General features: G+C 42.9%; 2 protein-coding genes across 3 annotated transcripts; both read right to left on the bottom strand.

Moving 5' to 3' along the window:
* Positions 1 to 8975: 8975 nt before the first annotated feature.
* On the bottom strand, positions 8976 to 62715 carry CASC3 (CASC3 exon junction complex subunit). Its single transcript, XM_073608001.1, has 13 exons — positions 62452 to 62715; positions 47979 to 48009; positions 46848 to 46885; positions 43915 to 44097; positions 36427 to 36578; positions 34850 to 35029; positions 28789 to 29456; positions 25564 to 25625; positions 23922 to 24036; positions 23736 to 23834; positions 19910 to 20127; positions 18053 to 18178; positions 8976 to 14084 (listed from the first exon to the last, which is right to left on the bottom strand). The coding sequence occupies exons 1-13, from the start codon at positions 62617 to 62619 to the stop codon at positions 14049 to 14051; spliced, it is 2076 nt and encodes a 691-aa protein (XP_073464102.1). The 5' UTR covers positions 62620 to 62715; the 3' UTR covers positions 8976 to 14048.
* A 34693-nt stretch (positions 62716 to 97408) lies between these two features.
* MSL1 (MSL complex subunit 1) lies at positions 97409 to 121951 on the bottom strand. Of its 2 annotated transcripts, none has more exons than XM_073608002.1 (8): positions 121164 to 121951; positions 112588 to 112817; positions 110584 to 110987; positions 104022 to 104086; positions 103715 to 103782; positions 100613 to 100737; positions 99104 to 99176; positions 97409 to 97784 (listed from the first exon to the last, which is right to left on the bottom strand). In XM_073608002.1, exons 1-8 carry the CDS (start codon positions 121623 to 121625, stop codon positions 97694 to 97696), a joined length of 1518 nt encoding a protein of 505 aa, XP_073464103.1. In that variant the 5' UTR covers positions 121626 to 121951; the 3' UTR covers positions 97409 to 97693. The 2 variants fall into 2 exon arrangements, with proteins under 2 accessions (XP_073464103.1, XP_073464104.1); XM_073608003.1 differs by having other exon boundaries at positions 110605 to 110987; positions 121164 to 121948.
* Between the last annotated feature and the right edge of the window lie 22228 nt (positions 121952 to 144179).

The raw sequence follows: 144179 nt of genomic DNA on the forward strand, positions 1-144179 counted from the left end.
CTGTTGCCTTTTAATACACCACTTAACTGGTGGAACCGTTAAGATTTGAGGTTGCACTTGCACTTTAATTTAGCAGTTTTCATGTTCTAAGCATTTCTTTGCAATTTATTTTTATATGACTAGTCCGCGTATGTATTAATTTTTAATTAATAAATTGTTATAACATTTCAGGAGAATTTAGCAATAATTTAAATAACTTTATTACTGACACAATTGCGTATCACAATTGCAGTGTGGTGTTATTCTTTATGCTTGAAATAAGTTTGTCCTAGCACTGATTATTTTTTCTTTAAATTATACTTTACTTTTTGGACACAACTTTTCACAGATTGGTGACCCTCTACCCACTCTTGACTCTCTAAGATGCCATTTTTATATCCAATCATGTTACTAAACTGTTGCAAATTACCCTAATTAGCTGCAAAATGTTCCTCCAGCTCTTCCTTGGTAGTACCACTTACCAGCTATTTGTTGTTCTGTCCCAACTTTTTTGAGACCTGTTGCTGCCATCAATATCAAAATGGTGTTATTTTTTTCTTAAAATGGTACATTTTTTCAATTTAAACATTTGATATGTATCCTGTTGTGAATAAAATATGAGTTTATGAGATTTGGAAATCATTGTATTCTGTTTTATGTAGATTTTACACAGCATCCCAACTTTATGGGAATTGGGGCTGTAGTTCTCATGCGAAGGCCCAAGCCTAGTATAGGTCCTTCCCACTGAAGGCCAACTTCAAGTAGTGATCCTGACAGCTATACTGTATATACGATGTGCACACTCCCTGATCTAAATAGCGAAGTCCTGTGAGAACCGGAACACAGCCAACTGCAGGCCTGATGCAGGGAGGACACCAGTAATAAAAAACTGAGCACTTGCACTGCTTAGCTAACTAAAGAGCTGTCCAGAATTTCCATATACAACACAAATTCATCAGTAGTTGTAGATGACTCCAGAAACTTCCATAAATTTACAGCAGGGTAGAATCAGGAAAGCCTGTGCTTTTTGACTGACTGAAGAAACGTCCAGAAATTTAAATTAAGCCCAGTAGACGCTATAAGAAAATCAGACGAACAATTATCTGCCTTTCCTCAATCTTTCACAGAAGGTCGAAACCAAGGATAGTACTAATTGTATGAAAATTTTCATATGCCAAAGTTTTATTTTTATGTTATTTATGGTTAGCGATTATGCTCAGTCTTTCCTATCTGATTTTTCTCGTTAGAAAATGGTGCGAAAACAGTACACATTAACCAAATAAGGACCAGGCCAATTTTTTTTTCAAACTTGTGGTTTACAAGTTAAAATCTGTTTTTTTTTTTTTGCTAGAAAATTACTTAGAACCTCCAAACATTATACATATATTTTTCAGACACTCTAGAGAATGAAATAGTGTTCATTGTAATAGTTTATGTCACACTGTATTTGCGCAGCAGTCTTACAAACGCAATTTTTTTGGAAAAAATACTTTAATCGAAAAATAAGAAAACAGTAGTTAGACCAATTTTTTTTTTTATACTGTGGAAAAAAAATGTTACGTCGAGTAAATTGATACCCAACATGCGCCCGCTCGTGGAATGGCGACAGATTTTGACCCTTAAAAAAAATCTCCATAGGAGACGTTTAAAAATTTCTACAGGTTACCAGTTTTGAGATACAGAGCAGGGCTTTTGCTAGAATGATTGCTCTCGCTCTAATGATCACGGCAATACCTCACATCTATGGTTTGAACACCATTTACATATGCGGGCGCAACTTATGTATGCATTTGCTTCTGCGTGCGAGCACAGCAGGACAAGGCGCTTTACTTTTTTTTTTTCTTATTTATTTTTACACTGTCCCTTTACAAAGAATTTTTTTGGAAACATCCCTCATAATAGAAAAAAAAAGCATGACAGGACCTCTTTAATGTGAGATCTGGGGTCCAAAAGATCTCACGTTTAGACTTAAAAGCAATAAAAAAATATATATATATATTTTTATTTATTTATTTTTTTTCCCCCTTTAAAGCCATTGGGCGGAAGTGACGTTTGACCTCTTCTCCGTCATCCAATGTTATGGAGCCGAGTGGGGGCCATCTTTCTCTCACTAGGCTCCAGGCCTCTCAGGGGAAGGGATCGGATCGTCTCCACTGCTAAAGGCGGCTCCGGTAAACAGCAGGGGGGGGGGGGCACCTCTCTCGCCGCCGATAAAAGTGGTCTTGCGGTGAATCCACCGCAGAGACCACTTTTAGCTTAAAGAAGACCGCCAGCGTTTTCTGAAAATACCAGGGTTATGACAGCTATCAGACTGACACATCGCATCAACGATCCCCGCAGCCTCATGGTGCACGCAGCGGCTTGATATCCTGGCGACGTCATGTCGTCCGGTCAGGATATCGCAACCACTTTGCCGACGTCATATTGCCATATGGCGGGCGGCAAGTGGTTCAATGAAGGACGTGGCACACCACTGGTAACATTATCAGTACATGATAACCTGTATATTTATGAATTAATAAATATGCTATCATCATGGAAAAATTTGGCTATAAATAGTAATGTTATGAACTGATTTGTTTGTTTATATATATAGGTATATATTCCAAATCAACATGTCACATTAAAAAAAATAAAAAGTCATCATGATTACAGAAAACTATATAATATAAAACGCATGATTATGGTATAACTGCATCCAAAAATCTCAACGGGTTTCATGGAGCTCACTCCACTTATTCAGGAGCATTTGCAGGGTGTGCATCTGTACAAAATGTATAAATACCAATGTAGTCTAGTGGTTTACCAAAGAGGGGGGGGGGGGGGGGGGGGGGTAGGAGAAAAAGGGAAAACACCAAAACAATAAATCCCTCCCTAGGTTACTCACAAATCTGCTCTAGGTTCAACATGTGGTACTATGGGCTTGGAGTTACTAAGGGTGTCTGCCCCCGGGACCTGTGGTGGTGTAGTCTGCAAGACCCAACAACATGGACAAACTTCTAGGGGAATATACATCCCCCATATCGTGATCAATAATGATGCAAAGTAGCAACTCCAAGGGGTTTCTGTGGGAAAAAAATTGTATAAACATAAATATATAGTAAATGTTGCCATTGGCATCAAATAACAGACCTAAAACTGATAGTTGGACCAGGAAAAACAAAGAACAAATCTAGGTTAAAAAGGAATACGATTGGGTGTTGACCCAAAAAGAAGGGAAAGTGGGACAGATTAGTATTGAACCCCTAGTGAAATTCCCATACGCACTATACGAAAACCCTGCCTCAGTGAATTTTTCTTATAGCGTGTACCTTTTATCCAGCAAGAGTCTACCAGTACTTATTAGCCAACTAAAGAAACTCCCAGGATTTAATTTATCTGGCATCAATCTATCAGCAGCTGTTGATAGCAGAAAAATGTTCCAACTGAACAGAGAACAGCTTAAAGTGGAAGTCCACCTGAACACTTAAATTCTCCCCTACAATCATTAATGTGAGTGAAGCTCAGCCTTAAGCCCCAAAATGAAAAAATCCCAGTTTTTCTACCTTTATTTTGAAGAATCCAGTGCCGTCACATGACTTCAATTCTACTTCCTTCTAAGACTAAAAGCAGCCAGTGGGTGTGGTTACTGAAAGCTAGTGACATCACTTCCTGGGAGGGACACTGTTTCTGTGTAGCCAGTGGGCATATACAGGATGAGAGGAGCTGATCATAGGTTCCCGCCCAGTGTGTGCAGTGCACATATACAGTATAGCTGTGCACAGAAGGGAGCTGGACTAGTGCAACTTGTCATGCGACTTTGGACACAAAGTTGCATGACAAGTCACAGCCCATTGATTTCAATGGCACCTGTTCCCATCTAGGCTACTTTAAAAAGGTACCAACAATGCTTTGTTCCAGAGAGTGTGAAGTTGGAGCAAAGCTGCACTCAGTCACATCAAAGTCACACTCTAAATCATGCAACATTGTGGTAACGTAGACTTAAGCCCCCTACACACTATTAGATTTTCTGCAGATTTTTGTCTTCAAAACCATATAATATGAGGTCAAACCTTAAGAGTTTCAATATGCAATCAGGCAGGCCCTTGCACTACATGGTTTTGTTAAATCTGAAGACAAAAATCTGCAGAAAATCTAATAGAATCACCATTGAGTGACATTGGTGAAACCAGTCAGGGACCAGCACTGCTGGAGCTGAGGGACTCTCCTAGCTGCCGGGGGAAGAACTCCTCCAGTGAGAGTAGGGGGGCAGCGAAGGGAAAGGAAAGACAGATTCTGGTGGTAGGGGACTCAATTCTTAGGACAGAGAGCGCAATCTGCAACAAAGACCTGAAGCGCCAAACAGTATGTTGTCTACCGGGCGCTCGGGTTCGGCACATCGCGGATCTTGTGGACAGATTACTGGGAGGGGCTGGGGAAGACCCAGCTGTCATGATGCACGTTGGCACCAATGACAAAGTCAGAGGCAGATGGAGTGTCCTAAAGAATGATTTTAGGGATTTAGGAGCTAAATTGAGGAAAAGGACCTCCAAGGTAGTATTCTCAGGAATACTACCGGTACATCGAGCCACACCAGAAAGGAAGAGGGAGATTAGGGAAGTAAACAAGTGGCTGAAGAGCTGGTGTAGTAAGGAGGGGTTTGGGTTCCTGGAGGACTGGGCCGACTTCTCAGTCGATAACCGGTACTATAGAAGGGACGGACTGCACCTAAATGAGGAGAGTGCAGATCTGCTGGGAATGAAGATGGCCAAAAAGTTAGAGGGGTTTTTAAACTAGGCGATGGGGGGGGGGGGGGGGGGTCCAGAGGTAGAGATAGTCAGCGCTGAAGATATTCCAGAGGGTAGTATTGGGGGCATTAGTGGTAGGTTGACCATAGCACAAAAACACAAGGTAAGTATAGTAGCAAGTCTTAGTTGCAATCTCGAAACACTCAATACGAGGACAATATGCGACCGGTCTAAACTATGTGGCATGTTCACCAATGCCAGGAGCATGGCAGACAAGATGGGTGAACTAGAGATACTGTTGTACGAGGAGGATTTGGATTTTGTGGGAATTTCAGAGACCTGGTTCAACAGCTCTCATTAATGGCTGGCAAACATTCAAGGGTATACCCTTTACCGCAAGGATAGAGAGGGTAAAAAAGGGGGAGAGGTATGCCTATATATCAAGAATAATGTACAAGTGAATGTGAGAGATGACATCACTGAGGGAGCTAGGGAGGAGGTGGAATCCTTATGGGTAGAGCTCCAAAGGGATGAAGCTAAGGGGAAAATAATACTGGGAGTATGCTATAGGCCCCCTAACCTGAGGGAGGAAGTGGAGACAGATCTCCTATCACAATTTGGATTAGCAGTAAGGATGGGAAGTGTTATCATAATGGGGGATTTTAATTATCCAGACATAGACTGGGCGGAGGGAACCACGCATTCATTTAAGGCTCGCCGGTTCCTGAATGTCTTGCAAGACAATTTTATGGGTCAGATGGTAGACACACCAACTAGAAATAAAACATTACTGGATCTGATTACCAACAATACAGACCTGATCACGGATGTAGAAACACGGGGCAATTTAGGTAACAGCAATCACAGGTCAATTAGTTTCAGTATAAATCACACAAATAGGAAACATAAAGGGAACACAAAGACACTGAATTTCAAAAGAGCCAACTTCCCTAAACTACAAACCTTGCTAAAAGGCATACATTGGGATAAAATATTAGGAACAAAGAACACGGAGGAGATATGGGTTTGCTTTAAGAGCATATTAAATAAGGGGATTAGGCAATGCATTCCATTGGGTTATAAATTTAAAAGAGCGAACAAAAGTCCTGGATGGCTTAACTCCAATGTAAAAATGCATATAAAAGCAAAGGAGAAGGCATTCAAAAAATACAAGGTTGAGGGATCATCATCGTCAGCATTCAGACTTTACAAAGAATGCAACAAGAAATGTAAGCGTGCAATTAGGACGGCTAAGATAGAACATGAAAGACACATAGCGGAGGAGAGCAAAAAAATCTCAAGAAATTCTTTAATTATGTACACAGTAAAAAATGGAAGACAAACCATATTGGCCCCATAAAGAATGAGGAAGGACATCTGGTTACAAAGGATGGGGAGATGGCGAAGGTATTGAATTTATTCTTCTCCTCAGTCTTCACAAGTGAATCGGGGGGCTTCAGTAACCAAAACTGCAGTGTTTATCCTCATGACACAACACAGGAAGCACCTCCATGGTTAACAGAGGACAGAATTAAAATTAGACTTGAGAAACTTAACATTAATAAATCACCGGGACCAGATGGCTTGCATCCAAGGGTACTTAGGGAACTCAGTCAAGTGATTGCCAGATCGTTGTTCCTAATTTTTTACAGACAGTCTACTGACTGGAATGGTACCAGCTGATTGGAAAAAAGCCAATGTAGCACCAATATTTAAAAAGGGCCCAAAATACATCCCTGGGAATTACAGACCAGTTAGCCTAACATCAATAGTATGTAAACTCTTGGAGGGGATGATAAGGGACTATATACAAGATTTTAGTAATGAGAACTGTATCATTAGTAGTAATCGGAATGGATTCATGAAGAATCGTTCTTACCAAACCAATCTACTAACCTATGAGGTGAGTTGCCATCTATATAAAGGAAGGCCCGTAGACGTGATGTATCTGGATTTTGCAAAAGCATTTGACACAGTTCCCCATAAACGTTTACTGTACAAAATAAGGCCCGTTGGCATGGACCATAGGGTGAGTACATGGATTGAAAACTGGCTACAAGGGCGAGTTCAGAGGGTGGTAATAAATGGGGAGTACTCGGAAAGGTCAGGGGTGGGAAGTGGGGTTCCCCAGGGTTCTGTGCTGGGACCAATCCTATTTAATTTGTTCATAAACGACCTGGAGGATGGGATAAATAGTTCAATCTCTGTATTTGCAGACGATACTAATCTAAGCAGGGCAATAACTTCTCCACAGGATGTGGAAACCTTGCAAAAAGATCTGAACAAATTAATGGGGTGGGCAACTACATGGCAAATGATGTTCAATGTAGAAAAATGTTAAATAATGCATTTGGGTGGCAAAAATATGAATGCAATCTATACACTGGGGGGAGAACCTCTGGGGGAATCTAGGATGGAAAAGGACCTGGGGGTCCTAGTAGATGGTAGGCTCAGCAATGGCATGCAATGCCAAGCTGCTGCTAACAAAGCAAACAGAATATTGGCATGCATTAAAAAGGGGATCAACTCCAGAGATAAAACGATAATTCTCCCACTCTACAAGACTCTGGTCCGGCCGCACCTAGAGTATGCTGTCCAGTTCTGGGCACCAGTCCTCAGGAAGGATGTACTGGAAATGGAGCGAGTACAAAGAAGGGCAACAAAGCTAATAAAGGGTCTGGAGGATCTTAGTTATGAGAAAAGGTTTGCGAGCACTGAACTTATTCTCTCTGGAGAAGAGACGCTTAAGAGGGGATAGGATTTCAATATACAAATACCGTACTGGTGACCCTACAATAGAAATAAAACTTTCGCAGAAGAGAGTTTAACAAGACTCGTGGCCACTCATTAAAATTAGAAGAAAAGAGGTTTAACCTTAAACTACGTAGAGGGTTCTTTACTGTAAGAGCGGCAAGGATGTGGAAGTCCCTTCCACAGGCGGTGGTCTCAGCGGGGAGCATCGATAGCTTCAAGAAACTATTAGATATGCATCTGAATGACCGCAACATACAGGGACAATGTAATACTGACACATAATCACACATAGATTGGACTTGTGTCTTTCTTCAACCTCGCCTACTATGTAACTATGTAAGTGTATATGGGGCTTAAGGCTCAGTTTCCACAAGTATGAATTGTCACGTGACTTTGGGCACAAGTCACAGCCCATAGATTTAAGTGGCACCCGTTCCCATCTATGCGACTTTGCAAATCAGCAACTTTGAAAAGGTACCTGCAATGCTTTGATCCAGAGAGTGTAAAGTTGGATCAAAGTTGCACTCTAGCATTAGGTTACGTTTCCACTAGTGCGACTCCAAAGCTGTGTGATTTAGAGTGCGACTGAGTGCAGCTTTGATCCAACTTTACACTCTGCATCAAAGTAGTGCAGGCACCTTTTCAAAGTTGCTGATTTTCAAAAGGCACATAGATGGGAGCGTTTGCCTTTGAAATCAAAAGGTTGTGACTTGTTATGGACACAGTCACATTACAAGTTGCACTAGTGGAAATGGAGCCTTAAACTCTTTACTCACGTGTAGCTCCCTCCACTGGGCATGTGCCACACAATGCACACAGTGCCCATCACAGTGCCATGCAGAAACAACCACTATAGAAAATATGCAACATGTTGCATTGTAATCTTACAGTTTCTAACAAACACAACATACTTCCAAAGTCTGCCCCCCTCCTCTCTCTGGAGAAACTGCTGGCCAAAACGAGGCTATCAAGACAGGAGGAGATCTGTGAAGGAGAGGGAAGGGGGCAGGTCTAGGCATGTCTGTCTAAAAAGGATAGGAGGGATGGGGGTGGGGCTGGGCAAAACAGGAGTGGTAAGAATGAACAGTAGGCATGCCTGTGTAGAAGAGAAGGACAACGTTTTCTGGAAGTGAGAGGCCCCCCATGCAGAATTCAGAAATAAGGAAGTAAGGTTGTCCCTGAAGAACAGTATGAAGCTGATTGCCAAGCTTAGAAAGTCTAAACAAAGCTAGACAGTCAGTTATACAGAAAATGAATAATGTCAAAGATAAAGATATTTTGCATATAATAGAATTTTTTTTTATTTTTGACTGGACGGCCACTTTAAAAACACATCCATTCTCCTCAATAAACTAGCAAAAAACTGAGGCATGACAGTAGGCGGGTTTACCGTTGTTGCCAGTATCCATTTCTCCTGTAGGTGGCAGTATAACCTGACATTTCAAGAATTCTTGTGCCTCAGTGGATGATGAAAGCAAAAAGGTATTCGCACCAGTGATAAAAATTACACAACTCTTAATGATTATTGGAGAAAACCTCTCCAAACATTTTTATTAACTTATATTTGCATTTCACAAAAAATACAGATTTAATTTTTTTGTTAAAAGAAAAAACACCTGCACAGAACAAAAATGATAAAAAATAATTATAAAGCCATCACAGTGTGTTTAGGTCAAAAACATTTTCAAGACAAAACTAAGCAGGATAAAAACAAAAAATACAATATATTTGCTTGCACAGTGGCCTGTAATGCATTCCAGAGCCACAGGCCATGTATACAAGACACTCCAGCAGGGAAGCAGTTAACACTCAACTACAAGGCCACACTGACCTAGGGGGTTTAAAGTCAACCATTTGTTTTTCTTGGTATGGGAGTTTGCAGTAGAGAGAACTGCAAAAAAAAAAAAAAAATTGTTTTTAATACCATTTACAAAAAAGAAAAAAAAAAAAAAAAAATCTATAAAAGGAATACCCATTTTCTTACACACATTAGTGAAAACTGGAGCAAATAACGGAATAGACTAGTCCTCAGTGACCAATCAGGTACTTGCTTCCTTTCTCAAGGCTGCACCAAGTATAGAAAAGAGAAATTGATAGGTTGCTGTGTATATCTATGCTTTTCTCTGCACCATTAATTTCTAGGAATTTCAGCACTATAGTAATCTTAATGTACTCAGAATTTCTTAGAAAGGCTCTACTAAGAATAACACTAGGCAAAACACCAAAGTGTTTAACTGCATTTTGGATTAAAAAAAATTAGAGAACATGTGAAGGCAGATTCCAGGGCTGTCTTCATCATCTGTGCTGCAATATTAAGGGCACATTCACTGTTGTATGCGTGAATGCTTGCATATTGCATTAGTGCAACCTATTCACTAACTGGGCTCTCAACACAATAAAACACCTTCACCTTTTTGACATTCACGTGTGCGTGTTGTTGTGGTGCACTATAGTGTGGGTGCTTTTTTAGATTACCATAGCTGTGCGTTGGGAAGCCAATCAAAATGAATGGCAAGGCACACCATGTATTCAATTCATACTCTTAAAAAAAAAAACCAAATGCATAGATGTAAATCCAGCCTAATATGGCCCATGGCATATCAGGTGTCCTAATACCTACTATACATGTGCTTGTTTTAGGTTTGTCACCACCAAGTAGTGAAAGGAGAGCAATGAGTACAGCCCTGGAGCAAGCACCTCCTAACACGTCAGCAGTGGTAGCGGATGACTATTCTATTACAACAGAACTAAACTCCCAGCTCCACCTTCCATCATTGTGGCAATTACATCCGCCGCCAGCCAGTCATCTTTTCCATGGGCTACCTCCAGGTGCTGGGTTTTCAGCCTCTCGATTGGCCAGTGGAGGCTGACATCATCCCGAACATGCGCACGAGAGTCAGTCATTGCTGAACAGCCAGAGTGTGCCAAGAATGTACATGCATATACAACTCAAGTATGCAATCAATAGACTGCAAGCAGACAGTAAGTGTATGCTCGCACAGAAGAGAAATAACATGTCTTCTGCAGTAAAGAACTGCCGGCACAGTTTTTTAAAGTTATGTTTAGTTCTGCTTTAAACTAAAGGAAAGTAAATGGAGAGAATTCCCTTCACTTCCTGTCTCGTTGCCAAAACAGGAAGTTACAGGAAACTGCTCCAAGGTTAGGGAATCCCTGGTTGTCACCAGAACTAGTGTCTCTACCAGAAATCCCCCCCTCCTCTGTTCTGGCGACAGCCCAAAATTGGGGATTGTCGGTAATTACAGGACAATTAGGGAGGGTGAATCTCCCTAAATGGGACACAGATTGCAACATAAAACTTACAAGTGTTCTAATCCCTCTTCACTCTGACCAAAATCTAAAAACAGTTTTGCCTTTAGTTATACTTTAAGGGCCTATGTCAACGGCATAAGTTTGAAAAGCTTCTTAGATTATTCAAAATTTAACAAGCGCATTTAACCCGCAGATGACCTCCCTTTGACCTGCTTCAAGTGGGTTGGCATTCTTATAGACTTGCATGGGTATGCAAAAGCCATCTGATGCAAGCAAAAGCCATCAACACATTACCTTACAGTGGTGCAGCATTGAGCCAAATATGACCCTAGGTTTTCAGTAAAGACATTAGCTTTTTCAAAGAAATCCAGTTCAGTTACCTGGCCCAGCTCAGGTCTCCAATGCTCCATCACTACCACAAAGGCTTCTGTTAGATGGGGAGCAAGCTCAGAGAAGGAAGGCTTGAAGTGTGTCTGTCAGCTTGGTTTGAAGCAAATAATAGCCAGCATGAGAACCCCACACCTCCAATCTTCATCTCAGGTAATGTGACCACGCCTCAAAAACACACCTTGTTTTAGTGTGCAGGAGAAGGAGGTTAAAGACTGCCCCCCCTATACAGGATTATTGATTATCCTGAAAGTAGCCAGACTTCAGCTTTCTGCTTGGAGTGGACACTGCATGTGGTGTTTTTAAACCTTATATGGCACATTTTCCACGCTGGACGAGTCTTTGGAGTAAGGTCCAAATGCAAGGTAACAATGTACCAACCGGCACATTGTTACAGATAGAACTTGTTTAATAGATTTCAATGACCCCCTTTCTAAAAGCACCAGCTAAGTCCTTGGCCTGTTTCTGGAAACAATCCGAATCATCCATCAATTCTATGTACAGTCACTTTGGAGCAGCATGAGCCTTGCTCTCCCTGCAAGGTACAGAACAAAGTATAAACAGCACATTGGTGGAAGTAAACCTTACACTGAACTTACACTGGACCCTCCTCCCTATCCCCCCAGGTCCCGCAATGTCCCGCTGTCAGAAACAGGCATGCAGCTTTACCGGTCAGGGGATTTGAAATCCCCACGGCTTAATCTCCTATCCATACCTCTCAGCGTGTACAGTTGGGAAGCATTCTAATTGGTCAGCAGCGTCACATGGATGGCACTGACCAATCAGACTCCATCTAGCCCAGTGGTTCACAACTCCTGTCCTCAAGACCCACTAACAGGCCAGGTTTTATGTATTACCTTGGGGAGATTCAGACTAGAATACTGCAATCACTGAGCAGCAAATGATATCACCTGTGATGTATTTCAGTTGTCTTGCAAACCTGGCCTGTTAGTGGGCCATGAGGACAGGAGTTGAGAACCACTGATCTAACCCATTCTGTCGGCGCTGGAGAAGAGAGAAATCCAGGAGGATTTCAAATCCCCAGACCGGTGCAGCGCCGTCCCAGTGCCTGACAGCAGGGGATCACAGGACTCCGGTACAGCGGGACCCTAGGGAGATGGGGAGGGGGTCCAGTGTAACGTTCACCTTGCAGATTTTCTATAAAGGTGAACTTGCACTTTAACAGGGAATTCTTTCCCCAAGAGGGCAGAACCTCAAGAGAACAGGAAAAAAAAGTCCAAAAACTATGAATCCTGTACAAATAGTGATCAGAAGACATATGTTTTGTTTTTTTTCAGTTAGTCTGCTTCTCTTTTCAGGGCCAATTCACACCAGTTTGTTGATCTGCGTTGTAGCGCAGCTGTAAAACAGAAGGACATCTGAAAAACAATCATTTCCAATGTGCCCTATTTACACCATAACACCACGCATGCATGTCAACGGACATTAAAAACTATGTCAAAAGAACATTAAAACAGATGTCAGCACGCATTAAAAGATAGATGAAAACGTACATGCATTTACAATACATTTTAGCACAAGTCAGTGTGAATTGGCTCTAAATCATACACATAAATTTTAACTAATTCCAATGAACTTTTGATTTCAAAGATGGCTGAAAGTATCAAGACAACCTAATGCCAATAGTGCTGATTTTTAGGAAAGCTATTTCTGGTAAGGTGCCTTGACCCATTGGGGAAAACTGATAAAAAAAAAAGTGTTTGAGGCAAAACTATCACAACTGGAGTGCAGCCAATCAGCTTTTAAATGTTCATTTTCTAAGCTGTGTGGGGGAAAAAAAAAAGAAAAATAGAAGCAGATTGTTTGCTATGGGCAATGACACCAGCATAGATCTGGTCTCAGATGTTTTTTATTAAATTCCTCCCATTAGGTCAATGTAGCTATTGGAAGCTCATTGGAATTATTACAAACACCTAGTGCTTGGCCAGCATCAGCTCAATCAAAAGTGAACTTCAACATAACAACAAATTATCCACTGAGTAAATTCAGCAGCAAAATGTTCTGCACCCAAGAGATCACCCAAATTATATCTTGGGTCTGGCCCTTTGGACTATATGAACGATAGCATCTGTGGAGCATCCCATGAGTGTATTTTAATAGAGAGTACCTCTATTAAAGCCTGTGCTTTTCCCATGCAGGGTTCTTAAATGCTCTTCTGTTAAGCCACATGAGTGAGGAGAACAGCCCTGTGTAAGGTCTGAATTGCTCCGGTAGGTGCTTGCACATGACTAGGGACAATCACCCTGTCCCATGTGCCAATGCTCTGGTGTCTACGCTTAAACAAGCAGAGGACATCATGTCCAAAAGTGACAGTGGGCCTTTTGATTTGCCACTCAGGCCCAAGCAAAGTCATATATGGATGGTCTTGTGCTTCCTCATGCCTGAAAGCCCTTAGTTAGAAAGTGCTCTAGTGGTGATGGAGCATAGTTTGGCAAGTATTACTGCCTTTGTGCTATCTGCAGAGATTATTACTTTGCTCAGAATAGGTAAAGTGACCGTGTCTCTTTAATGAGGAGAGCACCTAGTCATAAACCGGAAATATTTGGTTTTTCACTCAAAATACTTGGAGATTTAGTTTGGTAAAAGAAATACTTTATCCCCCCTGCATTTATTTTTTTTAATCAGCAGCACTTGTTTTCTACATGGCAAAACTGTACAAATTCAACAAGAAGGAGGCTCACAAAAACAAAATGGTTTCCAGTAACCATTCTGCATGTAACATTATATAGGAAATGGTCTACCAAAGTACAGAAAAGTACACAGTAATATTGGTGAATGGCGAGACATATTCTGATGTACTGAAAAGTTGCATAAATCCAGATGGCCAGAAGGAGTTTCTTTTCATAATAAAAACACTGGTCTGAAATCCAAAAGATGGAAAGGTGCATCTTGTAAAAGGGAGCTCAGGAACTAGCCTTCTCTTGTCATCTTCAAGTTTCTATTTTCCTAGAAACAGCAATGTAAAATGTTGAGGATCACAATTACAGCCAAAACAGGTATACAGGAACAGTTTTACCATACTCCGTGAACCACCCACCCCTGCCAAGCTAAACAACTGTACATTGTGTGAACTCTGATTACATATGTTTGTTTCTTTTTACCTCCATGCAAGTTTTCCTGTTATAGCTGTCTTAAGGCTTCACAAGAGCTCAAAATTAGAGAACAAGTTATGAACACTTGATTTTTTTTCAGAAATAATGCAATCTTCATTGCACAGCATTTGATGGAATTTTTGGTTGCGGCGATACCATGCTAATAGAACAGTGTTTTTCAAAATAACCAAGGCACTGCAACAAAGAAAGGTATTTTGTAGAAAACACAATGATCAAAATTAGAGAACAGCACTGTAGCACGGAGAAAGAATACAACGAAAATTTCTGAAGGTTACAATCAACAATTAGTAGGAAGTGTGGTGGTGGTGGTGGTGGGGGGGGGGGGTTCTTGCTTTGAATGACTTCAGCACATCTGCGGCCACAGGACATCTCTAGTCTCTCATTCTGCTCTGGTGTGATTTTTTGTTCCACTCTTCTTCCAGTCTCTTCCACAGTTCGTGACTGTAGTGGGCTTCTTGGCCATAATTGTCACCGAGGATTTTCCAGAGGTTTTCTATTGGGTTTAGATCAAGGCTCTGGGCTGGCCATTTCATTATTTCAATGTTTTCAGCTTCAAGAAACTGCTTTACCCGTTTTGCTGTGTGACAGGGGGCATTGTCGTGCATGAAAATTGCTGGCTGATTGGGTGATCATCGCAGGGAAGGAACTGCATGTTGTCGAAGAAGGTTCTGATAAACATTTTCATCCACTCTGCCATGTAGCTGTATAAGAGGCCCAACTCCTGCTGCAGAAAACATCCCCCAAACCATGACGCTTACCCCTCCACCGTTCACCGACTTTACACTTTGGGTTCAGCCGTTCCACAGTTTGACGACGAACATAATATTTTCCATCGGACCCAAATAAATTAAACTTGCTTTCATCACTCAAAGTGAGCTTTGGACCAGTTCTCTTCTGTCCTTACAACATGCTCCTCAGAAAAGGTTAGTCTAGCCTTTTGATTCTTTCTGCTAATGAGAGGTTTGGTCACTGCAGAGTGGGCTTTCAGTCCAAATTCCCTTAAATGGCGAGACATTATGACGAGACAGATCTTTACTCTGTTCAGCACTGAACTGGCGAGCAATTGCAGCTGCAGTGTTGAACCAATTGCCCATTGAGACTATCCGCATTATCCTGTCCTCTCTTGCATTTGTCTTTTGTGGACGACCAGCTTTCTTGGGGGACTTGAATGAGTTTGTGACGTTGTAAAGATGCAATATTCTACAAACCACAGATTTAGAATGACAAACTTCTCTTGCTATGCCTGAAAGGGTCATCCCTTTGGGCTTCATCTGGACAAACCTGCTGCCGGAGGGTTTCAGTCATTTTAAAACAGCTCTGGAACGTTAGGCTGCCAGTGAAATAGGGTTTGTCAGATAATTAAAGAGATTAGAAAAAGGTGCCAGAGTAACACCAGGTATCTGAATGTGTTCTCTAATGTTGATTAATGTTCTTTTTCAAATATCACTAAAGTTTTTTATTCTGTGCTTCAAAATATATGTAACTCATGAAATATGCTTAACAAAACTGCTCTTTTACACCTGTTTAGATAATTGCAGATAGGACTAAGCAGTGACCTTGAAATTTAGGAAACGGAAGGTTGTGCTCCAATTTTGAGCTCCAGTGTAGTAACATAAAAAAAAAGAAAAAAAGAAAAAAAAAGACACACGGGGACCATGGACGTACAAGAGGTAACAGAGTACCAAAGGAATAGATCAGTCAGAAGTTCAAATGAAATTACTTTTTTTTTTCAAGGGCTACATAAATCTCCCTTTCAGGGTTTTTGAACAGAAACATGCTGTCTGCAGCTGCTATTCTAGGGTATAGGGCAGTTGTGTGCATAATAACAGTTTGCAGGTAGGCACAGCAAGAATCAGTAGATTCACTAGAGTGTCCATGACAGCCTTGTCTCAGAGGAAATAGGCTGCATGATGTAACCAGAAGACTGGTGTTATCTAGTAGAAATACCATCTACCAGAAATACAGCAAGCATTGCAGTAAAAATAGCATTTTTAAAATTTAATGATCTGTTAACGTTTTTTCCCTGGAATTCTACTATAACCACTTCCCGCCCGGCCTATAGCAGAATGACGGCCGGGAAGTGGTTCAGATATCCTGACTGGGCGTCATATGAGGATAACTGCCGGCGTGCATCGCAGCGATCGTTGTTTCAGCGTGTCAGTCTGACACACCGCAACTCCGATCTAGGTAAAGAGTATGTCGGAGAATCTTACCACGTGATCAGCCGCGTCCAATGACGGCTGATCACAATGTAAACAGAGCTGTTTATCGGGTTTTCCTCACTCGATTGAGTAGAGGAGAGCCAACTGGCTGCTCTCCTGTTGGGGGGGGGGGGACCCCCCTCGGATGCCCGGGCCCAGGACCACCAGGATGCCGGCAGGGATGGCCACCAAACAGGACCACCAGGTATGTCAATCAGTGCCAATGAAAAATGCCTGCCAGTGCCGCGTTTCAGGCCTATCAGTGCCACCTCATCGGTGCCGCCTTATCCGTGCCCATCAGTGAAGTAGAAAACTTGCTTATTTACAAAATTTTACAACAAAAAACAAAAACTTATTTTTCTAAATTTTCTGTCTTTTTTTATTCGTTATGCAAAAAATAAAAAACCAGCAGAGGTAATCAAATACCACCAAAAGAAAGCTCTATTTGTGGGAACAAAATGATACAAATTTAGTTGGGTACAGTGTAGCATGACCGCGCAATTGTCATTTAAAAAGTGACATCACTGAAACTTGAAAATTGGCCTGGGCAGGAAGGTGCGAAAGTGGTATTGAAGTGGTTAAATTGTGGTGATTCTAAAGCATAAACATTTTTTATCCTAATGCATTCTTTGCATTAAGGTAAAAAAACTTTTAGGCATCAATTGTGGCCAGCTTGCACATTACATGCAAAAAAATGTGCAATTATTTTAATTTTGTAAAGATTTACGTATCCTTTAAGTGTTGAGAAGTTTGTTTTGTTTAATTTCCTTTACAATCACTTTTAGTGAACTACAAGCACAAACAATCTTAAACAGATTGTTATTAATTTTACCAACTTATTTTCTTCTGCAAACGTGTAAACAGGTATAAAAAAAAAAAGCATAAAAGAAGAAGGCAGGACCTCTTGAAAAAGCCAGTAATGCCACAAATGTTAGAATCGTCTCTTAGCCACGACCATTTACCCCCAGAATAGCACTTAAATAAACTATTGCGAATTTACTTTGCAGGGTCAGAGTTTACAAGATAAGTGACTTGATTGCCTGACTAGCGCTTGTTGTACAGGCTTTGCGATTTGATATTTAAGTCCAGAGTTTACTACAAAGCTACTGCTACTTGATTCAGCACTTATTATTGTTATTATTGTGGCCTGACAGCACTCTATTATACTGCTATTACAGAAGCAAGCATCCGTGGAAGGAGTAGTCGTACACAACGAAGATGAGACTCAGAAGCGGGTCCCACCGCTGATGAACTGACTGTAGCACAAAACGGTTTTCCAACAGAGGATTGTGGAGAAGCTTGGTCAACGCTCCAGCCTCACACTGAAACTTGATGCTTTTTGATAAAACCCTGAGTGTATAAACTAAACTTCATGCTGGAATTAAACATTACTACAAAACGTAGCTACCCATTTACAAACATGAAGGAAAGTGGAAAGGTATGTAGGGCTTTGGGGAAATGTGGGACTCTTAGTCTGTTTTATTCTGTATAATAAAATAATATTTTTATGAAAAATATGGCTTTTAGTGAATAACATGTAATCACAGAGTATATTCTATGGTGAGTAAAGAAGTGAAGTAATAGGACCCATCCATCTTACCTCTGGTGGAGGTGGTTTGATAGTGACAGGCTGCGACGTCCGTCGGGGCGGGGAAGGTTTTGGCTGCACTTGCTGTTGTACGACAGGGTTATAATACGTCACTCCTCCATACACCTGTGACTGTGCCTAACACAAGAAAACAAAAAAACAACACCTTAACATAATCAGATCCCACTAAATATCATTACCTCATCTTTCACCTTTCTGAAACTACCTCTCCAAACTTTAGAGAAAGTTGATGTAAAAGCCTTTTTCTATCCACACTAATACAGTAACAAGATCTGAAAACTCTAGAACAGAGACACACTCTGTTCACTGCCAGCTGCATCTTCAGGTTTCTTAAAATGTTAACCTATATAATACAAAAAAGGGACATTAGTCATTGACACTGTTGAACATAAACTGACTTTAAAAAAAAAAACTGAATTAAAACTCAAATATATCTGAAACTTTTTCTGCATGGAGCAGGGAAGGGCTAAAAGCTCTACCAAGTTTAAAGTGTTACTAAACCCAGGACCCTGCATTCACTACATCTGGTCTCCCACAGTACAGAACATGGAAATGCAATAATTTTAGTAAATATAAACTGTTAAATACCTTTTCACATCAGCAGTATAGCAGTCTTGTGATTTCTATCAGTGCCTGGTTAAAGCTTGTAGGAGGAGTTTTCATACTCCCCTGATTGTTCTGAGGCTGCAGGACCCCTGACCCTCTGTCTTGACGGGGCGGATTGGCCCTGTGCTGAACAGATGCACTCACAAAAAAACAAAAAAAAAAACTCTCTAGCAATAGAGAGGGGGGTTTAGAGAATCAGAGAAGCCAGGATAAAACAGCCTTTTTACACAATGCAGAGAATTAACTCCTTAGGTTCCACAGTGCGTATAACAAGAATGCTTTACTGCATATACAGACTGATTTTTACTGTTGTGGGTTTAGTAACACTTAAACTTCTGTATGTGTCCCTGTTGGTGAGATTTCCCCTCATTTTCGGGGCTAATACACATGACCTGGAATGGATGTGAGGGGAAAGCCCAAAACCTGGCAGAGGTTCTAATCCCCATTAACCTACAGTATTTTAACCTATTGGGGAAGATTCCCTTCACTTCCTGTTCTGCAAAAACAAAAAAAGGAAGAGGAAAGAGATTTCCTCAAATTGAGGAAAGCACCCTTTTAGACAATCACCTAAAAAGTACCCACTGTAAGACCTCCCCTTAAATCCTGTTCTGGTGACAGCTGTGAAAGTTTGGATCTTCCATCACTTTTTGCGCTTTTGACCATGTCCACTGGCTAAAGATCTACACTTACCAGCAGGGATGGATTGGTAACTTTAGTGTTAGTTCAGCAGAAACTGACAAAATATCTAACCTCAGAACACGGTCTACCTACTGCCTGAAGACATAAAGAGTTGTATATAAAACCCTGAAAATAATCTTTTAGTTCTTTTAGATTGCTAAATATACAATTGAAAGCATTGTTACATCTGTTTGGTCCTTTAAAAAAACAAAAACAAAAACAAAAACCACACAGGTCAGAAATCTGATCAGCTGATGTACTTGGTGTTGCACAGCTATTAGTTATAATGTCCACAGCTAATATAATGTTCCGCACATTCTGTGTTATGAAGAGGTGGTGGTGTTTGAAGTCCTGTCTTATGGTGGGAAATTTGATTCTCCATAGATGCAGTAGAATGAGTGAGCGTTGTCACTCTAAAAACAGAAGTGTGTTACTGGCAGGATCACCAAAAAAAAAAAAAATCATAAAACAAATGCAAGTCGCATCTAAGGACTTATAAGGCTGCAACATTTTTACGCTTTAACCATTTCTACAAACAATTTCCAGTGATAAACACCTTCTCACCTGTGTATTGGGGTAGAGATGAGGTGGTGGTGGTGGGGGTAATGCACCTGGGGGATAAGGGTAGGCTGGGTTGCCAAAATTAATGACTCCAGGGGGAGCAGTGAAGTATGGTGGGGGCAGCAACTGCTGTGGGGGAGGCTGGCCTGGAGGAATGGAGACTGGTGCAGGGTAAAGGCTTGGGGTAGTCATGGGGGCGGGAGACTGGTGCGGGTGCAAACCTGAAAAGAAAAAAAAAAAAAAAAAAAAACATTTTTAAGTAGGCATTTCAAAAATATATGAATTCTGACACAAGACAATTCTAAAGAGGAGTTGTGTATTTTTTGTCTGTGCTGGTTTCCTTTGGATAGTCTGGTTTCCTCCCACAAATCAAAAATATACTTCATTCACTTATGACCAAATAGGCTTTAGTGTGTATAAACTGATAGGAACTCTTGATTTTAAGCTTCTCTAGAGCAAATTCTTCCACGTGTTTCTATGTCCTATATCGAGTTCTACATAATATGATAACGCTGTTGGGCCATAAATAGATGTACCAGACAAGCCACTTATGTTTGTCATTGCAACAGTACCTGTACCTGCACTGGGAAAAGAAAGCTGTTCAGACGAACATCGTCTGAATGTGATCACACATCACTTGTGCCGATTAACATTGGTAAAGTCAATTAACACAAAATGAACCAGCCACTGAGGGAACCGGATTCACAAACAGATCAATGAAGAGATTTGTAATAGCTCAACAGGGTAGTACAGAAGCTTAGTGGTTAGCACTTCTGCCTGGCAGCAATGTGGTTCTCCGTTTGAATCCTGACCAAGACAATGAGGGTTATTTACAAAAGGCAAATCCACTTTGCACTTCAAGTGCAAACTACAAGTGCAAAGTGCACTTGAAATTCCACTGAAAGTGCAGTCGCTGTAGCTCCGAGGGGGACATGCGAGGAAAATAAAAAACAGCATTTTAGCTTGCGTATGATTGGATAATAAAATCAGCAGAGCTTCCCCTCATTTCAGATCTACCCCTCAGATTTACAGCGACTGCACTTCCAAGTGCACTTGTAGTTTGCACTTGTAGTGCAAAGTGGATTTTCCTTTCGTAAAAAAACCCCAATGTCTGCTTAGATAGCCCTAAAAAGTTTGTATGTTCTCTCTGTCCTTGCGCACTCCAAAAAGACATGCTGATAAATTAATTGGTTCCTGTTACAAAACTGTTCCTAGTATGATATTCTACTGAGAACATTCAAGACTGCTGCTTTACCATCTGTCCCAACAAAAGATAAAATCGCTTTGAGTCCCTAGGTTAAAATAATAACTGATATTAGTAATTGTAGGATGCCATGGCACAGCTGATGGTTGAGCCAGAAAATAATTACTGCCAAGGTATGCACCGCCATAAACAGGAAATTACTACACATCTTATACACCAAAATTCCACTGCCATTTAAAGAATTTAGAAATAATATATAACAATATCAGCGCTATAGTCCTTGTAGCTATCAGTAATAGTTGCTTGATTTCAAAACAGTCCATATAGGTAGGTGCATATATTGGTAGATGAAATCTTTTGTCTTTAATAATCACCAGCGCTGAGGGCAGCTTTCATGGAGAGCGAAGCCAACTCTTAAAACGACCATATAAAACAAAACGAAGAAGGCGCCTCTGAGTGCAAGCATTTAGACATATAAATCGCATAAGTACACTTACAGTAAGGATGGACAAGGTGGAGTTGCAGTAAAACAGTCATCTGGGATTAGTAAGCGTCCAATTAGCGTGTTCCTATAATGAAACTCCAGAGGGACGGCCGCGGACACATGACTCGTGGGCTGCTGTACAGCTCCTATACATGGCTTCTGGAGGAGGGGCAGAGATCTCCCTCTGACTTCAGCTGGGGAGGTCACATGGCTGCTCAGCCCCTCCTTCAGTAGCCCTGGAGACCAGCCACATGACTGGCCTTAAACTCACTCTTAAAGCGGTTGTAAACCCATAAAAAAAAAAAAAAAAAAAAAAAAACACCCTGCAAGACTAAAGGCATAATGAGCTAGTATGCATCGCATACTAGCTCATTATGAAATGCTTACCTTCGATCGGAGCTGTTGCAACGGTCCCCTTACACAGCTGTGACGGGCGACATGTCTCCCAGAGTTATTTCTGGGTTTGCGGGCTCCGGCGTAGTGATTGCCCAGAGCCGCGATGGCGTCACTCACGTGCATGCGTGCAGGAGCTGCCAGTCACGGCACAGGCCCTTTAGAAATGGTACGATCAAGCCGTTTCTTCAGTGCGCATGCGCCGATGACGTCGGCACAAGCGTATATGGTAAATATCTCCTAAACCATGCAGGTTTAGGAGATATTTACAGGCTTACCTGCAGGCTCAAGTGGTGTAACAGGGTTTACAACCACTTTAAAAAGGTTCTCTTAAATAAATCTTCAGGGGATCAAATAATTATTTTCCCCAATGTATGTCCTGTTGTGAGCAAAGATTGCTGCTTCCATTTTGGAGTTTTCTTGAAGTAAAAGACTTACTAGTGTGCAGCATGGTATGCCTGCCTATAATAGAGGTGCTGACAGTGACAATTTATAATCTTTTATTGCTACTAATAGTGGCAAGGGCGGGGGGGGGGGGGGGGTGGGGTTGGGCAGAGAGAGACAGACACAGAGCTTACAGTCAGGGAGGGAGGGGGTGAGGGGTAGAGAGGAGAGGAGAGCAAGGCTGTGGATGACAAAGGGACGTACGCTGACCACGGTGGTTAGGGCTCAGCAGCCCTGATTATCGTGGTCAGCTCAGAGAAGAAGTGGCAGGATCAGTCAGGTTTTTTTACAGATTAGAGAGGAGCAGATTATGCAGCACAAGCACTGTGCTGTTTAAAAATTGGAGATCCTGTTTCCTTAAAGCAGTTTTTTTTTTTGGGGGGGTTAACAAACACTTTAAAACTGTCATGATTTCTTTAAAACTGCAATAGACGCATACTTGTCTTTAATGTTACTGAATAAATGTGCACTTAACTTTCCTCTCTTTGTTACTTAAACAAATCTATGCTGCAATAAGGCCCCCAATCACCCTGACCATCCTACTTCAAGAAAACCCCAAAATGGAAGCAGCAGTCTTTGCTCACAACAGGACATACAGTGGGAGAAATAATTACTTGATCCCCTGCAGATTTTGTAAGTTTGCCCACTTACAAAGAAATTAAAGGTCTATAATTTTTATTATAGGATAGAGACAGAATATCAAACAAAAATCCAGAAAGAAAACACGATACAAAAGTTATACATTGATTTTCAGTTCAGTGAGTAAAATAAGCATTGGATCCCCTACCAACCAACAATAATTCTGGCTTCCACAGACTGGCTACAGTATGTTCTCATGTGGTACACAGATTAGTCCTGTCAATTTAAGAAGGGGCTCCTAACGACAACTCGTTACAGGTAAGACACCTGTCCACAGAATCTCTTTCTTCCATTCAAATCTCACCATCATGGGCAAGACCAAAGAGCTGTCAAAGGATGTCAGGGACAATATTGTAGACCTGCACAAGGCTGGAATGGGCTACAACACCATCAACAAAAAGCCTGGTGAGAAGCAGTCAACTGTTGGGGTGGTTATTCGCAAATGGAAGAAATACAAAATAACTATCAATCACCCTCTGTCTGGAGCTTCATGCAAGTTTTCGCCTCATGGGATAAGGATGATCATGAGAAAAGTGAGGGATCAGCTGAGAACTACACAGGAGGAGCGTGCCCAGTGTGCATGAGGCCTTTTAAAGCCATCTGCCCCTCATTCACAGTGTAACCTAAAGGTAGTAAATATCTTTAAACACTCAAATACCAAGTACCTGGGTGGGGAAGGTGCATTTCTTGCTGTACAATCATGCCCTGAGGGGGCAAAGGGGAAGAGCCATCAGTGTGAGCATATATTGGTCCTTGGAATTGGACTGAAAAAAAAAAAAAAAAAAGAAATTAGTAAACCAAAGCTATTTTCTACAACAAAGAAGAACAGACTACATCAGTGAGGCACTCACGTGGGTCATAGTAATGACCTTCCATAAGGCTAATGTGCATTGGAGCGGGAGCAGGATCAGGAACCGGCCTCTGACGCTGAGAGGAATACCTCTTGACACGGCCACTTTGAACTCCCTACATAGAAGGTAATAAATAAATAAATCCTCATCAATCTTATTACTGCCAACCAAGAGCAGCAAGGCAACGAACTACATATTTAGGTGAACCATTTTACCTGCCAAAATAGCCATATAAATACTGTTCAGCTAGTTTTTTCCCCCCATCACACCCAACTTCAAAACTGGGTAGCCATGCAAGCACCACAATTTTCTTTTCAGCTTTGTGGGCATATTCTTGCCTCTCATTCGACTTTCAATGACCAGTAAGAGGAAAGCCATATCACTGTCCAACAAACATGTAGGCGACATATGAAGCTGCCAACTTGAAACCATCCTGGCTTTGCATTTCTGACAGAACTGTGTGACTCGCAAGACTGGCTGAACAGAATAAGATATTTTAGCAGGCAAATCAGTTCACAAATATTTCATTCAATTTGGATGTTTGGCTGGGGGGGTTCCACTTTAAGTTTACCATACACTATTTTATTACATGAACATTTCCACTTCCCTTTCCCTCCTGTTCTTGGACAATGTAACATCTACACATACTGTGGTGACTGGTATAAGGGGCGTACCTGTGTGGATGCTGGGGTATCTTCCTGACAACTCAGTAAAATGGAAGTGATTTGGGGAAGCTACAAAACATTTTCAACATTACACAACAAGTCCAGTTTAATGTGACCAGTATGCTATGGATGCAGCATGTTCCATGAATGATAGAGGTTTAAAAAGGACCCATAGACCTGCACTGAAGAGGAACAGGACAGTGCAATCACTGTGCATCACTACTAACTAGCCAGGAAACACAGCATGCACACCTCATTAAAGTGGAAGTACACGTAACCAATTTAGATGTACGTTTATAAAACTGAGAAGTTTTTTCTCAATTCAGTTCTCGGCAGTTCTCAGAGGAAAATTATCTCCTCTGCAGCTGGTTTATGAAATTGAGAACTTCAGTTCTCAGAGGGAGAACAGGGAAGAAGAGAAAACGGGCGAGGTAAGTGTAAAAGTGGGTGAGCTGCCTGTACATATATATATATATATATATATACACACACACACACACACACACACACACACACGTATATAGTATATGTATCCATTTTTAACTCACTGGTGCTGATATTAGGAAGAAAGAAGCCTTCTTCCTCTTATCACACCAGCTTCTCTCCCAGATTCTCCACCTCTGAGCTGGTGAATATGGAAGGGAGATATTTCAGTGTAAAGGCTGCGAGATCTTCAGATCTCACTTTTATAAACTGTCCATTTGTGACAAAACGGTCATGTACTGTGATGAGAAGCGGAGAACATGTTCTCTGCTCCTTATCTCAGCTATATAAACCGGTACACCCCAGAGATAACCAGAGATCAGCCGTCATCCTGAGGATGACGGCTGAACTCTGTTTTATAAAACGGACACCTTAATGTGTTTGGGTAAAGTCTGAATTCCTGTCAAGATTTTACCTCTTCAAATTATATGAAGACAACAAAAAACCTGCAGTAAAATCAACACAGCCATTCAGCATCAATGGGAGTTACTTACCATTCCCTCCATGCGGCCATATTGTGGGGGTGCTCCAGGCATGTGAATGTGATTCGGAATACCTGTCAAAGTTGTTTAAAAAGATTAATTTATGAACACATGCTTAAATTTGCTTTACTACCCCCCCCCCCCATATTTTCCCAGTGCATGTGTACTGTACATACAAAAACCAATCAATACTGAACTATAGTACACACACACACACACAGTAGGCATTCATTTTCTGCAGAGAACAAATGCTCATTCTATGATTCCACTGGGATCTATTAACTTTTTTAACCATTTTGAAACAAATAAAGAAAGGAAAATACCTTTGCAGCGTTTTTTTTTTTTTTGTCCAATCAGGGAAATTTCACTTCCTGCCCTGGAGACACAACTGGACATAAGTGGAGAAGATTTGCCAATAGATACACTTTGGGTGTTGCCTAGTCCAACAATGTCAGATGTGCTCAGTAACCCAACTCTTCTAAGGAAATGCTTAGCAAGGAATAAGCACACATCGTTCATGTCCGTGTGTCAGCAGGGCCCTTTGCTGCAGATGTCTGGGTAGCAAAATCCTGACTATTAGGACTCATTTACACCAGGGAATGGGTGCTATAATCTGTACAATGCATACTCACTGGTGTGTGTTGTGTAGGGGCGCTGTAGTGCGTTGTTACAATGCATCACACTTTTTTTTTTTTTTTTTTTAAAGTGGTTCTAAAGCCTAAACATTTTTAACCTTAATGCAGTCTTTGCATTAAGGTACAAAATGTTTAAGCATTTAATTGGGCCCCCCTCCCCCATACTTACTTGAGCCCTCATTCGATCCAGATCTGTGTATGTCTGAAACTTTTCTCGCCCCTCACTTCCATGTCTCACTGGGTTCGCTGGGGCACCAGTAGCCCTTGGCTTCCACTGCTGTCAATCTAAGCCAGTGACAAAAGAGCAGGGGGCAGGGCCAAGTCCCACTCTATCAATTAAGACAGCAGTGGGCTTGGGAGCTAGCGTGCACGCATGTGTACCCCCACGGAAAGCGGCTTCCTATGGGGGGCACTGGACAGTGAGGAAGAGCCAGGAGCACTGGCTGGGGACCTCCAAAAATGCAGAATGTTGTTCCTACTTTTTCCAGTGCATGCCAATACAGAGCCAAATGCATATGTGAATAAACCTTTACACATAAAGCGAACCTTCAGTAATTTTTTCAACTTTCCATTTATTAAATCGTCTAACCTTGTTGTTTTAACTTTGGATAGCTCAGGATTGTATACACACTCCTCTCCAATAAATGGGTCACTCTCAGCCCGGGGTAAGCCGTCTTAACTCTTCCCCTGCCAGAGAGACATGATATCTGTCCCTTTTTTAATGGGGGAGTTTAAGAATATCTGACACTTAACCTCATGGCTACCATGGAGCAGCTTATCCTTATAAGAATCCTTTTTTTTTTGTTCTCCAAAATCAGGTTTAGGATTTTGGCACCTTTTTGGGACAATTGGAACGGACAGCATCGCCTCCCACCGACAACTTAAAGTGGAAATTGAAACATTTTTTTTAAACTTTCCATCTATTAAATCTTCTACCCTTGTTGTTTTAACTTTGGATAGAATTTTTTTTTTTTCTGCCAGTAAATACCTTATACAGCCCACTTCCTGTTTCTTGTCTGGTCATTAGCCTAGGCTTATGACATCATGCACAGCTTTCTCTCACTCATGTGAGAGCTTGCCTGGAAGGGAGGGGGAATGAGTCATAAGAGGGCCAATCACAGAGCTGCAGAGTTGAAGGCGTACCTCTGTGTGTCTGTGTAAACTCCAGGAAGTGAAAAGGAAGCAGCAGATTCAGCTGCCCACAGTTAAAATGGTTGCAGCCAGACCTGGAGCGAGATTTCTGCAGCAAGTACAGAATCTATCTCATATATTATATATATATATATATATATATATATTTAATTATATTATACACATACAAATTGGTTGGAGGGAAGCTTCAGAATGGCAAAGATGTTTGTATTACAAATTATGTGGCAGACTGCAGTTCCTCTTAAGTATTGTAAGTATTCTAGACATACCACATTTCCAATAAAAGCTAGGCCTGGTACTGCCCACTCTAGTTTTCCAAGGCTAATGGTTAGTGAGCGAGAACCCCTATCAAATTAAAGTGTATGTTACCCCATCATTTCAGATTTTTGATGTGCGTCTGTGTTACCATGTACTTGTATTAAAGAGTATCCTTTTTCTTTTTGCATTTCTTCCAGTGTGAAATACCTGGTGATCCTGCCAGTCCTGCTTTCTTAGTTCAAACTGACCACTCCAGGCATGCAAGTACATCCCTCCCAATGTGGTCAGTTTGCTTTTTTTGCATTCTACTTGGGAGCAGAGCCTGTCTGAACTCCAGTGGTCAAGCTTCTGCCGACACTCCCCCTGCCCAGCTAATCATTGGGAAGATCAATGTACAGCTCTCCTTCTGCCCCCTGCTGACACACGCCCTGCCCAGCTCTTCACTATTTCTGTCTCTGCATTTTATACCGGTCTAAGTCTGCTCTCTGTTTAAGCTGCTGTTGCCACCACAGACCACCAAGTTCAAAAACTCAAAATAACCATCAGTAGTTATGTAGCATAGACACTAGACTCTTATAAACATGTTAGACATTGTAAACTAAGCGGGTCATCATTTTTCCATTATTGGACGTATTCCCTTTTATATATGCATTGTGCTGGCAGTCTCAAGTTCACAGTGGCTGTATGTATGTATAGTGCTCTGCTCTCCATTCATAGACTTACTCCCGCCAATGATCCTGGGGCTCTTTACTGTAACGTTCAACTGAAAGTTGTCTTAAGGAAGCTCTTCTCAAAATAGTGATCCATTTCAGGGTACATGATGGGTGCCAAAAATGGGTATCTGACTGGCTTCATCAGATATTACCCTAAAACTCCTAGTGGGTCTGGTCTTATTGAGTTCACTGGCAAAATATTGCGCCCATGGCCTTATGCCGCAAGGCATACCATTTCCTGGGCTGCCCAGGCACTCCATGTTCGTTGCACTGTCACAGTGCATGCACACGTATACAGCAACTCAGAGAGGCCAGCTGTCAAAAAAGGCAGAGGATTGAGTGGCTGCACTGCGACTGGTGCTACCAGTTTATGCTTGTGCTCCTTATAATCCACTAAGTTTTCTAATATTGCTAGGCACATCTCTCCATTTCAATTATCAGTTACTGAAGTGAATAAGTGAATATAAACGAACACTTACGTGTTGAAACGTACGGCGATTGCCCAGGGGTCCAGTTCTGGTCTGCAATGTTGACCTGTGACATGTCCTGCTCTAGTCCAGTCAAACCACCTTCTACAGGAGGTTCCCAGCCACCAGGTTTCACTACAGGTATGGGTGGGGAAGGCTCTGGAACCACCTCAGTGGGCATCTGTGGTGGAGGGGGAGGAGGCAGTTCAGGGAATGTAGTGTCTTCTATGCTCTTTCCAGCCTCCCCAACTTTAATCCGACTCCTCCTGGCTCTAGAATAGGACTTTTTCTCCACAGGTCGATCGGGAGGTGGTGGTGATGGATCAGCCGTTTTCTCATTTGCTGGTTCAACTTTGTTAGGCATTCCCATTTCAGGGGGCTCGTCATCTGGTAGTTGCGGTGCTTGCTCTACGCTCCGGGCTCTATAACCTCCATAATCCTGCCTTCGCTCAGAAGTAGGTGGTGGAGCAACAATGTCCTCTGGTGGGTAACTGACAGGACGATTCTCCTTGTACCCACCTGGCCGTGAGTAGGTCCTATTTGAAACAGCTCTATTGTTCCCAGGGGAATTGCGACTGTTGTAGGTTCGGGGTGGGGGGACAGAATCGGAATCATAATAACGGTTTGACTGCCTGATTGGCTTTTCCTCCTGGTCTTCCCTTCTGGAGGGGCTGGTGTATCTGAAATGAGAAGTTACAGTTTTTTACATACGTGCACAGGAGTATACCAACTACTGGCACCAAAAAAATAAATCTCACAGCAGTCTACAGAACAGAAAGGAAGCATCTGTCCAGCTTTCTGGATTATTCTTTTCTCGATTCGATAGTCATCAGAAAGCCTTTTCACCGGAAATCACAGGGTGCTGCATATTCATACAGCAAGTGTAAACAGAGAGAATAAAATTAGTCTATGGAAGATCAGGACCATTGAGGAAGCACAATGCAACAGTAACAACTCTTTTTTGTCATTCTTCACAACAAGCAAAACTGAAATTGTGTGCATACTGCTGCCTTCATGATAGGTAGATAGGTAGATTGAAAGTGAAAGAACTTGGCAATGCAAGAACAATTTTATTGTTTGATGGTACAATCTTCCTTTAAAAGTAAAATACGGAGATTTTTTTTTTTTTTTGGAGAGAGACATAGGTTGCAAACAACATTTGGTTCACGAAAAAAAAGCTAAATAAAAAGGTCAAGGGTTATGAATATGTACACAGTTTAACCGCTTCTGGACCGCCCCACACTTATATACTGTGGAAAGGTGGCCCTTCAGTACAAAATCACACACCTGTACGCAATTTTGTTTCCTGGGTATGGGGCGTGCGTGCCGCTGGCGACCAGCTCCCACTGCGTTTGCACACAGCTGGACCGTCGGGACCCGCCGATCGTTCCCGAGGCAGACAGAATGATGGTCTGCCTATGTAAACAAGGCAGATCGCCGTTCTGTGACAAGACAGAAATCTTGTGTCATTAGTATAGTTACAGTGCATATTATTTAGCACCGATCACTGTATTAGTGCCACTGGCCCCCCAAAAAAGTGTCCCTTGGTGTCCGATTTGTCTGCCCCAATGTCGCAGTCCCGCTATAAGTTGCTGATTGCCGCCATTACTAGTAAAAAGTTTTTAAAAATTTCATAGAAAATATCCCATAGTTTGGAGACGCTATAACTTTCGCACAAACCAATCAATATACGCTTATCTGGACTTTTTTTTACCAAAAATGTAAAATATGTAGCAGAATACATATTGGCCTAAATTAAAGAAGAAATTGGATTTTTTACAATTTTTTTATTGGATGTGTTTTATAGCAGAAAGTAAAAAAAAAATTTTTTTTTTTTTTTTTCCAAAACGGTCTGCCTTTTTTTTTTAATTTATAGCGCACAAACAAAAACAAAAAAAAAAAAAAAAAAACACACAACACACGTAGGTGGTGATCAAATACCACCAAAAGAAAGCTCTATTTGTGGGAAAAAGGACATCAATTTTGTCTACTGTGTTGCACGACCGCTCAATTGTCAGTTAAAAGAACGCAGTGCCGTATCGCAAAAAATGGCCTGAACCTTCCAGGGCTGAAGAGGTTACTACAACTGACACTTCTTTTTAGGACCACTGGGGAAAGGAAAAACAGGATGTTAGATCATTGTTTCTCAACCTTTTTTCAGTCAAGGCACCCTTTAAAATTATGGACAGTCTTGAGGTGTCCCATCCTAAAATGTAAAAACTATTCTAATAGCTTTACATAAAGCAGCAACATCAATACACATAGGACACCCAACATTAGAGGTAATTTATTCTTCCAAAGCAAATACACTTTTGCAAACTGGTACCGACTAGTATTGCAATGTTTCTCTACTTCCTCAGTTTTTCTGCATCACTTAGCTGATGAGACCCCAAAGCTGATGGAGAGAGGCAAGGGAGGGTCAAACAATGATGATATGCAGGCAGCTGACATCCTCCTTATGAACTGATGATGCCATTGGTCATCAGGCGATTGGCAGCTAGAGGGTTGTAATGTGTACAATGAAAACCTGTGGCTTTGTTTAACTAAAAGGCAGATTTCATCCACCCACCAGCCTGTATACAATTTTGGAGCAATTTTTAGGCATTTTGCCAAGGCACCCCTGAAGAAACAAAGGCACCCTGGTTGAAAAAGGCTGTGTTAGATAATTAGGGCTCTCTGGTGATCAGCGTATACATTTTGTTCTGAGCTGAAAAGCTTAGTATAGACACCCTCCACTGCAAATTTACAGCATTGAAACATTTTGAGTGCATCACTCATTACTTTCAAGGGCTTCACCATTTAGGAGAGTTGTTAAAGTGGATGTATGTTCATTATAAAAGCCATTAATTAGATATACTACACTTTCACAGTGACACATTTAATATTCCAACAGAGGCATCAGTATTTGAAGCACACTTAGTCCAGTTTTCCTTCTACTGACAACTCATCCGTGGGGCTGTCTATCATAAATACAAGCAAACAGTGGAGGCGTAAGGGAGGAAGAATCCAAATACATATTTCCGGAACCAAAAGTTTCTATTTGTGGAAGGAGACATCCCTTGGACTATTTTTACAGGGTTTTAAAGCTTTTTTTGGGTTAACAAAGTAGATTCTGGTCTTAAAGCAGATTACACAGCACAGTGCTTGTGCTATGTAGCTGCCCTCCTCTAAACTGTAAAAAAAACCCCCCAAAAAATTGTAAACCTACCAATTTCTGTATGCCGCCTCTAAACAGACCAGGATAACCAGGGCAGCTCCGCGTCCTGATCATTGTGGTCAAAGTGCCTCACTCTGTGATAGGCTGCCTGCTCTCCTCTCCCCCCCCCCTGTAAGCACCCTCTCTGTCTGTCTCCAGCCCGGCCCCCCGCCGCTATTATTTTAATATTGAAAAATGAAATTTGTCACTGCCAGCCTCTCTATTAAAGGCTGGTATAAAACACTGTGTATGTTATTTAAAAACGAGCATTCTAAATACTGAATATCAGCTGTCTTCAGGCCGGTCATGTGACTCGCGACCACTTTCTAGCACCGATGGGTGCCTTCTGCGGAGGAGACAAGCGGCCATGTGATCTCCCTCTGACGTTAGAGGGAGATCACAGCCCCTCCCACAGAAGACATCGATCAGAGCTGGAAAGCGGCCGCAAGTGATGAGACCGGCCTGAAGACAGTTGATATTCAGCATTTACACTGCTCGTTTTTAAATACAACATACACAGTGTGCTATGCTAGCCTCTAATAGAGGGGCTGGCATAGACTTAGAATAATGCCTTAAACACTTTAAGTCACCCTGCAGTTTATTAGTGGTCAATTGAACACTGGTTTCCTTTAAAGTGTTAACATAGGCAAAATCTTATTTTCACTATCACTATAACCCTCCCTATATAATAGTCTTTTTTTTTTGCCATTTGTGTCCCATTGTAGAGATTTCCTTTCACTTCCTGTCCCATAGCCAAAACAGAAAGTGAGAGGAAAGCCCTCCAAAGTGAGGGAATCCCAGGGTGTCACCAGAACTAGTGTTCACATTGGAAGATTTCCCCTTTGTTCTTATTTTAAACGTCAACCCAAAATTTGGGATTTTCTTTCAATGGTAAACAGGGGAGAGAGAAAGAGCAAGAAAGAGAAAGAGAGAGACTCCCTAACTGGGCCACAGACAGAAATAAAACCCAGAAAGAGATCTAATGCCTCTTCACTCTGCCCAAAGCTTAAAAAAAAAAGTAGTGAATTTTTTAAGTGTTCCCTAACACTTAACAGGAGTTCCTGGACATACGAGCACCCACGGCTTGTAGTAAGAACATTACCTGCATTTCTTACATAGGTAGCTTTTCTAAATAACTACCTAATTGTTAGAATACCTCAAGTGTTTATTAACCATTTCCAGACCAATGCACGCTGATGTACGTCCTTACTTTGAGGACAGATATCGTTGTTATGGCAGCAGCTAGCTGCCATAACCCCAGTATCGCCATGTTTGGCTGGAGGTCCGGTACCAGATAAAAGTGGTCTCTGCGGCGGATTCGCCGCGAGATTACTGTTAATGGCAGTGGGAGAGTGCCCCCCTGCCGTGATTCGTGCCCTCCGCTGCTTACCGGAGCCGTCGGCAGCGGCAGAAGCAATCGGATCCTTCCCGTGGTTGTGCATGGAGACGAGTGAGGGGGAAAATGGCCCCCACCCATCTCCATGACACTGCAGGGCGGAAGCGACGTCAAAACGTCACTTCCGCCCATAGCTCTTAAAGGGTCTTTTTTTTTTTTTATTATTATTTTTTTTTTTAAATGACAATTTTTTTCTCTTTTATATTTTTTTTATTGCATTTTAGTGTAAATATGAGATCTGAGGTCTTTTTGACCCCAGATCTCATATTTAAGAGGTCATGTCATGCTTTTTTTTTTTCTATGTTTACATTCCTTGTAATAGGAATAAAAAAGTGACACGATTTTTTTAAGACAGTGTAAAAATAAAAAATGGTAAAATAAATAAGTAATAAAATTTAAAACTCGCCCCGTCCCTCCGAGCAAGCGTGCAGAAGCGAACGCATACGTGAGTAGCGCCCGCATATGAAAACGGTGTTCAAACCACACATGTGAGGTATCGCCGCAATTGGTAGAGTGAGAGCAATAATAGCCCGAGACCTCCTCTGTAACGCAAAACATGCAACCTGTAGAATTTTTTTAAATGTCGCCTATGGAGATTTAAGGGTAAAAAGTTAGTCACCATTTCACGAGCGGGCGCATTTTTGAAGTGTGACATGTTGGGTATCAATTTACTTGGCGTAACATTATCTTTCACAATATAAAGAAAAAAGTTGGGCTAACTTTACTGTTGTCTTATTTTTTAATTCAAAAAAAGTGCGCTTGTAAGACCGCTGCGCAAATACGGTGCAACAGAAAGTATTGCAACGACCGCTATTTTATTCTCTAGGGTGGTAGGAAAAAAAAAAAAAAAAATTTATAATGTTTGGGGGTTCTAAGTAATTTTCTAGCAAAAAAAAACAAAAAACAAAACTGTTTTTAACTTGTAAACAACACATCTAAAAAAGAGGCTCGGTCCTTAAATGGTTAAATAATTTACTATTCTATATAACTTCATTTCTATTCTATAAATCTTTATTTCATCTAATTCTAAAATCTTATTTGGATTCACCAAAACAAGCAGAAGTACCACTTGAATTGTCATTGCCTAATCTGGAATCAACAGTTTATCAAGTTATGTGGACTGGAAGTACAGCTATCCACGACACAGCAAGGAGAAATGGGCCAAGCTGCATTATGGAAGCAACTACAATAAATGAATGTCCCCTTAGTCTATCTAGCTCTGCTATGACAGCAAAGGGCTGTAGAACCCCTCATTTATGTGTTGGTGTTTTCAATAGCTTTAGGGTATTAAAAAGTTTAGAGCTTTCTTTCATGGGCTAAAAAGATTTAGGACCAAGGCAGAAAATGTTATAAACACATACCAGTACATATGTTCAACACAGTTTAACAGACAACAAAATCACCAACACCATGGCATTACAAATAATAATAATAATAATAATAATAATAATAATAATAATAATAAATAAAAAAAATTATACCTTGGCTTTCTTGGTCGGCGTGTACGAATTTCCTCCGGGTTTTTAGAAGACCGAATATCATAACCGTACATGGCAATCAGTTCATCCCGAGACTTTGGAGCTTGCTCATCCTCCCGAAACCGATCATGTACCCATCGTCCCTCATCTTTCCACAACTTGCGTGGATGGCGACCCTTTGGTCTAAAAGCAATACGCAAACTTCTGAACTTTTTATTTGAAATATTAATGTACAAAGAAAACATTTGAATTGCTTATGTAATAGCTTTTTTGCATTCACCAAAAAATAAAATAAATTATAAATTTGTGTCCATATATATATATATATATGTGTGTATGTGTGTGTGTGTGTGTGTGTGTGTGTATTGTATTTATTTATATATATATATATATATATATATATATATATATATATATATATATATATATATATATATATATATATATATATATATATATATATATATATATATATGGACACAGTAGGGGGTATTAGCCCTTCCCCTAGATTAGAAGGATGGTCACTTGGCAAAAAAAGAAAGCAGACAGGCTCTTTTTCCTCCCCTTGCATATACAAGCTCAGAGAATAGCTAGTGGTAATAGGCAAAAAGAGAGATATAATGAAAACCTTAAGCATATTAGTATGTATGGGAAAGGATTGGTGCAGTTTGCCCTTTGATCGCCCTGTTTAACCCCTTCCCAGCCAGTGTCATTAGTACAGTGACAGTGTATATTTTTAGCACTGATCACTGAATTAGTGCCACTGGTTCCCACAAAGTGTCAGTTAGTCCGCCGCAATATCACAGTCCTGCAATAAAAGTTGCTGATCACTGCCATTACTAGTATAAAAAAAAAAAAAATTACAGTATATACACAAACACACCATAGTTTGTAGACAGTATAACACTTATGTAAATCTATTGCTATATGCTTATTGTGATTTTTTTTTTTACCAAAAATATGTAGCAAAATACCGATTGGCCTAAATTTATGAGGAAATTCGATTTTTTATTTTCTTTATTGGATGTTTTATAGCAGAAAGTAAAAAAATATTGCCCCCCCAACTGTCTGTCTTTTTTTTGTTTATAGAGCAAAAAACAAACAAAAAAAAAACCCAGTGGTGATCAAATACCACAAAAAGAAAGCTATTTGTTGGGGGGAAAAAACAAAGGACATAAATTTAACTTATGTACAGCATTGCATGACTCTGCAATTGTCAACTGTATCGCAAAAAATGGTCTGGTCGCGTGTGTGTGTGGTAAATCTTCCGGAGGTCAAGTGGTTATAGGGGTATACTGAGGGGCAAAATTATCCAGCACACCCCCAAGTTCGTTTCTAGTAATCCTATACAAAAAAAGACGAGTAAGAATTGCTGTCCAAATGCGTCCTTTGCTAATCAGTAGGCTGCTTAGCAAAGTTTAATTAAATATATTGAGGAATGTAGATGGTATTTGCATACAAATTCTGAACCTTATGTTCAATACCTCATTCTTTTATACATTATCCTACTTGCTTCACATTGTTACACCCTGGTCTCTTTCCTCAACTAGATAATTATTAATTTATTACTGCAGTCTCACCTTACTTCCTCATCATTTGTGTGTCCACGTAGATCATGTTCAAAGAAGAGCCCCTTACGAGGGATGTATGCAGGATTCTTCCTGTCTTCATCATCATCCAATTGCTTCTGAGTCTTCTTGGAGACCTTATTTTCATCAGGCTCAGTGCTCTCCTGGGAGACATTGTTACTCACATTACAATTTCTAAGAAATGTTTATATGTATATATATATATACATACATACATACATACACACACACACGTATACATACATACACACACACACACACAGCACATTCATAAAGTATTCAGACCCCTTTCACGTTTTCAATTTTGTTATGTTGCAGCCTGATACTACAGCATACCTCCCAACATTTTGAAATGGGAATGAGGGACACCTGCTAACAAAATGTATGTAGGCATAGGACACGCCCCCTGTCACACCCCCTTAAAGGAAAATTAACCCAAAAAAAAAAAAAAAGTTAATTAAATCCACAAGGACATGCCCCCTGCCACACCCCCTTAAAAGGAAAAAAAAAAAGTTAATTAAATCCACAAGGACTTTTTTTTACCACTACTATTCCTTTATATTATTGTCTGTGTGTCACCGGCGCAAAAACCACTATTTTATAAACTTATATATCAGAGTTGCTGCATTCAAAAAAAACCTCACTGAAATGGGTGAAAAATACTGATTGGTGTATGTGAATGCGCTACTCCCTTAATACCCACCACCTGCAACGTTCCTTTTACTTTTAATCCAAAAAAATCACTTGTGTAAAGCAATAAAATAGAATAAAATAAAATAAAATCTTGTGCATATCCTTATACCTCTAAATCCTATAGAAATATAACCATATATTATACAGTGTAACAAAGTCCTTCAAATGTGCCAAAAAAAGTCCTTTGATATTAATTGTGACTGGCGTGCTCCTATGTTCCTTCAGTGTTCATAAGTGACTGAGTGAAAACACCTCCACCATTCAGATTGGCCACTCACCAGATGCTTAATTCAAGATTCGCCTTTGGTTCATTCAAGGGATAACCACTCCACTTAAGTACACTCCTCACCGGCTAAACTTTGACTCGAAGGCTGGCCATACACTATTCAATTTTCCTGTTCAACTTTCTTTTAGATTTACCAAAACCATATAATATGAGGTGAAACCTAAACCTTTTCAATGTGTATGCAATCAGGCAAGCCCTTGCACTACATAGTTGAAGGTAAATCTAAAGAAAATTGAATAAGAAAATTGTATGGTGTATGGCCAACTTAATACTCCTCATTGGAAAGCATAAGGGACAAAAACAATCATAGCGCAATATGGCTTGGACTATTTATTTAAAATGCACCAAAAAGATGTCAACTCACATTTAAAAGTGCCCTCAAGCCGGCACAAAGCTTATCCAGCAGTTATGGAGGGGTACTGGGCTGTTCGCATGGTCCGCCTGTTGTTGTATTGCGGCCTCCACGCTCGGCTTGCGCTCCAAGCCTCGTTCCCGTTCACGTCCGGTCACCTGATGTGAAAAAATTCCCAGCAGCCTCTACGCGTTTCGCATCATAGAATGCGTGATCAGGAAGCTGCCGTATGATTGGTTCACGTTCTATTTATATTGCGTTAAAATGGCGAGATTGGGAAGGAAGTCATAGATGGGAATACAACCTTAGTTAAAATGGCGGAATTTCCACTTCCGGCCACACGCAATAAAAATAGAACGTGAACCAATCATACGGCAGCTTCCTGATGACGCATTCTATGATGCGAAACGCGTAGAGGCTGCTGGGAATTTTTTCACATCAGGTGACCGGACGTGAACGGGAACGAGGCTTGGAGCGCAAGCCGAGCGTGGAGGCCGCAATACAACAACAGGCGGACCATGCGAACAGCCCAGTACCCCTCCATAACTGCTGGATAAGCTTTGTGCCGGCTTGAGGGCACTTTTAAATGTGAGTTGACATCTTTTTGGTGCATTTTAAATAAATAGTCCAAGCCATATTGCGCTATGATTGTTTTTGTCCCTTATGCTTTCCAATGAGGAGTATTAAGTTGGCCATACACCATACAATTTTCTTATTCAATTTTCTTTAGATTTACCTTCAACTATGTAGTGCAAGGGCTTGCCTGATTGCATACACATTGAAAAGGTTTAGGTTTCACCTCATATTATATGGTTTTGGTAAATCTAAAAGAAAGTTGAACAGGAAAATTGAATAGTGTATGGCCAGCCTTCGAGTCAAAGTTTAGCCGGTGAGGAGTGTACTTAAGTGGAGTGGTTATCCCTTGAATGAACCAAAGGCGAATCTTGAATTAAGCATCTGGTGAGTGGCCAATCTGAATGGTGGAGGTGTTTTCACTCAGTCACTTATGAACACTGAAGGAACATAGGAGCACGCCAGTCACAATTAATATCAAAGGACTTTTTTTGGCACATTTGAAGGACTTTGTTACACTGTATAATATATGGTTATATTTCTATAGGATTTAGAGGTATAAGGATATGCACAAGATTTTATTTTATTTTATTTTATTCTATTTTATTGCTTTACACAAGTGATTTTTTTGGATTAAAAGTAAAAGGAACGTTGCAGGTGGTGGGTATTAAGGGAGTAGCGCATTCACATACACCAATCAGTATTCCTTTATATTGGCTTTTAAAATGTACAAATGCAGCAATTTAGAAATTGGATGAAAGGTTTAGCACTGGGAAACACTTTTTGAAAGATAAAAAGTGCATTTTATATACAACTATATAGATCAGACCAAAATGAGGGACAAATGAGGGGAAAGAGGGACAGTGGGACATTGCTCCAAATCAGGGACAGTTGGGAGCTATGCTACAGCTGTATTCATTTTTTCTCATTAATCTAACTAAACTTACTATCCCATAATGACAAAGTGAAAACAGAATTTTAGAAATCAAAAATACGTGAAGGTATACAACATAACAGCAAACGATGAAGCAGCCAGCACAATCTGATTAACAAATAAAAATATATGAAAAGTCCATATGCAGCGCTAAAAAACAAAAGGCAGTCCATAAGAGTTTAGTGAAAGGAAGAGATGAGACCCCAACACCTGCTTTAGTGTGAGATTTAATTTACACTGTGGTGGTGTGCCGCAATCTCCTTACCAAAAGAAGAGATAAAACAGGCATATAACCAGGATCTGTATAGCAGCACCAGCATCCAGCACCAGGTGGATGGCTCCACTCCGTGGTAACATTGATGGTGGAACTTGCCTCTATCCCTTTTCACCAAACAGGACTCCAATCAAAGACATCCAGTTTTCCGGTTCACTATGCTTAATCACCCACTCATAAGGACGATACCACCTTTTCAACCGCAGCAGCGCTACGCTCGGCTTATTTTACCATGGCATGGAGCCATCCACCTGGTGCTTGATGCTGGTGCTGCTATACAGATCCTGGTTATATGCCTGTTTTATCTCTTCTTCTGAGAAGGAGATTACAGCACACCACACCAGTGTAAATTCAATCTCACACTGAAGCAGGTGCTGGGGTCCCATCTCTTCCTTTCACTAAACTCTTATGGTACTGCCTTTTTATTAGTTTTTTTTTAGCACTACATGTGGACTTTTCAAGCATTTTAAAAATGGCTGAATTTATTAAAAAGAAAAAAAAATGAAATATCACATGTACTTAAGTATTCAGACCCTTCACTCAGTACCTTGTTGAAGCACCTTTGGCAACAATTACAGCCTTGAGTCTTTTGGGTATAACGTGACAAGCTTTGCACACCTGGATTGGGGGATGATCTGCCATCCTCCTTTGCAAATCCTCTCAAGCTATGTCAGGTTGGATGGGGACCATCAGTCTCTCCAGAGATGTTCAATATTGTTCAAACCAGGGCTCTGGCTGGGCCATTTTAGGACATTCACAGAGCTGTCCCTAAGCCTCTCCTGTGCGGTTTTGGCTGTGTGCTTTGGATCATTGTCATGTTGGAAGGTGAAATTTCGGCCCAGTCTGAGGTTCTGAGGTACAGGTTTTCATTGAGGGTATCTCTGTACTTTACTTCATTCAGCTTTCCCTTAAAGTGGATGTAAACCCACTCTCATACTTTCTAAACTACTGCCATAGTGGTTATCTATAAGGACATACATGCCTCCTGCATGTATCCCTACCTGTCAAATGTCTCCCCTCTGTCTGTTATGAGACCCGAAAAACTGCAGATTCTGTGGGTGGGTCTGTTGTCCGGAGCTCGGTGGGTGGAGTCGTAATGGCAGTAGACTCCCCACCCACCTCTACACTCCCCTTGGCCAGGCATTGATATTTCTTACACTGAACTCCTGCTGGTCTTGTGGATTAAGCCCCATGATCACTAACATCCAGTCAAAACCCAGGAAAGTCACCACATGTCTTCAGCAGGCCCAATCATGCTGAGGTGTGGAGCAGCCAACCCTGGGAGAGCTGGAGAACAAAGGAGGAGGGGGATCTGAAATACACAGAACGCCTCTCTCACACTAGTGCACAAGATATGTAAATCACCTGTCACTCACAGCAAAGGGGAGAAGGACATCTATTTCTTTGTCTGACCATTTTTATCTCACTGAAAAAAGATAAGAGGACTGCTCAGAGCTGGATTACCTCTTTGTGGTAGTGGCAAGAGTGGGCACAGATGACATGAAATCCTATACTGTACAAGGTGCAAGTCTTAATTAAAAATCATTTTTTCGGGTTTACATCCACTTTAACCCTGACCAGTCCCTGCTGCTGAAAAACACCTCCACAGCATGATGCTGCCACCACCATGTTTCACTGTTGGGATGGCATCGAGCATGTGAAAAGCGGTGCCTGGTTTCCTCCAGATATAACGTTTAGAGTTGAGACCAAGCAGTTCAATCTTGGTTTCATGAGACCAGAGAATCTTGTTCCTCACAGAGTCTTTCAGATGTTTTTTTGCAAACTCCAAGCAGGCTTTCATGCGTTCTAGTCACTCTGCCATAAAGCCCAGATTGGTGGGGGGCTGCAGTGATGGTTGTCCTTCAGGAACTTTTTTCCATCTCCACACAGGATCTCTGGAGCTCAAGCAGAGTGACCACCTGGTTCTTTGTCACCTCTCTTACTAAGGCTCCCGGTGGGCTCTCTCTCCTGAGTGGACGTTCAGGAACGTCCCTCAGAAGGAGCGGGATCGCGCGCGTGCCCGCGCAGCGGCGTGATCCCGATGCGCTCGTGTCACCCAGACACGGCGCATCTCCGATCGGCAGGAGGGCTCTGCGATTGGCCCTCCTGATCACGACGGCCGTGTCGAATCACAGCCGTCATGTGATGTAAACACAGAGCCGGTTGGTAGGCAATCGGCTCTCCTCTCCTCACACGGAAGTTGTCAGTGAGGAGAGGAGAGCGGATCGCTGCAGCCGGCTGGTGATCAGTGAGTATGAGCTGTTTTTTACAACTTTTTACTCACTGATCACCAGTCTAGTGACCCCACACATGTAAAAACACAAAACAAACACTAAGTAAACACAAAATGTCCCCAAAACACATGTCCCCACATAGTAAAAACACCTCCCCCACATATGTCCCAGTAAAATCACATGTCCCAATGATTATATGCACACATATGTCACCTGCGCACAACTGTACATAATCATTTGCGCACATGTGTCCGTGATCACACGAACCAATTATTATACACTTAACGGGATTTTTTTTTACCAAAAACATGTAGCAGAATACGTTTTGGCTTAAATTTATGACAAAATTTGATTTGATTGGGTTTGTTTTAAAATAGAAAGAAGAAAATATTGTTTTTTTTTCCAAATTTACGCTCTTTTTTCGCTTATATCGCAAAAAAAATAAAAAACGGAGTCAAGAATAAATACCACCAAAAGAAAGCTCTATTTGTGTAAACAAAATGATAAAAATTTAATTTGGGGACAGCGTAGCATGACCGCGCAATTGTCACTGAAAGTGTGAGAGCGCTGAAAGCTGAAAACTGGTCTGGGAAGGAGGGGGGCGAAAGTGCCAAGTATTGAGGTGGTTAAAAACCTTTAGCGCATTTGATCACATTAACCTTGGTGTGATCAAATACTTTTAAGGGCAGAGGAGGTCTGAAAGACCCCAGATCTCTCCATAAAGAGTACTAGTCACATGCTTATTGCTGTCACAAGGATGTTTACATTCCTTGTGACAGCAATAAAAGTGATCAAGTAAAAATGCCCCACACATGCGTAATGGCGAATGCACACAAACAGCAATTGTCCCACCCATATTAGGTATCACTGCGAACGTCAGATCATGGGCAGTAAGCACCAGGCCTCCTGTGTAAATCTAATGTGGTAAGGCTTTTAAAGCATTGCCTACAGATAGTAAAATTTTGTAGCCATTTGTAATCGTTGCATGGGCGTGCCCAATTTTAAAGAGTGGCAATTTTAAAGAGTTTGGTATCCATTTACTCAGCGTAATCTTTTGTACTGTACCAAAAATTGGGTTATGGTTTTTTTTTTTTTTCAAAATAAAACAATAAAGTGTATTGCTATCAAAATAACGTTTGAAAAACCACTGCCCAAATACCGTGTGACAAAAAATTGTAAAACACCATTTTATAGTCTAGGGCCTCTGCATTAAAAAAATATAAAATGCTTGGGGGATCCAACTAATTTTCTAGCAAAAAAAAAAAAAAAAAAAATACTGAACAAAAAAAGTGTTAAACAAGCAAAAACATTTTTTTTAAAGGTGAGATTGCTGTTTTCTACTGGGTAATATTTACCCCTCTTCCCATCTTAAAGAAATGACAGGAAAGGAGTGGAAATATCCCCAGTGGGTCATTACTATTGTAATCTTTCTTCACGCAAAATATGTTCCAAATAAAAGTTGGATGACGTGTCAAATGGAGGCGCCATACCTAATCCACAAAATCTGCACTTCAATGTATGAAGGAATACTGGTAGTTTACTGTTACTTTTGAATGTTATGGTTACGTTTTGCCCTAAGATGCAAGTATTGGCCCCAAAACTTTCTTTCATATTGGATAGAGTAGGGAGGAGTTAAAAATCACTGTTACTGCTTTGTTTTGCCATGTCTTATTAGGGAGATTTCTATCCATTTCCTGTATTGCAGACTCATCAGGAAGTGAGAGGATTATCTTTCCAATGTAGGGGAACCCCCCCTTAGACAGTTGTCACAGGAACAAGTGTTCATTGTAAAATTTCTCCTCCATTCCTGTTCTGGTGACAACTCAACATTTTGGATTTTTCCATCACGTTCAGTAACCGGGATATTGGTAATAAGGCCAATTAAAGAGTATGAATCTTCCAAACGGGGACACGGGCAGGAGTTCTAACCCCTCGCCACTCTGTATGAAACTTTAAAAAAAATGCTGTCTTTAGTTAGAAATACATTAAGGCTGTCATCGCTGACCTCTCCCTAACATGTTTTTTGCCTGGCTTTTAAGCTGACCCCGTGGCAACATTAACCTACAGAAAACACTAAGATACAGAAATTTAACGCTAAAAATTTTATTTATAAAAATCTGTATTATATTTTACCTGTCCATCTCCACTCTGACGCTCCCCTGTTACAGCTCCTTTTGTCTTAAGCTTTTCCTCTTTTGTGGTGGTGGTGGCAGCGGTGGTGGTGGTGGCGACGGCGGTGGTCTCCTCGACAGCTGTGTTTTCTGGTTTTAGGGTAGCTTTGAGTGCTTCCTCCTCACTTAAGTGAGGCTCTTCCTCCTGAGGGGAAAACAGCAGAATATACTCATCTTTCCTTTGCTCCTCTGTCGCTCTGCCAGGAGTTGAAGGTACTGCCAGGTATGAAAAGCATGTAACTTCCTTCACATCAAAGTGCTGGGCCAATCAGTGCATATCTTGGGACTTCAAATTTGCATAAGATTTTGCTTTGGTGGCTTAACAGAGTTGCAGCAGAGCAAAGGCAGATAAGTAAGCCTAGGTTCACACTGTAGCGATGCAGGAACCAGCACGATCCCAGTGCCGGCTCCTGCATCACATCTCTCCCACAGGCAGTTCACACTGCCCTCTGCGAACCGCTGCAGGTGTCAATACAACATTAATGACACCTCCAGATCAGTTGACTGATCGCATTGCGAACTGTGGATTCGGACAGGAACCGGATCGCATGGGTGAGAACACCCATGCAATCCGATTCCAGTACGGGAATGCGAATTCAGCCATACAAACTGTATGGCTGAACTCGCATTGCACAAACATCGCATGTGATCAGTACAGCAGTGCGAGCGCGAATCACATGCGATGTCTGTGTTCGCTACAGTGTGAACCCAGGCTAAATGCTCTTTGAGAGTACAGGTTAACATTAAGTCATGTAACTGAAAATTCTGCTTATTAGTGGTTTAAATAAACTAAGTCTAACTCTAGGTTCACGTCTATGCGGTTTTCAGGCGCATTTTGCAATTTTGAACATGCTTTTTTCTCTTTAACAAACTGTGCATAGCTAGTCGTTAAGGAGCAGGCCAGGAAGCCGGCCGCCACGTCCTTAACAACTGATGAATCCTCAGCGGTCGTGGGGTCCCCCCCCAACCCATACTAGACCATGCCAAATTAAAAAAAAACCTGGAGCATGCAGCCCGGCAGATCTAGAAAGGGAGGGGAGAGGAGCATCCTGGACCATACCAGATCACATACCCTCAACAGTATGTACCCCATACTCATTCACATGGGTGCAGAATCTGTGGCCGTCCTCCCCGCAACCACCAGCCAGGGTTGTGGGGAAGAGGCCCTTGCGCCCTCCTTTTCCTGACCTGCCGGGCTGCATTCTGGCATGAGGGTCTGGTATGGATTTTGAGGAGGACTCCATGGCATTTTTTTTTTTTAATTTTGGCGTGGGGTTTTCTTCAAAATCCATACCAGGAACACATGCCTTCCCTCCTGTCAGAATGGCGATCTGTCTTGTTTACATAGGCAGACTGCCATTCTGCCTTGCTGCTTGATGAATGGCAGGTGCTGGCAGATGGCAGGTGCTGGCAGACGTTGAGTCCATGGTGCCCGCCACTAGGTTCTCGCTGTGTGCGATTACAGTGGGGGCAAGCCGCCAGCAGCTCACATGCGCTCCCCCTACCAGGAAAAGCTGGATCATGTACATATACACGTGATCTGGCGCAGAGTTTTACTGCTATAAGGCAGACCTTATGCAGTTAAGGATGCAGCGGCCAGCTTCCTGGCTCGCTCCTTAACCAGCTATTCAGTTTGTTATGGAGAAAAAGAGAAAAAAAAAAAAAAAAAAACGTAAAATGCATGTAAAAATCCATTAAAGTTTATTACACACAGAACGCAATCTGCAGAGTTTCTAATCCATATACAGTCAGACAATCACAGCAACATGCAACTGCTGGAAATCACAATACAACTCTGTGAAGGAGGTTAATCCAACTAATAATGAGATCTGTAACCCATCCTGGGTAATAATTTCCAATCAAGTTAAAAAGCCCCTGTATAGTTTAAGCCTTAGGGTGACCATAAATGGTCTGATAATCACAAGTGATGGTCCCAGATTCCACACAACAGAAAATATTCAATTAAACTAGAGCAAAAGTGGAGCAAATGCACAATTTAACCAATTAGGTATAATCTAATACAGCTACTAATTGGTTGCTACCACTTCATCTGCTCTTCTTTTATAAATTAGCCCTAAAGGCTCTTTAACACAGAGCCCATCTGCTCCGTTTAGCAAGAGATCCATGAGCAGATCCCCTGCTGAACTGGAGCTGTATGGGATGGATGTCAGGTTTTTGACATCTGTGCTCATTTAGTTTGTGTCCAGGCAGACCCATTATAGCTGTATGGGCGGCTGGATGTAGAGGCTACCTCTGATTAGTCACGTTTAGGTACTGCATGGACTCAGAGGTAGGCGAGTGTAAACAAACACAAGTCAGTTTAGATCAGATTGTCCAGAGAGTTGCATGGAGCTTCCAATCAGGTCTGCCTAATAAACTGACAGGCATACATGATCGGAAAGCCCATCTAAAAGGGTCCTATAAAAGTTTAAATGTTCCAAGCAATCACAAATGTCCTTGTAGCATAGTCAACACTGCAGCTGCTGGAGCTAATCAGAAATATAAGGAATTTCAGGGCAATGTATGAAAGTGTCAGGCCTTACAATGTGAATGTTTACTGCAGTGGGCCCCAATTGACATTGATATTTATGAAGTGTTATAGGATTGAGGCAGCCAGTGCCTTAAGGCATGGAGTTATAACTGGAAAAGCATTTTGAAACCATGCCAATGTCTGCCCTCTCCTGCTAAGGTATGCCCCTTTTTTACAGCATTGTTCCATCTATTCCAAGTGTAAAAAAACTGTCAGGAGCAACACATCTGCCAGAGAGATATAGGCCACATAAAGCAGACTGACCAGTTATGAATGGGCTGACTTTCAGACTATAATAAAAGCAGATTCAATGATTTACAAGCATAAACAGATCTCCTAACGACTATTAGTTTTAGGATACTTACTTCAGACTCCTCAGCACTTTCGTAGTCTGACAACACGGCTGTAGGTAAAGAAGACAGAAAAAAAAAAAAAAAAAAATAAGAAGCCATACACATAACTGTACAATGCTGCAAGCTAGTTCCACATTTTCATGCTGGCTAACATCTCAATAGAGCTGCAGCTGCAGAGCTGGCCGACTGTGAAGCCAAACTCTCACTTGTCCCAAAAACAAACACACAAAAGGGCAATCACACAAGATGAATGGAGTCTTGTCCATTCATGCAACCACTGTCTCATTCTGACTCTAGCCATGCAGCACAATAACTAGCGACAGCCAGCGGGCTTGGAAAAAATTAGGGCCAGTTACAAGTTGTTGAGCATTGCAATTGAGCAGTTCATGCAAGGAGACCTAAGGCATCATTGACACAGGACGCACTAAAGAGTACGTCCATACTCACACGGGGATGCACAGGTGTTCGTTCATCCCGATGTAGGCAGTCTTACTGATGTCAATGGTGCTGCCAATTTGACATTCACATGCGTGCACAGCCCTGAACGCTTACCATTTGCGTTCTGGGCCAAGCAGGGCATTCTCTTTAGTACGCCCTATGTGAACGAGGCCTAAAATATCTTGCACCTGAACTGTAAACATCTTGCATCGAGTGGTAAAAAAAATTCCACTAAGTCGATGTTAGAGACTTTTGGGCACTTATGCAATATGGCAAAAAATCGCCAGAGACCGGATCACTAAAAGTGCAGGGCGGATGCTCACCTGCTTTGTATTTGTCACTCTCTCGCTGGCTGGATCAGCGAGGAATTGCTATCTTGCTGCCTAAAATGTTGTCGGAGTGGGTAGCAAGAGATCAATGCCATACAAGCAAGGAGGGAAGTTTTTCACCAGTCAACATGTCCTACACATCCATTCTGCCACTAGCAAGTTTGCACCAACAGCAAGAGTGCAGGCGTGACATGGGCATAAAATGTGGTAGTAAGAATTTTTTTTTTCATAGAATAACACTAATGAAGAATCAGAACCAAATGAAACCATTTCCAAACAGTTAAAAAATGTGACACGTGCCATGCACTCAGCACACTTCAGAATTCTGTTCTATTACATAAATTGGACTTCAAATACCTGTGGAACATGCACTTACCATCACCATCGCCAATACCATCTTCGCTTTCCTTTAAAAGAAAAAAAAAAAAAAATTAATAAAGAAAAATGCAATCCCGTGCCCATACAGGTTTGGTGCATTTGCTTTTAAACTCCTATAGTTTACAATAATAACTTTACCACCAGATCATTAAAATTACTGTAGCTTTTACTCCTTTATGTTCTGACAGGTGCCAAAATATTTCGCTTCCAGCAGAGTCTAAAAATATCTGCACGTTTGTGTGTTTAGAACTAAACAGTGTAAACCTTTGTAAGTAGAGGTGTAGGTTTAAAGCTAAAATACACAATACAGTTATACGTATGGATAATGAGAATTGCATGTTAACCCCTTCACGCCAACTGTAAGCAAATATGCAGCCTCGGCTTGAAGGGGTTGTACCGGGTGATGCCACCGGGAGGCCCGCGCAACCAGCAGACACGTCCGCCGGCTGGCCGAAGGCCCAAACAAAGCCAGAATCGGCTTCCATTGGGTCTCGGAACTAGTAACCCGGAAGCGATGTCATGGCATCACTTCCGGTTTACTCGGCTGCCGATGGCGCCGATTTAAAAAAAACCCTAGTATTCCAAAACGCAGATTTTGGCGTTTTGAATACTTTTAAGTGCAAAGGAGGGATTTGGGGTCTTAGAAACCCCAGATACCTCCATAAAAAGAGTACCTGTCACTGACTATTACAGTCACAAGGATTGTTTATATTCCTTGTGTTAGCAATAAAAATGATCAGAAATTTATTTTAAAAAGACAGTGTAAAGAAAAAAAAAATATTAAAAAACAAATACGAAAAAAAAAAAAATTTCAAGTGTCCCGTCCCTCCGTGCTTGCGCACAGAAGCAAACGCATACGGAAGTCAGGTCGCAAATGTAAACGGTGTTCAAACCACACACGTGAGGTATTGCAGCGATCATTACAGCGAGAGCAATATTTCTACCACAAGACCTCCTTCTGTACCTTCAAACTGGTAACCTGTAGAAATGTTTAAAGCGGCACCTGTGGAGATTTTTTAAGTACTGTTTGTCACCGTTCCACGAGTGTGTGCAATTTCAAATACATGACATATTAGGTATCTTTTTACTCGGCGTAACACCATATTTCACAATATACAAAAAAAATTAGGGCTAACTTTACAGTTTTGTTTTAAATTCATGAGTGTTTTTTTCCCCCAAAAAATTGTGTTTTAAAGAACGCTGCGCAAATACCGTGCGACATAAAATATTGAAACGATCACCATTTTATTCTCTAGGGTCTCTGTTAAAAATTCTCTCTCTCTATATATATATATATATATATATATATATATATATATATAGTTTGGGGGTTCTAAGTGATTTTCTAGCAAAAATTACTGATTTTAAATGTCAGAAAAAGGATTAGACATAAAAGGGTTAAATAGACTAGCATGCAGCTAATTTATAAATGCCTTAAAGAGGAAGTAAACCCTGCAGGGGGGGAGAAAAAAAAAAAAAAAAAGCTTTCCCCTTCCCTGCAAAGTAAAGGCATAAAGAGCTACTATGCATCGCATACTAGCACATTATAGCATATAGAATACTAGACACCTGCAAACGAAGCCCGCATCATCCCCGCTGCAGGCGGCATCCATGTTTGCCCCTCTTCCTTCCGAGGCCGCAGACTCCGGCTATGTGTCAATCCCCCCGCATGCGAGGGGGAGCCGCCAGTCACGGCGCGGGCGGACGTTCCTTCAGAGCGCATTGCGCCGATTACATAATTGGTGCAGTGTACAGTAAATATCTCCTAAACGGCACACGCTTAGGAGATATTTACAGTACCTATTAGGTAAGTCTTATTCTAGGCTTACCTATTAGGTACAAGTACTACAGGGAGGTTTACAACCTCTTTAACATGTATATAATTTCCACATGGATTGGAACATGTTGGGAAAAAGGTAATGTAATTACTGGGACCATCTGTCCCTCCACATGACAAATTAAAGTGCAACTCCAGCCTTATATATATTGTGGATGGGTCACATCCTCTGTCAGGTTTTAGTTATTATTATACAGGATTTATATAGCGCCAACATTTTGCGCAGCGCTTCAAATTATTTGGGGAGGTTTTCTTTTCCCTTTTTGCTCGGGTACCAAAGTGGGGACTTTAACAGGAACACAGATGACTAACAAAGCTACATTAGGCGACAGTGCTATTAGCACAACAGGAAGTCACCATGAATTTCTCCAACAGGGACACTGTAGAACTAGACTGCAGTTCCACTTCGAATGGTATTATACTTTTCACTTAAAGTAACACTAAACCTTCAGTTTTTTGTTTTTTTTTAAATAACAAAGAATGTATACTTACCTGCTCTATGCAATAGTTTTGCATAGAGCAGCCCCGATCCATCTTTTCTACAGCCCCCCACAGGCTCGCTTTCAAGCCACCCAGTCTGCGTTTATAGACACAGACCGGGCAACTTGGCTCCGTCCCTCGGCACAGCATTTGACAGCTATCATACTGACCAATGAGGAGGAGGGAGACACAGCAGTGAGAGTCGCTGCTCTCGGGCAGGTCGCTAGCTCGGATTGGGCGCAGAATATTTTTTACCTTAAAAGTGTTTGTAACCTTTAAATGGAGGAGAGACAGCGGATGACGGAGGCACGCAAACTGATCACAGTATCAGGGGCTCAGCAGCCATGATAAATGTGGTCAGTTTACAGAGGGGTGGGGAGAGCAGGATCAGCCAGGGTTTTTTTTTTACAGCTTACAGAGGGACAGGTTAGACAGCACACTGTGATGTTTAAGGGCCCTTTCACACTGGGGCGGCTTGCAGGCGCTATTGCGCTAATAGCTCCTACAAACCGACCCGAAACAGCCGCTGCTGTCTCTCCGGTGTGAAAGCCCCGAGGGCTTTCACACTGGAGCGGTGCGCTAGCAGGACGGGAAAAAAAGTCCTGCTAGCGGCATCTTCGGAGCCATGAAGGAGCGGAGTATATACCGCTCCTTCACCGCTCCTTCCAATTGAAATCAATGGGACAGCGCGGCTATACCGCCGGCAAAGCGCCTCTGCAGAGGAGCTTTGTGGTGGTTTTTAACTATTTCTCGGCTGCTAGCGGGGGGTAAAACCGCCCCGCTAGCGGACGAATACCGACAGTAAAGCGCCGTTTACAATAGAGGCGTTTTACCACCGACGCCGCCCCCGCCCCAGTGTGAAAGGGCCCTAACCTGCTATAAGGAAATGGGATCTCTTAAAGCGGTAGTAAACCCAGCCATAAAACAGTTTAATTTCCGTCATGTGCCGGAAATGCAGCACTCCCATTGGTTGTGCTCTCAACCAAACTGTCAAACCATCCAATGGCTGGTGTCATAATTGATCACATGTGCAGCATCATGGCAGTTGTAGATTAAACAGAGGAAAGATGGCAGCTTCCTTGGCTGAAAACAGGAGGGTTTACTTACACTTTAAGGGTTACAACCACTTTTGGGCCACTTTCACACTGAGGTGCTTAACAGGCATTTTAAAGCTAAAAATAGCGCCTGGAAAGCGCCTCTCCTGTCACTCCAGTGTGAATGCCTGAGTGCTTTCACACTGGAGTGGTGCGCTTCAAGGATGCTAAAAAAAAAAAAAAAAAGTCCTGCTAGCAGCATCTTTGGGGCACTTTAGGAGCGGTGTATACAAAGCTCCTAAAGCGCCCCTGCCCATTAAAATCAATGGGCAGCCCCCTGCAAAGCACCTTCAAAGCTCTTCTTCGGCAACCGCGCTTTTAACCACTTCACCGGCCACTAGCGGGGGTTAAAAGCACCCCGCTAGTGGCCGAAAAGTGCTGCTAAAGACCGCTTTACCGCCAACGCCCCCCCACCCCAGTGTGAAAGTGCCCTAAAAGGTAAAAAAAAAACTGCCATAGATGGATAGAATTGCATTCATTGTAGTTCATATGACGGAGATCATTGGCCCTTTTACACTGAAATTACAGTTCATCTCTAGCAACTAACCCATAAAATTTACATCATACGAACAATCACACTTCTCATACACAAGCACATTCCCTGTATACAAATTCCCAGTATACACATCAGCACAGTGCAGTTGAGTGCCATCATTCATCTACAGAAAAGCTTTGGTACACTATAGAGAAAATGGCAAATTATCTTATTCAGTCCTATAAAGATTTAAAAGTTTAAAGTTCAAGAATGCATGGATTTTTTCCAAGCTTCTCTTTATCATCACATGCTTTAACTTCATGCAACAAACTGCCATGAAAAACCCCTAATTTTTTTAAACGAAGTAGTATTTATTGCACCTAGTACAATCACTTCCCTATCCCTGATGTTTTCACACATGTGATCAAGTCTGTCTGAAGAAATAGACTTTGTTGATCTTCTATGAAGAGCACAACAACATGACTATATCAAAAAGTAAGTCAGAGGAAAACTACAAAACATGCACTACAAGGCCCTGACAGACTGTCAGTTTTAGATTGTAATTGCCAGTCTGAAAAGCAGCAAATTCAGCAGAACTCACAAAGCATTTTACAAGCTTAGGCTAGAACTACATTGGCGATTAAACCTCTGATAGTGAGAGATGGAACTGCTATCGACAGTAACCTCATTTGAAGCACATTAAAAGCAAAGTCCACCTTTCACAAAAAAAGAATTAATGAACATATATTTGCAGCAGAGAAATGTACATGCTTTTTTTTTTTCAAAAAGAGCCTGCAAGGCATTGCACCCACATTACAAGGCTGGGCTTCTCCAGCCTCCTCCTCCAGCAACTTGTTTGTACCGAGGTATGGGACCATCATTTAGAGAGCTGGGTGCCAATCGACTACGATTGTGGTGATCACCTTTTGTTCTATTGAGAACTACAAAACCTCCTGCCGTGGTGGCAGACAGGACTTGCAGTTCATTCTAGGGTTGTCCCGATACTAGTATCGGTACTGATACCGAGCATTTGCCCGAGTACTTGTACTCGGGCAAATGCTCCGATGCTTCACTCGATACCTGGACAGTCAGGGTGATCAGTGCGGAGGGAGAGTTACAAGCACCAATCACCCTGTATAGATTTCAATAAAGCCTGACAGCCGTTTCTCTGCTTCTCTCTCCCCCCCTTTCAGCTGTTATAGTGAAATCTACACAGCGGTGATCAGTGTTTGTAACAGTCCCCAAAGCTGCAGCGATCACTGCTGACTGTCCCTGCCCTGTATCCTCCTCCAGTCCCCCTCTGTTCTGCTGCTGTCCCCCTCCGTGCTCCTCCTCTGCCCCCCCCCCATTCTCCTCCTCTGCCCCCCCCCCCCCGTTCTCCTCCTCTGCCCCCTCGATCTTTCAGGATGGTGAGCGGAGATAGGAGCCAGTAAATCTGGCTCCTTCCTTTTCCGAATGGTCAGTGATAACTGACTCTCTCCATTCACATAACTAAAACCTCGCAACCTGCGTTTACAATGCTTCAGTTTATGAATGGAGAGGAGCCTCTGTCTCCTCTCCATTCATTTTCAGTGCAGCTGAGGCTGCTGAGAAGGGGACTGGGAAACATGTGTCCTCAGTCCCTTTCCCTGTCTCAAAGGGGAGATGTCAGGGGTCTGTTAAGACCTCTGATATCTTACCAAAACCCCCCAACAGGGCTAATAAAAATAATTAAAAAAAAGAATAAAAAGAAATTTAATTGTAAAAAATAATAAAAAAACAAAAAAAACAAAACACTGACACTGTCCACCCCCCCCCCCCCTTTATAAAAAGAATGCATTGTAAAAAAAACAACAAAATAAACTGTAAAAACAAAAAACTACTGACACACGTGCCATTGTCACATGACATTAAAAAAAAGTATTGGTATCGGCGAGTACTTGGAAAAAAGTATCAGTACTTGTACTCGGTCTTAAAAAAGTGGTATCAGGACAGGACAACCCTAGATTGCAAATTTCAAAAACTGACAGCTGCTGCAGAGAAGAAGAACCCCGTCCGCTATCACAGGAGGAGGAGTAGTTTGGGGGTTGGTCAGATTTTTTATCATATTACATCCCAAATAGGACTGTAAGCTGTACTCGTGTTTACGATAAGACCACTGCATACCTAGTACCACAGCATACAACAATTCACTAGGGATGCACCAATACCGACCAAAGGAAAGCACTAGTGGGCAGTTTAATAAAAATTTTATAACTCACATTAAGTACATATCTGGTCAAATGCAAAATCTGCATAGTGTCCCGGTCCTGCCGGTGGAGGAGATTTAGAGGCGGTCAGCCCCCAAGCTGACATCACTTCTGCCCTACATCCACAGGGGTCCCAGAACTTCTCCTCCAGACCTGTGGGCACCTCCAGTGGCCATGATTTTCTATCATCGGCAGGACTGGGACACTATGCGGATTTTGTATATGTACTTAATGTGAGTTCTAACATTTTAGTAAACCGCCCACAAGATGGTGCTTCCGTTTTTACACATACACACACCAGCGGTGGGGGAAAATGTATGCAATTCGGAGAGGAATCGCACCGCATTCCTGTTGAAATCGCATGCAATTCTTTGCTGTGCAATTTCCGCATATTTTGTTTGTACTGACGCAAAGTGCACCGCAAAGTATTGGTACTCTGTATAGGGGGAGGAGTACTTGACCGAAAGTATCGGTACAAATAAAAAAAAAAAAAACACACACACACAAAAAACACAGTATTGGCGCAACCCTATGGGAGGCTATATGCTGCCTGGGCGGAGGAAAGCCTGGGCACTGGCATTTATGTTGAACGGACTTGGCCAACCGTTTGCAAGGACCCTAAAAAGGTAACCAAATTTGGCCCAAAATACAATGCTGGCAGTGTTGGTGTCAGTGTCACAACATCCAGTTCTCTCACAATCTATACAGACACCTCACTTCCTTATTTTCAGTACACTGGTACTAAACAGAAAACATATTTCTCTTGTAATGCCTGTTAGAAGCAATACCTTATATGCATCAGAAGAACATAAAGCCACACATTATCCCCATATCTCACTCCCCTTCTATAAGTGCAGAACATAAATGATTGATCATGAAGAGGCCAGGGTTCTCCCATACTGCAGACAATAGATCTCTGCAATCAAACAACATTGCATCCCACATGTCTAGTGTTGGGTACAGCAAGTGCATGCCTATAGACTGGAATGCCATTTCCCCTGTTTAGTGGGCCTCTACATTCTGTGCGCTTTGATTGGGCAGCCTATGCAAACAGCACAGAGTAACTCCCCCCCCCCCCCCCTTCATTCCTCTGCACACAAGGCTTCTACAACTACACACTACACTGTGCGGTTGATTTACTAAAACTGGTGTGCACAGCAACCAATCAGCTTCTAACTTTAGCTTGTTCAATTTAGGGCCGGAACAACTAATCAATTAATCGACAACCAATCAATTACTATTTTCATAATCGATTAATCGGGCAGTAACATAAATGGGGGTAAAAAAAAATAAAATAAATAAATAAAAAAAAACAAACTAAAATTAGCCCTTTAAAGTACAAAAAAGAACAATTGCTACTGTAAATATTACTTTCACTGTTCCACGGTAAAAAAAAAAAAAAAAAAAAAAAAAAAAAAGGAACCCCTTACAGTAGCGATTATTTGCTCTTTTTGTACTATAAACGCCTAATTTTAGTTTTTTTAACCCCATTATGTTACTAAACGTCTTAGGCCTGGATCACACCTATGTGTTTTTTGGTGATTTTTGCAGAAACCCACTCCAGTTTAACATGGTTTCCTATTTACAAGTTCACTATACTTTTTTCAGCTGCTGCGTATTTGTAAAGGGTCAAGGACTTTTTTCAACACAAAACAGTGCTTTTTTGGTTCAATACACTTCAATGGAGAAGCTGAAGAAAAGCATGTAATGCGTTTTGGCAGCAATTTGTGTTTTTTAATCTAACCAACAACAAATAGGCCAAAAAAAAAAAAAAAAAAGCAAAAACGCGAATCACAGAAAAAAAACACGTGCGCAAAAATCAAAACGCACAGCAAAAACAGATCAAAAGCAAACTGCATAGGTGTGTACCGAGCCTTATGCTGGCCACACGGATCTATTGTCAGACAAGACTATTCATACGAAAAATCTTTTTACTATCGCTGAATGAAAGAATTTTGTTTGAAAATGTCACTTGCTTTTAACATTCTGTTTTAAAACAAATATAATTTCTGAATGAAAACTACATACACTGTCTAAAAATTCATTTGACCAAGAAGTTTTCTATTATTTCTAAATTTTCCCGTCACTGTGGTTGAAAACAAACGTCGATCTGACCCCACTAACGATTAGAAAATCGAACATTCTTAAAATTACTTTTTGAAGGAAGATATTGTTTTTGTATGGCCAGCATATAATATATTACAGTTCTGCAAAACAGTCTAACTTTTTTTTTTCCTTTAAATAAAAATTGATCTCTGAGTCTGATGATATTTACCAGATTCAACCTCTAATAGCATACACAGTATATCTCCTCTAATAGTATATACAGTATATCTCCTCTAATAGCATACACAGTATATCTCCTCTAATAGTATATACAGTATATCTCCTCTAATAGCATACACAGTATATCTCCTCTAATAGTATATACAGTATATCTCCTCTAATAGTATACACAGTATATCTCCTCTAATAGTATATACAGTATACCTCTTCTGTTATTCTCAGAGTGGATTAGAGATTTTGCTCCCTAACAATATAGTTGGTTATTTATATTGATCACTGCATAGAGATATTTAAGAATAAATTGCCTTTTTTTTAAACTTTACATATTAACTAAATTATACACCACACTTTTTTTAAGGTTATTAACCGATCAAAACAATAACCGGCCAACTAATCGATTATGAAAATAATCGTTAGTTGCAGCCCTCGTTCAATTAAGCTTTGACTAAAAAAGAAAAAAAAAAAAGTGGTAGCTGATTGGTTGCTGTGCACAGCTGCACCAAATTTGTACTCTCCAGCTTTAGTAACCCCCTCCACCTCCTGAAGAGGCACGCCACTCAGCTGGTAAACTTGCTCAACACTGCAGGAGAAATTATCTGGAGGTGCATGAACAAACATTATGCTTCCCTGAATACGTTTTTCTGAGTAAGGTCACCTTTAAAGCTGAACTCTGTGACAAGCATGTATTCTTGAATCTTGGTTTGCGTTGTGTATTTCTTCTACAGATCTGTGCAGTAATCCAGCATGCCTTTGTGTGGGAGCTTCCTGTAATAAAGACCGGTCACTGCTGCTCTCCTTCCTTGTGCAAGGTGACTGGTCTTGTCTCCTCCACCTCCTGTCACTGGCCTATGGTGGGTGGAGACTTCTGGGCTCCTCCCACAGTTCTACTATCTGCACAGTGATGATGCCACTACTACTTTTACAAGGTAATATCAGGGTTTCCAAAAGGCAATTGGTGCACACAAAATGGATTTATATTAGGGTTGCACCGATACCAGTATCGGTACCGATATCGAGCATTTGCACGAGTACTTGTACTCATGCAAATGTTCCGATGCTTAATCCAATACCAGTGCGGCAGTTATAATCATCAATCTCTCTGTATAGCTTTTAATAAAGCAGCTGACAGCCACTTCTCCTCCTCTCCCTCCCGCTGCTATCAGCTGCTTTATTGAAAGCTATACAGGGAGATTGATGCTTATAACTGCTCCCACTGCTGCACCGATCATCCCCGACTGTCCCCCAGGTCCTCCTCCAGCTCCCCCCCTCGTCCCAGATCTGTCAGGATGGAGAGCGGAGGAAGGAGCCAGTAAATATGTCATTTACCAGCTCGCCTTAGCTTCAACTTTAACCCTTGTAGTGCAGAGATTACACCTCCCTCCGTACACTAAACACACACTCAGGATTGATCAACGCATAGTCCAAACAGCAATGCCCTGAATGAAAACTGCAGTAAACCCATAGCAGGCCTAGGGATGAGCTTGGGTTCAGACCAAATCCACAAGGAAGCTATCACTCCCACCCAATCAACTGTGACCAGGGCATTCCCTGCCCCCTCCTCCTGCATGTACACAAGGGGGTGAGAATGTGACATCATTACCTAACCTGTCATTGTCCAAATAAGTAAAGGTGCACCGAATGGAAATTTTGGTGCCAAAACCAAAAATGCAGAATGCACTTAGCCAAAAATGACAGTTTTTAACAAATATTTATATTTTTGTATATAAAATTGTATTATATTCAACTTTTTAATTAATATCATCAATTTAAAACTAATTTATTGTTGGCCATCATTGGCACCTTTAGTGCAAGAAAAATGCAGTCTGCAGTCTCTGACCATCTCTTGTATCATGTCTGCAATCTCTTACTTAATGCCCCGGCTGCAGGTGACTGAACGCTTCCTTCTGGGTCTGGACGGAACCCGCAAGGAAGTAGTCACTCCTGCCCAGCTGCGGCCGGGGCATTCCCTGCTCCCATTTTCTCTTACACAAAGCGGGTGGGGATGACATCATTGACCAAATATGGCACATTACATGAAAAATCATTGACTAAAGACCACGTTGCCATATTAGGTCAATGATGTCACAAACATCTCCTACCCCCACAGCGGCACTTACACAAAAAGGGCGGTGGATGCTCGTGACATCATAGACCTAATATATCCATTATATCAATGTACTGACTAAATAAGGCCATGTGGATGAATTAGGTCAATGATGTCACATGCTTCCCCTGCCCTTTTTGGCACATGCCACTGTGGGGAAAGCCTTGGCAGGAGATGCGCGTGACATCACCGCTCTTATATGGCCATATGGTCTTGTTTTGTCAATTACATTATTGAAACGTGGCCATATTAGGTCAATGATGTCATGAGCATCCCCGCTCCCACAGCTGTATGTACACAAAGGGATGGAGATGCTCATGACATCAGCGACCTAATATGGCCACATTACATCAATGTCATTGGCTAAATAGGACCATGTGGCCAGATGAGATTAACCACTTGCCAACTGGGCACTTTTACCCCCTACCTGCCCAGGCCAATTTTCAGGGCTGTCACACTTTGAATGACAATTGTGCGGTCATGCAGCAATGTACCCAAATTACGTTTTTATAATTTTTTTTTACACAAATAGAGCTTTCTTATGGTGGTAATTACCACTGGGATTTTTATTTTTGCTAATTAAAAAGGAAAAAAAAAAAGTTTTTTATAGTTTGTTATAAAATTTAGCAAACAGGTATTCTCCTTTAGGCTGGGTTCACACTGCTGCGGTGCGGGAACGCAGCGAATTTACTGCGGGGGTTCCCGCATCGCACCAACTCGCACAGCAGTTCACACTGCCATATGCGAACTGCTGGGGAGTGTCATACAATGTTAATGACACCCCCAGTTCAGCCCGCATATCGCAATGCGAACTGACAATTCGGACATTTTCGGATCGCATAGGTGTGAACACCCATGCGATCCGATTTTGGTCCGAACAAAAAAAAGGGTCCTGTGCGAGTTTGGACCGAATGCGGTGCGATATCAGCCATACTATCTGTATGGCTGATATCGCACAGCACAGACATCGCATGTGATGTGAACAGCAGTGCGCTGCGAATCACATGCGATGTCTGCCACCGCAGCAGTGTGAACCCAGCCTCACTGATGAGACGGCACTGACAGGTGACACTGATTAGGAGGCACTGATTGGCACTGTTGGGACTACACTGATAATCAGGGCACTGATTAGGGATGCACCCATACCACTTTTTTGGCAACGAACACCGATACTTTTTTTTTTTCTTTTTAAGTAATCGAAGTCTCCATCATCTATCAGTGTGCTATGTAATATTACCATCTGAATGATACCAAGTGATGAAAAAACACAGCACTCCCAACAACTAGCACTGTTGGTCCCACAACTACGAGGGACCCTGCTGTCATCCTACGTCCTCCTCCTCTAATCCCGCTGACAACTGAGCCAGAAGGTATTGGTGCATTTTCATGAGTACCAATACTTGTGTGAATGCCTAGTATCAGTGCAACCCTAGTGTAGATGTTCCTTTTACACAAGCCAGGTATCGGCTCTACTCACGCTGTCAGCATGAAGAATGGAATGCTGATAACCTATTTGTGTTTACATTGTGATGAGCTGTCATTGGACACAGCTGATCATGTGGTAAAAGGGCGCCACAGTGGTGTAGTGGGTAGCACTCTCGCCTAGCAGTAAGAAGGGTCACTGGTTCGAATCCCAACCACGACACTACCTGCTTGGAGTTTGCATGTTCTCCCTGTGCCTGTGTGGGTTTCCTCTGGGTACTCCGGTTTCCTCCCACACTCCAAAGACATGCTGGTAGGTTAATTGGATCCTGTCTAAATTGTCCCTAGTATGTATGAATGTGAGTTAGGGACCTTAGATTGTAAGCTCCTTGAAGGTAGGGACTGATGTGAATGTACAATGTATATCTAAAGCGCTGCGTAAATTGACGGTGCTATACAAGTACCTTAAATAAATAAAAGGCCGCTGTGATTGGCCCTTTACCCTGATCTGCGATCAGCTGTGTCCTAAGGACTAGAGCTGCACAATTAATCGTTAAAAAAAATCGTGATCTCGATTCAACCCCCCTGACGATCTCTATTGCAGAGTTTGCCAATTCTTTCCTATAACAAGTGGAGAGACTTATCTGCTCACTCAGCTGTCAAAAGAAAACATCAGGGCAGTCTGCCAAGTTTTTCATGAAATACTAACTAACTCTTCCTTCTTAGATCAAAGGGATAAAACTTCTGTGTGAAAAAAAAAATCCAGGCAGTCTGCCAAGCGTAAATGCAGGAAGTTTAACCACTTAAAGTCTAAATCTTTTTCTGACACTAGTTGAAGTTCAAATCAATATTTTTTGCTAGAAAATTACCGAATTTATCGGCATATAACACGCACCCCAAGTTTAGGAGGGAATTTTAAGGAAAAAAGCTTTTAGGAGGGAAGTTTAAGGAAAACAAAAAAACTTACATTTAAATTTGCATCAATGCAGCCTCATCAGTGTCCATTTGCAGCCTTGTCAGTGTCCATCTGTAGCATTGTCCCCAATTTCAGCCTTGTCAGTGTCCATCTGTGCCTTGTCCCCCATTGCAGCCTTGTCAGTGTCCATCGCAGACATCTGGCGTTTAAAAATGCCTCGGCCATTCTCGGCGGGACTGCGAGAGCCGCTGAGAACGGCCAAAAGACGCAGAGAGCAGCCGAAAGCTGTCAAAAGACTCAGAATCGGCGGGGGATCGCAGGGGATCGGCGTATCACACGCACCCACGATTTTCCCCTATTTTAAGGGGAAAAAAGTGAGTGTTATACGCTGATAAAATACGGTACTTGGATTCCCCAAACATTATATATATTATAGCAGGGACCCTAGGGAATAAAATGTCAATTGCTGCAATATTTTATGTCACACTGTATTTGCCCAGCGGTCTTTCAAACGCAATTTTTGGGGAAAAAATACACTTCAATGAATAAAAAAAAAATGAAACAGTCAGTAAAGTTAGCCCATTGTTTTAATGTGAAAGATGATGTTACGTAGCGAGAATCGTAAGAGAATCATGATCTATCTTCTAAGCAAAAAAATAAATAAATCGTGATTCTCATTTTAGCCAGAATCGTGCAGCTCTACTAAGGACACGGCGATCACAGAAGATTGTCACATGGTGCCCTCCCAGAACTGGCCAGACGCACTGTAGCCGTCAGTCGACTATAGTGCAGCCAGCAAGCTGTTGACAATGCCGCCAGCATCCCCACCCCTTTGTGTCCCTGCAGCTGTGTGGGCAGGGAATGCTTGTGACATCATTGACCTAATACAGTCACATGGTCTTATTTGGTAAATGACATTGATGTAATGTGACCATATTAGGTAAATGATATCACGGGCATCCTCGCCCCTTTGTGTACATGCGGCCATGGGGTGCAGGGAATGCCCTGGCTGCAGGTGATTGGGGGGGGGGGGGGATACCTTCTTTCCAAACTCATCCCTAAGGCTCCACTCACACCTGCATGTCAAAATTGCACATTTCTGCACACATTTATAAAACCACATCAGGCATCGTTCGTTGTAAATGACATCCACAGCAAGCTGACGTGTTTTTTTTTTTTTGTTTTTTTTGCATGCAAACACTGTAAAATGAGTGGTATAAAAAAAAATGCAGGCAAAACTGAATGCATAAAAAAGCTCCATGATTTACTTTGCTGATTGAAATGAATGGGGTGCACTATGTGTGTTGTGAGTAAAAAGCTAGGTGTGAATGGGGCCTAATAGCAGCCAATTAGAAGCCAGGGCAGTTGCTATGGCTACAGCACCAAGTGTCTCGGCCCAGCTGTCTGTACATCCTCACACTGCAGAGACAAGAACACTCAGTGCATTATCCCTAGTAACCAATCAGAGCCTGCCTGACACTGGTGTGGTCTTAGTAAGCTGAGTTCTGATAGGCTGCTAGGGGTGGCAGCACTCTGCTCCGCTCTATAAGGTAGGTAGGTAGGGGTGTACCTGTAGGTGGTCGGCGTGCGCCCCCCATCCCTGTACAGTGCCGGCCTTTGCACACTTACACACTCGGACTTGTCTCCCTCTCTGACAGGCACCACGACCTCTCGGGGCTCACTTTTCCCCGGTAGGGCCGGCTTCTCCTCGGAGCCCGCGCTCTCGCTGCCGGACTCTTCTTCCTCCTCCTCGCTGTCCTGGGACGCACGTCTCCTCCGCCGCCTCCTGTCCGCCATGTCCGTGAGGAGAGAATCCGCGGGGCTGCACTGGAAACTACACTTCCCGGCGTGCAGCGCGCCCCTCTGTAGAGATGACTGGGGGGAGGGGACTACAATTCCCAGAGTACCATGCGCCGGACCAATCCGTGAGGTGGCTTGTGCAGCGCTTCCGGCGTTTCGTCAGATTAGGCGACCCGTCAGAATTTGTGACGGAAGTGACGTGTTGTGCGGCGATGAGGTAATAATACAGAGGGCGGGGCACGCGCTGTGTGGGCGTGTTGGTGTCTCCGCATTGTGTGTCAGGAAGTCATGTGTGGCACTGGAGGGCCTCAGTGAGAGACCGCCCCATTCTCACAGCAAAGGGCGCCATCTTGTGGCCTGTTCCCAGTATGACATACTCATTACCATTGACTGACAAAAAACTTTCCAGTGACTAAAAGTAGAACCAAAGGCAAAACTTAATTTTTATTTTTCTTTATATAGTAAGGGAGGGTTTTAACTCCTATCAGATTCTTTGTGCCATTGGGGAGATTTCCTGTCACTTCCTATCTTATAGCCAAAACAGGAAGTGAGAGAAAATCAATTCAAAGTGCACGAGTACCTGGTTGTCACCAGAACCAGTGTCCCCATTGAACCATTTCATCCCTATTCCTGTTCTGGTGACAACCCAAAATCTTCTTTAACCACTTCAGCCCTGGATGGTTTTCCCCGCTACATGACCAGGCCCTTTTTTGTGGTACGGCACTGCGTTACTTTAACTGACAATTGCGCGGTCATGCCACTCTGTACCCAAATAAAATTGATGTCCTTTTTTGCCGACAAATAGAGCTATTTTTTTGTGGTATTTGATCACCTCCGAATTTTTTACTTTTTGCGCTATAAACAAAAAAAGACCGACAATTTTGAAAAAAAAAAACAATATTTTTTACTTTCTGCTATAAAACATGTCCAATAAAAAAATGTAAAAAATCAAATTTCTTCATCAATTTAGGGCAATATAAATTCTGCTACATATTTTTGGTAAAAAAAATCCCAATATGCGTATATTGATTGCTTTTGCGCAAAAGTTATTTTGTTTACAAACTATGGGATGTTTTTATTGAATTTTATTTTTTTTTTTTTACTAGTAATGGTGGCGATCAGCGATTTTTAGCGGGAAAGCGATATTGCAGAGGACAAATTGAACACCTAACTGACACTTTTTGGGGACCAGTGACACTAATACAGTGATCAGTGCTAATGACACTGGCTGGGAGGAGGTTAACATCAGGGGTGATCAAAGGGTTAAATGTGTACCTAGCCAGTGTTTGTGTACTGTGGGGGAGGGGCTTTTAGGGGAAGACATGGATCCTTGTCACTGATTTGCAGGAACACAGGATCAACACTTTGCTGACAGAACGGCAATCTGCCTTGTTTACATAGACAGACTGCCGTACTGCTTCTGTGCCAAATGATCGGCGGGTGCTGGCGGACATCCAATCCACAGTACCTGCGGATCAGCTCCCGCTGTGTATAATCACAGTCGGCACCTTGTCAGTGTCGGAAAGTGGTTAACCCTGTCAGTTTCTTTGTGCCATCTGTGTCCCATTGGGGAGATTTCCTGTTAACTCCTCTCTCATAGCTAAAACAGGAAGTGAGAGGAAACCCCTTCAAAGTGAATGAGTACCTGGTTGTCACCAGAACCAGTGTCCCCCGTTGGAAGATTTCCTCCCTATTCCTGTTCTGGTGACAACCCAAAATTTGGAATCTTCTTTGAGGTTTACTCTAAACAGGACAAAACGAGAGGATGGGGATACAGACAGCAATAAAAACTGCCAGGGGTTCTAATCCCTCTCCATTCTTTAAAACACTTTAACGCCCAATTCCAGGATAATTTTCACCCCCCCTCTATCTGATCCCTGGATCAGAAAAAAATTCTATCCAAATAACTTTACTTACCTTAACTTCTTTAATCCCGCCCGGCCTATAGCAGATTGACGGCTGGGCGGTGGTTCCGTTATCCTGACTGGGCGTCATATGACGTCCAGCAGGATAACATGCCGCCGCGCGCCTGCATCGGCGGAGGCTCTTTACCACGTGATCAGCCGTGTCCAATCACGGCTGATCACGATGTCAATAGGAAGAGCCGTTGATCGTCTTTTCCTCACTCGCGTCTGACAGACGTGAGTAGAGGAGAGCCGATCGGCGGCTCTCCTGACAGGGGGGGTCTGTGCTGATTGTTTATCAGCGCAGCCCCCCCTCAGATGACCACACTGGACCACCAGGGACACCACTAGCACCACCAGGGAAGGGGGCAACATGTGGATGGCCAGGTATGTACCCCATGGCCATCCACATGTGCCCAGTCTGTGCCCAATCAGTGCCCACAAATGGGCACTGATTGGCACCATTATATTTCGGTGATGCCCAGCAATGCCACCCATTAGTGTCATCAGTGCCACCAATCAGTGTCATCTGTGCCACCCATCAGTGTCCATTGGTGCCACCTGTCTGTGCCCATCCGTGCCACTTATCAGTGCCACCCATAAGTACCCATCAATGCCACCTACAAGTGCCCATCAGTGCTGCCTATGAGTGCCCATCAGTGCCACCTATGAGTGCACATCAGTGCTGCATACCAGTGCCACCTATCAGTGCCCATCTGCAGAGGTGCTTTACGGTGGTTTTTAACCCTTTCTCGGCCACTAGCAGGGGGTAAAACTGCCCCGCTAGCGGGCGAATACCGATGGTAAAGCGCCGCTTACAATAGTGTACCTTTTTTGACAGGTACTTGATCCCACTTCCTCAATTCTTGCCTAGGCAAGAATGACATGCACTCAGACATGCCCCCCGCCTCCTAAGACATGCCCCCCGCCTCCTAAGACATGCCCCAGGAGGCTGCAAGACCAGTCCCGCAGTGCCCTGCAATCTTGCAAAGGCGCAGTGGGGAATTGGCTGTGATTCCTCAGGAAGTCACAGATAGTCCCTCCCATGTCCAAAATGGCGGTGCCGGGGAGAGGCAGCAGTAAAAATAATTGGCTGCAGGAAGACAGTGCTGGACCCCAGGCACCGGTAAGTACCTCACTTGCTGACTTAAATTTTTTTTTTAACCACTTGCCAACTGCTGCGTGCCGATATACGTCAGCACAATGGCAGCGGTGGGCAAATGGGCGTACCCGTGCATTCCCTTTAATTGGCGGGGCTAGCAGGCACGCGCGTCCTTACAGCGTGATCGTGCCCACGGCACCCGCGGACTCGATGTCCGCTGGTGTCCCTGCAATTGTGTCATGGAGCCGCAGAATGGGGAGATGCCTATGTAAACAAGGCATTCCCCGTTCTGCCTAGAGACATGACAGAGATCCACTGCTCCTTGTCATCGAGAGCAGTGATCTGTCATGTCAGTGGTAGCCCATCCCCCCCACTGTTATAATCACTCCCTAGGACACACTTAACCCCTTGATCGCCCCCTAGTGTTTAACCCCTTCCCTGCCAGTGTCATTTACACGGTAATCAGTGCATTTTATAGCACTGATCGCTGTATAAATGACAATGGTCCCAAAATAGTGTCCGATGTGTCCGCCATAATGTTGCAGTCACGATAAAAATAGCAGATCGCCGCCATTACTAATAACAAAAAAAAAATAATAATAAAAATGCCATAAAACTATCCCCTATTTTATAGACGCTATAACTTTTGCGCAAACCAATCAATATACAGTTATTGCGATTTTTTTATTTATTTTTTTTTTACCAAAAATATGTAGAAGAATACATATCGGCCTAAACTGAGGAAAAAAATATATTTTTTATATATTTTTGGGGGATATTTATTATAGCAAAAAGTAAAAAATATTGCTTTTTTTTCAAAATTGTCGCTCTTTTTTTGTTTATAGCGCAAAAAATAAAAACTACAGAGGCGATCAAATACCACCAAAAGAAAGCTCAATTTGTGGGAAAAAAAGGACGCCAATTTTGTTTGGGTGTAACGTTGCACGGCCACGCAATTGTCAGTTAAAGCGACGCAGTGCCATATCACAAAAAGTGCTCTGGTCAGCAAGGGGGGTAAAATCTTCCGGGGCTGAAGTGGTTAAAAAAAGGGACTGAGGCTGTATTAGAGTTGCCACCTCATCCCTTTAAACCCGAACACCTTTGAATTACACAGGTTCTGAGGCTAATTAAATGCAGATAAGGCACCAAGTGAGTTTAATTACCACCTTAATCAGCTACAGAACCTGTGTAATTAATATGTGTTCGGGTTTAAATGGATGAGGTGGCAACCATAGGCTGCATTCACACCTGAGCATTTTGTGAACACGCACTAAAGCGTGCATTTTTCTACACGTTCACAAAACACGAAGATGCCAATTAGTGTTAATGGCAGTGGCGTCGCTAGGGGTTGGCTTTTGGGGCTATAGCCCCGAATCTGGGGCCCATAGCCCCGAGTCTCTGCAGGGTTCCCCAAGGGGAAGGGAGGCTCTCTGGGGACCCTGATGTAAGTGGGGGGCTCTCTGGGGACCCTGATGCAAGGGGGAGGCTCTCTGGGGACCCTGATGCAAGGGGGAGGCTCTCTGGGGACCCTGATGTAAGGGGGAGGCTCTCTGGGGATATACACATATATTACTGTATATACATGTGTATGCCCGCCCAAGCATATGACTTTCCTTATTACGCTGCTGTGGGCTCTAGCCCCAGATCTTTTGTAGACCTAGCAATGCCCCTGGTTAATGGCATCGCAAATGTGGCAAGTAGATGCACATTTTTGCATGCATCAAAACGTGCAGTTAACGCCTTCCGGCCCGACCGTCATTTTACTATATGACGGGCACTGTTGTTCTGGGGGGACGTCATATGACGTCCTCTCAGAACGTGCCTCTCACACAGGACGATCTGTTACCGACTGTGTCCAGTCGATGACTGATCACTGTACCGGCCCGCTGCCAGTACCATGTGATAAATGTGACCAATCACAGCAGATCACATGACAGTTGTAAACAATGAATGGTTTCCTTTCATGCCATCCATTGTATACAATTGTGTTGCTAGCTGTGATTGGTCACAGTGATCACATGGTACAGACAGGGCCCATCAAAGCCCATCTGTATCAGGTGATTAGCTTTAGCCAATTACAGCTAATCAGAACAAACGGTGCTGAATGAACCAGTTTCATTCAGTAAAAATGGTTGCTTATACCAATGAAATTCATTGGTATAAGCCAGGGGTCTCCAAATTTTTTGAGCAAAGGGTCAGTTTACTGTCCTTCAGGCTTTTAGAGGGCCAGACTGTGGCCAGTGGGAACACAAAATGCCTCAACATCAGTGAAAGAAAGCAATGCCCCATCATTGGTATCAGTTGGAGTAGTAGTGCCCCAAGGGCCAGATAAAGACAAGCAAAGGGCCACAGTTTGGAGACCCCTGGTATAAGCAATCATAATGTGTAAAAAGAAAATCCTGATCCCTTCCCCAGAGTAGTACAGTGTTACTGTGGTAACAATGCATTGCTCTGGTCACAGTGTGTTAGAAACAAAATCGTAAAAAAAGAAGAAAATGTAATAAAAAATAAACAAATTGAAAAAAAAAAATCATAATTTTGCATTTTTTTCTTACATGCTGTCGCCAGTCAGTGTCCCTGATCACCACCACACCCATTATATGATGATGCTGTACTCCATTGGTGACAGTATTTATTTTCCAAATAATTGTGACAAAAAAAAATAGAATTTCAAAAAACTTGCCATGCCTCTTACTAAGTACCTTGGACTATCTACTTTCCAAAAAGGGGTCATTTAGGGGATATTTGTACTGTCCTGGCATTTTCAGGCCTCAAGAACACATCAGGATTGATCGATTTTCAGATATATATTATAGTTTGAGGACTTTCCTAAAGACTAAATAATAAACATAAATTTGGGTTATTTTCACCAAAGAAATGTAGCAGAATACATTTTGACCGTTTAGCAAAAAAAGAAAAATCACAGTGGTGATTAAATAACACCAAAAGAAAGATCTATTTGTGTGAACAGAATGATAAAAATTTCACATGGATGCAGTGTTGTTTGACCGCACAATTGTCATTCAAAGTGTGACAGCGCTGAAAGCTGAAAATTGGCCTGGGCAGAAAGGGGGTAAAAGTGCCCAGTATTGAAGTGGTTGAAGAGCACACAAAGCTCAAGCCCGAAAAAGGTACATGAGCTACTTTGGCATGCTTATCACACGTAGGGCAGCCTATTGGAATTAATAGGCTGCGTGTAGCATGAAAACGCGCATTAAAAACGCATGCAAGAACACACCTTTTACAAAACGCTAGGTGTGAACCTACACTGGAGTTCCTCTTTAACCTGCGGTCATGTGACACTGCAGCCCTAAGTCCTTTTTTTTTTTCTTCCTTCCTGCTTGGGTCCTTCTTCAGGTGTCAGTGCCTGTATTACCAAAAATATTATTATTATTATTCAGGATTTATATAGCGCCAACAGTTTACGCAGCGCTTTACAATATAAAAGGGAGACAATACAGTTATAATACAATAAAATACAAGAGGATTAAGAGGGCCCTGCTCAGAAGAGCTTACAATCTAATAAAAATATTGGGTATTATTTTGTGTTCACCTGCGCTAAACGTCATTTTAGTTTATTTTCCCCTTAAAATATAGATTTGATAAACAGTTGTGTAAATAGTGTGCGAGATAAAAAAAAAAATTGCAAGCGCCACTATTTTATTCTACATGGCCTTTGTTTTTAGAAAATATATAATTGTTTGGGGGATTTAAGTAATTTTCTAGCAAAAATGTAGCATTTAACATGTGTGCAAAAAACTACAAAATTGCCGTGGAGGCAAACTAGGTAAAGCCCAACTCTTGGCAAAATAAAAACTCCTCCTCCTCTCAAATGTCACGTTACACTATGTTAATGTGACATTTGGGTCTTCAGTATTCTCTTTTTTGAGAAAAGGTAATGAGCAGGGAGGGTGTGCCTGCTGCTGTCAATCAAATCCTGTGAGCAGGGGGTGGGGGTGTGGAGTCAAGCCGCGCTGTGTGTGTCTATAGATGCACACAGCTGGGAAGCGCCAGCAGGTTATTCCCGAAGAGGAGGTTTGGGGCCACTCTGTGCAATACAATTACTATACAAAACGGTAGGCTGCGCTGCTATTGGTTGAACGTGATCATTATTAATACAACCAACGCTGTAACAATCCTGCGTGAACAATATACAAACGAATAAGAGATATAAATAACTAAAAAGCTTATATCACACAAATAGAATAATGAATGATGGTGAATTCAGTAACCAGAAAAATTATTATATTGAGTCCATATAGTCAGAAAAAAAGTCCTTATGAGTACAGAAAATTTGCTGGTAAAGGGAGAAAAACACCTTTCTTCAAGTGGTGTGAGGCATGCAAAGATAATCCCCTTAGGCCCCATTCACACTAGCGCGTTTTTTGATGCATTTTGCATTTTGCAGAAATGCACGGGAATTTTTTAACATGGGTTCCTATGGAACATGTTCACATCAATGCTTTTTTGTATCTCTGCGTTTTTGGAAAGGGTCGGGGACTTTTTTTCATGCAAAAAGCAGCGTTTTGCATGTAATGGTTTTCAATGGACAAGCATCAAAAACGCAAGTGCACCGTTTTTGCAGCGTTTTTGATGCGTTTTTGGTGCGTTTTTGGTGCGTTTTTGCCGTTTTTTTTTTTTATTTTTTTTTTTTTGTAATTTTTTTTTAAGACTGTAAAAAAAAATGAAAAAAAAAAAAAAAAAAAAAAAACGCAAAACGCAAATCGCGGCAAAAACGCGGCAAAAACGCGGCAAAAACGCGGCTCAAAAACGTGGCAAGCATGAAAAAAAAACCTCCAAAAACGCTCAAAAGCAACATGCATAGGTGTGAATCGAGCCTTAGGGAGCGTGATGTTACAGGGAGTTCCTCCACCTCAAATAAATCAGCCCCTTACCAGATCCATAGATCTCCTGTCACAGAGATCATGCACGCATGTGGCTGTGTCCCCCAGCCACTGGGTCTCTGCTGAGATGTGAATCACAGGTCACCGCTCCAGGAAATCAACTTAATGAAGAAGTAATCGCTCCCATTCCACAGATAAACAAGAAAAGAAAAAATGCTCCATAGCGTAATACAGTAAAACACGTTTATTAAATAAAAATAAAGAATTGCCCTTACAGTGTGTGCAGGTATAAGATCGCTTATAAAATCAAAGTGCGCTCTCAGCTGCTGCCCGTCAACTTCCGGGAATAGCGTGGTGTGGTGGTGACGTCAGCACGCCGCTCCTCCCTATGCCGTTTCAACAAATCTGTCGTCTTCCTGGGGTACGGGCGGCGTGCTGACACACCACCTATATGGGTAAAGTTGCTAACAAGGGAACACCCCCCTCTGACATCAAGGCGTCCGAGGTCACCGCCGCCATACTTGAATAGGGCAACCGGGATCTATGTGTCATAAATTACAATGTCATTTGTGCCAGGGCAAAAGAAAAGTCCGTCTGGTAAGCCTATTCGCTATATTGTTGCCAACAGCATACGGACCATATTGCTATCCTGGATATTAGCAAAATTAAAACACTCAGATCGGAATATGCCACATCTGAGGCTAGTTAATAACATGAAAAACATTAAAGTGCAAAACATGAGCATCAAAGTTAAAGCATATCAGGGTACCCTAGTGGTCTAATATTATTCTTTGCTCACCTTAGAACACCAGGTAATTAACCCTTGTGATCAAAAATCCTCCAATAGAGTAACCCATTAGATTATGGTATAAGACAGTGTGAATAAGGGGGTCACACCATCCCTGCTAATGTTAGACAATGAACCGCTGTCAATCCAAGCTAGGCATATGGAGTAAGATTTAAAAAAATATTATTACTCGAATATCTTTGGAACCTAAATGTAAATAGATGTATATAAAAAAATATATAAAAATTGAATTAACTATATTTAAATAAATTAAAATTGGTTTTAAAAAAAAATCTTTTTTAAATATAAAAACGTACTTCCTCAAGTTTATATCTAACCATTATCAATGAAAGCGTTAACATCAGTATCAATGTTTAAACCGTGGTGGGTGTAACACCAGACACGATAGATCCAAGCCATTTCCAATTACACAGAGCAGGTAAGTATAACATGTTTATTATTAAAAAAAAAAAAGCTTTTACAAATGCTGTAAGTTCTGTTCCAGCAGTGCAAAAGGAGTCCGAAATCCCAAGTCCCCTGCGGTGACGTTGTCCTCTTCTGGATCTTGAAAGAACCCCGCTGCATAACATTCAATAGGAAGTGTCCCCATCATGGGGTGTATTGAGTAAATAGATACCAAACATGTTAAATATCTACGGTACCAAAAACTGTCCACAGGTGACGCCATGAAAGCTTTTAGGCTCGGTTCACATATGTCCAGCCGCGGTTCCAGAGAGTTTTTTGAAAGGAGTCCGGTGTTGTTTTGTTCACCGGTTCAGGTGCGAATTTTTATTTGAAATCGCACCTGAAGTGGACTGAAAAATGCACAGGACTCTTTTTAAAAACAGACCGCCACCGCCCTGGACATATGTTGAAAGCTGTTCGGTTCACGTTATGCGAATCGGATACGGTTCAAAACGTGGGAAGCAAGCCTTACAGCTCAGGAATTTAGAGTTAACAGGTAATGACAGTCCTAGAATTATTGTTCTCACTCCTGACATTTGTGGTGATACCTCACATGTGTGGCACAATCTCTGTTTACATACGCATGCATGCACATATGCATTTGTGTGTGCGCAAGGTAACGGGGTTCCACTTACAATTTTAATTTATTTTCTTATTATGTACTTTTTTTATCACTTTTTTTATTTAACTTTATTGCTATCAAAAAGGGGGCCCTATATAATAGCATCTGCAGGTGACAAAATCTCTTTATGGACAAATCAGGGGTCTATTAGACCCCAATACCCCCCCGCCCTCCACTCCAGCCAATCAACTCTTCTGTAGAGCATATTCCAGCATTCATTTTGTATTTTACTTAATCCCCTTAGCAAGAAAAAGCTTTTATTACTTCCTGTGGCATTACCAGGCTTGTAAAATTCTTGCATGGACAGATGGCGGGAGTTCAGTTCCTATTGACACAGGCATGCCCCCCCTCTCCCCCCCGAGCTACATCTCCTAGGAGGTCTTTTCCCTTGCAAAGTTAGGGTGATGTACTAAAGAAGCTTAGAATCTTGATTGAACAAATTGTTTGAATATTCACTTCAATAATCAAATCACGTGAAAAACATCTGCACATAATCAGGCATTTTTACTTGATTACAAGCAATTGTTCAGCAAAGATTCTCAACTTCTTTAGTCAATCAGCCTCATCATTTTGGGAACACAAGGTAGCAGTGAGGTTATGCTGGGAAAGAAATCGATGTATGCGCTTAGAGAGGGATAGAGAAGGTTGGGTTAGTTTTGTTAGTTCAAAGTTGGGTATATCACAGGAATGTAGATAAGATATAAATTCTATGGATAGGTGGAGTTCTGCAGTTCAGCAGGCAGGGCTGACAACACTGGTTGGGATTTCAGTTCAGCAAAAGCACTATGTTGTCAGCTCACACAGGAGGTCAGGAGCACACTGGGTTTCTGGAAGATTATCAGGAGTTTTTATGTATATGCAGCCTTTTTAACCACTTCAGCCCTGGAAGGTTTTACCCCCCCCCCCTTCATGACCAGGCTCGCCGTATAGTAAAATGATGGCAGGCAGAATTCCCTCTGGTTCTGAGCCGACGTCATATGACGTCACCCCAGTGTCACAGCTCTCACGTGCCTGGCGATCACAGACGTGCCATGTCCCTGGGACACGCCGCGACCCAGATCTCAGTAAAGAGCCGATGACGCAGCTCTTTACCCATGTGATCAGCTGTGTCCAATTACAGCCGATCACATGTAAACACGGAAGTGCAGTTTATTGGCTCTCCTCGCCTCACACTGACAGAGTGTGAGGAGAGGAGAGGCGATCAGCGGCATCTCCTCACAGGGAAGACCTGTACAGATAATCAGGGCACTGATCATCAGTGCAGCCTCAGCAGTGATGCCAGTCTGTGCCCATCAGTGATGCAAATTTATGCCCATCAGTGATGCCAGTCAGTGCTGCCTTTCAGTGCCCATTAGTGCCTGCTCATCAGTGCCGCCTATCCGTGCCACGTATCATTGCCCATAAGTGCCCTATCAGTACCCATTAGCGTCGCCTATTAGTGCCCATCAGTGCGGCATATTAGTGCCTCCTAATCAGTGCCATCTCATCAGTCCTGATAAGTGCAGCCTATCAGTGCCGCCTCATCAGTGCACATCAGTGAAGGAGAAAAATTACTTATTTACAAAATTTTCTGACAAGTAAAAACTTTTTTTTCCCAAAAAATTTTCAGTCTTTTTTTCATTTTTTTTTTAGCAAAATATAAAAAACACAGCAGTGATTAACCACTTCAATACCAGGCACTTTCACACCCTCCTGCCCAGGCCAATTTTTAGGCTTTCAGCGCTGTCACTTTTAAAATGACAATTGCGCAGTTATGCTACGCTGTACCCAAACTTAATTTTTATCATTTTGTTCCCACAAATAGAGCTTTCTTTTGGTGGTATTTGATCACCTATGCGTTTTTTATTTTCTGCTAAATGAATAAAAAAGACTGAAAATTTTGAAATAAAAAAGTTTTTCTTTGTTTTTGATATAAAATTTTGTAAATAAGTACGTTTTCTCCTGCACTGATGGGCACTGATAAGGCGGCACCCATAAGGGGCCACAATGAGATGGCACTGACGATGGGCACTTATAGGCAGCACTGGTAGGCAGCGCTTATGGGCATTGATAGGCGGCACTGATGGGCACTCATAAGTGGCACTGGTGGGCACTGATAGGTGACACTGATGGGCACTGATAGGCGACACTGATGGGCACTGAAAGGCTGCACTGATGGGTACTTATGGGTGGCACTGATAGGCGGCAATGCTGGGCACTGATGGGCGCTGATGGCTGGTACTGATAGATTGCGCTGATAGGCATCACTGATGGCACTGGCAGACATTATTAATGGGCACTGATTGACATATCCCTGGTGGTCTAGGGTGGCATACCTGTTGGGGTTCCTTTGTGGGCAACCCTGGTGGTCCTGGTGGCATCCCTGATCCCTGGTGGTGCTGGGCGGGCATCCGTGGGGGGGGGCTGCCCTGATAAACAATCAGCACAGACCCCCCCCCCCATCAGGAGAGCTGCCGATCGGCTCTCCTCTACTCACGTCTGTCAGATGCGAGTGATCACTGTTTACATCGTCAGAGGCTCTTTACCGAGATCGGTGATGCGGTGCGTCAGACTGACAGTCAGGATAACTGAACCACCGCCCGGCCATCATTTTGCTATAGGCCGGATGGGAAGTGGTTAAACATAATCAGAAAACTTTCCGCATAACCTTAAACAAGCACAATAGTGTAAATCTAGCTCGCCTCAGTCACAAAATAACAGTACAGTGTGGTCACAGATAAACAACAGGCTCCGGATCCCTAATCACCACATCCTCTAACCAAAGTATGGCAGAATTCACCCTTTAGAGGAGTTTAACCACTTCCCTACCTGCCTATAGACATATGACGTCCACAGACGGGATCTCCCATCCTGGGTGGACGTCATATGACCCGATATTGATCGGGACCCGATGCATGTGCCCGGCGGCCGCGATGTCCGCCGGGCACCCGCGATTGCCCGTTAACCGGGCCGGACCGTGGATCTCTGTCCTGCCAGCTCAGAGGAGAGCGACCTGTGTTCCCAGAACGGAGGAACACTGATCGGTCTCCTCCCCTTGTGCGTCCCCTCCCCCTACAGTTAGAAGCATTCCCTAGGAAACACATTTAACCCCTCCCCGCCCCCTAGTGGTTAACCCCTTCACTGCCTGTCACATTTACACAGTAATCAATGCAATTTTATAGCATTGATCGCTGTATAAATGTGAATGGTCCCAAAAATGTGTCAAAAGTGTCCGATGTGTCCGCCATAATGTCGCAGTCACGAAAAAAAATTGCGATCGCCACTATTACTAGTAAAAAAAAAAAAAAAATAATAATTTAAAAAAAAAATGCCATAAATCTATCCCGTATTTTATAGACGCTATAACTTTTGCACAAACCAATCAATATACGCTTATTGCGATTTTTTTTTACCAAAAATATGTAGAAGAATACGTAACGGCCGAAACTGAGGAAAAAATTCGTTTTTAAAAAAAAAAATTGGGATATTTATTATAGCAAAAAGTAAAAAATATTGTGTTTTTTTCAAAATTGTCCCTCTTCTTTTGTTTATAGCGCAAAAAATAAAAACAGCAGAGGTGATCAAATAGCACTAAAAGAAAGCTCTATTTGTGGGGGAAAAAAGGACGTCAATTTTGTTTGGGTACAACGTCGCACGCAATTGTTGTTTAAAGTGCGACAGCGCTGAAAACTAAAAATTGGTCTGGGAAGGAAGGGGGTGAAAATGCCCTGTATTGAACCGGTTAATTCAGCCCATGAGTAGCCTATCCATCGCCAGTTCTAATGGGCTTAGGCCTGGGGTATCCAACCAGGGACCCCAAAGATTTTCAATTTTTCAGGGGTGTCCCCTGTGTTGTTAGATATACCTAAGGGTTTCACCCATACAATTTACCCATTCTTTATGAGAAGGAGAACCAGTAGACTTCAAATACCGAAGCACCACTCTCCGGGCTTGAAAAAGGGCTCTAGCTAATGCTTCTCTAATAGGGACACCTAGTTGGGAGTCATCTAAGATGCCCAAAAGGCATGGTTTAGGGTCAAGCGGGATAGATGTCTGGAATACAGCATTTATGGTATTCAGTACTCCCACCCAATAGATATGAAGTTTGGGACACCGCCAGATTAAATGGATCAGGTCTCCATGATCCCTGGAGCATTTGCTGCAAGTGGGAGTATCTAATATGCACATTTTGTGTAGCCTAACCGGGGTAAGATGCACCCACAAGAGTATACGAGGTGTGTCTATTGAGAAAGCAGACTGATTAAATAACTCACCTTTATTTATATGTATTACAAATGTAATGCTTGTGCCCTTCAATATATTCCCCATTTGTACTAATACATTGCTGCAGTCTTTTTTTCCACTGGTCGAAGGCATGGAGAAAATCAATTTCTGTCAGCTGTTTCAACACACCCGCCGTTTTCTTCTATACAGCATCGACTGACTCAAAACGTGTCCCTTTAAGCACTGATTTAACTTTTGGGAATTCATTCTCACGTCCCTCTCTGAATCTTTTGTGCCACTCAAACACACGTGCAGGAGACAGGCTGTCATTCCCATAAATTGTAGTATGCATTTGAAAACATTCTGTTGGTGTTTTGTGCAACTTTACTAAAAATTTCAAATTGACACGTTGTTCAACTTTTAAACTTAGCATTTTTTGGCACACCACAGAAAACACAACCAAACTAAATGGCGACTCACAATTCACTGAACGTCATAGAGTGTTGCTGCATGTCATGCAGGTTCAAACATGTTCAAGGTCACCACGCATGCAGTTATAACCGGTTCTGACTGCTTTGTTTAGTAGGTGGGATCACAGTCACGTTATTTAATAGACACACCTTGTATATAATTGCATGAGCCTCTGTGTCACATTGAGGGAGCATTGGGGTACCGCCTGAAGTACCTCATCCCACTGGTCTTCTTCAAAGGAACCTAGGTCTCTCTCCCACTTTATACCTGCTTTTGAGGGAAAGGCTGTCAAGAACTCATTTACCAACATCGCATAGCACCTCGAGATAAAACTTTTCATGGAGACAGTTTCATCATGTTAAACACAGGCGTTGGGGACTGTTGCCACTCCACAGACCCTGGGCCATTATAGCATGTTTGAGCTGAATATATTAAAATAAAATGGATGTTAGCAAGGAAAGTTTCACCCTTAGTTCCTAAAAGGGACATAGAGTACCATCTTTAAAAATGTGATGAAGATATGTTAACCCCCTCTTCCACATGTTTGCTGTGTCCCTCACATGGCTTCTCGCAAATGGGACTTCTTATGGCTTTCTTTCAACAATGGCTTTCTTCTTGCCATTCTTCCATAAAGGCCAGATTTGTGGAATGCACGACTAATGGTTGTCCTGTGGACAGATTATCCCACCTGAGCTGTGGATCTCTGCAGCTCCTCCAGAGTTACCATGGGCCTCTTAGCTACTTCTCTGATTAATGCTCTCCTTGCCTGGCCTGTCAGTTTAGGTGGAGGGCCATGTCTTGGTAGGTTTGCAGTTGTGCCATACTCTTTCCAATTTTGGATGATGGATTGAACAGTGCTCCGTGAGATGTTCAAAGCTTGGGATATTTTGTATAACCTAACCCTGCTTTAAACTTCTCAACAACTTTATGCCTGACCTGTCTGGTGTGTTCCTTGGCCTTCATGATGCTGTTTGTTCACTAAGGTTCTCTAGCAAACCTCTCAGGGCTTCACAGAACAGCTGTATTTATATCGAGATTAAATGACACACAGGTGGACTCTATTTACTCTATTTATATAATTAGGTGACTTCTAAAGGCAATTGGTTCCACTAGATTTTAGTTAGGGGTATCAGAGTAAAGGGGGCTGAATACAAATGCATGCCACACTTTTCATATATTTATTTGTAAAAAAATTTGAAAACCATTGTGCCTCTTTATGTTGGTCTATCACATAAAATCCCAATAAAATACATTTATGTTTTTGGTTGTAACATGATAAAATGTGGAACATTTCAAGAGGTATGAATACATTTTCAAGGCACTGTATGTACTGAAGAGATGTATTAAGTAGGTTTTTTGTTTATTTTGCCCTGACTTATACCTTAATGTTCTTTATAATAAATACATAACTGGATGAAATTGTGGCCCTTTATATTTAGAGAGAAAGAGAGATATTGCCTTTAAAATAATTATTAGCATATTTTTATACTATTGCAAATCTGTTCTGCAGTATGGACGCTTTGCATAATGTACAGTGACTGTTCTGTAGCAACATACTGAGAAATCGTATGGACCTTAATATTTACAATGGGAGGAGCTTCAATCCCACACTAGTTTGACCCTTAGCATAAGGACACATTAGTTATGCTGGGAGATGATGCATCTGCCCTTAGCTGTTATGCAAATTAACATATAAATATGTTTGTTTGTATACAGCATCTCACAAAAGTCAGTACACCCCTCACATTTTTGTAAATATTTTATTACATCTTTTCATGTGACAACACTAAAGAAATGATACTTTGCTACAATGTAAATTTGCTGTCCCCTCAAAAGAACTCAACACACAGCCATTAATGTCTAAACCACTGGCAACAAAAGTGAGTACACCCCTAAGTAAAAATGTCTAAATTGGGCCCAATTAGCCATTTTCCCACCCGATGTCATGTGACTCATTAGTGTTACAAGGTCTCAGGTGTGAATGGGGAGCAGGTGTGTTAAATTTGGTATTTTCGCTCTCAATCTCTCTCATACTGGTCACTGGAAGCTCAACATGGCACCTCATTGCAAAGAACTCTGAAAAATCTGAGGATCTGAAAAAAAGAATTGTTGCTCTACATAAAGACGGCCTAGGCCAGTGATGGCGAACCTTGGCACCCCAGATGTTTTGAAACTACATTTCCCATGATGCTCACGTACACTGCAGAGTGGATGAACATCTGGGGTGCCAAGGTTCACCATCACTGGCCTAGGCTATAATAAGATTGCCAAGACCCTGAAACTAAGCTGCAGCATGGTGGCCAAGACCATACAGCAGTTTAACAGGACAGGTTCCACTCAGAACCAGCCTCGCCATGGTCGAACAAAGAAGTTGAGCGCATGTGCTCGGCGTCATATCCAGAGGTTGTCTTTGGGAAATAAACTTATGAGTGCTGCCAGCATTGCTGCAGAGGTTGAAGGGGTGGTGGGGGGGGTCAGCCTGTCAATGCTCAGATCATATGACGCACACTGCATCAAATTGGTCTGCATGGCTATCATCCCAGAAGGATGCTGTCATGGAACGTCCCACACTCCGCTTGAGTGCTTCCGTCCATATACCACTTCCTAAGTTCTGGAACACGAGTCCAATGGATCTGGCTATAGGAACCCCCAAGAACTAGACAACACCAGTCTTGGAGTACATCAGGACTAACTCTTTATTTGAGATCTCACACAAATTTATACAGCAGGATGACTCAAAGCTAACCTAATTAACATTAATTAACATTAATTATTTAAAAAGCTAATTTACTAAAAAAAAATTTACCCAGACCAGATGACTCAGAGACATGACCTGTAGGACACAGACTTGTGGGCACCGAGCTTCACACAGTAGTATAAACACAATAGCAGGAGCTAATTACAATTAACAATACAAACAACAATCTCCCCCCTCCTCAGCCTAGTCATCAACAGTTCGTCTCCTAGCCAGTCCTGGAGGCTAATGTGATCAGCTCACTCAATTAACAGGTTGAGTTCAGAATCAAACAAACCAATAATAGTCTCTACATACATCCTGGGAGATATTGTGGACAAACATTACTGTCCCATTTTAAGTAGTCCAAGATATATTTTCTCACTCACCCTGTGCCAGGATAGCACAGGGTGACTTAGACATAAGAGGTATATGGGGAGCTGAAAAAAGGACATCCCCTACTTTCCAAGGGATTCTGAGTTCCACGGGCCCTCCCGTCACATCTCTCCCCTTTCCGCAGAAGACTAACACAGGAGGAGACCCCAGACGGGTTGACTCCGAAGTTAGTCAGTAGTTCCAGTCCTCTAATGTCTGTACCCACACAGTACCCCAAATAAATTGTTCCAAACAAAGCATTACTCACTCAGCCAACCTCTGCCTCAGAGAACATATCTGCCGCTGGGGAGAGGCCTGGACTGGCCCTTCTCCCTGAAGTCCTTTCTGCCGCTGGAGAGAAGACAGGGTGACTGGGCTCACTCTATCATGCTGTTGGGGATCTGGGCCAACTGCCCAGCATCCCTGTGGTATACAGGTGGAGACTGAAGTCCCATCCACCTTCACAGGAAATCCATCCTCTGTTAGTTGAGGGCAGAGTCCAGCAGTCCTCGGCCCTGTTGCCAGCCCTTCTGCTGGAAACCCCACACCATCTGCTCCGGCTAACTGTTGGGTAGGGAGGCCGACTGCCCCGCCTCCCTGGAACTCTGTAGTTGTTGCTGGTGCTGGGCAGAGGTTGGTAACACTCTTCCCTGTTGCCAGCATCTCTGCTGGGGACTCCGCATCCTCCGCTCTGGCTAACTGTTGGGGCAGGAGGCTGGCTTCCTCCACTCCCAAACTGTGTAGCTGCCATTGGGGAGGTGAGCCAGCTGCTTCCTTTTCCATTCCCTCATCTGGTTGGTTGGACGACATGTCTATGGTACTGTCTCCCAGGTGCACTGATCTTTGCTGGGGAGTGATTGCCACCTTCTCACCCTGGGCCTCCGAAACTGCCACAGGTGTGGGGCAGAGGTCTTGGACCCTCTGTCCGGTTGCCAGATCTTCAGCTGGAGAAGTTTGTTGTAACTCCACAGATACTGCTGTTGGCGCTGGGCAGAGCACAGTGAAGTTTGTCCCTAATACCAGCTCTTCTGCTGGAGGCTCATCAGGTTGTTCTTCCTCAGCAGAAAAGTCTATTAAATCCCCTATCTCTATAACTGGTGTCTGGGGATAGAGGTTCACCATCTCCTGTCCATGGAACCCAGAAGATGTTATCAGTGCTGGACAGAGGTTAGCAGAGCTCTGCCCTGTTGTCAGCACTTCAGGTTTGGGGACGGCAATCTTCAGATTTTCCACTGCCGATTCTCTGGCATGCTGCTGAACGTGTTCTAGCAGTTTCCTGTATGCCCTTTCCAGATGCTGTTCCTTCCTTAGCAAATGGTCCAGATCAGGTTTGAGCTCTGAGACCCCTGCAAGACCGAGCATAGCCTCTCTATATTCTCGCAGGTCCTCAAGGTCAGGCTCCCCTTTATCGCCAAACATAAAATGATCTGTAAGGCTCTCCCACAGCAATCCAGGGCCTCCAAAGTCATATCCCTCCGGAGAGCATTCTGTTGTCTCCCCTAAATATCCCTCCTCTGCGTGCCATTGCAGAGCCCGATAATGATTGTCCAGCTCTATCTCCTGCTGGACCAGCCTGTCCAACTCAGTCACCCATTGCTCCTGGGGCCACTCTCCCAGGAATGCCATCCGCAATGCCCGTTGGTCACTGGTCCGTTGCTCTTGGTTTGGAAAGCACTTGCCCTGTTTTATACCAGCGAGCTGGAGGGCTCCAATCCAGAGCTCCACCCGAATTTGCTGCCTGAGCTCCAGGTATTCATCCTCAGACACAGTCCTGGTGTATGTTGAAAGGATGATCCGCAGCAGCCTCTGATGCCAGGTCCATATCTCCGCTGGGGTAACTGAAGTCTGCTATCCTGATCTTGGATCCAGGTGGAGGTTTAGATTTCCCAGACGGCAGGAAGCTTTCCCGCTGCTTGCCACCAATGTCACGGAACGTCCCACACTCCGCTTGAGTGCTTCCGTCCGTATACCACTTCCTAAGTTCTGGAACACGAGTCCAATGGATCTGGCTATGGGAACCCCCAAGAACTAGACAACACCAGTCTTGGAGTACATCAGGACTAACTCTTTATTTGAGATCTCACACAAATTTATACAGCAGGATGACTCAAAGCTAACCTAATTAACATTAATTAACATTTATTAATTAACAAGCTAATTTACTAAAAAAAAATTTACCCAGACCAGATGACTCAGAGACATGACCTGTAGGACACAGACTTGTGGGCTCCGAGCTTCACACAGTAGTATAAACACAATAGCAGGAGCTAATTACAATTAACAATACAAACAACAATCTCCCCCCCTCCTCAGCCTAGTCATCAACAGTTCGTCTCCTAGCCAGTCCTGGAGGCTAATGTGATCAGCTCACTCAATTAACAGGTTGAGTTCAGAATCAAACAAACCAATAATAGTCTCTACATACATCCTGGGAGATATTGGGGACAAATATTACTGTCCCATTTTAACTAGTCCAAGATATATTTTCTCACTCACCCTGTGCCAGGATAGCACAGGGTGACTTAGACATAAGAGGTATATGGGGAGCTGAAACAAGGACATCCCCTACTTTCCAAGGGATTCTGAGTTCCACGGGCCCTCCCGTCACAGATGCTTCTTCTAAAGATGATGCACAAGAAAGCCCGCAAACTGTTTGCTGAAGACAAACAGACTAGGACATGGATTACTGGAACCATGTTCTGTGGTCTGATGAGACCAAGATAAACTTATTTGGTTCAGATGGTGTCGAGTGTGTGTGGCGGCAACAAGGTGAAGAGTACAAAGACAAGTGTGTTTTGCCTACAGTCAAGCATGGTAGTGGGAGTGTCATGGTCTGGGGCTGCATGAGTGCTGCCGGCACTGGGAGCAGTTCATTGAGGGAACCATGAATGCCAACATGTACTGTGACATACTGAAGCAGAGCATGATCCCTTACCTTCGGAGACTGGTCCGCAAAGCAGTATTCCAACATGATAATGACCCCAAACACACCTCCAAGATGACCACTTGCTAAAGAAGCTGCGGGTAAAGGTGATGGACTGGCCAAGCATGTCTCCAGACCTAAACCCAATTGAGCATCTGTGGGGCATCCTGAAACAGAAGCTCTGGTGAACTCCATGCTCAAGAGGGTTAAGTGTCAGGAACCATGAATCAGACGGGGACAGAAAATGCAGTAAAAATCACACCTTTTATTATAGTGGTAAAAATGGTACAAATAGTAAACGTAGTGAAAACATAGCCAGGGTTCAGTAATCAAAGCGGGTAGTCAGTACAAGGCAGGAAATCAGGAAGCCAGAGATCAGTGTAGTCGGAGACAGCAAACAGGATCAGGAACCAGATGAGACATAAGCCAGGCAATTCTTGTTCAGAGAAATAAACCAGGCAGTTTAAATAGCCAGAAGGGGCTGGCTGACGAGCAGGAAATGATCACCAGGTGAGGCACTGTGGAACGATGAGTGCTGCCAATTAACCGACAGCTGAGCACTCAGAAGGGAGGGCTGAGCCCAGCCCTGACATTAAGGCAGTGCTGGAAAATAACGGTGAATACACAAAATATTGACACTTTGGGCCCAATTTGGACATTTTCACTTAGGGGTGTACTCACTTTTGTTGCCAGTGGTTTAGACATTAATGGCTGTGTGTTGAGTTATTTTGAGGGGACAACAAATTTACACTGTTATACAAGCTGTACACTCACTACTTTACATTGTAGAAAAGTGTAATTTCTTCAGTGTTTCAAATGAAAAGATATAATAAAATATTTACAAAAATTGTTAGGGGTGTACTCACTTTTGTGAGATACCGTATGTGTACAGTATGTTTCATGTGTTTGTTATATCATTATTACAGCCCATTAAAAACATTGTTTTTTTACAGCATTGCAGGTGTTGACACTATGGGGTTGATTTACTACAACTGAAAAGTGCAAAATCTGGTGTAGCTCTGCATGGTAGCCAATCAGCTTCTAACTTCAACTTGTTCAATTAAGCTTTGACAAAAAAACCTGGAGGCTGATTGGTTTCTATGCACAGTTGCACCAGATTTTGAACTCTCTGGTTTTAGTAAATCAACTCCAGTATATCAATAATATGTAGTAGATGTTCATATAAAAACCCAAATTTCATTTTTTTCCATTTTTCATTACTTTTTTGATGTTTTAATGTCAAAGTATCTAGACATAAATAGAGCCTTCTTATCAGCTGAAATATGTGGATACCCATATTCAAAAAGGATTCTTTTTATGAACAGCATTTAAAGAGGCAAAGAATGCCTCTCCCTTACAGTAGGTTTAGCAGTTAAAAGCATTATTAGAGCCTCAATTTTTTTTAATTAAAGCGTTTTTTTTGTTTCTTAAGTTATAGTAATAAGCATGTCATACTTTCCTGCTCTGTGCAATAGTTTTGCACAGAGCAGCCCCGATCCCCCTCCTCTGGGGTCCCCCCCCCCCGCCAGAACTCCTGGCTCCTCCCTCTTTTGCGAGAGCCCCCATAGAAAGCCGGTTTCCATGGGGGCACTTGTGAGGGCTCACTCCCGAGTTGCCCTTTCTATGTCTATTGACTCATGCACCCCCCCCCCCATCCCACTCCTTCATCACTGGATTTGATTGATAGCAGCAGGAGACAATGGCTTCCACTGCTATCAAGCTGCCCATTAAGGGACAGAGCCACTGCTCTTTTGCACAATGCTGGATCGAGATCAGTCTCAGATAAGTATTTGGGGGGGGCCGAGGAGGATTATGCAGCACAGAAGATTTTTTTCCCTTACTGCATAGAATGTAGTACGGTAAAAAAAAAAAATCTTAAGGCTTTTTTAGAACCACTTTAGATATCCAGATATTGATATCTCTCTGGATCTCCAATCCTTCATAGAACTAAACGTTACTGCCCTTACTCACTACAAAATAAACATGGGACCTGGTCAGCTATCCCCTTATCTTTGGTGGGTAGGGTCAATCTTCTTAAAATTATCTTTCTCCCTAAATGTATCTAGGTCTTTAGACAATCCCCAGTTTGGACTGCTCTTTGAACATTTTGTAAAACTGACAGGTCCTGGAACACTTCCAGGTGTAGGGACCACTCTCCTAGGTTCAGGCGCTGCTGTCTGAGGAAGTCTGCCTGCCAAGTATCCGCGCCTGGGATGTAAAGAGCTGACAAGGCTGAAATGTGAAGTTCAACCCATGACCTGTTGCAGCAAGACTTTTGGTTCCTTTAAGATAATTGATGTATACCACTACCATAGCGTTTTCCTACTGAATCCAGATCAGATGACTCTCCAGACAGATTGTTCAGTGTTGCAGAGAAAACCAAATTGCTTGACGATTCAGGATGTTGATCAGGAGACGAGATTCCTCCAATATCCTCTGCATTGATAGGGTATCTAGGACTTTCTTCTAACCTGATAGACTGCATCCTTAATGAGGATCCTCCAAGAAAATTGGTACAAAAAGTCTACTATATGATGATTTTTTAGTGACGGGATCTCTTCATTGAGACATCCAGGGTCTTTAGATCCTGGATGTCTCCCCTGTATCTAATGCAGCACAGATCTGCATTACATTCTTTCCCGGGGACACTGACAGGCGGACCCAGAAGTGACGGTTTACATGTTTTTTTGGGTTTTTTTCGGGTGTGCAAGTAATTGGACTGCTATAGCAACGAATGACACATGTATAGGAGTCTGATATGGCTGCACACCCCGGTACAAATGTTTAAACGAAAGTGGAAAATTCCCCATGGGGCTTTTTAGTAGCAAATGGGAGTCAAAATAGTTTTTAGGGCTAAAAACAATTGTATTCTGGCAAAAAGAAGCTCATGTACTTTGCTTAGCTTCAGGCGACAAAACACTCATTTGTAAACAGGGGCCATTAAAATAATTGGGATTTTACTTGTTGGGCGTTTTGGAGCTTCAGAACTGAGCATTCTACAAGCTGAAAAGTGCTCAGGTGTGAACAAGGCCTTAAAGTAATCCTATCATGACATACCTACTATCATGGGCTGCCACTGCTGACTGCCTTCTAAAATACTAGTTGCCTGGCTGTTATACCGACCCATACCCAACTACTCCTATCTAGACAATCAGAAGTCCTTAGCATCAGGAGGAAGGTTCGTCTATGGCAAGCTCCATGTTTCTTTCATAAAAATAAAAGCAAAGTCACACTACTACACAGGAACACAAAGGGGCTGATTTACGAAAGCCGTGCGCCATCAGTAGAGGCGCAACTCACATTTTCATATTTACGAAACGGTGTGTCGGGAACTGAGCGTAAATCCCCCATTTACTATAGCGATCTCGCCGCATGGGAGAATACATTCTGTGCGCCACTATGGACATGGCGCAAGGCATCTTCAATTCAATATTAACAGAAGATGGAGGTGCCAATATTATGGGGTGATGTGAGGAAGTTTAATAACAACTGCCCAAGTAACAAATATGTCCAAAATAGAATGAGAAAGTAACTTTTTCAGAGCAAGCCTGCAAGTACGTTTAGAACTGCACGAGATCAATGTAAGCACTGAGCATGCGCAAACGGCTCATGCGTTCGTTCAAATGCATTCATTCACTGCGCGACCAAAATCTTAGTAAATGTCAAGTAACATAAATGCAACTGTGTGGGTTGAGCGGGCGCACCTCTAAACTTGACTTTTTTTTTTTTTTTTACGCTGGTTCACCTTTATGTATTTTTTTAAGGAGATTTGCACACAGGTCATGTTAGCATGTTACGTTGCCAACATGTGACATGCGCCTTGTTAAAATTATGTAAAAAGACTCTCGCTCCTCTATCTCCTCCTAAAAGGGCATTTAACCTCCCCCTATCTAATGCATATGATTTCTTTGGGCTAGCTTTTGCTTTTAAAGGGGAACTCCGCACTCCATTCTTCAATGCTCTTGTCTCCCCCTTCTAATGCATATGATTTCTTTCGGCTAACTTTTGCTTTTAAAGGGGAACTCCACACTTCATTCTCCAATTCTCTTGTCTCCCCCCTCTAATCCCTTGGATTTCCATGGGCTAGCTTTTGTTTTTAAAGGGGAACTCCGCACTCCATTCTTCAGTGTTCTTGTCTCCCCCTTCTAATGCATATGATTTCTTTCGGCTAACTTTTGCTTTAAAAGGGGAACTCCAAACTTCATTCTCCAATTCTCTTGTCTCCCCCCTCTAATCCCTTGGATTTCCATGGGCTAGCTTTTGTTTTTAAAGGGGAACTCCACACTCCACTTCATTCTCCAAAGGCTGTGACCTGCCTTCACCAATCCAAACCACATCCTTTTTCAGAGCATACAACAGGGCCAGCTAGGAAAGGGACGAGAAGAGCAATCGCCCAACCCCCTCCTGAACCATACACGGCCGCATGCACTCAACATAGGTGGCTGCCTTTGGGGCATGTTGGGCTCAGCGCAATACCAACCACAAAGCACTTGTACCCACTGGTTTAAAGGGGCTTTCCACATTCCGTAAAGCCCCCTGTCTGCAGCCCTCCACAACCCCGGCCTAGGGTTGTGTGGAGGAGGCCCATGTCCCCCTGAATATGGGAACAAGGTGGTTGACTTTTGAGGTGCCCGAGCCCCTCCTGCCCCAAGCATCCACCACCCTTTCATGGGCTGGCTTGCTTTGTGTTTGGCTAGGGGTTTGTTAGTGTGTGGGAGGGGCACAATATTTTTTTAGTTTGGGGTGGTATTTTTCACATGGGGGGCAGGCTATTTTTTTTTTGGTGTTGAAATCTTGCAGCTGCAATGTAGATTTGTAACTTTTCTCTAAAGCCGTACATCTTTGAAGCCCCCATACCCATTTTAAGGTCAATAACTAGAAGATAAGCCAGCCAAGTGGGGACTGGCAAAATTCACAAGTCAGTTCCCATAGACTGCAATGGTATTTGTTGTATAACTTTTGCCCATGTTACGCTCTTTGTTTGCCCCCCTGGACCGGGGGGTGTTTGTCTAGGGTTGCCACATCATCCCTCTAATCCAGGACACATTAATTGCACAGGTTCTGAAGCTGATTTAATGCAGATGAGGCACCAAGTGAGTTTGATTACCACCTTAATCAGTCACAGAACCTGTGTAATATGTGTCCTGGGTTAAAGGGATGATGTGGCAACCCTATGTTTGTCCCATCTGTAATTTTGTACCATGCTGGATGATGTGCTTAATTTTGGACAGGGGTTGGCTTATTTTGTGCTAGCTGCATTTGGGTTGGTCTGGGCATGCTCAGGGACTGATTTTTTCCTGTGCCTTTTGGTGTGTGAAATACATTTGGGTTGGTCTGGGCATGCTAAGGGACTTGGATTCTTTTTGTGTGTGAACAGCGCTTTGGTGTTTCTGGGCATGCTCAGAGAGTGTTTTTTGCTTTAGTCATTTAAGGACATCCTTAACAGGTGTACCCACTTTGAAGTCCTGTCTCTACATCGGGGGAACTTGCATTTTGTGTTTCATGGACTGTGCATGTGTTTTCAATTGCCTCATTAGCACACAAACCTATTATATAAAGCTTGCAGATAGCATGCTTTACCTTGCCCAGCAGAGGCAAGAGCGTACATTTGGGACACATGTATTTTCTCTTTTGCTTGTTATGTCTTTGCAAAACAGATGTGTTTTAGAGCAATTTTTTTTTACTTTGGTTTATTGTATTTTTTTTGGGGGGGGGGGGGGTATTTTCCACAGAAATATTTTTGATGTTGTCAATGTGTGTCATTTGTAGGTTGTTTCACTTTGATTTAATTGTCTGTGCTGCATTATTTTGCAAAATCTTCCTCAAGATGTTGTGACTGTTTAAATCCTTAATAGATGTCCGTTTGTGGGCGCCCTCCTGTTAATTTCCTTTGCAAAATGGTCAGACCTCAAAACCATATTCTGTTAGTGTCTCAAATTAACATACATGTGTTTTTTGCTTTCCTTGCTCTTTTCCAAGCCCTGTTTTGTTGACCAATAAAATTTGTAAATTTTTGTGTTTTGTTAATTTTCATGCAACAGATTTCCCAGCTGCAGCTTAACTAGGCTGCTGGCATGGTAAAACAAAGTGTGATTTGTCTAAAGCTACTTTCCTGGTGCCTTCATGGTAGCATATGCATGGATAGTCACCAGAAAAGGAAAACTACAGAGCGGTAAGTATTCTATTTACCATTTTAGCGCAGTGGTTTGCAGACATGTTTTGGGAATTTATCTTAGTTAAAATAACTGTCCAAAATACCAAGCCATTGACTGTGATTGAAAGCACCTGTGCAAGATGAAGGAAAATCTGCAAACATGGCCTGCTGGGGGTACTTGAGGATAGGGGTGAGAAGCACTGCTTTAGAGCACTGAGCTAAAATCTAGCACAAGACAATCCTATTGTAATTGTGGGCATTTGAGGGAAACCAAGTGAGTGTTAGAACCCCTGCTTGTCTTATTTAGGTTGGGCTTTGTGTCCCTTTTCTGAAAATTGGCTTCACTTCTTGTCACAGGCAAACAGGAAGTGAGGGTAAAACCCTACCAATGTCTTTCCTTGGGGACACAGGGGTCAGTCTAACTAGTGTCCCCGTTAGGCAAATCTACTCTGCAATACAAATGTACTCGCTGTAAATCTGAGGGAAAGCACTGGTGATTTTATCATCCAATCATGCAGAAGCATAGATGCATTATTTATTTATTTTTTCCTTGCATGTCCCACTCGGATCTCCAGCAACTGCGCTTCTAAGTGCACTTGTAGTGCAAAGTAGATTTACCTTTAGTAAACCCCAAAGTCCAAGATACAAGTGGTGCCCAAGTTACAAACATCAGACTTACAAACGGAGGGAGACAACAGGAAGTGAGAGGAAATCTACCCCTAGGAAGGGAAATTCACTTCTGTAGGAGTTATCATGGGAAAAAGGTGTCTCCACTGAAGCTTTATCACTAATCCTTGTTTCCACAACAACCCAAATTTTTCAAAATCCAATTGGCATAGGGACAGAAAATGAGGCGACATCTTCTGAACAGGGACATAGAAAGCAAAACAAATGTTAAAGGGGTGTTAACCCTTCCCTATTCTATCCAAAAAAACATAAAAAAGTATTCTTTTAGCTGGAGTTATACTTAAAAAATGTACCTGTTCCGACTTACAAACAAATTCAACTTAAGAACAAACCTACAGACCCTATCTTGTTTGTAACCCGGGGACCGCCTGTACCTAATATTTGGGGTGTACAGAGCAAAATGCTAGAGTGCAATTTACCTAATGGGGAAACTATTTAGAATGACCTGTGTGTCCCCAAGGAATGACATTGGTAGGGTTTTAACCTCACTTCCTGTTTGGCTATGTGATAGGAAGTGAATAAATTTTAGGGAGAAATTGGCAAAATTTGGGAGGGGTGCAGACATCCCCAAAAACTGACAGGTCTGCTAACCCCTCTGCACTCTATATCCAAGTAAAAATAAGAAAGGATTTCATTTAGTTTAACTTTGCAAAGACACATTCCTAAGTTCAACTGTGATGCATGTCAATGGCCCATTTAGACCTTGTTTAATAGAAAACACCAGTTGTCTTTCACTATAAACATTTGTTAGTTCAGTCCTGGAAATCTAAATCTGCATCTGCTTTAGTATTAATTTCCATAAAAATTGGGTTCCTGCAGCTAGATGCGCGACCGCTGTGTGTGCGGTGGTATGTGCCTGTGGCGCCTATCTGGTTCCCGGAAGTGGTGGTCAGCACACAGGACTGACATCAGGCCCCTACAGGAAGTTGCTTGTACTGCTAATTTCTTCCCACCACAATGCCCCGCACACTATTCTCTGAGGAAGAGATGATCCTTATTTGCAAATTAAGAAAATTATTTATGTTTTTTTAACATGGGGTGGTGTTTGTGTGGGTCCCTAACACACATTCATACATATTAGGGCCAATTTAGACAAGATCTGATTTACCTACCAGCATGTTTTTAGAGTGTGGGAGGAAACCGGAGTACCTGGAGGAAACCCACACAGGCACAGGGAAAACATGCAAACTCCAGGCAGATGGTGTCACCGGCTCAATTCGAACCAGCGACCCTTTTTGCTGCTAGGTGAAAGTGCTAACCACTACACCACTGTGCTGCCCAACTATATATCTATAGATGTAGGTTCTTGTGTCCACCAGCAGAGAGACGTTGGGTAAATGTCACACTCCCAATTCTGGAGGCATAATAATGGTCTAGCACAGGGGTCCTCAGACTACGGCCCTCCAGTTGTTCAGGAACTACAATTCCCATCATACCTAGTCATGTCTGTGAATGTCAAGAGTTTTACAATGCCTCATTGGATGTGTAGTTCCATGTGTACATTCCAAATGTGGCACTTAAGATAGTCATGCACTATGCAATCTGATAGGTTAGGTTTAGAAACTTTTCTCTGTTCTTTGTAATGTATTGAAAGATTTGGGTAAAAATAGAAAAAAAAACTCATTTCAAAGATATATTAGAAGAAATAGGAATGAGATTAGCATCAAAAGGGTTAATTAACTGAGAACACCTATTAATTGCCTAACAAGACACATCCAATGAGATATTGTATTGGGCGTGCGCTATTATCCATGAGAAAACTGCAGTTACCCTAGCGACAGTTGCAGTTTACACATTTATTATCATTGTGCGCATTTTGCAGTTAATGACTCTTCCAGCGCACCAATTAAGGTATGAACTGCCACAGTGCATTTGTTTAAGTAAATCACCCACAAAGTGTTCATATTGTTTGTAATCATAAATGGTTGTTCTATGTACATACATACAAATCATTAACACATTTATTTAATTAAAAAAAAAAAAAGGAGGTCACATACATTTAAATAATAATAATAAAAAAAAACCCAAACATGTTTTCCAGTTTTATTGTTAAAAAAAAAAAGGAACACCGTAACAAAAAAAAAAAAGTTTCTTCAATGCTCAAAACAGAACAAGCTTATAACATTTTTCATAGTCCTCCATCCTCCCATCAATACTGATCTAACCCTGAAAAAATAAACTCAAATTAAATCTCCCCAAGCTTTTTCTTTTTTATTATTTACAAAGAAAAAACAAATAATTTCTCCCAGACATATCTCATCTTTAAAATATTTACACTGAAAAATTATTTTACACATTAGAAAAACAAATTGCGAGAAAGGTGAATTGTTTGTGAAAAATGTAAACTGCTTTTTTTGCACTGTGATGGCATCTAGTTCAGACGACACCCCCGTCATTTGGAGTACAATGTGCAGGCCCCTCTGGCGGTACATGGGCAGTTCCCTTCACAGTGCATAAACTTGGTTAAAAACGGTCTTCAGTAAGCAGGGCAGACAAGAGAACAGTTCGCTTTATCATTAAACACCATTCGCTTTCAGTGAGGTAAGAACTGTTTCAGAGACCCTGATCTGGCCTGGAGCACACAATGTTTCCTTCTGTTGGTAGCCACTTTACCTATAAACAGCAGTAAAAAGTGTCCCAACCGTACACAGAGATGGCCATATTATGGCCGGTACCAGCATTGATTAAGCATGTCAATTAAAAAGCTGAAACATGGATATGGGGTCAGCTCACAGAACAGCATGAAGCCAATAGCCACAAAAGAAAAGTTCAACTTTCAGAGAGAGATAGTGTAGTAGGAATCCTCTCCTACCCCTAAGCAATGACACAATGATGGGTTCCCCCCTTTTGGGAACCTACCTTTATGTTAAATGCATTTAGGCCCATCAGCTTTCTCTATACTAGCAGCAAATAAGGACAGACTGCATAAAAATCAATTTCATTTCATAGTAGGCACAGTGTCAAGTATTCTGGGAATAAGGGGGTGGGGGGGAATTAAAGTGCTGAATGCTACGTATCCCCACAGCACTGCTTAATCAGCAGAATAGCAAGGTCTGAGATGGGGGGAGGGGGAGGGGGAGGGGAATCCTTCCCGACTGACACGGAGGAAATAAAAAAAAACCCAAGGGAAGCACTGTCTCTCTGAAAATAGAAACCTCCTTTAATAGCAAGTTTAAAATAGTGTATTAAAAAAAAAAAAAAAAAAAAGTACTGTACTCTTACCTAAATAAAACCTCTGCTGAGAGAGACAAAGCCATTGCTAACTTTTGATGCTAGTTGCTTGGCTTCAATACTTGGAGTAACCGACCTTGAACAAATATGCAGATAAGAATTTCTCGCTTCACTTCCCTGATCTTGCATAGTTATTTTGGTTCAGCGGCTCGAAGTATTGAAGCCAGTGACCCATTAGAATAGTCAAGCAATAGTATTATCAGAAAGAGATCAGCAAATGCAGCCTTCATGTTAGGAAATGTTTACTTTAATATTGTGGCATAGATATTGGGGTACAAGGCCTACTTTACTGGATAAAAAGCACCGGTTTGTGCCCCCTATGATAACTACTGCACTTTATAGGCCCAGCGTTGACCACCACCAGCAGTGCTGCTTCTAGAAGTTATTCTGGGCCCTGCTTTAACCGGTTTCTGACCGGCTCACGCAGATATACTGCGGAAGAATGGCTCTCCTGGGCGAAATATATATGGTTTTGCCCAGGAGAGCCGCCAGAGGGACAGCGATCTGTCATCTCTCCTAGTCAGTCACATCCGCACACAGTGGGAACACAGTTAACCCTCTCCCCTGCCAGTGACATTTATACAGTAATCAGTGCATATTTATAGCACTGATCGCTCTTTAAATGTCAATGGTCCCAAAAATGTGTCAAAAGTCTCCGATCTGTCCGTCACAATACCATTACTGTTAAAAAAAACAAAACGCCATAAATCTTTCCCATAGTTTGTAGACGCTATAAATTTTGCGCAAACCAATCACTATTGTGATTTTTTTTTTTTTTTTTACCAAAAATATGTAGAACAATACATATTGGCCTAAACTGATGAAGAAATTCGTTTTTTTTTTTTTTTTTTTAATTTGGGGGATATTTATTATAGCAAAAAAAAAAAAAAAAAGTTTTTTTTTTTTCAAAATTGTCACTTTTTTTGTTTATAGCGCAAAAAATAAAAACCGCAAAGGTGATCAAATACCACCAAAAGAAATCTCTATTTGTGGGAAAAAAAGACACTTTTTTGGGTACAACATTGCATGACCGTGCAATTGTTAGTTAAAGCGACGCAGTGCCAAATTGTCAAAAGTGCTCTGGTCAGGAAGGGGGTAAAATCTTCCGGGGCTGGTGGTTAAAAGCTGATCTCCAGTTTTTGTTTCCGTTTAAATTGTTTGGGCCAAGGTGGCCCAAACTATTTTCCTCACTATTATGCTAGATGTGCTATTTAAACTGTATGTAGCTGAGACCTTCCTGTCTCACACCAGGGACAAAATAGTGTTGGTCTGAGCGGTGTTCAGCCATTCATAGAAAGCTTTGTATTCTATACATTAATACAAAGCTTCCTCTGATTGGCTGGCTGAGTCAGAGTTGAGCTAATAAGGTCACAATCTCCAGCTATATTGTTCTGGGTGAGATAGGAAGGTCTCCTCTCACATTCGGAACGCAGCACCATATGTAGCCTCGGTGCAGTTTATACAGCACATCCAGAGGCCACACGTTAGTGAGAGAAATAGTTTGTTTGGGTCAGCTTGGCCTGAACAAACTATTTATTTAAAACTAAACTTAAGATGGAGATCAGCTTTAATGGATTCTGAGAATTGGGTCTGACTAACACTGGCCATTATTTTCTACAGGCCAGTCAGTGTGAGGAGACATGCTCCCTTTGTTGATTTCATCAGGACACAGACCATGATCAGTAATAGATGTAGCACTGCTGGAAGCTGTAAAAAGTCCAGTCTCCGGGGTCTAGGGCTCATCTTCTGGGAGCCAAAAAAAAAAAACACTATCCAGTAAGTTGACCTGCAGGTACCCAATACCTGTGCCAGGTGGTAAAGGTACAGCTACACCTTTAATAGACTCAAAAAGCAGGGGTTCTCAACCCTGTCCTCAAGTACCCCTAACAGGCCATGTTTTGGGAATTTCTCTTAGATAAAATAGCTGTCCAAAATACCAAGCCATTGACTCTGATTTAAAGCACCTGCGCAAGATAAAGGAAAACCTGCAAACATGGCCTTGTTTGGGGTACTTGAGGACAGGGTTGAGAACCACTGATAAAGAGCACTGCAGAAAAGATGGTGGAAATGGTTGTGACATACCACTATTCTATAAATAAACAAAGCGCACAAGCTTTGACACCAAGAGGGCTAGCACATAAGAAAGCACTCTGCAACATACAGCTGTTTACTAAAAAGTATAGAGGTTAACAAGCATCAGGGTAAGCAAGTTGGTTTTCAAATCCAAAGAATCTTATCTGTGCTTTAAAGAAAATTGCAAACTTTTCATTTGCCTAAATGTGTGCATACAGATGTGTCCAATTTGTAAAGAAGCACACAGTTTATGAACTGCCTGAATTACATGATTCTCTGCAGATAGGACAAGACACATCGGGCCAATCAAAAGCGATTTTCCCAAAAAGGATGAGTTTTAGGCTAATTTGCTGATCTCGAACATAAATGTAATTTCGTGAAGTCGGTGGCAATGTGGACAGTTTATGAACAGGAGAAAACAGAAACTGAGTGAACTAGCAGCAACAGTGAGAATGAATGTCAATAAAAATTAAAAAGTGGAACTCCAGCTAAAGCTTTGTAATGTCTTTGGATCAAGAAGGAAAAGGGGGAAAAACTCATCCGATTTGTGTCAGTGCTCACTGAGGCGATTTTCCCTCACTCCTTGTTCCGTGACAGGTTGTCAGCAAGACAGGAAATGAGGGGAAATGTTTCCAATGATGGCAGCAATAAAATGGTTGTTCGTCTTTTCTTTGGGAAAGGGTAGAACCTGTCAGCTTCTTATTTTGGTCTGGCCCTCAGTTGAAAAGAATGAAAATCCTGTAATCGTAATAGGTGGCTACAGATGGGGCAGCAAGAGGAAATCTTTGTGGTGGGGGTTTGTGTGGGGTGGGGTCAGACAGGAGGACCACCTTGCTTTCTGCTCTTACACTCCAGTGTCGAATGCTGAGATTGCCAAGTTAACAGCAACACCCCAGCTCATAAAGACTCAAACTGCAGAGGAAGAGAGAATGGATGTCTGACCAGTTCTGTTAGGCCCCATTCACATCTAGTGATTTGCGATCTCGCTGCAATGCTGGCAGAACACAGAACACCTGTTCAGCTGCCAATCATTTTCAATGGCAAGCAGCTCCTGCTCCGTTTGGGCGCGATACGTTTTTTCTGCCATTTATCGAGTAGCAAAACTGCTACCGTGTTTAAGTGCCATTAAAAATGAATGCAAACATGAGTGCTGTGTTTGGCCAGCATTGCAGTGCAATTTGGAACCGCAGCGATTCCACCCACAATCCCAAATCAGTTGATGAGAACAGGGCCTTGCTGAGTGCTGATTACTGGGAGCACTGGTTTCCTATTGGACAGCACAGTCATATTTAGACACCCAGCACAAATGATGCAAAAAGAAAGTGGGGGCAAGACTATAACAGTGGACTTCGGTAGCACAACTTGAGTGACTTAAAATTGGGCATTAAATGTGTTTTTTTACCTTCTCAGTATTTCTGCAGACCAGAAATCAGAAGGAGTGAAAGGAGTGAAAATAGTGAGGAGGAGGAAGAGTTATTTATATTATGAAGGCTGGGAGCTGCCAAAAGGAATATAAAGTTCTTCAGATTTTCAAATTAATGTCACCCATTAGCCATGACGTGGCAGGGAGAAAGAACAGCTGAATAGAATTACAAATATTTGACAATAAAGTAAACAGGTCATATAAATGTAGTTCAACAGTATATTTTGTTTAGCTGAAGTTCCGCTTTAAGAGGATGCTGTTACACAGGTTAGAAACAAAACCGGCATACCTGCTAAATTTCTAGCCTACCCAAAATGGATAGCTTTTCTTTATATGGATTCTCTCAATTGGTTTCTAACAGGTGATCCAAGCTTTAGTTCCCCCTCAGAAGCAGTGCTCAAGATGTATGAGGCAGATGTATAAAATTTGTATTCATAATTACATCAGGAAAAAAATGCAATGTCCCTACATGCCTCATATATAGGGCATGGTGGACAACTTTTTTCAGCTAGTTCAATGTTCTGGCAAGAAGTAGTTTTTGTGGGACAGAGTGGAATTTCCACATTTTACTCCTGAAACCTTGCGACATTACACAGGTATTTCTATGAAATGTCGCACCTTGTTTGAGACTTTCTTACAAGGGTAGCTCCTCTACAAAAGCACTTGACTACCGGGGACCCTGACAACATTATGTTGTAACACTGTAATGAGAACAGCCAATGGGAGGAGAAAAGACAAAAGAAAATCACTAAATACTCTGCATAGATGAGGCAATAAAGACAATACAAAAAAGTTATGAAGTTTATGTATAAAAATAAATTGACAATATTTTGCTCCAGAAGCATTTAAAAACTTTTAGTGGGAAACTTAAAAATCCACAAAAAGAAAGAGAAAAAAAATTCATATTTGATGATGAAGAATAACTTCAAAGCCAGTGGGGTCTGAAATACATTGCAGGCCACGCTTGAGGGTAAAGAGAAAGGCAACATTAACCCCTCGGGTCTTGTACACATCAACTTGCAGTGCATATAATTCAGTACTTAAAGGTTGTCACAAGACAAGGGGTTGCCTGGCTATTTACGAGGTGTCCTGTGCGGGGTTTGCTTTTTTTGCATTTCAAGACGGCATCGACTCCGCTCGTCCAGCCAGGGGAGCTCAAAATTCCTATAGGGAAAAAAAAAAAAAAAAGGTATTAAAAGAAGAACCAAGAGTTTTTTTCCATACACTGAGCGATTTTTTTTCCTGTAACAACAGGCTGCAGGAAAGAAATTCTCTCGATTCCCCCATAAACAGACAGTTTTGATGTGGGAATCCCTCCTGCCGAACCTGTGGGGGTTATTTATGAAAGGCAAATCCACTTTGCACTACAAAGCAGCAGTCGCTGTAGATCTGAGGGGGACTTGCAAGGAAAATAAAAAACAGCATTTTTGCTCGTACATGATTGGATGATAAAATCAGCAGAGCTTCCCCTCAATTCAGATCTTCCCCTCAGATCTACAGCGACTGCACTTACAAGTGCACTTGTAGTGCAGAGTGGATTTCCCTTTAGTAAATCAACCCCATTGTCTTCTTGCAGTGGGAAGGCAGTGAAAACCGTCCCCGCCGGAAGAACTCAGCGACTATTGCTACACAAACCGCTAGTGATAATTGTAGGTAAAACCCAGCAGGCTGGTTGTACCCAAGTTTAAATCGATCAACTTGGTACATTCAGCCTGCCCATAAACAGTTTGAATCTTGGCCGGTTCAGCAGAAACCGACCGAGATTCAAACAGCTTATGGCCTGCCTAAGACAGTAGAAAAAGCAGGGAGGGTTAGAAATCAGATCTCAGACATAAAAATAAAAGGACAACTTCTGATGTGTAATAAGCATAACTGCACATGGACTACATATGTAGCCTGCTGATCTCTAAAAATCTTTTAAAAATTAAATCTGTCATGTGGATCAAAACGCCTCACTACTTTCATCAGATCATTCTGTCTAATATGCATAATGGTTTTGGGTCAGTGACTCAAAGTACTAAAGCCAAAACTACTAAATATGTGTAGGTGGCCAGCAATAGCAACCTCCATATTTCCCCACATACAGGCTACCTATAAATGATAAAGCCAGCATTTGCCTTCTGACTACAGAAAACAAAAGTAAATATAAGAACCTTACTCCTCAGTAAAAGTTGTTGCAGTTTAGTATTGCTAGTGCTCCCAGTACCAACAAAAGTGGAAAACACAACAGTCCGTCTGGCAGGCAAGCACTGGGCAGACTGCCATTATGCTCTATGGTTAAATGCCCATTTCGTACTTGGTGCCAAGTGCAGGCTTGCACGAAAATCTGGGAGTGTTGGAGATAACGAAACATCCATTTTTTAAAGCCGTTAAACAGCAATAGTTTTTGCTTTTTGGAAAACAATTTTTATGATTATACCCCTTAGAATTAAAAAAAAAAAAAAAGTCATTGAAGTATAAAAACTTGAGGACGGTGTACTTACTGTGGGGTTATTTTAGGCAGGGATCGTCCAAACGCCACGACAGGGAGGTAGGGGGTAATTAACACAGACTGCACTGTAGCAGAAAAATAAAGTGAGACTACAAGGAGCAAACTTTTAAACACATTGCATAAGATTAAACAGAAGCAAGTGTTTAACATGCTGTGAGAGGCCACATTAGGACAATTACAGTACATAGGCATACCTCTCTGAAACACATCTTTTCAAAGCAGTCCCTGACAATATCTATCTCTATATATCTATATCTATGTATATCTATAGATAGAGATATATATATATCTATATATATATATATATATATATATATATATATATATATATATATATATATATATATATATATATATAGATATATATATATAGAGAGAGAGAGAGAGAGATAGAGATATATATATAATATCTCTATATATATCTCTAAATATAAAATTTTGTAAAAATTTTATATCTTTTCATGTGACAACGCTGAAGAAATGACACTTGATACAATGTAAAGTAGTGAGTGTAATGCTTGTATAACAGTGTAAATTTGCTACTCAAAATAACTCTCACAGCCATTAATGTCCAAATCACTGGCAACAAAAGTGAGTACACCCCTAAGTGAAAATGTCCAAATTGGGCCCAAAGTGTCAATATTTTGTGTAAAATATATATAATCTTCTGGTTTGATGTGTCTTCAGGTAAATGCTTCACCATGAGTGCTCAAGAGGTAGATGGCAACTCACCAAAGGTATTTGACCACTTACGGTAGGTAAAATGCGCTTTTATTTGAATGAACCAGATATAATCGGGGATTCGTCATTTCCGGGTCCTACATGTGACATCCAACTAACTAGTATATCCATAACGAGTCGTGGCTTGCACGCTGCCTCAAGCCCAATATACCCATCCGCACATGCTGTAGACACCTCAGTGCCGGGACTGGCACAGTCACATGCAAGTGCAACGTTTGTTCCAACTTTTAACCATTTTCATAAAACGTACAACACCATAAGAGCTCTTCTTTGTGTCCCTGGTGGAGTCTGTTCCTGCATCCTCAGCTTTTGTTGGAGGGGGTCCCACAGTGGAGAGATGTTTACCCAGGATATATATCTGGTTCATTCAAATAAAAGCGCATTTTGACCTACCGTAAAAAGTGGGCAAACACCTTTAGTGAGTTGCCATCTAGCTCATGAGCACTCATGGTGAAGAATTTACTTGAAGACACATCAAACCAGAAGATTAAATATTATATATATATATATATATATTTATATTAAATGTAATCATTTATTTATTAAGGTTCTCATAGGTCTTGCCTTACCAGGCGCTAGAACCTTTACAGAGATTTTCATGGTTCCGATATTTACCACAAGCAGAGGAAAGTTGAAGGAATTTAGCAAACAATACCCCCCTCACTAATGTTAAAGTCAAACCTACAGAATAGGTGGAGATAATACACACAGCTCAGCAACATATTATTTAATCATATGAGTGGCATGGGCCTAAACTTACCTTCATCAGGTTCTGGAAAGAAGGATGTGACTTCTGGCTCACTTTCCTGATTGCCCTTCTTTTTGTACATCCTCAGCTGCAGACGCTGCAAGATTCTCTGCTCGCGGATCCTCTGTATGTCCCACCTAAATTGCAGGTGTGAGAATAAAATGTAATGCCTTGTTTTTACCTCTGAGACAGTGCTACACTTAGGAGGGGATTTACTAAAACTGGGGCACACCGAATGTGTTGCAGCTGTACATAGTAACCAATCAGCTTCAGGATTTTGTCAAAACTTAACTGAACAAACTGAAGTTAGAATCCAATTTGTTACTATGCACAGCTGCACCAGATTCTGTGTGCTCTAGTTTTAGTAAATCTCTCCCTTTGTTTATATACCTGTTGATCTGGGTTTGACCATGCATGGGATAATACTTCCCAAAGAAATGACCTGAAGGAACATACCTGCACAAGCTGCACCAATACCTCACCTGATATTAACAGTGGTGCAAGACATTTTGATCTTTTCCTCTATTCTATAGCGCAGTGGTCATCAACCCTGTCCTCAGGGCCCACTAACAAACCAGGTTTGCAAGATAACGGAAATACATCACAGATGATATCATTTGCTGCTCAGTGATTGCAGTATTCCAGTCTGCATCTCCCCAAGGTAATACATAAAACCTGGCCTGTTAGTGGGCCCTGAGGACAGGGTTGATGACCACTGCTATAGCAGATGAAAGGATTAGGCCTGCTTGCAGGGAGCCTCTGATTGGCGATCACAGTGATCAGTCACTGTAAAGCCCGCCCCTGTGTTTTCTCTCTTAGAATGGAGGGGAGAGATACATTATTTTATATATATATATATATATATATATATATATATATATATATATAAATAAATAAAATGAATAATAAGGGTTCTTTCACACGGACATTCCGTTATCTTCATCAGTTCCGTCATTTTTCTTGTTAGAAAATCGGATGAAAAACTGATGCAGACTTACATCTGTTTTCCCAAGAATTTCTAATTTTTGGAATAAGAATTAGAAAAATCGGTCAAAAATTGATCGACCAATACGAATTCTATTTGAAGAATAGCTGGTTGCTAAGGAGAGGGCCGGCACGTCCTTAACAATCGATGATTCATCAGCTTAATGTAATTAAAAAACCAAAAAAAACCCAAAAACAAAACAAAACCTTCCCTAGAATCCATACCAGACCCTTATCCAAGCATGCAACCAGCGGGGGGGGGGGGGGGGGGGGAGACGAGCGAGCACCCTACCACTCCTCCTGAACCATACCAGGCCACATGCCCTCACCATACCAGGCCACATATGCCCTTTAACAAGGGGGCCCCCATGTGATGGAGTATTGAGTACATAGTACCCATTCACCAAAAAAGTGTAAAGAGTGAAGACACGAGTTTTTGATAATGCCTTTTTTTTTTATAAAAATAAAGTCCCCGGATGTAGAATCATCAATCAATCAACGTTGCCCCCGCTGGACTAGACAAATGAAAAAAAACTCTGGTCTCGACGAAGGCTCCCGCCGAATGCCTGCTTCTCCGTCTGACATTTCCTAAATAGCTAAAGGGCAGAGTCAGCCGACAACATCAGTGGGTGACCCCGATCCCTTGTGACATAACCGACCAGAGTATGCTGAGTCCGTGACATCACAAGGGGGCAGTGCCACCAGGTGGCTCCGCCACTTACCTATTTAAGAACTGTCAGACGGCGAAGCAGGCAGTCAGCCTTCGTCGCAGGCGGAGCTTTTTTTTCCCCCCCGTTTTCGGGCCCGGCGGGCGTCGTGACTGACGATGAATCTACAACGGGGGACATGGGTTTTTTTATTTTTAATAAAGAAATTGTCAAAAACTGTGCGTTTTTATTTCTGACACTTTTGGGGGAGGGTTACCAGATTCCGATAAGCCCCTTGCCTGCAGACCCCACAACCACCGCCCAGGGTTGTGTGGAAGAGGACCTTGTCCCCATCAACATGGGGACAAGGTATTTGGGGTGGGGGGAGGGGCAAGAGCCCCCCTTGCCCCAAGGCAACACCCCCCTATGTTGAGGGCATGTGGCCTGGTATGGCTCGGGGGGAGGAGGGCACTCGCTCGTTCCCATCCCTTTCCTTGGCCTGCCTGCTTGGATAAGGGTCTGGTATGGATAAGGGGGGGAACCCCACACCCCTTTTTTTTTTTTTTTTAATTTGGCATGGGGTTTCCCTGAAAATCCATATCAGACCCAAAAGGGCCTGGTATGGATTGGGGGGGGGGGGGGGGGGGCTACTATGTTTTTTTTTTTCCACAATTTTCTTACTGCTGACAACTGATGACTCATCAGTTGTTAAGGAGCAGGCCGGAAAGCCGGCCGCCAAGTCTTTAGCAACCAGCTATTCTTACATTCAGCTGCCAGCGGGAAACCCCAATGATGGAGTCATCGGTTGTTAGGACGCCAGCAGGGTCACACTCATCAGCTTCATCCTGTCCCCGTGGCTGTCTGGGGCTGGTCGGCTGGCCTGCCCTGCCCTATGGATCTAGCCGAAGTTTTTCCAATCCTCAGAGTCGGCCGCTATCTTGGCTGCATCTTGTGTCTCTGTGCTATACCCATCCCTCTGCTCCCAATCACTGGCTGGGTGACCTCATCTGCTCCTCCATTGCGGCATTGATGGGCACTGCTGAGGCTGCACTGATGGGCATTGATCCAGCCCCCCAACAGTCTGAGGGACAGTGAACTGGCCCCCTGTTTAAAAAGTTTGAGGACTCCTGCTTTAGACCCCTTTCAAACTGGGGCTGCTCGTGCATTAGCGGTAAAGCGGCGCTTTACTGCTGTTTAAGCCGCTAGTGGGGCGCTTTTAACCCCCGCTAGCGGCCAAAGAAGGGGTTAAAAACATATCACATTCGGTCGGCATGGGAGGCAATTTTCAGATGCTTTACAGGCGCTATTTCTAGCGGTAAAATGCCTGAAAACTGCCTCGGTGTGAAAAAGGTCTTAGACTTGTGTGTCACGCCTCAAAATTTTAATAATTTGCATCACTCAATCCAGGTCACCTTAGAGGCCAGTGCTCCTACAACGCACATCTATTACTAAACAAACCTGTCGACAGCGTCTTCACACTTACCGCTTTCTCCTCTTTTCATCCAGCTCCAACTTGACATGTCTCTTTGCAAATACTGCATCATCCAGGTTCTAGGAAGAAATAATACTTAGTCGGTACATACATTTGTCAAATTCCCCCAGATTCAACACTTACAGGTCCAATGATGTTAAAAGAAAACCATTTAGAAAAACTAAAAGGTTAGCCTGCTAGCGGCACAATTTCTACTTTTGTATCACAGTAGACATATAAAAGCTCCAACATTACACAGGAAACTTTTTTCTTTTTTATATAAAAAAAAAAAAAAAAAAAAAAAAAAAAAAAAACTTACCTCTGGTATGTCTGCACCATTCGAATCCTGAAGGGGCTCTATAGGGTGCTCTCTCCATGAAGGAACTATAAAGAGAACACATATTAGAATATCACACATACAATTCTCTGCTACAAGAAACTACAACGTCATGGTTTGCAACATGCTTGCATCTCTTACTCCATCTGCTACAGTATGTCCCAACAGATTTCCTGTTTTGTGTTCTTGTTTGTTACAAAGCCATAACAAAACCCCTAACATACTTAATCTGATTTTTAACTTCATCTAATAAAAGCCGAGCAACAAATCACTATCCTAATATCAGGCAATATATTTTAGGTGACTTTATAACCAATTACCCAAACCTACAATTCCATAGGATTTAAAAAAAAAAAAAAAAAAAAAAAAAAAAAAGATAGATGTTATATATTACAGCTTACTAACTCCTTAGATATGGTGGCTGCATTAGATGTTTTTTTTCAGGCTTTTTTTGCCCTTGCATTTTCACCTGGTAATTCTATTAATAATATATGTTTCCTTTTCCTTTGTGGCTAAATTCATGAAACATATATGCAGCTTCATAGCAACGGTTCTTCCATGAGGCCATCCATATGCGCACGTTTGTGCTGGGAGCAGCGTGCTGCAAAGATTGGGAACCAGGAAGCCTAGAGGGGGTCATTTTTGCTAAGCCGCAATACAAAGCATTGCAGTTGGGGCATATGTAGACCTCTATCTGCTGCCTTTGTAGCTTAAGGGAAATCGGTTGGGTACACTAAAAATGCATCTCATGCGCACATTTTTAAGGCAGCCTCATAGACAGGTCAACCAGTGGTGTGAACAGAAAGAAAAAGAAAAAGACTTAATTCCCCCATCCACACACGTGGATGGAAGAATCCTTCCACTGAGCTATTGTATTTTGACAGGGGGAAACTTGGCCATCATCAGAATACCCTGATCAGTGCCGCTGACTATAGCAGCAAGAACTGATCAAATGGGTAAAAATCTGACAAGGGGGTTGTACAGATTTTGAGTGGTAGATCAACGTCTGTACAACTTCCTTACCCATACATGGATCAAAATTCGGACGTTTTTTTGATCCACGTATGGCCGGCTTAGGCACAATCCGGTTAGAGTGCCTGAAAACAATGGATTCTATTAGCCAAACTGATTCAATCTCCTTAAGGGCCCCTTTCACACATGTGGACCATTCGTTTCATCAGTTCAGTCATGTTTAATGTTTAATTTTTTTTTTTACATCCTCCAGCTAGAGTCCTTAACCCCTTGAGTAGCAGAGCCATTTTTACATGCAAAAACAGACCGTTTGTTTACATCCGCTTTTTGTCCGATCTGTTTTTTTTAATGGAAGAAAAATTAGGGCTTTGATCCGTTCCAAAAAAATGGATGTTGATGGAGGCGGATGTAAATAGATGATCATCCATTTACACCTGTTTTTCCATAGAGATGCATTGATGTCCATTTTTCAACCGTCAAAGGATGGATGAAAAAAAACGGACAAATGGCCCGCATGTGTGAAAGGGGCCTACGGCTGCCAAACATGGCTCCAATTTCAGTAAATGCTTGCTGAACTGGCCAAAATTCAGCCCAACAAAAGAAATCTATGTGCATATGGCCAGCTTTTGTTTGTCAGCAATCACAGTCCCAAGAGACATTGCGTGTACGTATGTGTGTGTATATATCACACATACACACTTCCATGTGAATATTATTACTTGAAAAGATATTTATTTTAACCAGAATAGCAGTGTTCTAGCAATTTCTACTAGCATAGGAACTGCCAGCCACGTTTTAATTTTCCTGAATTACAAATGCTGAAGAAATCTCAGGAACCAGCGTCTCTAAAATGATAAAAAGCCCCTTTGAGTCCATTATTGACATTCTGAAATAAGAAGACATTAGGGTATTATAAGCACAAAAGTAGAAATAAGCATTTTTATTTTTTTTTTTAGAAGTGCCTGCTGGCTCCTTTATTGGATCGACAGGCTCCTGAATTCAGGATTTGATGACTACAGATTCACAGGCTGAATGGTGTTTCCATTATATTGGATGAGCCAATCGGGTTTCAGATACTCACATCTTCAGGAAATAATGAAAGTGTCAGAACTACATTGGTTAGCGAGGGAGTTATCTGTATTGAATGGACGCACTATTTCATTGGTTCAGACCATGGAAAAACTGCCAGGAAAAATGGGAGCAAATGATTACCTTTCCAATGATACAATTGTATTAGACCAGGACAGGTTTTCAATAAATGGTATAGCTGGAGGCAACATTTATCAAACATAATTTCCTGTCTAGCAATCACAAATAAATAAAAAACTACCAGCTGCCATTTTAATATCTCTTTTGCATCGAAGAGCAGGCCATACACTCTTCCAGCACACTGAACAAGAAAAATCAATAGATTTCCTTTTCCACACTAAACAGTGTGCAAGGAGGGATCTGCACTGCCAGCTATATTAGATTGACAGCTGCTGCTCCTGTGGCTGCTTAAATACCTAAGCAGTGGTTGCATCTGATTGGGTGCATGTGCTGTTCAGATGAAAGTCTGACTTCGGATTAAAGTCGGTCTGAGTGATAGGCCCATCTACCGATCAAATTTCAGTCGATTCATCCTAACAAAAGTAATAAAAGTTGACAGCAACTTTCTTTAGGAGGTGCTTATTGAGCAAACCAGGAAAATATGCTTTTGAGGTGATAATACATTATGAGATTGAACACAGATACATAAGAGGTGGATTTTAATAGCCAAGTGTTTATGTGGAAAAAATATATATAAAAATTTTCCATACACCTGATGTTAATGGATACAATTCAATTTTTCATTTTGGGTACAGCGTTCCTCTAAATTTAAAAAGGACAACTTTATGAAAAGCCATTATTCTGGTTTTCAGTGGTTAATATACTCTAATCAGCCTTAATTAACTCCCTATTCTCCTCCATTTAATTATTATTTTCCTGCTTTTTTTCTTTTGTTCACGTCTATTTTATAAAAGATAAACAATTAAAACTTTGTTTGCTTTGTTAGTGAATATTTTAAACACATATATATTAACATAAATTTTAAAAAAATCTATTTATTTCATTTGTAAATAACTTTTCAATGCTTTGTACTATTGCTGACAGCTGAAGGTATCGGTGCGTACTAAAGAAAAAAAAAAAAGGAAGTATCGGTACTTGTACTCATTGTAAGAAAAAGAAAAAAAATGGTATCGCTGCATCCCTAGATCAGATCCTTCATTCTCCTCTATGGAGTGGCAGGTGTAAATTGACATATACACCCGCCAACATCCAATCTTATTCGCTAAACACAGACGGATGGGGTTCCAATCGCTTTACGTCCAACGGATGGGCGTAAACGGACAAGCGGTCTTTTTACATCCAACCAGCCGTAGAGGAGAGTGGGCTGTGTGTGTCCACTCTGCATGAACAGAGGGGCACAGACCAGCCATCCGTCTGCTCAGCGGTAATCAACAGATTCTCCGCTAAGCTAGCGGTGTCCGCCCCGTGTGGAAGGGGCCTTACATGTACTTTTATGAAACTAGGAGAGGTATAGATAAACAAAATTGGTCATGGGGCAGAACAGGAAATTCTGATGGGGGTCTTGGCACTGGAGATCCTAAGACATAAAAACAGCCAGCTATGATCATACCAACATTACAAACAGCCAAGCAGAAATATCCAACTGAACATAGAACAGCAATTCTAACGTGCCAAGGGGGCTCCCTTATAAAAAGCTCCAGAGCCTGGGCACGTCAATTAAAAAGTGGCATATATTTGATTGGCTGCTACAGACAACACTGAGAGGTCCATTTTTAAAGCAGTAAATCTGACATTTGGCAAAAAGTCTTTGCAGGTGATCCTTCCAGGCCTGTGTGTTTTAAATGACAGTGAATGATTCTCCACCAGAGAATGTCTGATGAAAGTTACGATCACTACTTTATAAACAGACCTCTAAGGACCCATTTACAATGTTGCGTTTTAACATATATTCCAATGTGCTAAAATGCATGTATCATAGGTTGCCATAATAAAAAGAGATAGTGTCTGTTCCCAGCTCAGCGTTGCAATGCAGCGAGTTTGGAAAAAAAAAAATGATATATTGGTTTTTTAAAGAGCCTTGGGAGGCCATGAAAGTCAACAGCAGTAAATCAAAATCAAAATGCATAGAACTTTTTTTTGGGGGGGGGGGGGGGGGGGGGGGCTGGCAACAAGTATTAACAAGCCTTGATCAACCTCATCCACTCCAAAATTCTAATTTCAAAAAGGCTTTGAAAACACAGGAAATACACACCATCGCATAACTGCGTACCTACCCAACTACAAAAACTGCAGATGCATAAATCTAAATGGTCCCAAAATGTTCCCTTTTTTTTAGCTTATACCAGTGAGTCCCATTGTGCTGTGTTCTCATCATAGCTTGGCTGATGATAATGCCTCCTCTAACAAAAACATAAAAAAAAAAACACTAAAAGATAAAAAGGTTGAGTCAGTATCTGTCTGTTTTTGTTGTGAAACATGCATGAACATGTACGCATCTGCAGGCTACCAGTGTTCCCTGCACCAAGCAAAATCACAATAAGATGTACCTAATGCATGAAAGGGTCAAGGTATTCATTATCACTCAAAAAAACAAAAAAAACAAACAAACACACATACACCTATCGTGTTTCTCCGAAAATAAGCCCGGGTCTTATATTCATTTTGGCAACTAAAAACACAGTAGGGCTTATTTTTGGGGTAGGGCTTGCCATTTAATGTGCTGTCTTCTCTTCCCCTCTCCGCCTGTCAGGAATCCCCAGTGTGAACATAGTAAAAATGCTAGAATCCTCTCTATTACAGTAGTATATAATGTAAAAGGTGTGTGTATCTGTAATCTAATTGTGTCAAATACTTTCCTATAGCGCCGCTCAGTGCCTCCGTGACCCGCCGGAGCTGTTTTCCCTGCTCAGAGGACTACAGAGGGAGGGGGGGCCTGAAATCCCCCACCGACAGCTGGAAGAAGAGGAGACCAGCGGGAGATCAGCTGAGCACTGCTCGGCACTTCTATGGCCCACCGGAGCGCTCTTCCCTGATCTGAGCACTGCAGAGGGGGGGGGGGCCCAGACAACTGGGAGAAGAGGAGAGCGGGAGATCAGCTGAGCACCACTCCCGTGACCTGCCGGTGTCTTGCCGAGAAAGTTCCCTCGGCGGATAAGTTCCCCCCTGTACTGCGCAGGGCCTGCGCAGTACGAACTACTGTCAGCCGCCGGAGATAGCCGAAGCTCAAACTTTTCAATCAGCTGTACACGGCGCCTGCGCCCTGGGTCCAGGTTCCTTCCCCACCATCCAAGTGGACCTAGAGGGGGAATCAAAAAGAGCCGAGCGAAGCGAGGCCGTGCCCGAAGCACGGCGAGCGAAGCGAGCCCGCGAGGGGCCCTCTTACAGGCGCCGTGTACAGCTGATTTTCAGCTATTCTCCTTCGGCTATTTCCGCCGGATCCTACTGCGGTCCTTATCCGCCGAGCGGAACTTTCTCGGCAGAACACCGGAGCTTTCTTTCCCGATCTGAGCACTGCAGAGGGGGGGCCCCCAGACAGCTGGGAGAAGAGGAGAGCAGCGGGAGATCAGCGGAGCACCACTCCCGTGACCTGCCGGAGCTCTCTTCCCCGATCTGAGCACTGCAGAGAGGAGGGGGGCGCGAGATCCCCCGCTGATGGCCGGGAGGAGAGCAGAGGGAGGTCAGCTGAGCGCTGAGTGGTGCTGTACCGAAGGTATTTGACACAATTAGATTACAGAAACACATCTTTTACATTATATACTACTGTAATAAAGAGGAATCTATCCGTTTACAATCACTTTAAACTAGGGCTTATTTTCGGGGTAGGGCTTATATTGCAGCCCCCCCCCCCCCCCCCCCCCGAATATCACACTAGGTCTTATTTTCAGGGTAGGTCTTACTTTCGGGGAAACACGGTAGACGTTTCTCCTACGAATTTAAGTGGAATCCATGCCATTTGCTAAAGGGTAAGAGGATGCAAAGCATGAAGCAATCTCTACAGATTGAGCAAAACGCTTGAGATGTAAGTAGAGCGTTACACACAGGCTGTGGCCATGTCAGATTGCGAAAAGTGTGCATAAGTCATGACAATCAAAAGTATCAAGTGTTCTGCATTTCAAGGGCAACTTCAACCAAAATTCACCAAATTATTCTGTTTTTCTTTCACAGAATCCAGCAGTAGTTGTGTGGTCTGAACAAGGCATTGGTGGGAGGCCTGAGCTGTGCCATCTACATGTGAGATGTACACATTGCAGTCTCTGAAATGCAACTTACGCTTAGTAATTTTCCATTGCAACCAGTTTGCAAAAGTTTACCAATGAAAATTACAACTCTAAATACATAAAAACTAGTAACTGTGCAGCAATCCCTATTTTTATTCGCTGCTTTACATTTTATAATTTTCGCTGCGTCTAATTGAATGCAATTCATTGTTTAGTGGACTGAAAAAAAAACAAAAAACGTATTTAACAGCATTTGGCACTGAACACCACAGAATACCTTAAACTAAGACAAGCAGCGCACTTACAACAAATAAGTAAGTTCTTACTTGCCACACACTCTTCTTTCTTGGGGGAGGGCTCCCTTAGAGGGGAAGGAGGTGGCCGATGCCACCGGCATAGATACATGTCTGTGGTGGAGAGGTAGGGCAGATCATCTGCCTCGCCAGGGTTTGGGTCATTGTCCTTTAATGAAGATGCTGCAGTGTCACCCCATGCAGGTATTTGTGGGGTGTCTACAGGAGATTGTGATTTCTCAGGAGTCTCTTTGTGGCGCAGCTCTCGACGACCTCCTGCCTCTGGTACAGAGCCTGCAGGTTCAGTTTCTGATATTTCTACTGGCAAACGGGACACTTTACCCTTAATCTTTGCTAAGTCAGAAGACAGTCTTTTAACAGGGGTCCTGTGCTCTGCACGGCCAAAAGCAGACTTCCTGCAAGGTAAAAAAAAAGAAAAACGCACATTAACTGATATTCAAAAAAGGTGATCAGCAGGACACTTAGACCTTGTTTACCATCTGCAGTCTTCTATTCCCTATTGAAATTGAAATATAAGTAAATCAGGAAAAAGCAAATATTTATTCTGCCAACATTGGCACCTATTTCAGGTAAGCTCCATCTGCACACATAGAGAACCAGCATTCCACTTGTTCTACTCTCTGGAGGACTAGTCTATCCATCTAGAATGCTGATTTCTCCCAAATACATAGAGTATAAACCAGGGTTTTAAAAAGCTGTGTAAACATACCCATAAGGTACATGAGAGATTCCAACTCTTCCATCAGACTCTTGAAAAATTGCTTTTTTAATTTAAACTGTACACTCAATAATAGACACTACGTGATGGAGTAGCTCCCACACAACATGAATGGCACTTGCATGATCAGTTTAAAGTGATATTAAAAAGCAAATAAAAAAAAAAAAATTAAAATAAACTTGTTATACTTACCTGCTCTGTGCAGTGGTTTTGCACAGAGCAGCCGCGATCCTCCCCTTCTCAGAACCCCCGCCGGCGCTCCTGGATTCTCTCTCCTGCTGAGTGAACAGCCGTGATCCTCCTCTTCTCAGGTCCCCTGCCTTCTTCCTTCTGTCGAGTGCCCCCAGAGCAAGCATCTTGCTTTTGGGGCACCAAATCAGGCACGCTCCCACACACACACACAGCTTCACACAGAGCCATGGCTCGGCCCCCCCTCTGTCTCACTCCACATTGGCTCACTGGCTGTGAAGGACAGCAGTGGAAGCCAATGGTTCCTGCTGCTGTCTCAGCCAATGAGTAGGGAGACTCCCCAGAAAGCTGCAGCTCTCGTGCACATCGCACGATTGCAATATGGCTCAGCTAAGTATTAGTTGGGGCTGCCACACACAAAAGGTTTTTTTACCTTTATGCATGAAGGTAAAAAAACATTGAGCCTTTACATAAACACTTGATGTGAAGGTTGGCAGTATATGCTGCTTCTTTATTTATCAGTTGCCCTATCTAGACCCAGCAGGTCTACTCAGCGATAGACAAGCTCTCCCATTTCAAGATGGCTCCTTTCCCTTACAGTCCTATATAGTCACCCTGCTAGGAGCTGTATGTGTCAAAACAAACAGCCCTAAAGCTTTAGGACAAGCCACTCCCCTGCTCCCGCCTCCTCTAAGCCAATAGATCTGAAACTGTTGTCCTTAGGACATAGAGCTCGCCCTCCCCGACAGGAAGTTCAGGGAAGCTGCACTCAGGAATATGGCTCTAGTGGAATCTCAAACATGTAAGTGATATGGCATATGTATAAACGAACTATATCATGTACTGCTGAATGTTTCCCTGGTAGATCAGAATATGTTTGTTTAAAACAGTATGAGGGGTTTATTACTACTTTAAGTACAATCACAAATGTAAATGGCCAAGCTAAGCCGTGACCCTGCCACCTGAATTTCACATCAAGCAGCAGGGCCAGGATCCTGACCACATATTGAGCCATTTGCATTTTTACACCACCCAGTTCTTGCGTCAGCAATTAAGTAAAATGAAATGGACAGTTTTCTCCAACAAACCTTTTAAGTCCCTTTGCATTACGGCCATAGGAGAAGGGTTTTGGGGTAAGGCTCGATAGCCGCGGGGAGGCCTCTGGGGGAAACTCCCCACCCCCTGCGCTCTCCGGAAGAGGACCCTCTGGCATGTCGACGGCCGACTCACGGCTTTGAGGCGTGCGCTGTTTGTCCTTCTCGCTGTCCTTTCTGACCAACTGCATGCGTCTTTCCATCCGCTCAATGCGGGCCAGGAGCTAAAGGCAGAAGAAAAATCATTACGAAGAGCTCTGACAGGCATAGTAATAGAACCAGCTACCAGTATGGATATTGCTATTAGACAAAACAGCATGCTTTCAAATTAGCAGTCTACACTGCGGAGGGGTTTCCTTTAAGTCTTCCGTTTTACAGCGGTGCCAACTGTAGGTACCAGAAAGTTACAGTTCTGGGCCCTGTTGTTATTTTCAGGCAAGTCATATGAAAGGGGGAGGGGCAACAGAAACACTTCCAGTATGGAGGTTTTATAGTGGAGAGCGTTATGCAAGTTATTTATCATGCATAGCCCCAAGTAGACATGAGTAATGATGAACTTGATATGTGCATGTGTGGGGGAAGGGATGGGTGTGAAGCAGAGATGGACAATTTATGGAAAAAAAAAAAAAGTGTCAACGGGAGGGAGGGAGGCCACAAAACAGACATCTATATACAGCAACCACATACAGTCTGCATTGCACCAAATTACAGGCATAGACAGACACCTATAACTAGGAGACATGCCAAGTATGGACAGTTTACAATGTCTGGAGGGTGCAAAAGAAAATGCAATGGCAATGAAATAAAAACAAAAATATACATAACAACAAGCTACATTTTTTTTTTTCATATGCAGACAAGCAGGTATAAAAACAAAAAGCTCACAGCAATAGCTTAACCCTTTCTTAGTGTGTATCATTTGTCCCTGTAGATGTGGGCTATAAAGGGTCAATAAGGAGCTGAAGTCCTGCTGCCCAAAAAAAAAAAAAAAAGGGAGGGGGGCCTACAGCAGCCAGAAGATCCAATGCCATGCAGCAGTGAGAGGGTTAAGGGGGCAGACCTTCCGCTTGCATATCCTAGCTGCTGCAGGCTTGCGGATTCTGTTAACCATTGCTGCTGCAGCTAACTTCTCCTCTGCATGGGGGAGTTAAATAGGAGGAAAAAAAAAAAAAAATACAGCCAGAGTCTCCCTCTGCTTTCACCAAACCTTAAATCCATGGTATACCATCCTCCTTTCTGTTGCCATGGCAGCCCATTTAAACCGCCACCCCCCTCCTCCAACGCCATGATGGTCCTGTGTGATCCTCATGAATGTGCATAGGGTGGGGGGTTGTGAAGAGAAGGGGGAGGGCAATATGGAAGAAAAAAAAAAAAAAAAGTGTGTGGGGGGTTGTTGATGGTGAGGGAGGTGGCATTACCTCAGCCTGCATGGGTCCTTCCTATGGAGGGTTGGTGAGGCAGATTCCCCAGCATTACAGCATGCAAGCACCGGCTCAAACATCCGCACTCCATTTCCAGTCTCCCCCCTCACAAGCATCCTTCCCCTCTCTCCACTACAAGTTCCCCTCTCTTCCAAAAAAAAAAAAAAAAAAAAAAACCCTGTGCTCTCCCTCCCCCCCTAGTCTGGCCGCAAGACGCACAGAATATAGCGAGGCTGGCTGTCTTGTGGGAAAATATATATGAGCATCAGGAGAATTGATCACATATCCGCTGAGGCTGCAGCTGTGATAAACTTTGCACAATGCACCCATTTTCCCTTTGATGTTCCCAGCGTACAATCACAGACTTCTCATACATATTCACAACTCCTTCACCGATGCAAGCTGACCGAAAAAAACCCTCAAAGAGTTATGAGGACGATATTTAGCACTAGGATTCCAACTCTTCAATAAAAAACGGGGATGTGGACTAATGCGGTTCTGATAAATCAGTGCTCATGCATCCCTGCGGACAGTTGTAGTTGTCATGATCTTTGCTGACAACATAAGGAGGGATGTGTAGAGTAGTGACCCGGAGGAAACACAAAAATGGATCAGATGATGTCCACCACCTGCACCCCCCCAATACAAACATGCAGATCAATAGAGCTCACCATCCATAAACAACATCTCCCTTAACACATTCTAAAAAGGTACGACTATAGTCAAAAATGTATCTTCATTAAAAACGCCTGTAAACTAAACACGGCTAGACGCAAATTACCGCGTTTACAAAGCTGTTACAGCCATTTGGCGTTTCAAATGCCTCTGAACACATTTTTTTTTTTTTTGCTTTCTAAAAAATGCTTCTAAACTCAACTGCCTAGAAAATACTAGAAATGACTCTGTGTACATACGGTATGTACTGATAAGATAACAGAGGAGAGTTCAGGGGCAGCAACAAAACACCCAACTGATCCTAAGGCTGCCCATACATGTTCAATTTTATTTTACATTTACCAAAAACCATATAATATGGAGGTCAAAACTAAACAACATTTTCAATTATATCCAATTAGGCAGGCCCTTGCACTACATAGTTAAAGGAAAATCTAAGGAAAATTGTACAGAATTGTAAGACAATTGTATAATGTATGGCCAGCCTAAATGTCAGTTTACCAGTAGCAGTGTACATGAAGCCCAAGTGGTTAAACTGCCCTCATCTACAGACTGAAGTTCATCCCTTTGATCTAAATTCTAAAACAGGGATATGCAATTAGCGGACCTCCAGCTGTTGCAAAACTACAAGTCCCATCATGCCTCTGGGTGTCATGCTTGTGACTGTCAGTCTTGCTATGCCTTATGGGACTTGTAGTTCTGCAACAGCTGGAGGTCCACCAATTGCATATCCCTGTTCTAAAAGAACAGAAGATACATTGTTTCTCTTCATCTCTGCCTAAGCAATGATGTGATAAACTTGGCAGGCGCCTGCACCGAATCAGGAAAATGCTGTGTCGCAAGGGGGGGATTAATCGTGCAGCTCTAAATAATAGATAGAGATAATAAATTAAAAAAAAAAATATATATATATATAAATTTTTTTTTTCCCCAAAGACATGCTGGTAGGTTAATTGGATCCTGTCTAAATTGTCCCTAGTATGTATGAATGTGAGTTAGGGACCTTAGATTGTAAGCTCCTTGAGAGTAGGGACTGATGTGAATATACAGTGTATATGCAAAGTGCTGCGTAAATTGAGAGCACTATATAAGTACCTGAAATAAAATAAATAATATCAATCACACACACACTGGGGCTGATTAACTCAAACTGAAGTGTATAAAAGCATGGTGCAGCTCTGCCTAGAAACCAATCAACTTCCGGGTTTTAGGATCTCGGGCAAAATCGTTGCAAATTCTGCCCGCAATCTGTTCGGGTGCCATTCATTTTCATTGGCACTCCAAATGCGGAGCCGTCTTGGAGTGATAAAACTTGTAGCAAACTGCATCTCGCTAAGCTTGTTGCCCAAAAAGAGCAGGAGCTTCTTTTGGGCGACAAGAGCTTTGCACATTGCAGTTTGCCACGATTGCCAGGCGATTTATCGATCCAAAAGCGCTTTTAGGTGCCATTGAAAACAAATAGCACTTGAACATGCATTTTGTGATTGCAATGTGATTTGACATTGCAGGCAGAGTTTGCAAGGATTCTACCACAGATCCCAAAACGCTAAATGTGAATGGAGACTATAGGCTGTGTGAATTAATGAATAATGCAGCCGTGTAGTTCCTGCACTATTTTTGGCGACTTCTGAGGCAATTTCAATAGATATCTGTGCATGAACTCGCACAGATGTCTTTCAAGTTGCCCCCCTGAAGTCGGTTTGAAATTGTGTGAGTTCAGTGTGAATGAGGACTTAATTGAACACGCTGAAGTTAGAAGCCGATTGGCTATCATGCACAGCTGCACCAGATTCTGAGTGCTCCAGTTTTAATAAAACTCTCACACAGTGTATAATATATATATATATATATATATATATATATATATATATATATATATATATATATATATATATATATATATATACATACACACACACACACACACACACCCTATACCAATAGTAATAGGATTTTGACAATGGTAGCCAATATACCCTTCAGTCAATTAGTAATGCAAATAGGGATATTGAAGGGCTTGTTCCCATCCAAGTGCTGCATTACTACATTGTAAAAAACACTGGGGCTGATTTACTAAAACTGGAGGACTCAGAATCAGCTTCCAGACCTTCTTCTCAAAGCTTAATTGGACTTTGTATGTATTGTTTAATACATTACTAGGGACGGAGGCAGATGAACCTACCCACTCATTGCCTCATTCAAAAGTCCCAAACTCCCCTCTCACCCTCTTTTTTCAAAACTTAATTGAACAAGCTGAAGTCAGAAGCTGATTGGCTACCATGCACAGCTGCACCAGATTTTGCACTCTCCAGTTTTAGTAAATTAACCCCTCTGTGTACTGTGCGCTACAAAAAAAACGTTCTGCAGTGCATTTCCATTCATTTTGAATAGCAGTCCAATGTGCTAAGGGCTTGTTTAGACTTACGTTTGAGGGGTGTCAAGGCCAGGTGGTTGCCCCCCAAGTTACAAAGACAACAGGACAGAGGTGTATGTGGGAGGGATATGTTTTTTTGTGAATGTAAAGCACATGCAAAGAATTGTGGCTGAAAAAAATTAAACCCCGTCCTTTTCAGGTTTGGTGAGCAGAACCTCCACCAATCACAACCTACTCAAGCAAATGGGACCGTGCAACAACCGCATTCAATACAAGCAATTTTTTTTTTCAAGGTGCAGTAATAACGGCTGTGCAGCACAATGCCTTGCAGCACACGTGTTGTAATGTACCACAGGGGTGTGAACCAAAGACAAGTGTGGCGTAGAGCATCTTTAGTGCATTGTGGCCAATTCAAAACAAATGGGCTTCTAAATGCAATGTGTACAGCCCTTAAAGCGGTAGTAAAGTCCGTTCTGACACTTTTACCTACAGGTAGGCTTATGATAAAGCTTACCTGTAAAGAATATCTCCTAAATGTGCACTGTGTAACCACTTCCAATACTGGGCATTTTCATCCCCTTCCTGCCCAGACCAATTTTCAGAGCGGTTACACTTTGAATGACAATTGCGCGGTCATGCTACACTGTACCCATATGAAATTTTTTTCTCGCACAAATAGAGCTTTCTTTTGGTCCTATTTGATAACCTCTGTGGTTTTTATTTTTTGCGCTATAAACAAAAAAAGAGCGACAATTTTGAAAAAACGCACAATATTTTTTACTTTTTGCTATAATATCCCATAAGAAAAAAAACAAAACACAAAAACTAATTTTTTCCTCAGTTTAGGCCGATATGTATTCAACATATTTTTGGTAAAAAACAAAAAACGCAATAAGCGTATATTGATTGGTTTGCGCAAAAGTTATAGCGTCTACAAAATAGGGGGTAAATTTATGGCATTTTTATTTATTTATTTTTACTAGTAATGGCGGCGATCTGCGATTTTTATCGTGACTGCGATATTGCTGCGGACACTTCGGACCATTCACATTTATACAGCGATCAGAGCTATAAAAATGTACAGATTACTGTGTAAATGTGACTGGCAGGGAAGGGGTTAACACTAGGGGGCGAGGAATGGGGTTAACCTCCCTGGCGGTATGATTATTTCGGATTTTAGGTGCTGAAAGCGGTACAATTATTTTGCATGGAAATTTGGTGTTTTATATTGTAGGCCTGTAATTCTTAACAATAACACACTTAAATCTGTCCAAACCAGAGTCTAGTAGATATCCTGGGTATGATGAATTTTGAAACACAAAAACATAAAATATAATAAATATAAATAATTAAAAAAATAATAATATAATAATAAAATAAATTTCCCCACCATTCACTCTCTCTCAATTCTGCAAGTGTTCTAATTTACTATCACTGTTTTCTAGCTGGTCTAAAGCCACTTTTGACGTAAAGGGACACTTTTTGGTTGCTATGGACAATCTCCAGTTTCCAGGCAGAAAGAACAGTACATATAACATAAAACTGCATGCAGGGCATAGGACAAAGCACTGGGGACGAAAGGGATGTGAAATAATTTCACACAGTACTGTAATCTGTAAGATTATAGTACTGTATGTGTTATGGTTTTTACATTTTTTTGAATTTGCAGCCAGGCTCCGCCCCCGTGCATTGCGCCGCTCGCAGGGAATGGAGCCTGGCACAGAGAGGCTTCAGAGGAGACAGAGCCCACGGATACAGCGGGGGGACATCGCAGGATCCCGGGGACAAGGTAAGTAACGCCAAACCAGGATCCTGCAATGTAATCCCGAGTGTGGCTCGGGGTTACCGCTAATGGGACTGAAATTTAACCCCGAGCCACACTCGGGATTACCGTCAGGGAAGTTAAATGCATATCCTAGGGAGTGATTCTAACTGTAGGGGGAGGGGACCGATCGGCGTTCCTCTGTACTGGGAACTCACCATCGGTCTCCTCTCCTCTGACAGAAGGTGGATCTGTGTGTTGACATGCATACAGATCCACGGTCCTGCTGTGTTCACAGGCAATCGCGGCCACGCGCATCGGGTGCCCAGTGACGTGGCGCGCTATCCCCTAGAGGCTCAGAACGTAAACGACGTCATAGGGACGAAGGGTTCCTGCCGCCGTCATATCATAATGTGCGGTAGGGAAGTGGTTAAGGGATATTCCAGTGTCTAGCAGCCAGTAATGTCACTGGCGCACTCAATAGACAGCATACTGTCCTTCAAGAGAGCTGTGCCGCGGGAGTGACATCATCGTAGGTTGGTCATTCAAATGGCCAGAGCCCGGGAACCCAGGTGAAGATAGAAGCTCTGGCAGCGGTGACAGCGTGCCGAGGGATCCGTTTTACAAGAAAGTCTTCATAATCTGTTAGTATGTGATACATACTAGTACAGTCAATTGCAGGGGGGCCGGAAGGTTTTTATATATTTTTTTTATTCATATTTACTGCTGCTTTAATGCATGACCATGTATACATTTTTATATTTGATATAATTTCCAGAAACACTGCTGCTGAGCCGCTACCACTACACTTCATGCCTGAAATCAGATGTTAACCTGGCTATACATGGCAGATTCTTATCAGCTGCAATCAGATTGGTTATACAGACTGCTTAACATATATAAGGGGATCAATGGGGTTTCCTTTATTCAGGCTCAACAAAAAATCTTAACACGATCACAGACACACTGGGCTCCTTTAAACCCCTCTGAAAAATGATCCACCCTCAGATCCCTTTTCAGAGGCATTTGACTGGCGTTGATAGGTTGCCTCCTCACCACCATGTGCATTGCATGTGGATGCAGCATGGGTCCCATTCACTCACATGGATGATAATTCCTGGCACAGCTGCAAAGCATCACAGGCACAGCAGGTGGAGCACCCCATTTGACATGTCAAATCGCATGCCAAATCCGCGGCTATCGCTGGCAATGGCACCAATTCCCAAAAGTAGCTCCTGTACTACTTTTGGTGACACGGGGGGGGGGTCTGAATAAACATCTGTGCATGAACCTGCACAGATGTCTGTCAAATCGCCCCCCGAGTTGGACTGCACTGCCGGTGAATGGCCTCAAATCGCACCTTTTATGGAGCTGCACTGCAATCAGATTTCGTGGTGGTTTTGTACCATGTGATCCGGTGCAGACAAACACACTGTTTTTGGGGTGTCATTAACTTTGTATTGACACCTTCAGTGGATCACAAGGGCAGTACAACTGGAGTTCGGTGCGGGAAACACGCACAGATCGCAGTCTTTCCCACACCGCATTAGTGTGAACCTGGGGCTTCCCCCAACCCCTTATTAGCTGTTAAATCCCAGTCTATTCTTATTGGAATAAAGCAGCCAATAGATTGGTCTGTTTTTTGTATCGTTCGACTAGGTGGTTGAAAAAAAAATAAAAAGCCGATTCCCTTGTCCGTGAATTGGAGGTGGATGGGGGGGGGGAATTTATTTGCTGTGTCATTCGGGGGAAGACTCCCCGCCATCAGAATACATCGCCTAGAGCCTGCACCCAAATAATAACCCCGCACAGCGAATGAACTACAAGGGTAATGACATTCAAATGAAGAGGATCTGAGGCCCAGAACATTTGTCAGATCTCTACTGCTGTGTCATCGGGGAGGGAAAAGCCCCCATTTGGAGCTGTCAATGGACACAGAATAGAGGAGGAATCCACCAATGGGGACACGTGATCTGTGTCTAGCTTTGACTTCCTCTGGTGTCTCCAGGACAGGAAGTAAAGGCAAATCTCTTCAAGGGGACACATTAAAAAAACTGACAGGGTCCTCTAATTTGAAGTCAAATGTCATCAGTCCTTCACTGAGGATATAATCATTGCCTCTTGTATCCAACATGATATATACATACACCGTGTACTGCATTGCACCCCATCAAACTAATGGCTGTGACATTTCTATGTGGTCGGTGACAGATGTACAATACATAGTAATCTAAAGACTGCCTGTCATGCCCACACACAGTCCGATCACAAGCCCTGCTCCGTCTCCACATACAGGCCGCATCCCCGGCCTCGATTTTTCTTCCCCCCCCCGTCTTACCGTGTCCTTCTCGGCCCGGAGCTCCCCGATCTGGCGCTCCCGCTCTTGGATGCGGTGCTGTTGTTGCTCGATGAGGTCCAGCTGGAGGAGGACGATCTGCTTGAGGCAGGCCCCGGCTCCCCCTCTGATCGGAGGTCTCCAGCGCGGGGGGGACGTAGAACTGGAGGCCGGGGCCTGGCCTTGCCCCGTGGCCGCCGTTGTAGCTGCCCCAGCCCCAGTCACCGCAGCCCCGGCCGCTCCCCCACCGCCTTTCTCCGCCAGGGCCCCCGCTTGGCAGCCGAGCTTCCCGCAAGGGTCGGCGAGGAGGCCGGCCGGAGCCTTCCCTCCCCGCTCCGCGGCCCAAGCGCCGTCCGCCGGCTGCTGCGGCCTACTCCGGCCCGCAAGCCCCGGGTTTTCCTGAGCCTCTTCCCCCGGCAAGGGGTCGTCGTGCCTCGGGCGGCACACACTGGTTTTCATACTCATGGCTCCTCCTCGGGCCCGGCATCCTCCTGCAGCCTCGAGTGAGGGGAGGAGGCCGAGGCCCCCGGGGCGCACTTCACACAGAACCGAGGAGGAGGAACCCGAACAAGATGGCGGACGAGGGGGGAGGAGGGCGGCCTGGAGATGTGCTGATTCCAGGGGAGAGAGGAGGCCGGGGCCCGAGATACACACAACGCAGTGAACGCACTGCTTCGGACAGGAGAGCCGGCTGTGGAGCCGTACACAACACAAGGGTGTGTTCTACTGTGTTATGGGGCGGGTACTCCGTGTGTGTGAGAGAGGGAGAGGAATAGCCTGGGGCGACACTCCACCTCACACCACACTACACTACTACCGGTATACGAGGAGGAGGAGGAGGGATATACACAGAGAGACTTACTACTATTCCCTCACACCACACTACTACCGGTATATGAGGAGGAGGAGGAGGAGGGATATACACAGAGAGACTTACTACTATTCCCTCACACCACACTACTACCGGTATATGAGGAGGAGGAGGAGGGATATACACAGAGAGACATACTACTATCCCCTCACACCACACTACTACCGGTATATGAGGAGGAGGGATATACACAGAGAGACATACTACTATCCCCTCACACCACACTACTACCGGTATAGGAGGAGGAGGGATATACACAGAGAGACATACTACTATCCCCTCACACCACACTACTACCGGTATACGAGGAGGAGGGATATACACAGAGAGACATACTACTATCCCCTCACACCACACTACTACCGGTATACGAGGAGGAGGGATATACACAGAGAGACATACTACTATCCCCTCACACCACACTACTACCGGTATAGGAGGAGGGATATACACAGAGAGACATACTACTATCCCCTCACACCACACTACTACCGGTATACGAGGAGGAGGGATATACACAGAGAGACATACTACTATCCCCTCACACCACACTACTACCGGTATACGAGGAGGAGGGATATACACAGAGAGACATACTACTCTCCCCTCACACCACACTACTACCGGTATACGAGGAGGAGGGATATACACAGAGAGACATACTACTATACCCTCACACCACACTACTACCGGTATATGAGGAGAAGGGATATACACAGAGAGACATACTACTCTCCCCTCACACCACACTACTACCGGTATATGAGGAGGAGGGATATACACAGAGAGACATACTACTCTCCCCTCACACCACACTACTACCGGTATACGAGGAGGACGGATATACACAGAGAGACATACTACTATACCCTCACACCACACTACTACCGGTATACGAGGAGGAGGGATATACACAGAGACGTACTACTCTCCTCTCACACACACTACTACCGGTATATGAGGAGGAGGAGGGATATACATAGAGAGACATACTACTGTCCCCTCACACCACACTACTACCGGTATATGAGGAGGAGGAGGGATATACACAGAGAGACATACTACTATCCCCTTACACCACACTACTACCGGTATATGAGGAGGAGGAGGGATATACACAGAGAGACATACTACTATCCCCTTACACCACACTACTACCGGTATATGAGGAGGAGAAGGAGGGATATATACAGAGAGACATACTACTATCCCCTCACACCACACTACTACCGGTATATGAGGAGGAGGGATATACACAGAGAGACATACTACTATCCCCTCACACCACACTACTACCGGTATATGAGGAGGAGGGATATACACAGAGAGACATACTACTATCCCCTCACACCACACACTACCTGTATATGAGGAGGAGGAGGAGTGATATACACAGAGTGACATACTACTCTCCCATCACACCACACACTACTGCCTATATAGGAGGAGGAGTGATATACATAGAGATATGTACACAGAGTGACATACTACTCTCACCTCACACCACACTACTACCTGTATAGGAGGAGGAGTAGTGATATACATAGAGATATGTACACAGAGAGATATACTACTCTCACCTCACACCACACACTACTACCTGTATAGGAGGAGGAGTGATATACACAGAGTGACATACTTCTCTCCCCTCACACCACACTAATACCTTTATAGGAGGAGGATAAGGAGTAATATACCCAGAGATGTGTACACAAAGAGACATACTACTCTCCCATCACACCACACCACACACTACTACCTATATAGGAGGAGGAGTGATATACATAGAGATATGTACACAGAGTGACATACTACCCTCACCTCACAGCACACTACTACCTGTATAGGAGGAGGAGGAGTGATATACATAGAGATATGTACACAGAGAGACATACTACTCTCACCTCTCAGCACACTAATACCTGTATATGAGAATGAGTGATATACACAGAGTGACATACTATTCTCCCCTCACACCACACACTACTACCTATATAGGAGGAGGAGTGATATACATAGAGATATGTACACAGAGTGACATACTACCCTCACCTCACACCACACTACTACCTGTATAGGAGGAGGAGGGATATACACAGAGATATGTACACAGAGAGATATACTACTCTCACCTCACAGCACACTAATACCTGTATAGGAGGAGGAGTGATATACACAGAGATATGTACACAGAGAGATAGACACATCTCCCTCCATAACTGTCCCTCACACCACTACCTGTAAATGAGGATGGAGGAGGGATATACACATAGTGATACGTACACAGATACACAGATCTCTCCCTCCACCACTCTCCCCTCTCCTCCATAACTGTCCCTCACAGGAGAGCAAAGTCTTTAACGTTCTCTGCTACACACCTGTCCATGACTGCATAGTACCTCATCTGCCTGTGCAACCCACATCCTTCATCACAACTATTCATCACTAAGGAGCCATATTCCTCTGTTCCTCTCAATCCAAAACTGTCCTTCACAGGAGAGCAAAGTCCTTCATGTCCTTCTCTGTTACACATCCTACCTTGACTGGATACCACATTTCTCTGTACAGAGCCAAATCCAACTGCTACGCCCGTCCCTGACTGGGAGCCACATCTCCCTGTCTTCACCTGTCCAATCCACATCCTTCACAACTGTCCATCACTGAGGAGATGTATTGCTCTGTTCTTCTCAACCCAAAACTTTCCCTCACAGGACAACAAAGTCCTTCATATCCTTCTCTTTTACACATCTGAACATGACTGGGAGCCACATTTCCCTGTAATAATCTGCTCTAAAACTGAGAGCCAAATCCCACTGCTACACCCGTCCCTGACTAGGAGTCCCATCTGCCTATCCTCGTCTGTGCAACCCACATCCTCCACAACTATTCATCACTAAGGAGCCATATTCCTCTCAACTCAAAACTGTCCCTCACAGGAGAGCAAAGTCCTTCATGTCCTTCTCTGTCAGACATCTGTCCCTGACTGGATTCCACATCTCCCTCTCCTAATCTGCTCCAAAACTGAGAGTCAAACCCACTGCTACACCCGACTAGGAGCCACATCTGTCTGTCCTCTCCTGCACTACCCACATCCTTCTGCCCCTCCGTTCTCCTTAGCTATGGATCACTAAAGAAATCAAATCCCTCTGTCCCTCTCACCTCAAAGTCAAACTAAATATTTGGGGGGCACACCCTAAAAGATGCATTAACCACTTCAGCCCCGGAAGGATTTGCCCCCTTCCTGAAAAAGAGCACTTTTTGCGATACGGCACTGTGTCGCTTTAACTGACAATCGCGCGGTCGTGCGACGTTGTACCCGAACAAAACTGACGTCCTTTTTTCCCCATAAATAGAGCTTTCTTTTGGTGGTATTTGATCACCTCTGCGGTTTTTATTTTTTGCGCTATAAACAAAAAAAGAGCGACAATTTTGAAAAAAAAGCAATATTTTTTACTTTTTGCTATAATAAATATCCCCCAAAAACATATATATAAAAACTATTTTTTCCCTCAGTTTAGGCTGATACATATTCTTCTACATATTTTTGGTAAAGAAAAAAAAAAAAAAAAATCGCAATAAGCGTATATTGATTGGTTTGTGCAAAATTTATAGCATCTACAAAATAGGGGATAGATTTATGACATTTGTATTATTATTTTTTTTTTATCAGTAATGGCGGCGATCTGCGATTTTTATCGTGACTGCGACATTATGGCAGACACATCGGACACTTTTTTGGGACCATTGTCATTTATACAGCAATCAGTGCTATAAAAATGCACAGATTACTGTGTAAATGACACTGGCAGTGAAGGGGTTAACCACTAGGGGGCGATGAAGGGGTTAAGTGTGTCCTAGAGAGTGATTCTAACTGTCAGGGGGGATGGGCTTCAACACACATGACAGCAATCACTGCTCCCGATGACAGAGAGCGGTGATCTCTGTCATGTCACTAGGCAGAACGGAGAAATGCCTTGTTTACAAAGGCATGTCCCCATTCTGCGGCTCCGTGACATGATCGCGGGCACCCGGTGGACAACGAGTCCGCGGGACCCTTGGCCACGGAGAACGCGGCGGGTGCGCGTGCACCCGCAGCACTGCTTCTTGAAGGGGACATGCCTGCATGTCCTTTTGCCCACCCGTGCCATTCTGCCGACGTATATCGCTGCGCATCGGTCAGGAAGCTGTTAAAGATGGTGCAGCCATAAGACCATAAAACAGAACAAAATATTACAGCGCACACATGCAAAAGATGACATTTAACTCCTGCAAGGCTATTTAAAACACCTGAACATTTTCAAAAAATATGGGGACTTGGTCACACCATATCGCTATATGGTGCTTAAGCCCACTTACTGCGACAGTAAGAGTACCTCATTATTAGTGGGTCCTACACTATCCATAGAATGGAAGATCCTGCTTCTCTGAACCATGGGGGAACTAAAGGACTCCTCCTAGAACTCAGGTGGACACTAATAAGAGGCAATGATGAGGGAGTGGGGTACTCCTGCCCAAAAGGATTTGGTCAGAATCCATACAATAGACAAACAAAATAAGGGGTTAGTGATTAAAGCGGAGTTCCACCCAAAAGTGGAACTTCCGCTTTGAGCACTCCTCCTCCCCCCTTACATGCCACATTTGGCATGTCATTTTTTTGGGGGGCGGGGAAGTGGGTGACTACTTTAGAAAGGGACTTCCTGTCCCACTTCCTCCTACAGGCCGCCTAGGTGAATCCTCCTCTCCCCTAGGTGGTCCCACCCTCTCGGCAATTTTCTGGGACACGTGACAGGTCCCAGAAGGTTGCCTGTCCACTGGGAGAGCGCAGCACGACTCGTGCATGCGCAGTGCGCGCCTGGCCGTGAAGCCGCAAGCTGTCACGGCCGGGTGCCCACAGTTCCAATGGATGTGCCGAGGAGAGGAAGGGGAGAGGAGCGGGGCTCCATGCGGCCGCATCGCTGGACCGTGGAACAGGCAAGTGTCTGTTTATTAAAAGTCAGCAGCTAAACTTTTTGTAGCTGCTGACTTTTAATTAAAAAAAAAGCCTGGAATTCCGCTTTAAGGAAGCAGATATGGGAGGAGCAGTGGTGGTGATGACTAGGGAACAATATAGATCTGACGCTATCAGACAAATTAGTGACAGTGATACATATCGTCCCCTGTCCAACAATTTCACTATGCTGTTTCGATCAACTCTTTTAAAACATTTAGGCCCCTTTCACACTGGGGCAGGAGTGGCATCGGCGGTAAAACGGAGCTATTTTTAGTGCCGCTTTACCATCATTTTAGCGGCGGTATTCGGCTGCTAGCAGGGGGGGGTGGTTACCCCCCTGCTAGCAGCCAAGAAAGGGTTAAAACCACCGCAAAGCACTGCTGCAGCAGCGCTATGCCGGCGGTATAGCCGCACTGCCCCATTGATTTCAAAGGGCAGGAGCGGTGAAGGAGCGGTGCTCCAAAGATGCTGCTAGCAGGACTTTTTTTACCATCCTGCCAGCGCACCGCTCCAGTGTGAATGCCCTCGGGGGGGCATATTTATACAGCGATCAGTGCTGTATTCAAATGCATTGAATACTGTGTAAATGTGACTGGCAGTGAAGGAGTTAACCACTAGGGGGCAGTGAAGGGGTTAAGTGTGTCCTAGGGAGTGATTCTAACTGTGGGGGGGGGAGGGGCTACTTGTGACACGACACTGATCACCACTCGATTACAGGGAGCTGTGATCAGTGTCCTGTCACTAGGCAGAACGGGGAGATGCTTGTTTACATCAGCATTTCCCCGTTCTTCCTCTCCGCAAGACAATCGCGAGTATCGCCGCGAACATCGAGTCCGCGGGACCTGCGATCACACTCATGGAGCGCGTGCGCCCGCAAACCGGTTCTGAAAGGTCAACGTACAGGTACGTTAGTATGCCTGTACGTGCCCATCTGCCAACGTATATCGGCATGAGCCGGTTGGCAAGCGGTTAAAGCACAATTATTTTTTATTCAATGGTGTGTATTATGTCCAGCGCTGTGGGGCATCGATGGGTGCTAGATTCTCACCCTCCATGGTGAATCTCTACATAGGTTGGTTGGAAGGACAATTTTTGTTCTCTCCCAGCAACCTCTTTGCCAGGCAGATTGTATGGTATGGTCGTTATATCGATGACCTCGTGATAGTGTGGGATGGTGACACTGGATCGCATGAATTTTGGAAATGCCTTGAAGACAATCAGTTAAATTTGCATTTTTCAATTGAGCATGATGCTTTCAGTATCAACTTTTTCGACATCACGCTAAAGTGCAATCCAACTACGGGTGATGTTTCAACACGCACCTATAGGAAACCATGCTCTGGTAACACTACACTTTTTGCAGCCAGTTGTCATCCATCCCACACCATCAATGCCATCCCTTATGGGGAGTTTTTTCGAGCCAAACGAACCTATTTAACAGACTCAGCCTTTGAGCTGGAATGCAAGGTCATTCATTAGCGCTTATGGGACTAAGGTTATAACGAATCTGTTATACACCAAGGACTGGAAAGGGTTTTGATACCGGACAGAGAGGAATTACTGTCAGATAAGCCTAAAAGCAAGAGAGAGTATAAAAATAAGAATAAACCTTATAAACCTTACAACTCTAGAAATGGAAGAATGGGCAAACCTGTTACGTTTGTAACTACATTTTCCCAAAAATATCATCAAATAGAATAAATTATAAAAAAATCTGCCAATACTGTATATAGATAATGATTTAAATGGGATATTGCAAGCAGGTTGCCATTTTTCTAGCCAACGTGCGCCCACATTAAGAACTGCACTGTCACCTAGTCTTTTCTCATCTAAACAATGCCAACCCACCTGGCTCTCCTATCCTGAAAGTTACCCTTGTAATACAAAAACCTGTAGGTACTGTAATTTGTGTCTATTGGGTAAAACGTTTGTTGCCACAGCCACAGATGAAGAGTTCATTATACAGCAATACATCACCTGTGGCACAAACTATGTCATTTACAGGATCACCTTTATTTCATGCAGCCTCCAATATGTAGGTTGTACCACATGTCCTTTGAGAGCCCGTATAGGGGAACGTTACTGTGACACAAATAACCTAAATGCTAGCAATATTTTGAATGCAACACATCGCTTTAGAGAATGTCATCAGGGCGATCTTTCCTCATTTCGCTTCAGAGGGATAGAATGATTGTCTCACTTGCCCAGAGGAGGGGACAGGGAGAGAAGCATGGTGGATGTTTAGAGTAAAAACTAGATCGCCTCAGGGGTTAAACCTGAGGTGGGATCTGGACTTACATTAGGAATCCTTCTCCCCAGAGCCTCCTCTCTCTCTCTTTTCCTTTCTCTGTTCTGTTTTTTTTTCCACATACCTGGATTAATATTTTCATCTTTTTTTATTTAATGTTTTTTGAATTTTTTATGGTGTGCTTTCTTATGCATGTGTCTATACGTGTATGAATGTATGCCCCTGTGTTCATGTGTGTGTGTACATACATGTGCATATTATCACTACAAGGTGTGTGAAAATTTGTGGCATACCCATGGATCACCCTATATGTATTGCAGCTGATTCTCTTTTTTTGAATAATTACCTGCGGTCAATTAAGACAATTAATGGGTGGAACCTGTGATCTTTAGAGCTACTATTTATTTCAAAGTTTTATGTGTGTAATGTGGTTATGACTAAGACCTTACAGGCTGAAACGCGTCAACTGACTTAATCTGCGTTTGTTCACTGTGGCTATTCAATAAAATGAAGAAATTTTAAGAGCAACAACCGGAGTGCGGACCATTTTTTCCACATTACTCTACTCAGGCAGCAACTGTGGATCGAGCACCTGGGTGCTCTGATATCTATGTGGTGTATGGGTAGTAGCACTGACTTTTCTGTTTATACCAAATCCCTCTATCCTCTCACCCCAAAATTGTCCCTCACTGAAGAGAAAAATCCTTCATGTCCTTATCTGCTAAACATCTGTCCATGACTGGAATTCACATCTGTCTGTCCTCTTCTGCAGAACCCACATCCTTTTGTCCCACCATCTTCCACAGTCCATCAATGATGAGTCAAATCCTTCTGTCCCTCTCACCCCTAAACTGTCCCTCACAGCAGAGCAAAGTCCTTCATGTCCTTATCTGCTACAGAGCTATCCATGACTGGAAGCTACATCTGTCTGTTCTCTGCTGCACAACCCGCATCCTTCTTTCTCACCTTCTTCCACAGTCGATCACCAAAGAGCCAAATCTCTCTGTCCTCTCATCCCAAAACCGTCCCTTACAGGAGAACAAATTCCTTAATGTCCTTATCTGCTAAACATCTGTCCATGACTGGAAACCACATCTGTCTGCCCTCTTGTGCAGAACCCACATCCTTTTGTCCCACCATCTTCCACAGTCCATCAATGATGAGTCCAATCATCCTGTCCTTCTCACCCCAAAACTGTCCCTCAGGAAGGAGCTAAATCCTTCTGTCGTTCCCTGCTACACATTTGTCTCTGACTGGAAGCCACATATGTCTGTCCTCTCCTGCACAACCCAAATCCCTAAGACCTCCAAAACTGTCCGTCATTGGGGAGGTTAAATCATATTTCCCACTTTGCTACACATCATTTTTGGGAGCAAAGTCTGTCTCCTGCACAACCCACATCTTTCTGTTCCTCCGTTTTCCACAATTAATTGCCAAAGCCCTCTGTTCCTGACACCCCAAAACCGTCCCTCACTGGAGAGCTAAATCTTTTTGCCCTCTTCTGCTAAACATTTGTCCCTGACTGGAAATCACATCTTACCATCCCAATCTAGTTCAAAACAGACCCTTACTGGATAGCTAGCTCCCATTGCTATGTTCCTGACTGGGAATCCCATCTTTCTGTCCTGTCCTGTCCTGCACAACCCTACCCCTTCCCTGTCCTCCACAACTATCCATGGCCGAAGAGGTAAATCCTTCTGTCCCTCTCTGCTAAAGGGGGGCTAAGCCCCCCATCTTCCTCCTTTCTACTCAGTGGTCTCACCTTATTGCAGGAAGCCATTTTTGAGACTGGAGCGTGCGTAGTGACAAGCTGGTAACAGCTTTTTAGACTGTTAAACTGTTATCTGCAGCATGAACCCTTGACTACCTGGTAACTAGTGGCTGTAACTGCCTGGACTTTTCTGTTGGGCTCTAGGCTTACACTGGCAGCAGGCCCCACCACCTCTTTGAAAAGCAATCCATGGTGGACTATTTTTCAGTGGCTGTTTATAGGCATTCAAGGTTTGATACTATTACCTCCTGATTGCCCCTTTTTTAAAATTCTTACAGCCAAAGTGGATTTTTACATTGAACTACTGCGCTGCAACCTAAGCCAAGAGTTTGGTTTGCGGCACACTCCCTTTGACTTCAGTGGGTGAGCTTGGCAAACGACATCGCTTGCCAAATTCTGTCTGTTGATTTAAAATTGCCATGGCAACATGTACTCACCCAAGTGGCCACCATGTTCTTTCGGAGGTAGGTGGTCGTGTGACAGTACTAATGTGGCTGAACTGTCAGTTTTTACTGTCTGCGTGAATGAGGCTCGGTTTAACCACTTAAAGACCGAGCCTCTTTTTCATACTTGGTGTTTACAAGTTAAAAACAATTTTTTTTGTTAGAAAGTTACATAAAATTCCCAAACATTATACTTTTTCTAACACCCTAGGGAATAAAATGGCGGTCATTGCAATACTTTTTGTCACACCGTATTTACGCAGAAAAAATGCACTTTTTTGAATAAAAAAAATAAGACAACAGTAAAGTTAGCCCAATTTTTCTTTATATTGTGAAAGATAATGTTACGCTGAGTAAATTAATACCCAACATGTCACGCTTCAAAATTGCGCCCACTCGTGGAATGGTGTCAAACTTTTACCCTTAAAAATCCCCATAGGTGACATTTTAAAAAATTCTACAGGTTGCATGTTTTGAGTTACAGAGGAGGTCTATGGCTAGACCGCTCACTGAAAAGATGGATATTTCGGTTATGGCAGCAGCTGCTGCCATTACCGAGATATGCATCTTTAAAGTGCCGATGTATATGTACAGGAGCCGGTTGGCAAGTGGTGAATTGTGATTTTTAAAACGAGTCTGGTGCGGTTTTGTTGATCTGTTCAGGTGCGAATATTTACTTGAGATCGCTCCTGAACCGGATTGAAAAATGTACAGGGCTCTTTTTAAAAACAGTTCAGTACACACGTTATGCGAATCGGATGAGGTTCAAAACGCATCCAATTCGCATATATGTGAACTGAGCTTTAAAGGGAACCAAACGTTGTGACAGTACAGCTAATTATAAAGCCTGATGCATTCCTAAATTGAATTTAGAACTCAACAACCAGTTATAGAATTTAACCAGTTAGAAGGACACCCCTATATTACTTTTATCCAGAAAAAGGGACTCCAAATCAAGTGCCCTTGTCCCTATAAACTGCTGTAGGAATGAATTATCCTGTTTAGTATGGATGGATGAGTCATACCCTCCACTGTGCCAGTCCTCTCTTATTTCAGTTGCAAACACAATTTGAAAGTGGGCGAGGATGGGCTGAGCTGCATTGCTGAGTTTATTAATTATAGCCAAATTTATATTACAAATAGTTTCCAAAAAGCACCATAGGTGGTATATAGAGAATGTTTATTATAGCTGCCATGATAGCCGATCTCACATAGCCATTGACTCTAATTGCTGTGATTGGCTGGCTATGCCCAGCCCACTATGCCCAGTGGTACATATAGTTGAAGGATCACTTGCAAAGTCACGCAATGTTTGGGTTAACATTTGCTCAGCGACAAGCACTTGTAAAAAAATCGGCCATAAATGTATTTTTATTCGGTTCTTCCACCCATTACATTATGGCATAAACCACCTTGCTGTATGTTTGGGGCCGCTGTCCTGCTGCAGAATAAATTTGGGGCCAATCACGTGCCTCCATGATGGTATGGCATGATGGATATAAGTATCTGCCTGTATTTCTTAGCATTGGGGACACTCCAACTCCATTTGTAGACATGCAGCCCCAAACTTGCAAGGAACCTCCACCATGCTTCACTGTTGCCTGCAGACACTCATTATTGTACTCAAGTTTGTGGATAAGAGGGTACCGCCAGTCCTTCTGTAAGGGGCCTGGGCCAGCAGGGGGGCTCAGGCAGCAGGATGAATCTGATGTGGGTAGGGAGGGTGATTGGCATGGCAGGGGGGTGGCAATTACTGGAACTGATCCCCTGTATGGCTCTCTCTGCAACAGCTGAAAGCTGGCATCTTCTTCTCTCCATCCTGCCGGCTTTCAGTTGCTGCAAAGAAAGCCATACAGGGGATTGGTTCTGCCAGTCCAGTGCTGGCGGCGTCCCTCCTCTCTTTCCCACCTGCAGCTGCAAGCACACATGAGGATTCTTCAGGATAGAGAGTGGGGGAAGGGTCCCATAAATATGTCATATTTACCAGCCCCATCCTTTCCTGAATGAACACAATGACTGATTGGTACCGCTCTCACTCACTGTTTTCGTTCATAACTGAAGCATAATAAACTGTTTATTTGAGGGGGGCTGTTAGGTTGGCTGTACGGGGCCCCTGTAGTTTCTAACAGCAGCCCTGATTGTACAGCTCTCCAGTCCTCTATGAACAAACTGCCTCCTGCTACAGCCACATATTTCACATTTTGACTCATCTGCCAGAGCACCTGCTGCCATTTTTCTGCACTCCAGTTCCTATGTTTTTGTGCATAGTAGAGTTGCTTAGCCTTGTTTTGAGCTGTGATCAAGGCGGTTGTGCCGAAACGTTAGCCCCTTGTACCCTTTTATGTGTACCTAATAAACCATTTACTAAGGATTTGGAGTGTCGGTTTCTTCTATTGGAATTTGCTGATTACTTGCTGTCATGAGGACATCGTAGCCTGAGCACCCACCTCTGAACTGCAACTGATACCTAGGATATTTCCTTGTAGAGCGCTGCATTTCTTGACTGTTAGCCTTGTTTTCATGTCAAAGGTATGGCTTTTTGGCCACAATTCTCCCATGAAGACCACTTCTGACCAGACTTCTCTTGATAGTAGATGGGTGTACCTGAGTCCCACTGGTTTCCACCAGTTCTGTGCTGATGGCACTGCTGGGCATCTTCCCATGTCGAAGGGAAGTAAGCATGATGTGTCTTTACTCTGCTGTATTAAGTTTCTTGGGCTGACCACTGTCTATGGTCCTCAGCATTGCCTGTTTCTTTGTGCTGCTTTAAAAGAGCTTGAACAGCATATCTTGAAACCCCAGTATGCTTTGAAATCTTTGCCTAGGAGAGACCTTTCCGATGCTGTATAACTACATTGTATCTTGTTGCTGTGCTCAGTCTTGCCATGTTATACGACCTGTGACATTAAAGTGGTTGTAAACCCACATGAAAGAAAAAAAAAAAAAAAAGACCTGTAAGACAAAGGCATAATGTAACAAACAAATGGCCCCTGCCCCCACCTATAACTGACCTTCACAGCAATGAGCACATGGAAGGGCTATCACATGAAAGACAAAAACAGAACATTCCATAGCTCAACTCACCAACCAGTCTGCCAACTGACCAAATCAATCTGTCCAACAGTCTGTGTTAAAAACAGGGGTTTAGTTAGCATGCATGTGCAAACGCATGCACAAGCTGCAAGGCCTCTTCACGGCACCCTGTGTATGCTTGATGTCCTAACGCTAATGAATTTATAAGTGTCTCCACAATGTGTTTGCAGTCCTAACGCTACTGAATTTATAAGCGTCTCCACAATGGAAGTGCATGTGCTTCCATTGTGGAGACGCTTATAAATTGAGTAGTGTTAGGACTGCAAGCTTACACATGGTGCCGTGAAGAGGCCTTGCAGCTTATGCATGCGTTTGCAAATGCGTGCTAACTAAACCCCTGTTTTTAAACACAGACTGTTGGACAGGTTAATTTGGTCAGTTGGCAGACTGGTTGGTGAGTTGAGCCATGGAATGTTCTGGTTTTGCCTTTCACAAAGGCATAATGAGCTAGTATGCATAGTATACTAGCTCATTATATAATACTCACCTGAGATCGAAGCCCCCGCTGCGGTGCCCGTGCACAGCACCGGCCGGCGACATTTCTCCCCGGAGTCACTTCTGGGTATCACGGCTCTGGCGCTGTGCGTACGGGAGCCGCGGGAGCCGCCGGTAACGGCACACTCACTGAAGCAAATGGCACGTACTTGCCATTGCTTCAGTGCGCATGTGCCGATGACGTCGGCACATGCAGATACAGGTACAAGCACTTTAAACTGTCTTCCACAACCTCACCTTAGTAACAGAGTTTGTTTCTCATCCAGCTTTAACCCTTTCGCTGCCGCTGCTGAGTCGTTTTTGCATTTTTTGAACACAGTTAAAAAATCATTTACCCCTGAAGATTACATAAGACCCCCAAACATGACATATTTTCTGAAAGCAGACACTCTGGATCACAGGTGTCAAACTGGCGGCCCTCCAGCTGTTACGGAACTACAAGTCCCATGAGGCACTGCAAGGCTGGTGTTCTATCAGATTACCACTACCCATTAGATTGTGCAACGGAAGTGACGTTCCGACCCAAAAAAATTACTGCGCATGCTCTATGCGTTCCATGGCGCTATGCGTTCCAAACACTTCATTATCTGACGGCTAGCGGTAATCTGATAGAACACCAATGCGGACATCTTACTACACCGAGCTACATCTTGAATTTCAGAGTAATTTTATCAATAAAGTGAGCGTATATAAATAAATATAGTATATTGACATTTGTGATGCTGTTTTTATGTTACATTTTGAAAGAAGCTAGACGCCAGCAGTAGGAAGGTGGCGGAGGCCATGTTGGTACACCCCGCACTGCTCATCGCTAAACCTTTAGGCTTTCAAAATTAAACATCCAAACAGCATCACATATCACAAACATGACTCTCACAGGCAGAGGCATGGTGGGACTTGTAGTTCCGCGACAGCTGGAGGGCCACCAGTTTGACAACTCTGCTCTAGAGAATAAAATAGTGGTAGTTCCAATTTTTTATGTCACACGTTATTACTGCAAAAGATCTAGGAAATGCAAAATTATAGTAAATAAATACTCAACATGTCAAACCTTAAATTTGTGTGCGCCCGTAAAATGGCGACAATCTTCAGTACCCTATATTTTCTATAGGCGACGCTTCAAAAGCCCCCTATAGGTATCAGTTTAGTGTTACGGAGGAGTTCTTGTGTTAGAATTATTGCTCTCACTCCGGCGTGCACCGCAAAATGTAACATGTGTATTGCAATCAGCGCTTTTCACATGCAGGTGCCCCAGCTGCATGCCGTTACGTTTGTATGTGTGTATATGTGGGGGCCTCAACTTTTTTGGGGGGGGGGGCAGGATTGCATTTTATGTGCTTGGGTGTAACTATTTTTTGCAACAAAAAATTTTTTTTTTTTAACTTAACCCTTTTTTTTTCCATTACATACCCTGCATGTCTCCTTTGGGCTCCACTGAATGTTTTGCAATGCACATTGCATTGCAATACATCCCTTTCTGACTAAGCTAGCCAGAGACACAGAGAGGTTGACCTGGAAGTGACGTCATAGTCATCGCTTTCTGGGTCACAACAAGAAGGGGAGGAGAGCGGACGTGTGTCCGCTCTTCTCCTTACTCTGTTCAACTGAATTTGCTTTTGAACAGGAATGTCAGGTTATTTCTCAAAGATTACTGAAAAGAGGATATTGCGCCTCTGTCATCCAACAGGGACGGGAAAGAGCTGCAAAGAGAAATAGAGACAAACTATTATCCGTTACACCAAAACACAAGAACAAAACATATAATTGTAGGAGGTATGAGAACAGGCTCAGGTTTTTTAATGACACACTCAAAAGAATACCACCAAATAATTAAAATAATAAAAAAGAATCTTCCAATTTTTTTACACCGATAAAAGTTTACATAACATAATTCAAGCAGGTTGATGTTTCTCCAGCAGACGAGCACCAACATTAGGAAATTCTCTATTACCCAGCATCTTTTTCTCAATAAATGCCAACCCACCTGGCTGTCATATCCTGGAAATTTTCCCTGAAATGTTAAAACCTGTAGGTACTGCCATCTGAGCATGTTAGGTAAGACTTTTGTTTCCACAGTAACTGGAGAGGAATTTACCATGACAATATATTAACTGTGGTACAAGTTTTGTCTACCTTACCACTTGCACCCAGGGTTGCCAACCCACTGAAGTGAAATTTACTGATAGGACATCAAAATTTACAAACAACAAATTTTTGGGGATGGCGAAAAATTATGAAATTTACTGGCAGAGCCACATTTTTTACTGACACTGCAAAAAAAAGTGGGCCATTTTCAGTGCAAAACAGTACAGTAAAACAAAAGTCAGAAAACATATTTCTCCATTTACATGAAGGCCTGGTTAATATAACCCAGCCAGCACAGAGATCCCTCATGCATCAGTCTGCAGGATTCCCCCTTTAAGTGTAAGGGAACTCTTATGTAAAGGGGAAGGCTGCAGATCATGATCTAAGGGGGAACTCTGATGTAAGGGGGAGCTCTGGTGACCAGAGACCACCTTTATATCAGAGTCCACTGCATTACCCTTTACATCAGAGTTCCCACTTACATCCAAGTCTGCAGAGTTCCCCGTTGCACTGTAAGGAGGAATCCTGCAGACTCTGATGTAAAGGGGGATGCTGGGAACTCTCCGGGCTCCAGCTTGGCAGCTCTGGTTTTATCTTTTAGTCTCCTCCCCACAGTCCACACGTCTGACTCCTCCCATGACCCCCATACCGGCGGTGCTCTCACTTTTGACTCCTCACCAGGCTCCCCTTCAGAGACTGCAGACATGATACAAGACAAGTGATGGTTAGAGGCTGCGGACATGATAGAAGACAAGATGGTTAGAGGCTGCGGACAGGATACAAGGATATATTGAGAGATTGCAGACATGATACAAGTAATGGTTCAAGGCTGTAGACATGATAAAGGGGATGGTCAGAGGTTGCAGACATGGTACAGAAGATGTCAGAGGCTGCGGGCACGGTACAGGAGATGGTCAGCAGAGGCTGTGGGCATGGTACAGGAGATGTCAGAGGCTGCGGGCATGGTACAGGAGATGTCAGAGGCTGCGGGCATGGTACAGGAGATGTCAGAGGCTGTGGGCACAGTACAGGATATGGTCAGCAGATTCTGCAGGCATGGTACAGGAGATGGTCAGAGGCTGTGGGCACGGTACAGGATATGGTCAGCAGAGGCTGTGGGCATGGTACAGGAGATGGTCAGCAGAGACTGTGGGCATGGTACAAGACATGTCAGAGGCTGTGGGCATGGTACAGGATATGGTCAGCAGAGACTGCGGGCATGGTACAGGAGATGATCAGAGGCTGCAGGCATGGTGCAGGAGATGATCAGAGGCTGCAGGCATGGTGCAGGAGATGATCAGAGGCTGCAGGCATGGTGCAGGAGATGATCAGAGGCTGCAGGCATGGTGCAGGAGATGTCAGAGGCTGCAGACATGGTACAGGAGATGTCAGATGCTGCAGGCATGGTACAGGAGAGGTCAGAGGCTGCAGGCATGGTACAGGAGAGGTCAGAGGCTGCAGGCATGGTACAGGAGAGGTCAGAAGTTGTGGGCACGGTACAGGAGATGGTCAGCAGAGGCTGCAGGCATAGTACAGGAGATGATCAGAGGCTGCAGGCACGGTACAGAAGATGTCAGACTCTACCGACTAACTCTATGGAAGAAAACCATTAGGCCTTCAGGAAGAAACTCAAGACCTACCTCTTCTAACAAGCTGGACCCACAGGATGGACCAAGCGCCTTGAGGCGATTCAGTTCACATTTGCAACGCTATACAAGTCATTCATTCATGTCAGAGGATGTGGGCACAGTACAGGAGATGGTCAGCAGAGGCTGTGGGCACAGTACAGGAGATGGTCAGCAGAGGCTGCAGGCCGGTACAGCAGGTGTTCTTTAGAGGCTGGGGACAGGGTAAAGGAGATGTCAGAAGCTGCGGGCATGGTACAGATGTCACACTCAAACACTCACAATGTCAACAGGTCTTCTTTCAGCTTCTCTGTTCCGCCTGCTCGGCTCCTGGGTGGTGTGACAGGAACGCACCGCCGCCAAGATCATCCCTGGCTTGACTGTTGGCGTTCTGCAACAGCTTCTGCCAGACCCGCCCTGGGCCCCACCCGCAGCCCTGGGCCTTGTCCGCCGGGTGAATACAGGATCTGATCGGATCAGCTCGGGCATCTCCAGGAGCTGCGCATGCGCAGTTCTGAGCCAAGCCGGTCCCAGACATTTTTACTGGCACTTTTCTCCTGCTACAGACATTTACGGGCAGGAGAAAACTACCCTGTTTTTACGGGCTGCACGTAAAAATATGGGCGGTTGGCAACACTGCTTGCACCCTGTACAGCCTACAGTATGTGGGTTGTACCACACGCACCCAAAGAACCCGTATAAGGGAACACTATTGTGACACCAATAATCTTAATGTCAAGCAAATTTCTAATGCAACACATCACTTTAGGGATTGCCACCAAGATGATCTTTCCTCATTCAGGTTTAGGGGAATAGAAAGGCTGTCTTGTTCACCCAGGGGAGGGGATAGGGAGAGAAAGCTTTTGGGGAGAGAGGCATGGTGGATTTCTAGATTGCATGGATTAAACCTGAGGTGGGATTTGGATTTACACTTGCATTATTGCCCTCTCCTCTTATCTTTTTCTTTGTGGATGTTATGATATTTGTTGTCTGTGTTGTGCTCCCTGGCAGACACTAATTGATTGATTTGTTTCTTTTTTATTGTACATGTTTGTACATTATTGTATCAATTTGTCTGCAAAGCTTAGTAACATATACAGTGGGGACGGAAAGTATTCAGACCCCCTTAAATTTTTCACTCTTTGTTATATTGCAGCCATTTGCTAAAATCATTTAAGTTCATTTTTTTTCCTCATTAATGAACACACAGCACCCCATATTGACAGAAAAACACAGAATTGTTGACATTTTTGCAGATTTATTAAAAAATAAAAATTGAAATATCACATGGTCCTAAGTATTCAGACTCTTTCCTGTGACACTCATATATTTAACTCAGGTGCTGTCCATTTCTTCTGATCATCCTTGAGATGGTCCTACACCTTCATTTGAGTCCAGCTGTGTTTGATCATACTGATTGGACTTGATTACGAAAGCCACACACCTGTCTATATAAGATCTTACAGCTCACAGTGCATGTCAGAGCAAATGAGAATCATGAGGTCAAAGGAACTGCCTGAAGAGCTCAGAGACAGAATTGTGGCAAGGCACAGATCTGGCCAAGGTTACAAAAAAAATTCTGCTGCACTTAAGGTTCCTAAGAGCACAGTGGCCTCCATAAGCCTTAAATGGAAAACATTTGGGATGACCAAAACCCTTCCTAGAGCTGGCTGTCCGGCCAAACTGAGCTATCGGGGAGAAGAGCCTTGGTGAGATAGGTAAAGAAGAACCCAAAGATCACTGAAGCTGAGCTCCAGAGATGCAGTCGGGGGATGGGAGGAAGTTGTAGAAAGTCAACCATCACTGCAGCCCTCCACCAGTCGGGGCTTTATGGCAGAGTGGCCCAACGGAAGCCTCTCCTCAGTGCAAGACACATGAAAGCCCGCATGGAGTTTGCTAAAAAAACACCTGAAGGACTCCAAGATGGTGAGAAATAAGATTCTTTGGTCTGATGTGACTAAACTTTTTGGCCTTAATTCTAGTCGGAATGTGGAGAGAAAACCGGGCACTGCTCATCACCTGTCCAATATAGTACCAACAGTGAAGCATGGTGGTGGCAGCATCATGCTGTGGGGGTGTTTTTCACCTGCAGGGACAGGACGACTGGTTGCAATCGAGGGAAAGATGAATGCAGCCAAGTACAGGGATATCCTGGACGAAAACCTTCTCCAGAGTGCTCAGGACCTCAGACTGGGCCAAAGGTTTAACTTCCAACAAGACAATGACCCTAAGCACACAGCTAAAATAACGAAGGAATGGCTTCACAACAACTCCGTGACTGTTCTTGAATGGCCCAGCCAGAGCCCTGACTTAAACCCAATTGAGCATCTCTGGAGAGACCTAAAAATGGCTGTCCACCAACGTTTACCATCCAACCTGACAGAACTGGAGAGGATCTGCTAGGAGGAATGGCAGAGGATCCCCAAATCCAGGTGTGAAAAACTTGTTGCATCTTTCCCAAAAAGACTCATGGCTGTATTAGATCAAAAGGGTGCTTCTACTAAATACGGAACAAAGGGTCTGAATACTTAGGACCATGTGATATTTCAGTTTTTCTTTTTTAATAAATCTGCAAAAATGTCAACAATTCTGTGTTTTTCTGTCAATATGGGGTGCTGTGTGTACATTAATGAGGAAAAAAATGAACTTAAATGATTTTAGCAAATGGCTGCAATATAACAAAGAGTGAAAAATTTAAGGGGATCTGAATACTTTCCGTCCCCACTGTACCTGAATCCACCGTGCAGCTGTTAAAGCGGTTGTTTACCCAGAAAAAAAACAAAACAACCTATAAGGCAAATACATAATGAGCTAGTATGCACCGCACACTAGCTTATTATGAAATACTTACCTTAGAACGAAGCCCCTGCACCGTCTCCTGGTCACTGCTGAGGGAGCTGACATTTTGCCTCTGCGATTCTTCCGGGTTTGTGGCTCCGGCACTGTGAGTGGCTGGAGCCGCAATGACGTCACTCCCGCGCATGCGCACGGGAGCCCTCCTTTCCGACAAGTTCCTGCACGATATGCTGGACCTTCACTGCACATGCGCTGCGGATGTCAGCGGCTGCATGCAAGGTGAAAATCTCCTAAACCATATAGATTTAGGAGATATTCATTTTACCTACAGGTAAGCCTTATTATAAGCTTACCTGTAGGTAAAAATGTGCTAAAGGGGTATACAACCACTTTAAGGCTGCTTTTCTTCTTGCTGCCCATTTGCAATTAAAGGCAATTGACGGGTGGAGTATATGGCATTTAGTGATACTATTTATTCCAAAAAGTTCTGTGTTTTAATGTAGTTAGGACTAAGGCCTTGTAGGCTGAAACGCGTGAACTGGTTTTATCTGCGTTTGTACACTGTGGTTTTTCAATAAACATGAAGATTTTTAAAAGCAACAACTGGCTGTGCGGATCATCTTAATGGACTTCTCCTTCCTCTTCAGCCGCCGGCACCCGCCATGTTGCTCCTGGGCTAGCAAATGGGCAAGCAGAGCCCAAACTACATAGTGGGGGAGGGCCGGTACCAGGGGTGTGTGTGTTAGCAATTGGGTGGCAGCGCAGCCGCCCAAATGGTTTCATCTGACAGGCAGGAGTCTGCCTGTCAGTTTCACGCACAACCCCGATGGCTGCAGCCACCGGATTGTGTGTGAAACTCCCCGATGTCAGGTCCGTACGAGGTACGGACCTGGCAGCGAAAGGGTTAAGCCTCCTACACAGCTGGTTTTGTTTCAATTAATGACTGTGTTTCAGCCAACTTATTAAATGGATGATCATTAGAACCTGCTCTCAATCGTTTGCTGGCTGGAATTCGCCCAGCAAAAGTCCGATGGAGCATACACACGGTCGCATTTTCCGACCAAAAGCTCTCATCGGTCTTTTTCTGGACGAATTTCCGATCATGTGTACGCGGCCTAAGAACTGATGCTGGTTTGAAGCTAAAGGCTAGTCACACTAATGCAACTGTAGCTAATTGGCTGCAGCACTTATCAGTGTATTCTGACAGTGGAGGGTCCCTGCTGTCAGAATACAATAGTGCACCTGAGAGGATTCCCTCATCCACCTCACTTGCATGGATAGGGGTATCCATTCAGTTTTTTCGTTCAGCCTGCAGGCTGATCAAAAAAAAAAAAAAAACACATTCTTCTATGGCCAGCATTAGAGCAGAACTCCAGCCCAAAATAATAAGACCTACATTGTTCCATAAAAAGATAAAATAAAATACACACCTTTTGTGCCTCATACCCCGGAGGTTGGACTACTTGGTATTCTGAATGACTTTATATACACCGGACACATGCTCGAACTCTAGTTCATGTGTTACTGTTTTATGCTAGCAAATTGATTCTGTTGAGATAGAAAAATGCTGCTGCACCCGGAGTACAAACCTTTTATTGTATGGTGAATAAGGATTTACCTGTTTTCAACCTGATATACTGTATAAGGGTAGGGTTTGCCCTGATAAGTTCTTTAAAAACTGGCAGCCCTGGCTTGATATAGTAGACTCCTTTTGGCTTAAAGATACTCTGCTATCTCAACAACTGTAACACGGTAGATACAATTTAATACCCTTATACCATTGGTTTGTTCAATACAATGCTGTGGGCTTCTTGGCTCTCAATGGTGAGAGACGAGGTGGAGGGGGTACGAGTGTTGTGTGCTTGTGTGGCTGATTTTGACTTTTACAATGAAATAAGATAGAGGGGCAATCTATTGGGCTCTGCGTAGTCCAACCATAATAGTTTTGCTTCTTTATGTCCTATCACTCCTTATTGGGAGACATCCGAGTTATGTCACTGCTTTGTTAATTTGTTGGCTTTTTTAAGGCTTGTTGTGTTTTTTTGGGGGGTTTTTTTGAGCATATCCTTGTAATAATGTGCTATGCTTTTGGAAAACATAATAAGAAAATGGAGTAAATAAATACTTAAAAATAAATAAATTACACACCTTTTGATGCCGTATTCACTTTTAATCAAAAGCTTTATCTCGCAGTACATCTTTTCTGCCACAAGATGCCCTCAGTTCACTTCACCTGAAGCCAGACAGTCTTGGGACCAGTCCCTGTCTGTGGCTGGATAGAAATGCAGAAGCAGTGAGCGCAGTGATAACTTCATCACTCTGTCACTCTGCTTCCTCCTCCTATCAGCATGCACCATATCAGCGCATACAGTGACTTGAAAAAGTATTCACACCCCTTTGCAATTTTCAAAATGTTGTCATATTACAGCCAAAAGTAAATATATTTTATTGGGATTTTATGTGATAGACCAACACAAACTGGCACATAATTGTGAAGTGGAATGAAATAAATGGTTTTCACCTGGTTCAATAAAGTAAAAAGTGTACTAAAGCGCTCATATGAACTAGTAAATAAATAAGTGACAAATACTAGAAGATGACC

This window comes from Aquarana catesbeiana, linkage group LG12 (assembly GCF_042186555.1).
Source record: "Aquarana catesbeiana isolate 2022-GZ linkage group LG12, ASM4218655v1, whole genome shotgun sequence".
NCBI lineage: Eukaryota > Metazoa > Chordata > Amphibia > Anura > Ranidae > Aquarana > Aquarana catesbeiana.

Bases quoted from the DNA above. Each gene is read 5' to 3' on its own strand.
- MSL1 (XM_073608002.1), bottom strand. From the start codon at position 121,625: ATGAGTATGAAAACCAGTGTGTGCCGCCCGAGGCACGACGACCCCTTG. The intron at 100,738-103,714 runs GTAAGTGTGAAG...CCTGCAATTTAG, and splicing joins GATGAAAAGAGGAGAAAGCG to GTGGGACATACAGAGGATCC. The intron at 97,785-99,103 runs GTAAGTACACCG...TTTTCCCTATAG, and splicing joins CTGCCTAAAATAACCCCACA to GAATTTTGAGCTCCCCTGGC.
- CASC3 (XM_073608001.1), bottom strand. From the start codon at position 62,619: ATGGCGGACAGGAGGCGGCGGAGGAGACGTGCGTCCCAGGACAGCGAG. The intron at 25,626-28,788 runs GTAAGTGTTCGT...CAACTTTGACAG, and splicing joins ATCGCCGTACGTTTCAACAC to GTATTCCGAATCACATTCAC. The intron at 23,835-23,921 runs GTGAGTGCCTCA...TTTTTTTTTCAG, and splicing joins AGGTCATTACTATGACCCAC to TCCAATTCCAAGGACCAATA.